General features: G+C 53.9%; 32 protein-coding genes across 32 annotated transcripts; 13 read left to right on the top strand and 19 right to left on the bottom strand.

Moving 5' to 3' along the window:
- Positions 1–862: 862 nt before the first annotated feature.
- Positions 863–3,300, top strand: mokI (Efflux pump mokI; the record flags this gene model as incomplete). Its single annotated transcript, XM_066152428.1, has 9 exons — positions 863–1,105; positions 1,194–1,266; positions 1,327–1,393; positions 1,491–1,717; positions 1,786–1,809; positions 1,862–1,933; positions 2,000–2,506; positions 2,592–2,749; positions 2,848–3,300. 9 exons carry the CDS (start codon positions 863–865, stop codon positions 3,298–3,300), a joined length of 1,824 nt encoding a protein of 607 aa, XP_066008136.1.
- A 12,666-nt stretch (positions 3,301–15,966) lies between these two features.
- Positions 15,967–17,635, top strand: CGGC5_v010870 (uncharacterized protein; the record flags this gene model as incomplete). Its single annotated transcript, XM_032020571.1, has 5 exons — positions 15,967–16,048; positions 16,127–16,180; positions 16,301–16,471; positions 16,535–16,768; positions 17,001–17,635. The coding sequence occupies 5 exons, from the start codon at positions 15,967–15,969 to the stop codon at positions 17,633–17,635; spliced, it is 1,176 nt and encodes a 391-aa protein (XP_031892654.1).
- Positions 17,636–20,639: 3,004 nt separating this feature from the next.
- Positions 20,640–21,735, bottom strand: CGGC5_v010869 (uncharacterized protein; the record flags this gene model as incomplete). Its single annotated transcript, XM_032020582.1, has 2 exons — positions 20,640–21,208; positions 21,387–21,735. The coding sequence occupies 2 exons, from the start codon at positions 21,733–21,735 to the stop codon at positions 20,640–20,642; spliced, it is 918 nt and encodes a 305-aa protein (XP_031892653.1).
- Positions 21,736–31,292: 9,557 nt separating this feature from the next.
- Positions 31,293–34,863, top strand: cid13 (Poly(A) RNA polymerase cid13; the record flags this gene model as incomplete). Its single annotated transcript, XM_032020593.1, has 5 exons — positions 31,293–31,845; positions 31,910–31,981; positions 32,032–32,250; positions 32,300–33,066; positions 33,121–34,863. 5 exons carry the CDS (start codon positions 31,293–31,295, stop codon positions 34,861–34,863), a joined length of 3,354 nt encoding a protein of 1,117 aa, XP_031892607.1.
- A 1,857-nt stretch (positions 34,864–36,720) lies between these two features.
- Positions 36,721–39,572, top strand: CGGC5_v010867 (uncharacterized protein; the record flags this gene model as incomplete). The annotated part of the gene is made up of 4 exons (XM_066152427.1): positions 36,721–38,491; positions 38,572–38,591; positions 38,641–39,446; positions 39,503–39,572. 4 exons carry the CDS (start codon positions 36,721–36,723, stop codon positions 39,570–39,572), a joined length of 2,667 nt encoding a protein of 888 aa, XP_066008273.1.
- A 1,053-nt stretch (positions 39,573–40,625) lies between these two features.
- On the bottom strand, positions 40,626–41,432 carry CGGC5_v010866 (3-beta-hydroxycholanate 3-dehydrogenase (NAD(+)) 2; the record flags this gene model as incomplete). The annotated part of the gene is made up of 1 exon (XM_032020616.1): positions 40,626–41,432. The coding sequence occupies one exon, from the start codon at positions 41,430–41,432 to the stop codon at positions 40,626–40,628; it is 807 nt and encodes a 268-aa protein (XP_031892652.1).
- Positions 41,433–44,300: 2,868 nt separating this feature from the next.
- Positions 44,301–45,155, bottom strand: CGGC5_v010865 (uncharacterized protein; the record flags this gene model as incomplete). The annotated part of the gene is made up of 2 exons (XM_032020628.1): positions 44,301–45,028; positions 45,095–45,155. 2 exons carry the CDS (start codon positions 45,153–45,155, stop codon positions 44,301–44,303), a joined length of 789 nt encoding a protein of 262 aa, XP_031892605.1.
- Positions 45,156–48,298: 3,143 nt separating this feature from the next.
- CGGC5_v010864 (uncharacterized protein) lies at positions 48,299–50,436 on the bottom strand (the record flags this gene model as incomplete). Its single annotated transcript, XM_032020639.2, has 5 exons — positions 48,299–48,397; positions 48,478–49,525; positions 49,575–49,643; positions 49,695–49,723; positions 50,434–50,436. The coding sequence occupies 5 exons, from the start codon at positions 50,434–50,436 to the stop codon at positions 48,299–48,301; spliced, it is 1,248 nt and encodes a 415-aa protein (XP_031892604.2).
- Positions 50,437–53,035: 2,599 nt separating this feature from the next.
- Positions 53,036–54,892, bottom strand: CGGC5_v010863 (Secreted protein; the record flags this gene model as incomplete). The annotated part of the gene is made up of 1 exon (XM_032020650.1): positions 53,036–54,892. The coding sequence occupies one exon, from the start codon at positions 54,890–54,892 to the stop codon at positions 53,036–53,038; it is 1,857 nt and encodes a 618-aa protein (XP_031892651.1).
- A 1,053-nt stretch (positions 54,893–55,945) lies between these two features.
- nek8 (Serine/threonine-protein kinase Nek8) lies at positions 55,946–59,084 on the bottom strand (the record flags this gene model as incomplete). Its single annotated transcript, XM_032020662.2, has 7 exons — positions 55,946–56,048; positions 56,099–56,601; positions 56,661–56,785; positions 57,572–57,856; positions 57,915–58,084; positions 58,137–58,468; positions 58,518–59,084. The coding sequence occupies 7 exons, from the start codon at positions 59,082–59,084 to the stop codon at positions 55,946–55,948; spliced, it is 2,085 nt and encodes a 694-aa protein (XP_031892656.2).
- A 3,676-nt stretch (positions 59,085–62,760) lies between these two features.
- CGGC5_v010861 (Kelch repeat-containing protein) lies at positions 62,761–64,670 on the bottom strand (the record flags this gene model as incomplete). The annotated part of the gene is made up of 3 exons (XM_032020685.1): positions 62,761–63,661; positions 63,716–64,403; positions 64,466–64,670. The coding sequence occupies 3 exons, from the start codon at positions 64,668–64,670 to the stop codon at positions 62,761–62,763; spliced, it is 1,794 nt and encodes a 597-aa protein (XP_031892334.1).
- Positions 64,671–66,112: 1,442 nt separating this feature from the next.
- Positions 66,113–67,903, bottom strand: tap-0 (Tripeptidyl aminopeptidase; the record flags this gene model as incomplete). The annotated part of the gene is made up of 2 exons (XM_032020696.1): positions 66,113–67,015; positions 67,082–67,903. The coding sequence occupies 2 exons, from the start codon at positions 67,901–67,903 to the stop codon at positions 66,113–66,115; spliced, it is 1,725 nt and encodes a 574-aa protein (XP_031892335.1).
- A 1,107-nt stretch (positions 67,904–69,010) lies between these two features.
- On the bottom strand, positions 69,011–69,824 carry rgxB-0 (Alpha-L-rhamnosidase rgxB; the record flags this gene model as incomplete). The annotated part of the gene is made up of 3 exons (XM_032020707.1): positions 69,011–69,318; positions 69,373–69,387; positions 69,443–69,824. The coding sequence occupies 3 exons, from the start codon at positions 69,822–69,824 to the stop codon at positions 69,011–69,013; spliced, it is 705 nt and encodes a 234-aa protein (XP_031892332.1).
- Positions 69,825–71,503: 1,679 nt separating this feature from the next.
- CGGC5_v010858 (Chitin deacetylase) lies at positions 71,504–73,438 on the bottom strand (the record flags this gene model as incomplete). Its single annotated transcript, XM_032020729.1, has 2 exons — positions 71,504–72,061; positions 72,113–73,438. 2 exons carry the CDS (start codon positions 73,436–73,438, stop codon positions 71,504–71,506), a joined length of 1,884 nt encoding a protein of 627 aa, XP_031892338.1.
- A 3,056-nt stretch (positions 73,439–76,494) lies between these two features.
- On the top strand, positions 76,495–78,120 carry CGGC5_v010857 (uncharacterized protein; the record flags this gene model as incomplete). The annotated part of the gene is made up of 4 exons (XM_032020740.1): positions 76,495–76,566; positions 76,627–77,064; positions 77,117–77,436; positions 77,487–78,120. The coding sequence occupies 4 exons, from the start codon at positions 76,495–76,497 to the stop codon at positions 78,118–78,120; spliced, it is 1,464 nt and encodes a 487-aa protein (XP_031892339.1).
- A 1,957-nt stretch (positions 78,121–80,077) lies between these two features.
- On the top strand, positions 80,078–81,205 carry RSB1-1 (Sphingoid long-chain base transporter RSB1; the record flags this gene model as incomplete). The annotated part of the gene is made up of 4 exons (XM_032020751.1): positions 80,078–80,375; positions 80,436–80,496; positions 80,559–80,972; positions 81,022–81,205. The coding sequence occupies 4 exons, from the start codon at positions 80,078–80,080 to the stop codon at positions 81,203–81,205; spliced, it is 957 nt and encodes a 318-aa protein (XP_031892336.1).
- Positions 81,206–83,628: 2,423 nt separating this feature from the next.
- CGGC5_v010855 (Glutamyl-tRNA(Gln) amidotransferase subunit A) lies at positions 83,629–85,194 on the top strand (the record flags this gene model as incomplete). Its single annotated transcript, XM_032020762.1, has 3 exons — positions 83,629–83,645; positions 83,702–83,739; positions 83,792–85,194. 3 exons carry the CDS (start codon positions 83,629–83,631, stop codon positions 85,192–85,194), a joined length of 1,458 nt encoding a protein of 485 aa, XP_031892337.1.
- A 176-nt stretch (positions 85,195–85,370) lies between these two features.
- Positions 85,371–86,156, bottom strand: Prp38 (Pre-mRNA-splicing factor 38; the record flags this gene model as incomplete). Its single annotated transcript, XM_032020773.1, has 1 exon — positions 85,371–86,156. One exon carries the CDS (start codon positions 86,154–86,156, stop codon positions 85,371–85,373), a length of 786 nt encoding a protein of 261 aa, XP_031892330.1.
- Positions 86,157–86,694: 538 nt separating this feature from the next.
- Positions 86,695–87,398, top strand: CGGC5_v010853 (uncharacterized protein; the record flags this gene model as incomplete). The annotated part of the gene is made up of 2 exons (XM_032020785.1): positions 86,695–86,746; positions 86,866–87,398. 2 exons carry the CDS (start codon positions 86,695–86,697, stop codon positions 87,396–87,398), a joined length of 585 nt encoding a protein of 194 aa, XP_031892331.1.
- Positions 87,399–87,879: 481 nt separating this feature from the next.
- Positions 87,880–88,767, bottom strand: ncb2 (Negative cofactor 2 complex subunit beta; the record flags this gene model as incomplete). Its single annotated transcript, XM_032020797.1, has 4 exons — positions 87,880–87,987; positions 88,062–88,321; positions 88,372–88,398; positions 88,746–88,767. 4 exons carry the CDS (start codon positions 88,765–88,767, stop codon positions 87,880–87,882), a joined length of 417 nt encoding a protein of 138 aa, XP_031892424.1.
- A 387-nt stretch (positions 88,768–89,154) lies between these two features.
- On the top strand, positions 89,155–90,134 carry CGGC5_v010851 (uncharacterized protein; the record flags this gene model as incomplete). Its single annotated transcript, XM_066152426.1, has 5 exons — positions 89,155–89,227; positions 89,322–89,447; positions 89,655–89,663; positions 89,860–89,927; positions 90,132–90,134. 5 exons carry the CDS (start codon positions 89,155–89,157, stop codon positions 90,132–90,134), a joined length of 279 nt encoding a protein of 92 aa, XP_066008140.1.
- A 10-nt stretch (positions 90,135–90,144) lies between these two features.
- On the bottom strand, positions 90,145–91,058 carry CGGC5_v010850 (putative oxidoreductase; the record flags this gene model as incomplete). Its single annotated transcript, XM_032020820.1, has 4 exons — positions 90,145–90,181; positions 90,232–90,602; positions 90,655–90,816; positions 90,873–91,058. The coding sequence occupies 4 exons, from the start codon at positions 91,056–91,058 to the stop codon at positions 90,145–90,147; spliced, it is 756 nt and encodes a 251-aa protein (XP_031892426.1).
- A 290-nt stretch (positions 91,059–91,348) lies between these two features.
- Positions 91,349–93,226, top strand: CGGC5_v010849 (putative oxidoreductase; the record flags this gene model as incomplete). The annotated part of the gene is made up of 4 exons (XM_032020831.2): positions 91,349–91,800; positions 91,853–92,552; positions 92,905–93,136; positions 93,201–93,226. 4 exons carry the CDS (start codon positions 91,349–91,351, stop codon positions 93,224–93,226), a joined length of 1,410 nt encoding a protein of 469 aa, XP_031892425.2.
- Positions 93,227–97,723: 4,497 nt separating this feature from the next.
- On the bottom strand, positions 97,724–98,503 carry CGGC5_v010848 (uncharacterized protein; the record flags this gene model as incomplete). Its single annotated transcript, XM_032020842.1, has 1 exon — positions 97,724–98,503. One exon carries the CDS (start codon positions 98,501–98,503, stop codon positions 97,724–97,726), a length of 780 nt encoding a protein of 259 aa, XP_031892428.1.
- A 2,315-nt stretch (positions 98,504–100,818) lies between these two features.
- Positions 100,819–101,231, bottom strand: CGGC5_v010847 (uncharacterized protein; the record flags this gene model as incomplete). Its single annotated transcript, XM_066152425.1, has 2 exons — positions 100,819–101,032; positions 101,164–101,231. The coding sequence occupies 2 exons, from the start codon at positions 101,229–101,231 to the stop codon at positions 100,819–100,821; spliced, it is 282 nt and encodes a 93-aa protein (XP_066008283.1).
- Positions 101,232–106,343: 5,112 nt separating this feature from the next.
- CGGC5_v010846 (Cytochrome c oxidase assembly protein COX16) lies at positions 106,344–106,800 on the bottom strand (the record flags this gene model as incomplete). The annotated part of the gene is made up of 2 exons (XM_032020864.1): positions 106,344–106,427; positions 106,534–106,800. 2 exons carry the CDS (start codon positions 106,798–106,800, stop codon positions 106,344–106,346), a joined length of 351 nt encoding a protein of 116 aa, XP_031892430.1.
- A 2,468-nt stretch (positions 106,801–109,268) lies between these two features.
- On the top strand, positions 109,269–109,616 carry CGGC5_v010845 (uncharacterized protein; the record flags this gene model as incomplete). The annotated part of the gene is made up of 3 exons (XM_032020875.1): positions 109,269–109,295; positions 109,356–109,415; positions 109,473–109,616. The coding sequence occupies 3 exons, from the start codon at positions 109,269–109,271 to the stop codon at positions 109,614–109,616; spliced, it is 231 nt and encodes a 76-aa protein (XP_031892429.1).
- A 2,352-nt stretch (positions 109,617–111,968) lies between these two features.
- Positions 111,969–113,366, bottom strand: CGGC5_v010844 (uncharacterized protein; the record flags this gene model as incomplete). The annotated part of the gene is made up of 2 exons (XM_032020886.2): positions 111,969–112,935; positions 112,990–113,366. The coding sequence occupies 2 exons, from the start codon at positions 113,364–113,366 to the stop codon at positions 111,969–111,971; spliced, it is 1,344 nt and encodes a 447-aa protein (XP_031892629.2).
- A 216-nt stretch (positions 113,367–113,582) lies between these two features.
- On the bottom strand, positions 113,583–114,842 carry CGGC5_v010843 (uncharacterized protein; the record flags this gene model as incomplete). Its single annotated transcript, XM_066152424.1, has 3 exons — positions 113,583–113,588; positions 113,647–114,359; positions 114,575–114,842. 3 exons carry the CDS (start codon positions 114,840–114,842, stop codon positions 113,583–113,585), a joined length of 987 nt encoding a protein of 328 aa, XP_066008281.1.
- Positions 114,843–115,266: 424 nt separating this feature from the next.
- CGGC5_v010842 (uncharacterized protein) lies at positions 115,267–116,013 on the bottom strand (the record flags this gene model as incomplete). The annotated part of the gene is made up of 2 exons (XM_032020909.1): positions 115,267–115,897; positions 115,955–116,013. 2 exons carry the CDS (start codon positions 116,011–116,013, stop codon positions 115,267–115,269), a joined length of 690 nt encoding a protein of 229 aa, XP_031892309.1.
- Positions 116,014–117,827: 1,814 nt separating this feature from the next.
- Positions 117,828–118,151, top strand: CGGC5_v010841 (uncharacterized protein; the record flags this gene model as incomplete). Its single annotated transcript, XM_032020920.1, has 3 exons — positions 117,828–117,923; positions 117,984–118,031; positions 118,092–118,151. 3 exons carry the CDS (start codon positions 117,828–117,830, stop codon positions 118,149–118,151), a joined length of 204 nt encoding a protein of 67 aa, XP_031892310.1.
- A 392-nt stretch (positions 118,152–118,543) lies between these two features.
- CGGC5_v010840 (uncharacterized protein) lies at positions 118,544–120,383 on the top strand (the record flags this gene model as incomplete). The annotated part of the gene is made up of 4 exons (XM_066152423.1): positions 118,544–118,760; positions 118,808–118,898; positions 118,955–120,119; positions 120,171–120,383. The coding sequence occupies 4 exons, from the start codon at positions 118,544–118,546 to the stop codon at positions 120,381–120,383; spliced, it is 1,686 nt and encodes a 561-aa protein (XP_066008282.1).
- Positions 120,384–120,889: the final 506 nt, after the last annotated feature.

Here is a 120,889-nt window from a genome sequence, read left to right as displayed (position 1 = left end):
CCTCATCTCCGACGTAGTATGTCTGGTCTCAAGCCCATCTCACGTACTCACATGAACCAGAGGAATTTCCTACCTCCCTTTTCGTTTAGGTATTCTCTATGTATCAATATGGCTGGCCTTGACTGTGCTCTTTATTTTCACTGCAAGACGAATGGAGACATAGCCACGGTATGGTAACCCATTTGATGTATTAATCTCAAATACCCTGAGTTCAAGCAAGGCTGGTTGTGGTCCAGAAGGAGAGCCCTCGAAGATCCATCACAGATCAGCTTAAATACGCGATGCTCAGCTCCAGACCATGTGGATGAATTTAAGAAGTACCTATCGTGAATATTGACTTACCATCTATCCCCAGTCAGCGTCAGTTGAGTGCTTGTTTGGGAGCATCCAATCAGGACTTCGCCAAGGAATTTTGGCTCAATCAGCAAGTCTCATCTGCTTCATCTACATGGCACTCTAAAAGGTCCATGTAACCAAGGTTTTTTTTTTCACAGAAACTATCAAACCAGTGCACTGGCAGTACGAGCTCCGAAATTGGAAGCGGGGTGTCGGGACATGCATTACTTGTTCCACACCTCTTATACGTAATGGCTACAGTCTCATCACACCCAACTGGACATGACCTGTGCCCATTCTGCTTACTTACCTCGACAGGTTCGATTTCATTTGCGTCGCACGCGCTCCTTCAATACTCGTAGATTGAGAACGGCGATTCTTGCACCGGACGACTATGACGGGAGAAAAGAAAATACGCCCAGAATCGGACAAGGAACCACGTTCACCACCGCAAGCTTCAATTCTTGAGAAGCCACAGCAGAGTCAAGCAGAAATGGCGGCAGATATAGCCATGAACGCAAAAAACATGGGCATCTCAAATTCCAAGAAAGCTGAGAATGCACATGGCGACGCCCAAGGGGACATCCAGTGGACAGCCGCAACCAGCACCGACCCAGAGTTACCAGAAATCGCTACCAATCCTGTCGTCAATGGCGACTTCGGCAAGGAAGATCATGAGTACATCAGCGGATACAGGCTGTACGCTGCCCTCTTCGGCATTATGTCTGTCTTCTTCCTCGTCCTATTGGATTTCAGCATCACTGCGACGGTGAGTACGGGTAGACTACAGAGTCATGCTACAACCGGTTTTGATAATGATTTCCTGATAATGGGCATCACTGAGCGATACTGGTCAGACAGCTAACTATGATGCCTCCCCCGAACCCAGGCTATTCCGTACATCACAAGTGATTTTCACCGGTTGCAGGAGTACGTTTACCCCTTACCAACAGCTTCTTTCCATTCTCTTTTGAATTCGTACTTTCACAGCGATGCACATGCTGCCTCTAAGACTCAACAGTATCGGATGGTACGGAAGTGCCTATGTGCTTTCGAGGTAACTACACTTCCCTCAGTCCAAACATTCACTCAAGACAACAATACGGAAGAGAAATCACCTGAAATGAATGTGTTCTAACCAATCCGGCCACCAGCGCGGCTTTGCAACCCTTTACCGGAAAACTCTACACCTACCTGAACGTGAAGTACACATTTCTGTTCTTTGTCTTCATTTTTGAGATCGGCTCTTTGCTTTGCGCAGTCTCGACATCGTCCACGTTCTTCATCCTCGGCCGTACCATCGCCGGGCTGGGAAGCTCTGCGTTGGAAAACGGTGCCCTGAACCTCGTCGCCGGAGCAGTGCCTCTGCACAAGCGTCCTTGTAAGTTGCCGACGGTATAGCTAAGTGCCTAAAGCATCGGAATTAACACCTCCACTTCCTACTTGTAGTTTACAACGGCATAGTCTTTTCAGGTCAGTAGGGACGACTGAATGCAACGGAGGGCCAGCTGACAACAGACTCAAGTCTGTCAGACAGGCATAGTCCTCGGGCCTCTCATCGGTGGCGCCTTGACACAATACGCGAGCTGGCGATGGTGTAAGCAGTTGCAATCACCCCGGTGATTTTTGCGCAACTATCAACTTGTCAACTGACACACTGTAGGCTTCTACATCAACCTTCCCATCGGCGTGGTCTCGAGCCTCTTCCTCTTCTTCACCCACGTCCCGGAAGAGACGCTCAAGCCACCCTTCTCGCTTGCCCTCCTACGCCGCATCATCCCAGAACTCGACCTCACAGGGTTTGCGCTGTTTGCCCCGACAACTGTCATGTTTCTCATCGCGCTGCACTGGGGATCGACCGAACACGGGTGGAGCTCGCCCGTCGTCATCGGCTTGTTCGCAGCTTCTAGTGCTACGTTGCTCATATTCTCCATCTGGGAATGGCACGTAGGCGAGAAGTCCCTCATACCCTTTCACCTCATCAAGAGGAGACGGGTATGGGCCAGCGCGATGCAGAGCACCACCCTATTCTCCTTAAACTATGTCGGAGTCAACTACGTCCCCATCTACTTCCAGGCTGTGAAGGGTGTCGGCCCCTCGCTGAGCGGTGTCTACATGCTGCCCTCGATTCTGACGCAATTACTGTCTCTAGTTATCTCTGGTGCCCTTGGTAAGTTGAACCCGCCTGCTTCTTGAATTTTAGAATGACGAAGGACGGAAAGGGTAGACTTTTGCTGACTTTTAACCTTCATTAGTAACAAGAATTGGTTACTACCTCCCGTTCAGCGTTCTTTCAGGAGCGACGACTACAATTGCATGCGGTTTGATATCGACCTGGGATCCGAATACATTGACGGCAGCTTGGATCGGACACCAAATTCTGTTCGGCCTACGCGGCTTGGGACTACAAATGGTGCGTCTTTCCCCCTTTGATCAATTTTCCATCCCGAAGTGATACTACACCGGCTTCATCGACTTCTACTGATGGGGGAAAATCAACTTGTTGCATAGTCTGTGATCTCAGTACAAAACGCCGTCACGCCAGCCCAGAGCCCCAGCGCGATAGCCTTCTTGCTGTTCGTCGAGAATCTGGCATCGGCCATCTTCACAGTTGTGGGCAATGTAATATTTACACAGACTCTTACGCGGCAAGTCTCCATTTTGGCACCTTCAGTAAGCCCCGAGGCGGCGCTCGCGGTGGGTGGAAGCGCGGAAGCCGTGCGAGGCTTGCTACCCCCTAGTAGTCCGGAGCTCCATGGACTGCTGCTCGCGTTCTCGGACAGCATCAACGCTGTCTTCTATTTGTTGGTAGCACTTGGCGCGGTGTCGTTTGCTGCTTCTTGGGGTATGGGCTGGGTGAATGTGCGGAAGAAGGCGACGGAGCAGAACGGTACGGAAGGGGTAGTTGAGGGCGCCCGCGGTTCCGACGGCGTCGAGAGAGGGCCAGCATCGAAACGGGCTTGACCGTACCCAGTTGTAAAAGACACGATTCATGTCAACAGCGCTATACTGCTGCTGGTAAATCGTATCCCGCGTCCCCTATCACCAGTAGTATCAAGTAGGGCAAATACCAAGGAGGTTTCTCCAGATATACAAATCGCACAGAATTTGGCTTACACGTATCCAAAAAGGCTCATGTCTTGAGTCGATCTTGATGTTTGAAATGTATTTAAGCAGTAATCAAAACTGTTAGATGACGCTTAAATAGAATCTCGTGGCCGGTGAGACATGTTAATTTGGGTGACCGGAATATGAGCAGGATGCTGTCACCTTGCTCTGTGATTGGCGAAGGGTGTTTTATGCTCTTTATGGGACTGTCTGATATTCACCGGTTGCTTCGGAGACGAATATGTAAAGGACTTGGCATGTAGGTGCAGGGTAGAGGCGAAGAAGCAGCCCTCTTCATGTCTCAGGGCTTGCCTGACCTAGCCTCCTAGTAGGAGAGTATATATGAAGGTGATTACTGTAAGTAGAGACGCTATTCTAAGACTAATGATTGTCCTGAAGAGTCTTTCTCAGTTACGTTATGGTACTTTATATGGCATTCTTCTAGTTCGACGACCTTAACGCAGCAGCGTTCTTGTTGGGTCTTGTGGGTGAGCCGTCATGTATATCACGGCTGGCAATAAAATGCCCAGGCATATAAAAATCTCTACTAAGATCAAGTTTAGCACTCTTATTTGTTTGAATTGCCGTGAAACTAAGAATTCAAATAAGAACGTAGTAAGTGGCAAAATTTCTGCCGCTTATAAAAAGAGAGACCCGGATTCTACCAAGCACCTCCTGCTATTTCTCGCCGCCATCAGTCTTCACTATTCGTCGTCTATTTAAATACAAATACTTACCTACAACCGAGGAAGATTAAATCGCTCGTCGTTAATGCGTTCATAGTTAGGAGGAACTACTCCTAGAAGTAGAGAAACCCAGGACGCAACATGCAAGAACGTGACTGAATGTCATTTGGTCTTGGTTTGATAATTCGAGAGCTTGAAGAACATTATATAAGTTCTTGAAAACTGCAATGGAGATAGCGGAGGCATAAGCTGTATGTATCTCCGATCATCATCACCCCCAGACTTATGCCTCAATACTTTACCCCTCAGCATGGACTATGATGGGCCTGAGTTAGTTCTAAGTCAGCTTTTATATATCATTTGTGCAATCCCGTATTCAGGATCGTGAGGATGCATTCGTACTTCTTTCTTTATTACACTGTATATACTGAGACGGAAACTAAGGAACAGAGATCCAGATCTAAGTCTCTTCAGAACTCAAAAGGTTTCGCCAAAACCTCGCTCGTAGCGATGGATAACTGTGTCTGACGTTGTATAAAACTAGTACAGGAGCTGTAGAAGGCACCAGTGACGCTCGCCATTGGTCTGTCTGCTCCCGAATTCTCAGCGGACAGGTTCTTTACTTATAGCAGCATCCTGTACACTCGTTAGTCTGACATGCCTCGGAGCAACGCAGAGCCTAGACACCAGGCCAACACGCTTGCCATAATGATCTAGGCCTATAAATATGTCAACATCTACTCCGAAACTGAGATTCTTTTCCTTCAAGGAAGCGATGGCGACGTTCTGCTTCCACGCAATTCGCTCACCGACACATTTTCGCTCTAAGATGGAACGCTGTTGATAACTCCATCAATTGCATGTTATTCAAGAATTCAGGACATCTTTTAATGTCCTGTGTTTATCATGATTCTGTACACAGACTACGCCAAAGATAGTGGTGAAGGAGAGTGTTGAAAACGACCTCTTCATTGACTACGAAGATCTTCGTATTTGAAACCTTCATGTTGTTTTGCGAAACCAAACCAGTACGAGATGAAGTCTTCGGCCCCAGAAACGCGTCGTTATGGGAGAGTCAGCTAATTGTCTCTACAAAGCTTTGATCACGGAGAGAATCGAAGCGTATATAGACCTGAGAGTAACAAGACCTCGCCGAGAGGATGATGCCACGCCAGCTAATGCGACAGTCAATCTCCGTACGTGTGAGCCAATAGATCGGTCGTCTTGTGCCGGGGACTCAAACGTCTCAGGAGAATCATCTACATAAATACTCCAGGGTCTTTCAAATGCGCCAATATTTGGATGACTGGTTCTTACTTTACCATTAGCGACTTCACCAGTGCTCAGTGGACATGCCCCTTTTGAGACTTATCGCCGAACGACACATGAGCGCCCTCGTTTGGGACGACCAGGGCTTAATCAACACCGAATAGCCCCAGAAGAACCAAGAACAGCGACATGGGAGGATGTTGCCAGAGACCAATGCTCAACCGCTAGACAACTAATTCACCCTTACCTGATGACGAATTCGTCAAGCAATCAGGTCTGTCGTTGACTCATATTTGTGTCTGCTAAGCACGATTGAGCACTTTCACATGTTCTATATACAGGACGCCCTTTAGCCCGGCCTAGCAGCTGCCTTCCTGCCACGAAAATGGACACGATATCATTCTTCTGATGTAATTTGTGTCCATGCATGGAGCTAAGCACGCGGAAATGTACCTCACCCGACTCTGAATGAAAGATCACAATGTGCCATGAAATGGCGCACTCAACAATATACTCTGATGTCTACACGTTTAGGATGGCCGAGGCGCTTGGACAAACTGTTGAAAACCGCACGGTTTCTCCTTGCTAAGCTGTTCCCTCCGATTCATTGGCAAGAGTACTCACTCGATCCCATCATGTAAAGACTTACCACAGCAAGAGACCAAGGGTCGGGCGGGACCTCAAGCTATCTCACGCCTGGCCGCGGGAGACGCTGACCAGGAAGCGATGACCGTAGACTCAATATACAGGAAATCTAACTCTGCAAGTTTCTACGGCGTTGGGATGGATGCCTACCTTTTGATTCTGACTGTATCTTATCATGACGTTGAAGTCCGAGAGCCTTTGCGGAGTACGTCAAGCAGGTCGGCATCTTGAAAAATACCACCTCCATCTTTTGCAGCCATACGCACCATCCCCATGATTCTACGTTTTCTTACGTGAGATATGCTTTGTGGTTTCACATAGCAATATTCGCTCTGGGTAGTACGAGATTGACGTCCACCATGCCGAGCTCCTGGTCATCGCGAGCTGATGGTGCTACAAGCCCGACGCTCCTCGACCTTCCAGCTCGCATGACGGCATATACAGTGGCTAGCGAACGACCGTTTACGTGGGAAAGTTATTTGCTGCAAGGCAAAAAAAATCTAAGCATGGAGTTGCCGCGCTTGCATACGCGAGAGCTCTCACGAGGTTGCCGCGTGGGCACCGAGCAGTATTCGATTAACTAGAGGGTGGACGCCGTATGGCCAGCCCGGTCTTTCAAGCGTCGCTTACGGCTCTGTGGGTATACAAGACTACGTTGGGACTGCACAGGTCAAGCTACAATTTTAAACTTGCTGTTTGATTTCACAAAGCACCTGACTCCCAGCAAATCTAAGGACTGTCGTTGAAAGAGCCAGTCCAGATCAGGTCTCATTCGATACAGCTCGAGGCAAGCTCATCTTGCATCAAGGCACCGCAAGCCCTCGTTGTACGGCTAGTGCTCGAGGGCGGTTGATGCGGGGAAAGCGGCCCAACCAGAATGTTCTTGAACGGGAAGCATGTCATCAGCCGGGTTCATCCGAAGTTGAAGAGAAGGGTGCACATCTACCGGAAGGTGATGCGTTGGCGCACCCCACCTTTTGAGTTTCCGCAGACAGCAAGATTGGAGGCTCGTAGTTTTGTGATGGGTGCGCAATAGAGCACGTGTGCTAGACCTTCGGTGGGGGAAGCGTCCCAAGGAAGCTCAGTCTGGCCGTAATTGGCCCGCGATATAACGCAGGCGCTTCAGATGTATGTCATGAACCGCACGTCTGAGTGGCTACCCAAGTGTGACGCCTGTTGGGAGAACCTGCATATAGGCGCATGCGTAGTTTGCAACCTTGGGGGCTACTCGGTGCTTGCGGCGTCCATCACCGGCTGAGCTCAACTCTTTCTTCGGATAGTAGGAGCCGTCTGCTGGACGGCAAGATGTTTCGTTTCTAGAGTGGAAATGTCGCCGGAAAAACTGATGGGCAGCAGCAGGAGTTTTGTCAGAACGCAGGCAGGCCGGTCCTGAAGCAATCGCAAGTGACGGACGGGCAACTGGACTGAGCGACCCGTGTCGTCTGCATTGCCTGGCCACTATCCGGCCGGATCTGGGGCCCATTCGAGCCGAACCGGCGTGTAAAATCTAGCCGGGAAACTTTGATAATGGCTTCCGTGAGAAAGGCACGCCGGAGCCAACGTGACCGAAGACAGCTATATCCTGCCAAAGCAAAGTAAATCTGGCAGCGATTGTGCGCCCTCATTTCGATCAGCAAGTCGTACGAGTCGCAGTCCTACCTTGACGGACCGCAGCGGTTGCAAAAGATTAGCTCCGGTGCAATTGGTGACATGCAGCATTAGTGCTTTGTTCGAGTCGTCGTTAGGCGGCGAGCCCAAGGTGCAGCCAAGTGGGATAAGACCCATGTTCCCGCCGCCCAACACCAGGATTTCGTCAGCGACCGTGGGAAGAGATGGGCCGTTGTAGCGTTACGCCGGAAATCATCCCAGATTCGGCTTGGTGTTTGTCATTCTTTCCCTGTCTGGCCGTTATCCCTTTCTCTTTGTATTCGAGACCGGAACGCTGCCATTCGCATATTTGAGCCTTTTCGGATTTCTAGTGACCAAGCATGACCTGAAGAAGATCTCAACTGTTGTGGGTGTGCTGGTTGCTTCTGCGTTGGTTGAAGAGACCATCATCGCACACAGACGGGGCGTGACCTGCATCGACGGGTGGCCAGGTGTCAGCGGCGTGAACTCGGGGCATTCCGCCATGCTGCGGCACCCCGCATCCTGTCCAATTGGCTTGGAATTTCGTGAGATAGGGATGATGGCTCAGGTTGCCATTTGCGGAAGCTGAGAAGGCTCGAGGTGCCGGGCAAACAAGACCTCGTGTCAGAACATCGAGCGTTTCAACGATAGTCCGTCTTCTGAGTAGCACTCAACTCGTGATCTGCACGGCTGGGCAACAAGACAGGCGCAACTTCATTCGGCTTTGTCGGGATAGCATTCTGTCAGGCAGACGACAGCCATTTGGCCATTGCGACCAGCTGAGCCAGAGTTGGGCGTGGCATGCCCCAGACTGTTCGAACCTTCTTTTGCACAACACATTGCACAGGGGAAGAAAGCCGCCTCTGGCGCCGGCCGGGATCGAAGTAGGGGCCCACGTGCGAGGGGCTTCGATTGGCACGGTAGAGAAACCTGCGACCTGTTTCCTGCAGCTGGGCACATCAGCCAAGTCACCGACTGCATTGCATCGGCACGGTAGCTACCAAACTAGTAGACACCCTTCTGCCCGAGGGCGCATTCAGCCTGGCTTCTGGCATGGAAGCCTGCCATGACGTCCTCCAGAAGGAGGTATGGAAGGTTCGACGAGACGGGATGAGAGCCCAGCCAAATTGCGACAGCTTGCCATCAGGCCATCCAGATCGTCGGGTTGAAGTCGGCAGGTTGAGACAGAGACAAAACTCTGCCTCATCTTGAGTGTTGCCGTGATGGACGGTGCCATCCAATGGGCAAGATGGATCGGTCACTCGAGTGCCATCGCGCTCCTGGGTGGTTCTCAGCACCGGGGACGAGGAAATGTAGGCCCAGAAAAAATCGTACCAGACCAGCAGCCAAAGGCCCCAATCTGGCCAACAGCCAAGGCCAAAAGCTGCCGAAGGAGGACGTCCAGGGATGTTTCTTGTTCTCCACTTCCCGAGGAGACAGAGGAAGAGTTAGAAACTGTTCCATTGAAGTTTCAAGAATCAGAACGGTGCCTTTTCGCCCACCGAGGGGGCCTCCGGTAGCCGACGAGCGGCGAAATGCCATCGGCAAGCTTCAATCATTGAGTCGATTGAGTCGCATTCCATTGATGCCGAAATTCTGCCGCGCAAAGTGATCCGTCGCCCATTTTCTGAGTTTTCGGCGGCAGGGAGGAGCTGAGCAGCACCCAGCCTTGCAGGTCTGTGTATGCAACCCGATGTCGACGTGGGATGACCTGCTGCAGGCTGCACGGGGTGCAGAGATGACGGCACCACCGCAATAATTGCAGGTGCTCATGACAACGTTTGTGCTATGTCGTCTTCGCAGAGAGCAAAATTGCAAGACAACTGTCTCTGCGGTTGGGGGCAGTCTCATTCTACCCCATGAGCTTGGCCCTCGTCAACGCTCCCCAGCGCGAGCTTCCATTCGGAAACGTCCAATCCGCAGCCGGTATCCGTACCAAACATTCTGTGCGTTTTCGTTCTAGAAGTCATTTGCCGTCCCTATGCTCGGTCCGTCGAACCGAGAAGTCCAACTTGTTTCGACGTTTTGGCATCTGGCAGTCCGAGCCATTCTGTTAGTGGATGAGTGACGGACAGAGTCGGCGGATATTGCTATCTCGTGTCGACAGCGATGGTCTGATCACATCGCACGGTTTTTGGTGATTCATTGAGACTGAGAGCGCGACTTGAATCGTAAAAGCTTGAGATACCCGGGATCAGGGAAGATTGCTTTGTGGATCGTGGAAATTGGGGGACCTGGCCCTCGAGAGCTCGGGACGCTGACTGCCTGAGAAGAACGGACGAGGGCCGCAGCGCGAACCTGAAGAGGGGGGAAATCCGAACAGCGACAGACGAGGTGTGTGATATCTGCAAGTACAGACACAGGTTGTCTGTGCCGGGGGGGTGCCGGGGGTGACAATGGTCCGCACTTCTAGAACGCTCGCGATTTGCGGTGTGGAGCGGAAGGCCGGGCGGCGAAGATGAAGATCATACTGGCACCCAGCATTTGATGTTGCCTAGTGGTTGAATATTGGCCGTCTTGCCTCCGAGAAGACGGTCCTAATAAGCTCATTGCGTATGGTGTATGCTGCTCAACAGAAGGAGGATATCCGCATTCCGATGCCGACGGAATCCCGCCAACTCACTCATGCTTGTGGGGAAGGACGGGCGGGAGAGTCGGTCCAATGGAGCAGACGGGCAGTGAGTGCGCTGCCGAATGGATGGACCCCCGAAGTTAGGTATAGTGTGCGGCCTGCTACGTACAGTACTGTGCGGGGTAGTACGCGGAGGCATTCCGACTCAATCGACTCGTCCTGCGCAATCGTTCAAGCGTAGGTGACGAGAGTCAACGAGTTGAAGCTGGCCGGTGTTGTAAAACACCGCGTCGCGGCCTCCCTCTTCGCAGTCGCAGCGCAAGAAACATGGCCAAAGGGGTTGTTCCTGGGAGAGGGCATATCCCTGTAGACAAAGCCAAGCTGCTAGCAAGGTGTTGAAGGCGAGGTAACGACATTTGCTGAATAAGGAGCCGGTACCTGGTCAGCGGATAAGGCAAAGTACTTGGACCACCTAGCTCCGGTAGGTTGGCCCCCAGAGCTCCAAGCACATAGCTAGAAATGAAGAGCGGCCATCTGAGACGTTAATCGACCGAATCGCATCTTGAGGAGAGAGGGCTGGGCTTCAGCTGACGTAACTGCTGGACCCAACGCTGCCAGTAGCCGCCGGGCTAGATCCGTCCAAGAAGATGGGGGAAAGGAAGGCTAATTACCGACACGATGACAAGACGGCTGCCGGGGTGGATGGGCCGTGGTCTAAACGGCCACAGAGCGCTCTCGGCCAGTGCTGTACCATGCTGTCAGGCCTGCTACGTCGTAGGAGTCAGGACACAAAAGCCGGCTGCCAGGTGGTGCAGAGGTTGCTGTAAGGCCGTAGGGGAAAATTTGGGCGACAGCTGCAATATCAAGAAAAGGGGTCATCTGCAGGCTCGCGAAGAGGAAGATTCCTGTGTTACTCGAACGTGCAGAGGGCAGATTTGCGGCCCACCAGAGTACCGGGGTTTGAAGTGGTGATGCGAGGCTCTCGGCCGTGGCCCTGCGGTTTGCTCCGGTTGGAGATTTGTCGAGATGGAGGAAACGAACTGATGACGGGGGTTTATCCAGCCATGTAGAAGATTTGCTTAGCCCAAGACCGTCGAGTTCAAGGAAGGCGTGTGAGGTGAGCGGCGTATGTGACGAGGAAGTGGTTCGCGGCTGTTGCTTGGGACAGAGATACATTTGACATGGCGGAAATAGGCCCCCAAAGAGGATCGGATAACTGGTGCAATTGGAAAGTGCTGGAAATATTGGCTGGTGTAGAGGCAGGAGCCACAATTTGAGATGTGACGAGATGTAATCCGGGGTGAAGGAAACCGAACAGACAGCTGCCAGGCCGGAAGAAAAGATCGTGGAATCGGTGGACGTTGTCTGCGCAAGCCAGCTAGCAGCAGTGTTTCCCAGGTTGTCGAGGCATGCGTGCCTCGATTTGCGTGTGGGTGTATCTGTACGTGTGTGGTGTGCGAGTGTGCTGGCCGTTGAATGCAGAGGTGAGGTGTCCTGGCCCTGGGCCCCTTGCCCGCGCATCCGTATCCGCATCTCTGTTCTGCCGCTCTGCCTGAAAGGCAGCTAGCCCTGCGAATGATGCATTGTGGACATTTGAAAGACTCCCATTGGGTTCCCAGAGACGTATCCGGTGCATGTGCAGCTGAATATGCAGTGTGCGTGCTGCGGCAGGCGGCTGCGAGGAGCAGGAGCAACAGCAGCCCAGAGCAGAAAGAAACGAGTCCAAGGCGCTCCTTCCTGTCGTACACTGCCCAAAAAATGGCCAGGTCAAGTGAGCAGGTGTTGGTGAGGTAAGGAAGCCGCGTGTATTACTAAGTCCCGTCGAGGAGGAACTGAGGAAGCTGCGGTCTGCAACCATGGATGGGAAACTGCAACTGCAACTGCAACTGCAAGTGCGGTCTGCGGTCTGCGATACAGCCGATACTTGGTTGGGTACGTCTTCCTTCCCAGCGTCACTGACCAGCTGCTGTGGGCTGCCAGAGGTTTAAGTGGTTGACAGGGGTTCTCTGGACGCACTGGTCCACAGACGATCCAGTCATTATTTCGGGTCGTTGAGATACTGGGCTGTCCCCGAAGCCAAGTGGAGTGGGGTTACCATGGTGCACCTCTGCAGTTTGGTGTTTCCGTTTCTGCCAGCACAGGGCTTCGGCGGAGAGGCACCGGGCCAGACGATCGTAAAGAACAAGACACAAAAAGAAAAGGAGACCACTGGCAGTGTTGGAACCCAAGGGCAAGACGCACAGGGGAAGCCAAAGGAACGACGTTGGACGAGTATGGGAATGCCCGGGAAGAACAAGGACGCGGACGGGAACTCAAGACATGCAGAGGTACCGACGCAGTGAAGTCGAAACGGCGCTAAGGCAAGAACTTGAATGGAGATTTTGATGGGAACTGGGCATGTAACTGCGCTGTAGGTAAGGTAGGGTACTTGAACAATAGTACCGTACCTTACCCGCGACTTTTTGCCTATCGTCTTTTATTTTTCATTCCTCCCGTCTTTGTAGACCTGTGGGTGCTGTCTCTGCACTGCGGGACGGTTTCCCCCTTACCCCTTGGAGACGAAGCATGTTTGTCTCTGTCAACCAAAACTCCGTCATCGTTCTCGCCCAGGTCCTTCGACTCGGACTCGTGCCTGGCCGGAGACATGAATCTGAGATCGATCCAAGGGGGGCGGCGGGCGACGAGACTAACAAGACCAGGTAGGGAATTTCTCCATCTCAATCTCGCGGTGCTTCTCCAGTGGATCGCCCGTCGACATTGACTTCGCCCTGGTTCGCCCACGAACTCTGCTGATGGGTCACTGGGAGATTATGTTCAACTGATTGCGTCTTTCCCACGCGATGTCGAATCCTAATTATCCCCGACAACCGCATGCTGGCAATAGCGTCTGGCGACTGGCCACAGGCGACAACCGACGTCGAAATCTCGTTTTTTGGAGAGCGCGGACAGGGAGCCGGTCAGTAACAAAGAAGCCCTCCACAAGCTTCCTCGGCTTTTTTTCTTCTTTTTATCGTAACACGCCCCCCTCTCTCACCCCGTTGCGGGGTTCACTCCTCCTTCGGAGATACTTTGTACTTACTGTAGCGCTGGTGAAGGTCCAAGCCGTTTAACGACGAGATATCAGATGAAGGAAACGGGTTGGAAAGCGACAGTAGGAAAGGAGAGAATCGGTACTGCACAGTAGGCGGGCTTCTTCAGCTATTCAAGGGCAATCCCGAAATGCAAAATGATTAGACTGGGCAGCAGGTCGGCAGAACGCGATTCACATTCAACCGTTCCCTACCGACTGGCTGTGCTGCGGTACGTGCCTCTGAAGGAAGTGTCTTGTCTCATGTCGTCTCGACTTGCTTGTGTCCGGGACACCGTCTCCCTCGCCGTGTGTGGGATGTCGGCGAGTAATCACCAGACACTTTCAAAATTCTTGGGAGCACGGAGTCAAAAAAAAAAAGGGAGACGGAAACCCAGTATTTCGGAGAGGAATCCGGGGGCAGGCGACGGTTCTCGGCCAGTCAGTCCAGTCCTGTCCAGTCCAGTCTCCTGGGGCCTTGTCTGTCCGCCGTTGAGCCGGCCCAGGTATTTGGTTCAGAGTATGCAGGCGACAGGAGGCAGGTAGGAACCTACCTAGGTAAGCAGGCGTGCCGGAAATAGAGATGGGCTTTTGAAAATTTGATCCGAGTCATCCAGATAGGTATTGCAGACCGTGGTGAGGCAAACATCACGCACAAGGAGAAGGAGATTGAACGGCGCTCTTACACACATCTCACCACCAACACCAACACGGCTCCAATGAAGCACGAAGACCTCCCCAGCCTGATGCAGTGCTAGCAGGTCCTCCTGTTCGGCCACCCCCACCCCGTCGTCGTCTTCTTCCCCTTCTCCTCCCGTGCCAGCGCCGCCAACGCCTACTGCATGCTAAGGTACATAGCGTCCCGTTCATCGTTCCTACCCCCTCCCCTGCCCCCCAAATCCCAGTCCCAGTCCCAGTCCCAGTCCCAGAATCTACGAATACGTCCCCAGTGTAGCCGTCCTCTGTATGGTGTGTGGTGGTGTGTGTGTGTGTGTGTCCCCGTCGGTCCCAGGCCGCTCTTTCCCGCACCTGTTTCGGTGCACACCCCCTTCCCCATCCACATCCCCGTCCACATCCATACGTCCCCTTCCACCTTCGAACTTCGACTTCGACTTCCACGGAATTGACGTCTGGTGTGGGCGTTGTCCACTTTGCTGTGAGTGAGGTGGGAGGCAAGTGTCCGGCGCGCTCTGCTCTGCTCTGCAGCTGTGTGTGTGCTGTGCTTGGCCCTTGCCTGTCTGCCCCAGCGTCCTTTCCCTCGCGGTGCTAGTGCTCCTCGCCATCCCGGTTGGCACCTCACCCACCCCCCTCCCCCCCTTCCTGACCTCACCTTACCTCCTTCCTACTACTGCCTCCTGCCTGCCCCTACGAATACCTATGTACCTAGCTACGAATACCCAGCCAGGCAGTACCCTACCTACGCAGTAGGAAGGCACCTCACTCACCTCCCGTTGGTATTCTCCTCCTAGACCTCCACTCTTTCCTTGGCTGGAGTCCTGTTGCTGCCGAACTCCAATTGCAGCGCAAGCCTGCTCCGTCCACGCAGCAGCGACTGCCGTTTCTGCCTTCCGCGTTGGCTACCTGCGGTTCCTGAGGTGGGTGTCTGTCCACGACTGAGGTGTCCGGTGTGGTGTGCGTGTGTGTGGTGTGCGTGTGTGTGGTGTGCGTGTGTTGTGTGTGCCTTCCCTTGCTCTCCCACTCTTTTTTTTCTCACCTCTCGTCCTTTTTTTTCTTAATTCCTGCCACCTGGGATCGGTTGCACTAGCAAACAAGAGTCATCATCATCACTCTCTTTGTGGCTTTCTCCCTGCCCTGCCCTCCTCCTGCCTGCCTCAAGTAACTCATTCCCTCGCCACGGTCTGAAGGACAAGCAAGCATCCGTCTGAAAAAAAGGCCAACCCTCCCAAGCAAGAGAAGAAGCACCCACTGCCGCCAAAACTCCAGCCAACCTGGCCGCACCGTACCGCACCGCACCGCCCGCACCGTCTCATTAGGCATAGACCCGACTCGACCCGCCAGTTCGCCGCCGTGTAGTGTCGCTTCCCACACACTCTCTTGTCGCCCGCCCCAAAACGCACACGTCGTCGTCCTTGCCGTCGCCGCCACCTTCGTCGACAAGTTTCCGACTCCTTCTCAAACTCCGAAAACCACTCTCTCGCACGCGCGCATTTGAAGCCAACCGTCTTGTTTCCTCTGGTCCTGTTCCTGGCGTCTGCAACATCGCCGGCCGTTGACTCGACATTTCCGCGCAACGACATCTGGAAACAACCCCGTCCCTCTTTTTTCCCCTTTGGTGAGTGGTTTCCCTGTCTGTTCGTTGCGCACCCCCGGCGCAAAAAAAGCCGCGAGACATTTAAGCGCGGCGCCGCCCATACCCAGAAAATTTATTTTCCCTGTCCCTCCCCGTTGGCCTCTCCCCTGACACCACGGCGCCTTCCACCCATCCATTTGCGACACCGTTCTTCCAAGGCTTCCCATCCGCGCCTTCGGCCCCGAACGTCGCTTTGAGACTATCTCAACTAATTCGACTTCGAAGAACAAAGACATAATCGAGTCCAGCCTCCTCTTCGGTCTCCGAGCCTCAAATCCCTCAGACAGACCCGTCAGCGGCCTTCCGGTTTGACCTCCAGCGAAGCACCACCAGCACCGCCATCATGTCCTACTACGAGAACAACCCTCAATGGTCCAATCCCGGTCAGAACAACTGGGAACACCAAGCGCCTCCTGTCCGTGCTGGTGAGTCGGCCCAGTCGCAACATCGCCAAATTCAACAACAATCGGAAACCGGAATTGACTCGAGGTTCCCGTCAACAGGTGCCAGCGGCCCCACGGCTCAGGACGACTTCGCATTCTTCTACCAGTTCGAGGGTAGGTCTACTGTTCTCTCCAGCGCGTGGCCGACGGTCAGCCCGGCGCGAGTTTCTCTGCGGACTCTCGCCCGGCAGGCGTCGCGCGCAGGAAGACCCAGCTGACGAGATGATACTTTAGATGTGGTACGGACACTGACTGCTAGGCCTACAGAGGTTGATCGTGCATACGAGAATCTCGCCAAGAGCGGGAAGTCTTACGGAATGGGCGGTCGACGTGAGTACCCAACCCCTGGCGGCCCCAAGATGGGCCCTGCTGGTCCTGGTCCCGCCAGAAAGTCTCTCGACTTCAGTAAGTCTGCTCGCACTTGGCGGGCAAATCCGCGGCCTTCCCCTGCTGACGCAGACCTCGCAGCCGGACGCATGGGAGCTGGAGCTGGAGCCGGTCCGCGACCGCACTCGATGAACCAGTTCGATGATGCCCGAGGCCACCCGAACTCGAACCTCCAAAACTTTTACGCCTCTCAGCGCCACCAGTCCTCCCGAGGATCCAACGACGCGGAACAGATGATGCAGGCCAAGAGAAGGATGGCCGCTCAACGGGAGCGGGAGCTGCGCAACCTCCACACTGAGCAGCAATACCAGCGAAGTAGGCCGCCCTCTACTGTATAGCACACAAACTTCATTGTCCACAGGGGAGACAGCAAAGAAGAAGAAAAAATAGATAATTCAGGCCGAGGGGTTTCACCATCATGCAACATCCTGCTGCCCCGTCATGTTACTGTCGAGAGATGTCTCCCTGAAAGACCTTCCTGTCCCACCCCTTCACGTAAGACATGGGCAATTGAGAGGACTTTAGGCTAACCACAACGTGCGCGCAGCTGTCGTTTCTGACATCCCCTACGGCAACAAGGCCATGTCCGAGGAGGAGACTCGCGAGCTTATCGCTCGGCAGCGGAGCGCCTTGTACGGCGAGGGCCAGTTTGCCGAGAAGGGAGGCTACGTCGACGAGACTGGCGCCGTGCGTCCTGGCGTGCCTGGACACAGTGGTCCTTCCAGCCTGCGGGGCCAGTCGCCCTTGACGTACGACATCACCCGCGGTCCCCCTCCTCACGGTGATGCCAACACGCCCGTCTCTGTGACTGACGGCCCCGGTCCCATCGCTGGTCCCCCGGGCGAGCAAGGCTCTCGTGCTGGCAGCACTGCCAGCCCTCAGCCGAACGCTCCTAACAACAAGAGCGCTTTCGAGTCTGCTGTGAGCCAGGCCGCCGCCCGTACCAACAACTCTTCCCCTGGTGGCTCCCCCCCTCGCCAGGAGATGCCGGGATCCAAGCCGGCCCAGACGGTTGCTCCCATCGGTACTCGTCCCTCCGGCACCCCGACTGGTGCCTCGAACTCGTCTTCGAAGCGATCCACCACCCCCCTCGCCTCTCCCGGCGGTTGGGGCCGTGGCAATGGGGTCTGGGGCCCTCAGTCCTCCGGACTGAGCCAGCCTCCTGCTAGCGTCTGGGGTTAGGAAACCCAGACGCCCAATCCAAAGACCCCTCCGAGGAGACAGCGCCGCGGCGCATCTACAGACTGAATGAAAAAAAGGGGCTTGATGACTTAACCGTTTACGTGGGTGGTTTTTTAGTTTGTTTTCGGTCTGGATTGATTTTCTCCTCGGACACGGAAAACTTGATATATACCTCGGGCTCAACACGGTATTCGGAGTGAGGGTGTCTTTTCGGCATCTTTTGAGGAGTTTTCTTTTACACGAACCGCATTCTGCAATCACGGAGTCGAAAGTATTGCTACGGGAAAAAGAGATGCATGTCACATGGGCGTGGACAGGGGTTTTACACACGAGTTGGCTTCGGGTTTGACACAAGCTTCGGCGGGAATATCGCAGCGTCTGGGAATGTTTCGGATGATCTGGGAATTCTGGCGAAGGCGAGCACGGAGCGGGAACGACTTTTTTTTTTGGTTCTTGGGAACGTTGTCCTTCGGAGCTGGGCATGGGATGAATTCGGGTGCCAAAAAGCGACGAAGGGCAACCTTATGATTCGAAATTGCGAGCATACATCGGCGTGGGCGTGGATCTCGATACTGGTTTAACTCGAATGGGTTGGGACTGGGAAACGCACATCCGGGGAGTTGACACAGCACACAGAGACGACTCTCTCTTCACGCGGCGATAAAATCACAAAAAACAGGGGTTTGGGATACGGGGTGTTTGTGGGTTGTCATTTCTCATGGGGGGATATTTTCCTTTTCTTTACTCTTTTTTCTCCTTTTCTGCTTCTCGGGGTTTCTCACTGGAGGTCGCGTCGTGGGGAGTTTTCTGCCTTTTTTCGGCACCCGAACGGGATCCCGAACAACGGGAGACCACACCGAGTCGTAATAGGGTTCTCGCGCCTTTATTGAACTGGGAAACGAAAGGGAACTTGACTACATCAAGACGGGGTTCGGGGTGGATAGATCAACATCGGATGCGTTGGAGAGGGACGGACTCGGATGCTACTCTTTGCACGCTTTGCTCTGAGGTTGGAGCAGGCAATCTAATGAAAACAAACATGCTTTTTTTGTCCCCCCCAAATTCTGTCCCGTCCGCGTGTTCATCTTGTAAATTTGGCTCTATGGCGACATTTTCCGTCGAGTCAATGGTAATATGACATTTGAGAAATTAGCTAGTGGGTGGTGTACGCGGATCAGAGTCTGAACCCGCGCACCCCCAAGGGCCGAACCTTGAGTCTCGGGGCGGAACCTTGGACGTTGCGTTGGTACGGCGTGAGGTGTTATCGCCCCCCTCTCTCTGGGCTGGGAGAGTTTTCCCGAATGGCGAGGTAGATTTTTTTTTGCTACTGCCAACTCTCTCCGGGATGGCGGCCGGCTCGGGACTTGCCTAGCTGGTTCCGTGTCCATGGCAGATGGGAGGAGGAGGAGGGAAAGTGTAAAATGTGTTGGAACGGTTGGTTATTGGGCCGTGAGGACGCCGAAGAGGTCTGCCTGCGGCTGTTACCGCGGCCGGACCCAGGGCGGCCGGGTCGGGTTGGGGCCCGACCCGAAATGTAGTCACTGTCACGGATGGGATTCGGTGTATGCAGTTTTGGCCTCATCTTGTGTAGAAGTACCTCTATGGGCCGCAGGTTATTCGACCGTGGATTTTCGCCAACGGGCCTTGGTCCAGGTTTGGGGAAGGGCGGGAGTACGGAGTAGAGTACCTAAGGTAGGTAGGAGAACGTTGGATCGAAACACTGACCTCGCCGCGACCCGGGCGGTGGTTGCTTGTGGCTTGCGGTCCGCGCCGCGGTATGGGGAGGGGAGGGGGGAAAGGCCCGGGCGCAGGATGTGTGGCCGGGCGGACCCCCACACTTTGGTTCTTGTGCGTGTGTGTGGCTTGGAGAAATGGGTGGGGGATTAAGAGGGGGTTTGTTAAGGTAGGCATTTTAGTTTGGCCACATGGATTATGTTTATTGAGGCGTTTTTTGTTTCTATTTGTGGTGATGACGTCTTTGACAGGTTGCTTTTTTTTCGACGCAGTGAAGTCACTTCGTGCGGGTCGGAGGAGAAGAAAAGTGTTTGGGATGACGATTGAGGCGTTTTTGGCCTGCGTGCGGAAGCGAGGAGAGAAAGAGAGAACCTTGACGGGTTGGCGATGTTGTGGCCTGTCTCTCCCAGACGGAAGCAGCCCATCAGGGTTCGCGGGTTTCTTCTCTGGCTGACCCTTTAGCATGTGATGGCAATATAGACCCATGCTTTGTTGGAATACTAGGTAAGGTAGGCTGCCCTGCGAGGAGATTTTGAGTTGAGCATTGTTCTTTCGGGACGTACTCTCCAGCCATAGAGAGAGGAGGGGGCCTCAAGCTGGAGTTCCAACTGGCGTTGGTTTACATCTGGACGCCGGTACGATGTAGGATATGTCCTAGTGACTTTGACTTTGTGTCACTGTTTGGCTCCTCGTTGTTTGGGAAGCTTGGGGATACGTAACTGAGTAACAGGGAGGATGGGACCAACACGAGAAAGGCAACAAGCCAATAGCTGTTGAAGTTCAAGACGGGCTAGTCAGTCTCGGAGAATCAAGTGTACGAAGCGTATGTTGGATGGTCAATATGTTGGCTTTCGGCGTGACTCAGATGTCAAATCTGGGCAACTCCGTTGCACAAGGTGATTGGTATCGAATATCGTCCAAGGTGTCTTGTCACAGTGGACCAATATCCAACCAACGAGCTCTAATAAAGTCACTTGTCGACTTGGCGGTACGCCTCACAAAGCTCTCTTGCAGACAACCAACTCCTCCGGACCGACGCAAACCAATCAAGTCACAAGAGCATGGTCTCACTGACCAACATAACAAGACTAGTAGTTGAACTTGCACGTTCCAACCAACAGCTTAGACTTGACATCAAGTTCATTTCCAACTAGCAAGAAAACAAGACGCTATCCAACATGAATCGCCACCAACCCGTACGCCTGTACCCCCCAAACTAAGTGTATCAAACGGATCCCAACGCCGAGCCGTTCACCATCCAACAGCCTCATCACAACCCCAGCGCTGCACACCCAGCACCCAAGTCCATGGGATCGTCAGCCCTCAACGCCTTGCCGCCCCAGACCACCGTCCCCCGCCCGTCGACCGCAAACGCGCCCGCAGTCTGCCACTTGTTCCCCATAACCGTGCTGGGCCCCTCCACCTCGGCCGGCACCCCATCGGCCGCAGGATCCGCGGCCGCCGCGCCCTTGCCACTCGCAGACGTCCCCCTCCTCTGCAGCGGCGGCGCAGCAGCAGACGCCCCGCTCGCCGACGGCCCGGCCGCTCCCGTCCGCTGGATCGCGCCCGCGACCTTCTCACCGAGCCACCCCTTCTCCTTGAACCCCTGCATCTGGCTCGTGGGGTTGAAGACGTACCAGACGGACCCGAGGCCGAGGCCCCAGGCGGCGTAGATGGCGCGGTCCTCGTCGATGACGACCTGGACGTTCCAGGCGCCGCCGAGCAGGTCCACCCACTTTTGCGTAGCGGCCGCGGAGGAGTGGGAGACGGCGATACAGGTAAGGTTGTTTGCGTGCTTGTTGGCGAGTGTGCGGAGGGCCAGGAAGGTCTTTTGCGCGACTGTTGTTGGAAGAGGTTAGTTAGCATGTGATCTTTCAGAAATATGTCGAATGGGATCATCCCAACAAGAAGGGGGTGTTGGTTGGGCTGCATATGTAGGTGACGGGAGCAAGTATGCAGGTCGCGTAAGGGAAGGGAAGGGTCTGTGTAAGTGCGGTAAAAGACAGATCAGACGTACAGGCACAGCCGACACACCGCAGGAAGACGACGAGCACCGGTCTGCCGCGGCCGAACTCGAGCTTCCTGTCGCGGTCCAACGGGGCGAGATCACCGATCTTGGGCGGGTCGGCGACGGGGACCGGGGGCGGGGGCGGGGAGAACCACGGGGCGACGGTGATGGGCAGGGACTTCATCGACATCCACGCCGGCCAGCCGCCGTTTGTGTTCTCGGCCTCGACGTCATCCAGGCCCGCGTTGCTCCCGCTCTTGGACTTGGAGTCCGTGGAGCCGCCGCCGCTAAAGTCGAAGGACTTGCTGTTGAGGCCCACCTTCCTGAGGGCCATCTTGGTTGTCAAACTTGCCAGCATGATGATGATCGCGTCACAGGTGTGGACGTGGGAGGGGTACGGACGGCTATGCGTAAAGTGGTATGTTACAGAGTGGAAGAAAAGAAACGGCTCGCAGGAAGGAGGACCGGCTGCTCAAGAGTTGATGTGCAAGGATGGAGCAGGTTGAGTCGAATGCTGTTCGACAATGCAAGATGCACGATTGAGTTCGCAAGAAGGAAAATCAGAGATGCAGAGCAGTGAGAAGGAAGGAACAGAGACGGAGAAAAGAAAGGAGAAACGTGGCCGACATGCTTATGGCGGCCATCGGGGCGGGATGGGATCCAATGCTCATCCAAGGAGGGGGGAAGCTCTGGCGAGCTCCTGAAACTTTCGATACAGGGCGCGTCGCATGTTTTGTTAGCGACGCTGCGCTCTGAGCTCCTGAAAACCACGGTTTCGCGAGGCTGAAAAGAACCGGCCCAGCCATGGCGCTATCAGGCACCCTGACAACTGTGTGCCTCTGGGAAGGAGACAAAGAAAAAACCGTGAGGAGTTTTCCTTCCGATTGGTCGTCTGATCGTGCGGGGGGTTTGGAGGTTAGATTTCAGCCTCGGTGCCCGGTATGTGTGTGATGGTGTAGCAAATGTTTCCTTGGTTCCCAGGATTCTGGGATCCGCGCCCTGCGCCGCTTGCCTGCGTAATGAAGGGCGTTGACTTGGGAAAACGAAGGAGTGAGGGAAAAATAAGAAACTGTCAATTGGTTCGTTATCCTCTCAATTAAAGATGCGGGGGCATGTCTTGTCTAAGAAGCAGTTGGGATTTCTGGCAACGCCCTCTGTCATTTTTTTTGCTTTGTCGTATCTTTCAAAATGGGGCATTTTACGAGCAATGGATGCCAGTGACCAACTGCCAAAAGCAGGAATACACTCAGAGAAATGGAGGAACTGTCGAGACAATGGGCATATTGTCTGCAATGTTCATACTGTTCTGTGCCCGTCATCTGGGTTCCAGACACACTTGAGGTCGCGTTGGAACGCTTGCCCGCATTCTTCGGATGGGGAGTCCCCGCCGAAACGCCTGAATGTTTATCGAGTCAAGACTCTCTTGAACGTCTCAACACAAAAGGTCTAAACTCTAAATGTAAGCGTGTTCGCAGGTCCGCATTGCCATTTGCCATAGTTTACGACGGTAATGACTCTGCAGACGGCTGTGCGCTGCTGTTCGAGACAGAATGCGGGCAACAGCTGGTCTGGGGAAAGTCAATGGTGATCTCATCATCGACGATGTCATGGAAATCGTGTCGATGCGGCGTACGAGCGGTTTCTGCCTATCCAAGGGAGCAAGAACCGCCGGTTCGAAACATGGCATTGGGCAGCCGTAACGGTCCACTTGACACCAGGGAGGATGCATGGAGAGGCGAAGTGGTCGTCCGTCTTCACCTTCGCCTCTTCGGACCGCACTGTATTTTGGTCCGGGCCTCAAGGTCCGTCGGCCGCTTCGTTTCGAACACATTGTTCGGCGAAGGCCTGCCGGCCAGCTGAGTGCTGAGAACAATGTGCCAAGATCCGGGGACATGATTGTTTGGATGAATCGGAACATTTCGAACTGGCCTCGACTAAACGGGATGCTACGGTCTCCCCATCTCGGTCCTAGCAGCAGATTGGTGGAACTGACGTCGATTCGCACGCCCCTAGAATTAGGGAGACCGGCGGCGGGAATGTGGGGAGCGGGAAGCGTTCACGGATCGTCTTCCGCCGCGCAATTGATTGCGGATGGACGATTGGGGAGGGTGAGGTCTCAGATGAGTGAACCCCAATGACGAGAGGAGGCGGCGGCTCGGGTGGCTGATGGCTGGACTCTGCCAAAGTGCCTCTTCAGCGTTAGCCATCTCACGCCCAGTCCAGATGCAGCTGCTGTCGCGCAACAACACATGTGTGATACCTCTCGAAAAACGTGTGGCCGTTTGTCCCGTCTGACGCTTTGCCCGGGAGCTGAGTCGGCGCCACGGACCCTCAGCCTTAGCGCCGCCGGAAAAAGACCCAAGGTGGCATTGAAATCGGACTCTACACGCCGTTGCTATTCTGAGGAATGATGAGTGGAAATACGGGCCTAATCAGGTTGTGTCCACGGGTATTCTGCGCCGCGCCAGCGTGAAGGCCATGATGGATCATATCAGATCCACTTATTGGCTCGCTATCAGACATCGCGAGCCTCGCGCTCTCCGCGGTGGATGTAGTGATGGAGGGTTGCATTGCGCTCTGGGGAGAATTGCTGAGGACGGCGCCTTTGTTCATCACCTAGGCTGGCCTGGTTGGGCCCAAAGGAGATGGTCGAGTTCTCAAAAGCACAACGAGACGGCCGCGATGTGGGGGTTCACAGAGCACGAATGTCTCCCTCTCCGGTTCGCAATGGAACGCCTCCACCGTCCGATCTCTGCTCGGTTGCTCATGAACTGGGAGATCAGACCCAGGACACGCAAGAAAGACGTCCGTGATGAGGCCATGACGTCGGCAATCGCATGCCGCGAAGTAACCCTCTGAAATGAGTGACGCCAATACGTGTACGTCGGCCGCAAGGGTTCTTCAACAACCCCAGCATGGCGAAGTCAAGTTTAATCGGCTCTGTGACTTCTTGAGCCTAGTCAGAAGGTGTCAAGCCATGAAATGCCGCAAGAGTTTGGTGAATCCTCGTTGAAAACGGTAGCACGAAATTAGAGCCCCAGCCGTCAACCTCGCCGGGTGTTAGTGCGAAGTGTTACCCGCGTGGCCACTAGAATCGTGAATTATTCTTACGTCAACAAGACATTCGCTGACAAGACGTCAGAAGGAGACTGGGGAAAAAGGTACGACCACAGATCTTGTCCCATCTGGTTGCGGCTGTGGTTGCGCTAAGACAGCCCCCCTCATCTCAAGTCAGCAAAGGCGGCGGCGTACGAAGGCCGATTGTGACCGTAGTTGGCGATGCTGCGTGCTGGTTGGGCGTACCGCACCGTAAGCTTCCACAGGCTGTGCTGTCTTTTTCGTAAATTGTGATCCTTGGGGCAGAAAATCCGAAAAAAAGATCGGGCGAAAGCCTCTGTTGTGCAACGAGAAGAGGAAAAGTGTCTAGGTTCAGGTGGTAAGACCGGACGAGGCAAGCAGCAAAGCCCACCGAGCAACCAGATGTGCTTGTTCAGATTTCACCACTGCTGCTTGGCTGTTCCCAGTTGCAGCTCCGGCCCCAGACCACATGGCTGCGGTCGTATGAAGGTGGCGTGAAACGCTAAGGACCGTCCCGAGTAGATGAGGCTTTTCGGCGGTGGAGAGCGTTTCTTAGGACAAAACTAAGGTTGGTAACTTTATTATGAGTCGGGCGAATTAACCGTGATAGACTTCCGGACTTGAGCGACAGTCTTGAAGGCTGAGCGTCTTGTTGACAAGGGGTTTTGGTTGGCGGATTTTGGATGCTTGGCTAGTTGTTCTGGACGTGATCAAATGTCTCGCCTTTGGTGGACCAGCAGAGAACGTGCAGTCAAGGTAGCTGAGCGGATGTATTGGCACATGTTTGATCCGTCGATAGATTGGCAATCTATTCTGAGGGACACTCAGTCTTTGCCAAACGGAGCAATGTGACGACCCTCCCGAAGATGGCGCTTAAGCCACGGCACCATACCCCAGCAGCAGACAGGAAACGAGCGAATGGAAAGCGGCTCGGCAGCATGGGGGAAACACAACTGCAATCCGAGTCCAGGTCACTGGAGGCTGTGTGGAAGAAGCCGACAGCTCCACGGCGCAGAGGTGCTCCGGATATCTGTATCTCGGGGCTATTCGTACTGACGCCTGGGTCGCTCGCTGCACGCCTCGTCGCTATTCTCTTCAGCGGCGGCGGCGGCATGGATAGGCGGCTTCAAGGACCGACCCCACACACACGGACATGAGGGCGAGAGGCTGGAGTGAGACGTAGGCTCTCATGGCGTGGCAGTTCCGGGGGTTCGGCGTGTGACTGGATCGGTAGACGGATATCGGAAAGGGTGTAGGTGGCTCGAGCAGGTTCACCTTGGCGGTTGATGGTCATGGGCGAGACGCACGGAGAAGGGGCCGACAAGGGAACGAAAGTGAGCAAACTGCAAGGCCCAAGACGAATTGGACGACGAGAGAGCTAGGCGAGGCCGCGAGAGAGAAGGCGGTCGACCAAGACGGGGTGATTGCGGAGAGGGGATGCTGCGGCAGGCGTTTGCAGGCGGAAACACGAACCAGGTTGCGCCGAGGCGCGTAGGTGATTCTCGTCCATTGTTGGCTCGGCTTTGGGCCTTTGGAGACCATCCCATCGGGGAATCGTCGAATTGCGGTGCCGGACAGGCCCCTTGAGGTAGCGAATTGTCGTGTAAGGTATCTGTATCTGCCCTGAGCTGGGGTTGCGAACCGCAGCCATGCTCGTCCCCACCGTCTCCTGGTTTCTGGAAGGACATTCAGGTGGCCATAGTACCGGGACCCTGATAATTTTAAGGTGGTGGAAATAGATGATGCCGACAGGGGAGACGGGAGCAATGGGAAATGGAAATATGGTACGGCAGGGAGAGGAAAAAAAAAAAAAGGGTACGGGAGGTCGCGAGACAAGACGAGGCGAGACGAGACGAGACCAGACGAGAAAGGCGGTAAAGGCGCGATAGGGTGAAATAGGGTGCGAGGAAATAATAAAAATAAGATAAGTTACAAGATGAAATAATGGGCAAAAATAACGAGGCCTTGGAAACCCCCGGATGGGTAACAGATTGGCGGGAACCCGTCAGAAGGGGCAGCATGATGTCTTGCAGTGAGTGCTCTTTTCTTTTCTCTTCTCTGCTGCCGGCGTCGTCAGTCAATTGCCCATTGCCCATTCTTCATCGTGTGAATGTGGTGTCCGAGGTCGCGGTGTCGCGGTCCCGTCGCGGTACGTGCATGACATGGCGAGGCGCATAGTGGCACATGTCTGTCCCAGTTCTTCCTTCTTCCATTCTGGAGCGGGCGGAAGGCGGGGAGGCTGGGCCAAATGCCTCACTCACTGCAAGATTGGCCTGCAATGCAGCTGGAGCACTAGTCTTGTAAGCGGGCTCAGCGGGTCGTCCTGCTTACTAAGGATACATAGCCCTATCGGGGCTGTACATGAGGTGGAAGTACTGTTGAGTCTCGCGCAGTCTTCCCCCACCGCGGGATTCGCCTGCCGAGTCAGAGAAGACCCCCCGGAGATGTACTTGGCTGCTGGGTTCTCGGTGATGGTTGTGATGGCCCGTCGTTGGATCGCAGAAACGCGCGAAATGGAGCGACGCCCAGGAGGACGAGAATGCGTGAACCGGAGCCAAGGGCATTGGCGTTGGATGGCCTAGTGTTCCAATCCAACACAATTAGAAGTTTCCAACATCAAATCCAAGACAAGCCGTCCGGTTCTCCGACGTCATTTCCCAAGTGAGGAAAGGCCGTTCGGAGACAAGTGACAGTCAGTGGTCGGAGGGGCATGTGGCGCCTGTCTTCCCCCCTTAACCCCTGTAGCCCGTTTTGCGGCGTTGGCACTCTGAGGTGAGGTAGACTCTCGCCTGGGCGTGTAAGGGACGGTACTTGGCTCGAGCTAGGGCCAGCTCCCTCCCACGGGCTCGAGGCCAAGCAGCAGCAACACCAGCGGCAGTAGTCGGTCTTTCGATGCCAGACCACTGAGACGCGGCCAGCCCAGCCCAGCCGTGCCAGCAGAATGGCAGCCAAGCAGGCTCGGGCAGCGTGTGGCAATGGCAAGGCAGGTAGTGAGCGGCCAGACTCCGCGAGAACCGCGACGGGAAAGGGGACGTGGAATAAAGTCGTGGTTTTTGTGATGGTCAGAAATAACCCCTCCCCTCTCCAATTTGCGTCCAGAGCATGTTGCTTCCCCACTTTGGCGGCTGGTGGTGGTGGTGGTGGTGCTGCTGCTGCTGGTATTGCCCGCGCGCTCCGTGCATGCACTGTGGGTGGGATTTGGTATTGGCAGCAGGACGTCGTAGCTTTGCTGCGCTGCGCTGTGCCGAGAGGGATGCTAGTGTTCCTGCTTAGAGTCGGGCCAGGTGAGGTAGGTACTTGGGAGGTCGAGTACCTCCTTACCACATCATGTACCGGGAGGGTTCTGGGTAATGTAATTCCCGTCATTCCCAAGATTGCGTCCAGTATCGGCAGAGAATGGGGAGGAGAGCCATTTCGGCGCAAGCCCAAGCAGGGACACAAACATCAACTAAGGCCAAGAGGCAGGAGCCAAGCAAAGAAGAAGAAGCACCTGCCCTCATCTGCAATCTGATTCTGCAATGCCAAAGGCAAGGCAAGTACCTAGAGATAAACTACCGAGTCGGTAGGTGCGTTTGGCAGGCAAAGCTGAGGTGAGGTGAGCCCGTGACGGGAGGTGGAAGGACCGGGGCTGGATGCGACCGCGGGAGGGAAAGGGCGCAGGAACGGGAAGGAGAGGAAGGCGCAGATGGAGATTGAGGAATTGCATCTTGTTGCATCATCAGGATGACCGGCACCTTCCTGACCTCGACTACTTCGTGCTGCTGACCAGATGACTGGTTGGCTGGACCAGACCTGTCCTGCCCTGCCTGGCCTGATCTGACTTGGCCTGACGCGCGAAGTGCAACCCGACAAGCTGAGACTGAGGTTCCTTCCTTCCTTCCTTCCATATTCGAATGGAACGGGACACAAGCCCAACCCGTTGTTCATCCGCCTTTGCCTTTCTTTTCTCTGCTGCGCGGCTTTCACGGCGTTGCCCTGCCTGCTTGGGCCTCAGCCAGCTCGTTTGTTGGTCGTGACAACTGCAGGCTGACTTTGACTTTGGCAAGTCTGGCTTATTGTGTCTGAATCATCTCACGCCCCGCGCCTGTTGTAAATGCCTACCTCCATCCCGAGGTACTCGGTCCTCATCTAATATCTCAGGTCGCGGTTGGTTGGCGCTGTCTTGCGGGTGAGGTCCGGTCAGTTGGCTATTGCTGCGCTACAGTTGCCTTTGGCTGAGCCGGCCGTTGTTGCTGTTACTCCTTCTGTCGAGCTGTTGCCGCCCTGCCGCCCTGCCGTGTGTGCCCTTGCCTGTTCATTCGTACCTTGCCTTGCTTCCTCTCCTATTTCCTTCTTGGATAATCTCGACTTTCTGATTGTGCGCGCAGACGGGACATGGGCAGGTGGTGCAGTGCAGGTACCAGTCCCCCGTTGCAGGTACTTGAAAGGAGGTATCTACTTTGAGTTGCTGTACCTGCCCTACCTTATTTCCTATCCAACCACGCATCAGGGCAGAAAAGGCCCCGGACGAGGCCAGCCAAACACCTACCAACCCAACGCTTTACTTCGGATGGTCGAGCAAATGTATCCGTACGGCGAGTACGGCGTAGATGCGGCGAGCACATTGCTGCAGATGTGACTGCATCGGCGAGGTGACTGAGGGGAGTTGATGTGCGGAAAGTGCTCAAGGTACCTTAGTTGCTGCGGACCACGAACCGCCTGCTGCGCTGCATCGCGCCGTACCTTGCCTGCGTGACGACCATGTCCTGAGGGATGGGATGCGTGTGTGTGATGTCTGTCTGCTTCTTCGCTTGTTTGCTGCTCTATTGCTTGCCTGCCCTTCCTGCAGGGCCCCCGCTATCCGCTCTCGGCTTTCAAAGCCACGAGCATCACTCTTGACCTCATCGGAAGGCGCGCTCTCAGCTTCCCCACGAACGACGGGAGTCCTCGATACGACACACGGTACGACACGGTTTGACACGACAGCCAGCAGCCATCAGAGGCTAGCATCTGCCCTCCTCCCGTCTCCTTTAGCAGCCTTGCCGTGATCCAACCGGCACCCAAGGCGCCGTTGGCAGGTACCTGACCGTGCTGACCTAACCTGACTTGACCTTCCCCTACCTAAGGTACTTACCTGCCCCTACCTTACCTCACCTATCCGCACCTTCCCTAGGTACTTTACCCAATAATTACTCTTTCCTTCTCAGCCAACCAGCCAGATAGAAGTACCTCCCAGCCCTAGCTGGGCCACAAGATACATCCGTTCCCCTTCCACGCCGCCTGCCCAGTCCCGCACGCACTCTACGGCGGTACACGTCCATTTCCACCGGTCCCACGTCCTCTCCTCCTCTTCTGCCCGTTCAGAATACTGCCACCACCCTTGCCGTACCTCTCTCTGCTCTCCTCTCCCCTCCCCTCCCCTCCCCCCGGTGGCGACGAGGTGAAGGTACATCCACCACACCCCCAAAGCCCCAGCTACTTGTCCATGAGGTACATGACCTTACCAGACTGCGCAGGTACTGCGTACTAGTAGGCATTACATGCTGAGAGTGTCTCTCTGTGTCTCTCTCTATGCACCTTCCTTGCACCCCCAAACGAAACGCTCCCCTTCCACCTCTCTTCTCTCTTCCGGGAACATCATTCAGTTCTCTCACTTTTCTGAAATTCGGCCTCACTCTTGCATCCTCTTTTCCTGTTGCTACTCGTCTCCTCGACAGACCAGCAACTCCGCCTCGTATCGCCCCCTAGAACAAGAGGACGTGGGAGACTGAAGATCAGCGCGGCAGAGCGAGCAGCAACAGCAGCAGCAGCAGCAGACCGTGTCGGCTCGCGGTGCACCCCCTTTAGACCCTTTCCCCCCATCGTTATTTCGTGGTCCACCGCCCGAGGCACCCCCCGTCCAGTCCTGTCGCTTTTGGGCCAACGTCCCCGATCTAAACTCCACACCCATCCTTTCGCCTCCTTCTACCGACGACATTCTCTCTCTTCCTCTTCAGAGGACCACCCGCCGCACCGCGAAGAGTCCTTCCTCTCCAACAAAACACCACACAACTTTGTCGAGTCGAATTCACCGTCCCCCGCACATATTAATGCCTACTGTCGACTCCTTTGCACGCCGCTAGCAGCATTCTACTTGTGCCAGCCACATTTGCCCAAACCCCGAAACTCTCAACCTTCCACCCCCTCGTCTGCCACCACTGGAGCGAGATTCGACCACGCTGAGCCGTGTCTACCTCCTCGACTGTGTCTTGACCACCCGCCACCCTCGCTACTTCGCCCTGTACCTACTCTCGCCCCAATCCGCTCGCGACGACTCGGTTGACACGACGTCTTGATCGAATTTCCGACGCCCTGCTTCCGCTTCTGCCACCGCCGACTCGCCCTCGTCACGGAAGCTGAGCCAGGACTCGCTCCATGGAAAGTCGGGCGACAACCGCAGAATCGAAGCATACTTATCCGTCAAGTCCTTGGCTGCACCAGCCTGCGATATCCTCGAGTAGCGCAACGCTGAACCCTTGCCACTTCGTCGACGCCTCGTCCCGCGTCCCCGCCCAGGTCGATTTCTGGCCCCTTCTTTTCCCTCAGCAAGCATCTGTCTACCAAGCGCAGTTGCTGCACTACACCAATCTCGTCTCTCCGGGACGAGGAGGCGGCTTGCAACAACCACAACCGCTTCCTCAGGCGACAGTGGCGGCTCCTCACATTCAGGCGGCCCCCCGTTCTCGATCCTCCTCCAAGGTGTCGAACAAGGACCAACCCGCAACAAAAGGCACCCAAGGAGGCCATGGGAATAGAGTTGTGCAGAGCAAAGACAAAGGCGATCGTGCTGTCATAACAGGCAAGGACGCTCCGCCCAAGATGCAGCAGCCATCTCAGCCGGAGCTTTCGCATCCTCTGCCCGCTCGCCCTGGGGCGCGCCCTACCAATGGCCAATCCCACTCCAACTCGATGCCCTCCACGCCTCAACAACATGCTAGGAACTTCTCGTTCGAGTCGCGCGAGCCATCGCCTACCGCAACAAATAACCACTCACCCCGCTCTGCTTACTCCGAAACGAATAGCAATCTTCCCTCATTACGACCCCTCCCTCCTCGTTTGGGCGGTTGCCAATATGAGACGGCGCAGGTAAACTCGAGAAGGAGAATGCCCTATAGTTTAGGGAGCGACAAGCTCGAAAAGACGAACCTTGAGAAAATCAAGAGCAAGCTGTCGGAAGATGAAGAAAGGAAGTTGACCACAGATATGCGCGAGCTCTACGACAGGTTAATACCGACTGAGAAGGTTGAGGAGAACCGCAAAAAGCTTGTTGTCAAATTGGAGAAAATCTTCAACGAGGAGTGGCCGGGAAATGACATCCGCGTCAATCTCTTTGGTTCGTCGGGTAACCTGCTTTGCTCTGATGACTCCGATGGTTCGTATATTTCTGATTATTTCCACTCACACCCATTCAGACTTCAATACTGACCCGGATGCAGTCGACATTTGCATCACGACACCATGGAAGGAGATGGAGGGCGTTTGCATGATTGCGAACCTCCTCGCAAAGAGTAAGCTACTCCGTCCATGATTCCCCAGGCATTTCTAATCGTCTCTGCAGAGGGCATGGAGAAGGTGGTCTGTATTTCCGCCGCGAAAGTCCCGATTGTCAAAATCTGGGACCCCGAACTCGGCCTCGCATGCGACATGAACGTGAACAACACTCTGGCTTTGGAGAACACGCGAATGGTGCGCACTTATGTCGAGATCGACCCACGAGTGAGGCCACTGGCGATGATTGTCAAGTACTGGACACGGAAGAGGATCGTGAATGACGCCGGTATGACTTGTCTGCTACTGCTTCAATGCGCACCTACTGATCGAAATAGCCTTCGGCGGCACACTCAGTTCCTACACGTGGATTTGCCTGATCATCGGATTCCTGCAACTCCGCGACCCGCCAGTCCTTCCGTCACTGCACCAGCGACAACACCAAAGGCTCCCTAAGAAGGGTGGGCCGGAGAGCGCGTTTGCCGATGACCTTGACAAGCTTCGTGGGTTTGGCGACAAGAACAAATCTTCTTTGGGTGACCTTTTGTTTCAATTCTTCAGGTTTTATGCGCACGAGTTCGACTACGAGAACAATGCCATCTCGGTCCGCCTTGGTAGGAAAGTGTCGAAACAGGAGAAGGGATGGCATATTGGTCTGAACAACTTCCTGTGTGTGGAGGAACCATTCAACACCGTTCGCAACCTGGGCAACACTGCAGATGAATATTCTTTCCGCGGCCTTCATCTCGAGTTGCGACGAGCATTTGATCTGATCTCGGAAGCCAAACTGGATGAGTGTTGCGAGCAGTACATTTACCCCAAGGAGGAGCCGCCGACGTTCCAAAGGCCCGCGCAGACTTCACGTCCGGTCATGATTCGCAGTTCTTCGCAGCAGCATTCTGGCAGAGGAGGTGGCCGCGGCAACTACCGTGGCGGTCGTCATTCTAACAACTTCCACCGCAACGGAAACTCCAACCGGAGAGCGTCGTCGAGCGTTGCCTATGATACTAACACAATGTACATGCCGCAAGTAGCAGTCACACCGCAGGAGCTCGCCTGGTTCACACAACAGCCGTCAGCTCACCAGCTTCAGTACCCCGCGCTTGTGAGTGCAGCCATGGCCGCCCAATTACAGCAGGAAAATAACCTTCGCATCCAGCTCTACAGCCAGTCCCAGGTATACCAGCAAGTGCAAGCCCAGATGGCTGCTCAAATGCATGCCGCACAGAGAATGCAAAGCTCCAACGCAAACTCGCAGCAGGGCTCCCAGCGATCTAGGACCAACTCGTTCGACAACCCTCCCCTAAGTGCTCCCATCGCTGCTCCTGAATGGTACAGCATGTATGGTGGTGTTCCCTTCCCCGCTACCTACTACAACCAGTCTGGATTCACGTACCCATCCTCACCTGCAACAACCACGGCGACACCGGAGTACCGTCGAGGACTGCAAAGGTCTTCAGTGACAACGGAATCCGGCAACTCGACGTCGGGAAGCTCGCTTAGGTCTCAATCGCAGCCTGCTTCGCGGTCTGGCCCAGCAGGACAACAGGCGCAAGGCTACCCTGGCTCCAGCACGCCAACGAATGGAAGCTCGCATCCGCCCCGCCAGGTCAATGGAGTTCCGATCCCGAGCTTCATCCCTGACGACGCTGATTACGACGAGGCGCCTCAACGGCCTGCAAGCAACTCACCAAACTCCGAAGATGGAGCTGCGTACTTGGGCTACTACGTTTCAGAAGCATCCAGTCCAGCCCGCTCTCAAGGTGCTCCCAATACGCTCGCCTTGGGAGAACTTTCACAGCCAAGTCAAGGGCGCCGAAGACTTTCGACTGAAGTCCCGCAGACCATATTGGACCGCCGGATGCGAAGAACGTCACGCTCACCATCCCCTCTGGGCCATACTCGAACCTTTTCAACGAGCACGCCAGCCGCGAACGGGCAGTCATCAACTCCTCCCATCGCTAATGGACGGACAGCAGCAAGACCGTTGGTGGTCAACGGGACGGGCTCTTCTCTACGCACGAGCTCTACTCCCTTCCAGTCAGCCCCAGTACCCGATGCGACGCCGGCCGAAGACTCATCTAGATCGTCTCAGGAAACCCCACTCCAAGCTCAAGGCTTAGGAATTAGCGGTTTTACTACGGACCAGGTTGATGGTCAGTCTTCGTTTCGGTCTGAGCCTGTGAGGACACCTATTTCAGAGCGTCCCCCAGTGATTGTCAACGGCACGACCACACCCTCATCGATCAGCAACACTGCTGCCACGGCCTCGCCTGCTTCAGCGCCTCGACCTGTCGACGACCCTTCGTTTCGCGACAGAATCGCCTTGATGAATCAGTATGGGTGGTCACAGCAAGCTCAGGCGTCGCCGGAGGTTCCCGTTGGAAACCAAATTTCCCTGCAGCGAAGGGCTATGCGGCAGCAAAGTGGGGTGATAGCACCGCTCGATCTGGCGACCAGGGAGAACAGGATGAACGGCCACCAACTTAGCATTGATGCTCAACATCTCTCACCCATCAACGAGACACGTTCGCCTTCTCCGACAGTCGTGAGGAAAGGCGACTTTCAAGTGAAGAGTGATCTGCAAAGTGGCCACGCAGAGTCGACCCTGCCGGCTCACAAAGACAAGGGTCAGGTTGTGAAGGAGGCCAAGCAAAGCCAATCGACGCAATCGCCAAAGTCTCAGTCGTCAAACGCGCAGCGCCAACCGGGTCAGCCCGCAAGAACAAACGGCAACCGGGAGAACGGCCATCGTGGCGGCAAGAACGATGGCCATGGTCACGACGGAGGATGGCAAAAAGCCACCAAGGGTCGAAAAAAGGGCGATGGGAAGAACCAAGGCAACGGATTTGTCTCCAGCGAGCTGCCGCCCAAGCATGACGCAGATCGTAAGGGTGGCTAAAGAAATGGATAAGCTGGCAGCTCACGAGCAAACTTTGTCGTGGGAAGCCAATGGGTGACGAAAAAAGCAAGCATTGCTTCGTTGGATATGGTCTGAAAGTCAGGAGGAGCTCACTCGGCGACTTTGGTCATGGACGCGTTGGACACGAATGTTCTGGATTGAGGGAATGTTCCCTGGCAGAAAAGCCAGCGGAAGTGTCAACAGGCAACCGCTGCGTTGAACGAGCCGCGAGGATGGAGAGGTGCTGTAAAAAGCGCCTTCCGCAGCCTCGATCATCAGCACCGGGACAGGCCTGATGGCGACTACGATCATCGAGGACGAGCGGAACGGAACCAGCAAAAGTTACGGATATCAGCGGGCCAGTGCATCTCAAGGGATTGTGCAGTGCTTGATCGAGCGTCAAAAGTCGTATTACTATGGCTCAGTCGTCATTTTCACCGATAAAAAGGTTGCAGGGGGGTCTTTCGCGTTATACCTGGGTGGCGGGTCTGATTATTTGTCTCATTGCATCTGCGGCAACGGTCTTCGGTATGGGTTACGGTTCAGGCATGCGTCATCAAGTTTCTTTTTGTCACAGAGTCATACCATTGGGTGGAAAGGTACATGAAGAAGATGCAAGAGAAGAGGGGGGTGGACGTGGATAGTACGAATGCTGTGTGTTCCCAGACGACTGGAGACTGTCGCAAATACCCGACGGGGGAAGGCTGAGCTCATGTCTCCCAGAAAGGGGCAGAATGGAGAAAAATCCAGCATGGCCGCATTATAGGGGCGGAAAAAGATATCAACGACTAGTGTCAGTGTAAGCAGATAGACGGGAAGCGTTAAAAGACATGATTTGAAAAAGCCACGACGAGGATTTCTGTAGGACACCAGCAGGGGGCGACTCATGCGGCAGATCTTCATCAGTGCCTCGTATTCTTGACGTCGAATCAAGATTAAGGTCCCACAAAAGAAGCACACGAAGCCATCACGAGGTGGTTGGTGCCGTGTCGTTTGTACTCCCAAAGAGCTCAGGGCGCACCTGCCAGTCAGTCTCGAAATTACGTCATCCGGACGTGTTTCCCCAGGTCCCATCCTCAGCCTTACACCGGCTGGCCCTGTACAGATAGATACCTTATGTGCCGTACAGTGTGTGCTCGGTGACCGATCCCTGCTTGACACAGCCAGATCCGACGGCCCCCAAAACGTCTCGTATTTTCGGCAGCAGGTGCCTGGCGGCCCAGGAGGCGGGAGCGCGCTGTCGGCTGCAGCCCATGAAACACAATCTGATGTCCGTCTGTTTCGCTGCGACTGTCTGGTGTTGGAAGCCGGGTGGGAGCCGTTCCCTTGGGATCCAGCGGCTTTTGTGGGTGAGGATGTGTTTGTATGATGGGGACGGGATTTAGTAGGAAGGGGGGAAGGGGGGCAGTTTGCAAGTCAGCTTGAATGAATTGTTGAATTTTGATTTCTGAAATATCGAGAAATGTCAAATGGCAGGATAGCTGTTGATATAAGCCAAGTTGTCTCTTCCTAAAAGTCATTAACGTTCACTAAAATAGAAGGACTTGATTCAATGAAGAAGAAAAAAACGAAAAGTTTCTCAAAACCAAAATCAAAAATCGAGAGGTAAGAGCAGCGAGCTTGACTCCTCATTTCCACTTTTTCTCCCAGACACAGAGAGAGAAAGAGAGGGCGCGCGTATGTGATTAGACCGTGCCGGAAGGATGCGCTAGAGTCCGGTGCTTAGTCCCGGGGATGAGGGGAGCTACCAAGTAGAACGGCAGACCGCTAAAGACCAACAACCCCCACCATCGTTTTCTCGATGATTTCAACCCCCGACTGCGCAGCATTTCCTCTCATCAAGATTTCATGCCGGCGATGGCTTCTGCAGGGCACCAGCAGCACTACCGCAGCCACAGCAGTGCTTCCAGCGGGTCGTTCAATGAGGCTTCGTTCAATGGGGCGCGCTCACCACACCTCGGCAACGACGACGACGACGACCACGCTCACGCCACCTCCGACTCTGGGATTACTGTCGCCGAGTTGAAGGCCAATTGGAGACAGATCCAGGAGCTTACACGATGCGTCGGCTCGACGCTCGACGAGAGGGGGTGTGATGCTGCGTTCAGGGAGTACGCCAAGGTCAAGGAGCACGCGGAGCTCTGCCGGTCTTTGTTGAGGCGGCGGCGGCGGCGGCGGACGTCGTCCTCTGCGGACCGGGCGGTTGTCGATCCGCGGTCACCGCTCAGCAGGAGGAATCTGGCTCTGTCTTGGAACGTGGAGCCGGATGAGGGAGAGGAGCATTCGGAGGCGGCGCCAAGCCGCGAGGCGTGTTTGGCTGCGATCCGGGAGTGGAAGACGTGCATGGAGGCGGTGATGGGCGCGCTGCGGGCGTCGCTGGCGGCGACGTATCGTATTCATGAGCCCGGGGCCACGGCGGAGATGACGGAGTCGTTGTTTAGGGACGTTGACTTTCGGGCGTCTGCGATTCAGGAGATGCGGAGGGCGAGGATTGACGGCGGCGGCGGCGGCGGGGGGTTTTCGAGGGCGAAGTACGACGTGCGGTTTCGGAACCTGGACCGCATGGAGAAAGAGGCCATTGAGATTGCGAGGGTGTTGCAGAGCGAGGAGGCCGGCTGCGGGTTCGAGGACGGGAGGGCGGGAGAGGTTGAGGAGGTGGTGATCTCGGCGGCCGGGGACGCTGTGCTGGAGTTCAACAGCGGAGGGGAGGTGAGGAGGTTCCGGGTGTCGAGCGCGATGCTGGCGGAGACGTCGCCCATCTTTGAGCGGATGTTCACGGGGCGGAGGCGGTTGGAGGTCGGCCCGGGCTGGGGCAAGGACGACGCGGACCTGGAGGGGGAGCTGCCGCCGCTGCCGCCGACGGAGGGGTTCGTGTGCGGGGACGGGAGCGTGGCGCGGCTGTACCGGATGCCGCAGGCGGAGCGGGACGAGGAAGGGGCGCTGGGGATTCTGCTTGCGGCGGCGCACATGCGCAACGAGGCGGTGCCGCGGGAGGTGAGCTTCGCGCGGTTCGTGGCGGTGGCGGAGGCGTGTCTGCGGTACCGTTGTACGAGCCCGCTGGAGCTGGTGGTCGAGCACCGGTGGCTGCCGCGGTGGATCCACATGGGCAGCGAGGAGATGCCGGACGGGATGCTGATGGTCAGCTTTGTGTTTGGGTTCCGGCAGCTGTTTGCGCGGATGAGCAAGACGGCGATGCTGAATTTGAGGAGTGAGGAGGAGTTGAGGGCGAAGAGGTGGCCTGAGAGGGTGAAGGAGAGGGTTTGGGGGGTGAGGGAGGTGAAGATGGGACAGGTTGAGGGGGTTTGTAGGGAGGCTTTGAGGGAGTACTTGAGAGGTCCTGTAGGTGGTGGCGAGGAGGAGAACGGGGGTTTGAAGGGAGGTGTGGACGGTCATGGGGTGAGGGGTTCGGCGGTGGTGAAGGGGCGGACGAGGTGTCCCAGGGGCAGTCAGGCGTGTGACGCGATGAACCTTGGGTGGTTGATGCTTGTGTTTGGCGAGCTGGGGCTATTGGGGACGGTCATGAAGGAGGGTGTTCTTGGGGATGCGAAGCGGCCGGACAGAAGTCTGGCGGAGCTCGTCGAGCTATTGAGGACCGTTGAGGGCCCGCCGCAGGCTATTCATCGGGGAGGTTTGTGTGACCCGGCATCAAGGCTGAGAGCTGCTGTCAGCGATGTTTACAACAGCGTCTCTGGGCTGACATTGTTTGAGGTCAGCGGACGCGCTCATGGGTGGGGATTGAGTAGGCATCGATCCGGGGAGGTGCAGGCTGTTCTGCAGAGAGGGCTGAAGGTGGTTGGGGAGGTGAATAAGCCCGAGGAGCTGAGGCGGGTGGCAGAAGACCCGGAGGCGGAGGAGGCGAGGGCTACGTCTGGTGTCACGGATGATGTGAGGTTGAGGATCCTGAGGGGGATGGAGAGTGTGGACGACTTACATGCTGCCGCTTTGGCTGACAGGGCGTTTTATCGGGTGTTCAAGGAGAACGAAGGGTTGTTGATGAGGAGGTTCGTCAAGGCGCATCGGAGGAAGACATTGATGAAGCTGACTAGCATGGATGTCATTGGAGGCGGAGAGCAGAAGGCGATGAAGGGAGAAGGTGACCTACTGAAGATGGAACGGGAGGCTGAAGCCGAGGCAGAGGCTGCGACGGTCGTCGATGGACGCGCACGAGAACGTGATGGGGTCGATGATCTGGTGCTGGGCTTCGGAGGGCTGGACATGGAGGACGAGGTGGATGAGTTGGTCAGGGGGGTAGAGGTCCTCGGGGTCCGGGCGGACGAGATGGAGAAGGTGCGGAAGGCCGCGGCCTCGGCGCCGCCTTTCCCGAGTGCGCCGCCGCCTTTCCATCAGAGGTCCATGACCTGCGGCGACTTGACGACCGAGAGGATGAGCGACGAGGAAGTCCAGCGGATACTGTGGCCGGACGATCCTTTGCCGGTAGCCATACGGCCGTCGGTGAAGGATATGAAGGGAAAGTTCAGGAGAAGTGATCCTGCTTTTGTGGAGGAGAAGATGCTGCTGGGAGTGGAAGGGAAGCAGCTGGGCATTGATAGAGATCGGAGGGTTGGTCTCGTGCGGGATGAAAGGTAGCGTGGTTTTGGTCATGTTGGTGTGGGCCTTTCATACTAATGAGCTCACGAAGTTATGAGAGGGGCGACGGCTTGGGCACAAGTTTCACAAATTACGATCATGAGGAATCAAGAGGTTATTAGGAGACGGGCACAAGTAGGTGTGGACATTCGAACTTGCACGTAGCACCAGGGAAGGGACCGTTAGGAACTCTTTACAAGATAGCAGTTACATAATTCATACTTCCACATAAGAAACTTTCTTCCGCTCTGATTTAGATGATTCGAATAGCTCCAATGGGAGAATAGACTTCTTTCCTGGCGCGAATTCCGCACAGCTTATCAGAAATCGGCTTTTGGCCGTCACTGCTGGAGGCTTACTCAAGGTTCAGAATGACAACAAATAACGCCCTCGTACTGAATGCTGATGGAAAGAAATGAACCAGCCTTCTTCGCGAATGAACCAGCTTCACACAAGCATGGTGATGAGCCAGAGCTGGGTGGGGTGAAGTCCTGGCCCCGTTCACGCTTTTTACTGGTCAAAATTGAACCACCCTATAACGAAGATCGTGGCGGACATAGCTCAGTTGGGAGAGCGTCAGACTGAAGTTAACTTCATTCACTTAATCTGAAGGTCGTGTGTTCAATCCACACTGGCCGCATCTTCATTTTCCTTTGCCATTTTTGGCATCATCTATTCATTCAATCGATTCGTTTGCGTGGTGCGCACACCTTTTTTATGGTCTTGCTCAATTGCGCTTGTTCTAGATTGCGCTTGTTCTAGAATGAGGTGAGAGTCCTGAGTAATAAGAGTGAGTTTGAGACGGCTGTTGCACCTTGATGGCCAGGAAAAGCCCTGATGGGACGAGCCTGTCCGTCCCCCATCAACGTAGAATCTCAAATCAGTGGCAATATCATCACTTGACAGCCAATCCAAGGCTTCGTTCATCCTTGGTAATCAAAAGTGAAGCAAGCGATAGCTCGCTTGCGTGCGTTCGGATCCTCATGCCAAGACACTCGACCTGAGCTTACATTGTCAGAGCATTGTTGCGATGACTGATGACTGGTATCAAAACTCATAATATTCATAATCTTTTATTAAGTAATCGATGCGCCGATTTTTGAACTTCTCTCGACGTTGTGCCGTGTACGCCCCTTGCCCCATGCCCCGTTTCCCCCCAAAAACAACACCGTCCTTTACGCGTACGGCCAGTTCTTGTTGAACGTGATACAGCTGCCGTTGGCCGACGACGCAATATCCTTGTCAGTCAAGAAGATGCAGTACTTGGCCACAGCAGCGGGGTCCAGGCCCGTCTCGCCGCGCTTGTACTCGGGCTGCGCGGCGACCGTCTTCATCATGCCCTCCTGGTTGACGCCCGTCGCGAAGGCGTCCATGATGTTGGTGGTATCCATGCCGCCGAGCAGCAGGGCGATGGAGTAGATGCCCTTGTCGCCGTAGAAGCCGGCGGTGTTCTTTGTGACGGCGATGAGGCCGTGCTTGGAGGCGGTGTAGGCGACGCCGGAGCACAGGCCGCGGAAGCTGGCGTTGGAGCCAATGTTGATGATGAGGCCCGGGGGCCCGCCGGACGCGGAGGTGGCGCCCTGGGCGAGGAACTGGTTGACGGCGGCCTTTGTGGTGAGGAAGGGCCCGGTGAGGTTGACGGCGAGGACGGAGTCCCAGGTGTCCTTTGCGCATTCGCCGGCGGGGTCGAACTTGTCCATGACGCCGGCGTTGTTGACGAGGACGTCGAGGCGGCCGAAGCGGTCGACGGCGCCCTGGACGAGGGCGGCGACCGAGGCTTCGGAGGTGACGTCGACGGCGATGGCGTGCAGGCGGCCGGCGTAGGTGTCGCGGTACTCGGCGGCGACGGCGTCGATGCGGGCCTGGTTGATGTCGGAGATGACGACGTGGGCGCCGGCGGCGAGGTAGGCTTCGGCGATGGACTTGCCGAGGCCGCCTCCGGAGCCGGTCACGATGACGGTGGTGCCGGTGTGAGTGGGCATGGTGGATTGTGCGTGTGTATGTATGTGTATGTGTGTGTAGTTGGCTTAAGGTTGAGAGTTTCGGGCTTTGAAAGGAGAGAGCGGGAGAGACTTGGCTAGCGCGAATGAGTGAGTGAGGTTCACGGTGAGGTCATGCGAGAGGAAAGTCATGAAGGCTCTGGAATCTCTTAAGTAAGGCCGGTGGACCTGTTCGATGGCACGAGGGGCAAAGGCAGTCGAGGAGGGGCTAAAAAAGTTGCGGGGCGGCGTCGTTGCGGGGAATGATGGCACTCTCGATTGGTGGCGCTGTTGACGTGCTTCGTGGGTTTATCGTCCTGAACCTGTTTAGGTGGAATCGTATTCGGGTTTGACGATGTTTTAGGGGTGAATCTTTCTCTTTCCTTTCTTTACCTAGCACAAGCTGGGCCTCGATGCGTTTAACTCCCGATCGGCGGCCGGCAGGAGCCGTTTGTTGGATGGAGTTTGCTTGAAGCTGCGCCCTAGCATCCCGAGCGCGGCACGGGAATGGCTTGGTTTCGCTGTGGTTGGCTCGTTGGTGTTTAAGTAGACAGATTAGGTATTTTCAAGGTGCTGACTGCAGATTTTCCGTCGGGAAACCAAGTAGCATGCTGTCTACAAGACCATACTGAATGTATCTATTGCAGGATTGGTGATGAATCCCTCCATGCCGAATACGCGTGTGGGCCACGCAAGAGGTGTATTATTCCTTAATCTTCATCCCACCCGAAGCCGTCACCGCTCATATGAGCCGCCGCAGCGCACCCCCGCGCGCGCGCGATGTAGCCAAGCGCTGCATTTCCCGGGGTAAAGTTTCGGGTGATCTTCTCGATGCCCCTGGCTATCGCTGCAGTCTCCCAGTCAAGAAGACACGAATACGGCGGGGGCATCCCTGGCTGCATCGGGTTCGGTTTCGTATCTGCGGGCGGAACCTCACTCTTGTCAGGCCTTTTGACGTGTTGGCAGAGCGGCAAGCGGGATGAACGCAACCACCATCGACTCTGCACGCAATTCTGTGTTGGTGTCGACGGGTTCTGTTTCGTGGTTTCTTGGGTTGCTTGTCAGGTTGTAGGTGTGGCACATAAAGTTTGGTTGGTGATCAGACTGAATGTCTGAAGTTGGCAACTTCTCCCGATTGACTTACTGGATGTGTACTCGTTTGCGACACTTTTACTCGAAAATTTGGGATTCGGCAACTTGATAACGATGTTTTTTTTTTCCGAGGCATGATAGTGAAGTGCATGTGAATATGTCTGGATTATTGATCGCCACAAAGTTTCTCAAGGCTACGCTGTAAGAGTTTCCAACCTAGGAAAACACGTGTCTTAGGCTGGTTTTCTCCAATCATAATTTCTTCTGTTTTCCACATATGAGTTCTTCTTGTTTTAGTACTCTGGCTCACCTTTTAACATGAAAGCTTGAGAATTTTGGTTGAGAGAAGGCTCGAGACCTCAGTGAAAAGTCCCCGGCCAAGGGACATCTAAATCTTGAACATTGATTCGCAAACTTCTTTAGAAAATCTTAGGCCACAAATTATAGGAGATATATCCATTATGTTTTGATAGTAGTAGAACCTTGACGTAAATAATGCCTATGAGCGTTTGGTATTTAGCTTTATTGAAAATAACGCAAACTCAATGTCCACAGGCGGTTAATGACACAAAGTCAGAGGGGGGTATATAAAGGACAACAGGTCCTAATTATTCTTTAGATACGGGCTCAAGTTTTCGAATGACAAACTTTCTTGATCACACACAAAAAAAACACAAAGTCGTATTTACAAGCGCAAAGTCTATTCAAAGAACTCCCAACAAACGAACCAATGGCTATTGTCTCTCGAGACTCCAGACTGTCAAGGTCTATACCAGCTAGGCATGCCGAATCTAAGTCCATCGCTGAGAAATCTTTGGACATACTCGCCAACGACATGATAGAGCGGATCCTCCTCCAGGGGCGCAACGGCGGGTGTCGAGCCACTTGCACGACCTGCATGACTTGTGGGCACGGCATTCTGAAGCTCAGGGGTTAGCGGTACTTCATAAAAGGGGCCTTGTGAACGGGTGAGCGTTAGATTAGTTTGGTGGCCAGTTCGTGAGGCCTGCTGCTGCTGCTGCTGTTGCTGCCGTTGGGGCTGATGGCATGGCATGTCGAGGCCCCGTGTAATGGTCAAGGTTGCAACCCAACATTCGTGGCACTCCTGCCCAGGCGAGTATTGGAATTCGTACCGGCGGCCGGCGGGGCAATAGTCGAACAAGCGAGGGGGTACTCTGCGAAAGCTCCGGTCGAAACTTTCCTTCGCCGCACATTTGTAGGTCTCGGGAAGATGGCGCTGTCTGTCGTCAACTACGCGGCACTTTGGGCAGAAGTGCCACTGGACGAGGAGTTTACACATGGCTGTGGGTGAGTTCGATGGACTTGGTTGATGTAAGTTATGTGTATGGTGGGTGGGACAGTTGTAGAGTTCGTTGACGAAGTACGCAGCATTGCAGAACAGCGAAAATTTATATGCCGAGGGCGTGGAAACAATGAGTGTCATTGTGATCGAAACAGTGGCCTGTAGACAGCAGTTGTTCACAGTGTCCAGTCAGAACAACGAGCGCTGATTCAGTATCATCGGGAGAAACCAAGCAGCCCAGACTGGCTTCGTCACAACTTCAACTGAGTCAAAGAACGCCCTCAACGCCAAACAATCACATTGACACAAGACCTTAGTAGTCATTCATCATCAATTAGGGTTACTTATATTAGGTGGAAAACAAAACAACATGCAACACTGAGAGAATACTCTCAAAGTGGGAATTCTTTTCCTGGGGAGCCCATTTTCTTGGGATTTCAACATCCCACCTAGCGGGAAGCGACGTCGATGCTAGCTTACTGGCCACACTGCCCCTCGATGATGGCAGTGGTGCCGTTGACGGTGCATTGTCCGTCAGCTTCACAGGAACCGGCTCCAGATCCGTCGGTGCAAGCCAGGCCCTCGTTGTCGGCGGCGGCAGCGGCATCGGTGGCTTGGTCGTTACCTCCGTTGTTGTTGTTGTTGTTGTTGTTTCCGTTGTTGGCGTTGTTGTTGTTGCCGTTGTTCGCATTGTTGTTATTGTTGTTGTTGTTTCCATTGTTGGCGTTGTTGTTGTTGCCTCCGTTGGCATTAGCATTGTTGCCGTTTCCACCGTTGTTTCCTGCATTGGCGTTGTTGCCGCCATTGGCGTTGGCATTGCCTCCATTGGCGTTGGCATTGCCTCCATTGTTGCCGCCATTGGCATTGGCATTGCCTCCGTTGTTACCGCCGTTGGCATTGGCATTTCCTCCGTTGTTGCCGCCGCCGCCGGCTGCGTTGGCTCCGCCGTTGCCGCCTCGGCCTCGGCCACCACCGCCAGCACCAGCGGCTCCTGCGCCGCCAGCACCAGCGGCTCCTGCGCCGCCGGCACCGGCAGCTCCAGCACCACCAGCGCCGCCGGCACCTCCAGCTCCGGCAGCACCAGCTCCGCCGGCTCCGCCACGACCACCTCCACCACCTCCACGACCGCCAAAGCCGCCGGCACCTCCAACGGCACCACCGCCACCGCCACCACGGCCGCCGCCGCCATATTGAGGAGTAGGAGCTGTTAAACCAAAATCGTTAGTGAAAACGCCCTTCAAATCAGATCATGAGACTCTCAAAGGCTTACCCGTCAACGCATTGCCGGTGAGAAGGGCAAGAGCCAGAACAGTGAGAGTAGTGTAACGCATTTTGACTGCTGAAAACGAACTAGTGAAAGTTGCCCAGGGAAAAGATTGAAGATGAAGAGCACGAAAAAATGATCGTCAACGACCTTGTAATCTTGGAAAGGAAGAAAAGATGGGCGTGCACAGCACTGGAAAGAATGGTTAGACACACAAGGGAAGAGGAGGACTGGATGAAGCGGATGAGAAGGATGGGAGATCAATTGCCCATCTTACGGCGGATCATCTTGGGTCTTTTATGTGCTGTGTGCTCTTGGGACCACCACTTGCCGAAGACGGGGGAATAGGAGAATGAGGAGGGTCACTTCTCGCTTGACCTTGCCATCTGGATCCCACCCAAAGCCATCTCGGCCGATGTCGAACAGCAATGGTAGGGACGCCAAGATGCCAGTTCTCGGCGGACGAAAACCGGGAGAGGGACGGTCTTGGGGGCTACATCACAGCCGCCCAACTTGCAACATTGGAAGTTTAGATGGCATGTCGTCCCAAACAGAGCATTGACGTCTGACGGGATGGAGACCCAGAGCCAAGAGCCCCAGTATGGGATGACTTCCAGTCGCAGGGACGAACAATCGAATTATGTAAAAGGTAAACAAAACCTCAAGGCCGCCTGGTGTGCCTGGCTCACATGCGGCGGGCGGCTCCTGCAGACTGTAATCCGCCCACCCCCGTTCCCGGGGCCGTCACTAAGCTTCAATTCATGGCTAAATTTTTAATTGGAGCTTTCCATCTCACGCAAGCCTGGTTCCTGCAGCGATGGCTGTTTTGGATTGTTCCTTGGCTCGCGGCCCGGAGAATTTGTTCTGCGGATGACGGGGGGTGCTGAAGCACGGAAAGGGAAGGGGATGATGGGAACTGGGCGGGTGCTGTGACGGTGTCACGGTGGCCGGGGGCGGGCCCGGGGAGGTGGTTTAAGGTGATTGAGCCGGCGGCCCCCCCTTTCCCCGCAATTTCTTCTTTTATTTCTTGGGTGCTTGTTTCGACGGGTTAGAGATGTGACGGCTGAGCCTGGCGCATTGCGTGGTCGATCTACACGTAATGTGGGCTGGTGAGAGGGCACAGTGACACCGGGGGTGGGCGTCCGACTTCGGTAAATTCTTGGCTCGTGTTAGGGACTTCGGGGGGTGGTGATGTTGTTTGCTGGAGCCAAGATGGCAGTTGCTGCAGGTTGGGTCCGGGAAGGGGCAGTTCTCAAACATCTGGAACCTGTTGGCGATGGCCGTTTGGTACAATGACGGGTTGTGGGGAGAGCTTTAATCGAGAGGTCGGGCGCTTGCGCTTGCGTCTTGAGTGATGGTGTGAAGTATTTCGGCATGTCCAAAGTTGGCGTAACATACAAAAAGCAAGAGGGAGAATCGATTATGCGTCTAGGTCAATCAAAAGAGTATACTTTCATGCTCTTTTTAGGTACTTTCAGCGACAGGTTCGCAGATGCATGTCAACGTCTTGACTGCGCAAAAAAACAGTTGATTGATGTCAGCGGCAGATGCCCTTGGCAGCGCATCAACTTTTGACGATCCTCCTTGTGGAACCTATCCAACAATAGCAACAAAAACGATGGACGAGCGATCAAACTGCGAAAAATTGGGCACAATTGGCGATCTTGTATGCCGACTGTTTCTGGTTTTTCCCCGGAGGAAATCCAAGGAAGGTCGGTCGTCAGTCAGATAAAGCGACCCAAAAGGTCAGTTGCGGTCGCGGAAAAAGCAAAAGGGAAGAAGATGCGGCCAGTGTGGATTGAACACACGACCTTCAGATTAAGTGAATGAAGTTGACTTCAGTCTGACGCTCTCCCAACTGAGCTATGTCCGCCGATCTTCGGAGGACGGTGGCGAAAAGACGGCCCATATCGTGGGCCGGGTCAGGAGGGTGCGAGCCCTGGCGGTTGACTCGTGATGTGGGCCCGGGACATATCCGCCGATGCCTCACCGAGCCGGCCATGCTACTTCCAAGCTTGACCTGAGGAAGGCACAGTGACATGGCTCCTGCTTTCGAGGCCGTTTCTAACCACCCAGGGCAGGAAGGAGCGTGGTGGATGGATTGACGAATCAAAATATTGAGGAAAGTGTGACTTTGCGATCCAATATCGAAGAAAGAGCAAACGACACACCTGCCAGCGCAGGACCCGGACTGTCCAAAACCAGAATCCAATGATGATACTATTCATTCGAATAATTATGAACCATACACGAGGCAGTCGTGCTTTTCTGTTCTGTTCACCTCCTTCCAAACTCAAAGAAATCAGGTATGAATGTTTTGCGCCTTCCCAATCGCCATGTTCATGTACCTCCCAAGGTATGCCCAGTCGTCCTTGCCCAGTATGTTCATGCCGAATACCTCCCCAATCTTTTTGAATCCGGACATCTAATGTTTTTTTTTCCAGATCAAAGTCCTTCCCGACCGAACCTCCCGCCTAAATAAACCCAATTCGGAACTCGTCTGCAATTCCCGTCGGCGCCCTCAGCCCAAAGTCCGGCCTTCTGTGGTCTCCATAGTCTGGCCGTCTCTGATCGCCTATTTCAGGCCTTCTTTGATCCCATCTCGGTTCCCGGGAGGAATGACCTGCTGGAACACTTGATTCCGGGCTCATTTGTCCCTCCGACCTCTCAGTTGGCGTGTAAGGTCTCCTCCCAGAACTGGTCCCGAATGTCGGGCTTGCCAAGGGACTCGGCAGTGGCCAGTTTGCATCACCTGAAGGCTCAGCTACCAAGTTGCTCGGCGTTGTTGGTTGTTGCACTGCTTGCATTGGAGGAGAGACCATGGCGAAACTTCCATGTTGTACGTCCCGATCGCCCCATCCTGCTTGCCTGAACTGAGGGTTTGATGCCTTGCGTTCCAGTTCGACAGGAGGCGGAGGTTGTCGTCGGTTTGCTGGAGTGATGCCGTAATTGCGCTCCCCCTCCCCTGGCGCCACCCGTTTTGAAGCTGGCGGGGGCCCGATATAACCCTGCGATTGGCCGTTTCGATCGTTCTTGGTTCCAGGATTCTCTGGGCTGACCATCTCTTGAGGATCCGAATCCTGTCTCCCCCGGCGCTCCAACGTCCGTCCACGGGCATCAGAGTTTGTTCTCATCCTCGGTTCAAAGTTTGGATTCTCTCTTGCATCCGAGCCCATTCGTTCTCTGGCCTTAACCCATTCGTCGGGAGGCCTAGCCGGGCTTCTCAACGGTCCCTCGAACGGAACCTGGCGAGGTCTCGGAGGGGGGGCACCAGGGCTTGGCAAACCCGGACTTCTTGCCGCCTGAATTCTAAGCGGAAGAAGAGGCAGACTCTTCAGCTCCGGTGGTGAAGGTCGAAGCGCGCTTCTCGGCGGTGGGCCCGTCGGTACGGAGTCGTTTGGCTGCTTGGCACCAAAGTTGAGACTGGTCGGGTCTTCATCAATGTCCATCGAAAAGCTCTGCCGCCTTGGTGAGTGGTACGTCAGTGTGTCCCGTTTTGCGGCGACGTTCTGAATGATGGGCCTAGGATATCGGCGCTCCTCTTCACTAGTGCGTTCGGCCGATGCTGTTGGAGAAGGCAAAGAAGTCGGTCCAGGCCTATAAGCGTCACGGGTGGTGTTGACAGCGGCGATCTTTGGCTTGAAATCGGTCTTGATAGGGGGTAGGGACCCATTGACCGACTGCGGAGGAGATGGGTACGCTTTGGCTGGCGACAGGGGCGCTGGTGTCAGTTCATCATGCTTCGGTATGTCTCCAGGGTTCAAGTTGAACTCGAATTGGCCCAGAGGACTTCGGGGTGCATTTGAGACACTTGGCGCTGCGCTCGGCGCGAGACTCGGTGCGAGACTGGGCGCGAAACCGGGAGATCGGGGGCCACCTGCGGAGCCCGCCGGGCTGAGCGCACCGTCACGAGCATAATGTACGTCGAGAGGGTGGACCCAGCCGGCCTTGCGGCCAGGCGAGTTCGGGGTTCCTGGCTCACTGGTGATGATGGGTGGGGTTGGCATGATTTTCAGGTTCGTTACTGAACCGTTCTTCCAGCCCTTGTTCAGATTGCTCTCAGATCCCATGGGACGGACACCACCCTTGCCACCCGAGGCACTGAGATCGACCAACGAAGATGAACCTCCATTCAAGTACGGTGCATTTGGATGACGGAAATCGGCGGCGAAGTTCTTGTTCGACATGGCTGTCCCAGGACGCGAGCCATAAAGCGATGAGCCCCCGGCAGCCATTTGTGCATTGGGGGGCATGAAATTGTCTGGCATGTTGGCGAAACTTCTATTCGACATTGCTGTTCCAGGGCGGGAGCCATTGATCATAACGGGACGTTTGAGGTCGGTTCCGAAAAACTGACCCTCGCCGAGCATGTTCTGATCGATCCTCTTCCGCTGCTGCTGCTGCTGGGGCCTCGGCTCCGGAGCTTTCTCAACCTTCCTGCGAAGAATTAGTCGTCGGTACCGCGACGAGATGATTAGGAGCGCACTTTTTCTTATCCGCACCAAATTTCATCCCCAAGAACGACACCATGGTTGCGGTAATTTGTCTCGAGAACCTGCGAACGTCAGCCGAATTACTCGACAAAGAGGGGTCCAGAGGGGCATACTGCACAAAAGTGAGGGTACAAAATGAGAACTATGCACTGAATGGGTCCTGATCCCGGAATCGGACAGCCTGACCCAAGACTTTTTTTTCAAAGATAATCCAGCCAGACAAAATGGGGGGAGGATCAGTTCAAAGTCGCTCGAGGAATGAGTGGATGGAGTAGTCAATAGCTCCGATGACGAGCAGCAAGAGCGTGAAATGCGACCGAGCAAAAGAGTGTCGTGGAAAGAAAAAGAGCGGTCGTGGTTATTGCATATGGGCCATGTCGTGTCTTCCCGGGTGACAAGTCTGTTTTGCAAAGTGTGGAGGATGCGTTGGGTGATGGACAAGGGCGACGATCCTTATTCGCGACCCCAAGACAGTTGATCCGTTGCAGGTTCAGGGGGTAAAGAGTATATCTTTCCCAAAGTGGGAGCCCGGGAAAAGACGAATTGGCCGGATCAATGGACAGGGCAGAGCTCTGGTGGGGTGTTTCTGGGTCAGCCAAAGTCGAGCGAGGGCGGACGAGAGAGTTGGGCTTGTGTGAATGGAAAAGAAACGAGTGGTGAGTCCTTGCTTGCGATGTCTGTCTGGCGTAAAGAGTGGTGAGACCGAATATTGATCCCTTCAGAAACAGGTACAAAAGAGAGGACGGCAAGGAGTCGAGGACAAGAAAGACAACGGAAACATTGTCGCCAAGTCTTTTTCTGACGAGGAGGACGGGAAACAAAAGGCAATGGAAACAAGCCCGTGACGGGGACCATGATCCGGAGCAGGCCGAGCTATTGCGACGTCGTCGCGGTCGATAGAGAGGGTGGACCACGACCGTGTGCTCTGTGGAGATGACGAACAGGCCTCTTCCTAAGCACATTTTACCTCTTTGGGCTGGCGGTTTAATGAAACGGCAGCCCGGTGAGTGCGCGACAACACGACACCGTCGAAAGGTCCCTCGCCGCCCCGACTGACGGCCGTACTAGCAACTGTGCGTTGCAATTTCAACCCTTTGCCCCTTTTGACGTAGGTTCGCTTCCTTTGAACAGGGTCTCCACGCGTGCACGTCAATACACTTTGGGAGGGGGCAGGGCGGCCGGCCGAATGGGAAGAAACGAGTCCTTCAGGCACCGCTGCGCTGCACCTGCAAGGAGACTGCAGACAGGGCTCAGGCACACCTGGCACTAAGCCGGCGCGAGTTGTGACGAAGTCCGAATAGGCTGCAAAGGGAGCCAACAGGACGTCGAGAAACCAGCAAGACCCCTGGAAAACCAAGAGCTGCAAAGCGGCCAAAGCCTTACCTACAATGCGATTGACCCCGGAAGAAGGGTCGAAAACGGCCTCGTGACGACGACCGATAAAGCGACACAGCAACTGATAAGTGCATCCCCGGAAAATACCACCTGAATGGGACCCCAGGATCAAGGGTGTCTGCAACAGCACACCCGCGAACTCATCTCTTTTGAGTTTCCCGCAGTGATAGAACTCTTGTCGCTAGTCAGTCGCATCGAATGTTGACTCCATCGTGTTCGTCGTCGTGTCTGCTTGTTGCTGCGAGCTTCGGCCAACTGAAAGGTACATTACTCACCTGCCTTACGCTCCCATCCACCGCCTACACTGGGTACCAGCTAGTGCAAGCTTGGAGAACAAGCAAGGGGCATTTAGCCAGGCTTATCAAAAAAGGAAACAAGACGCCAAATGGACAACACGCGATGAACGGGGTACGTACTGCAAGCTGATTGGAAATAGGGGGTTTCCCTGGACTTGTGCCGTCTTTTTAGCCTTTGGAAGCTGAAGCTTGCTGGGCCGGGCAGTTCATCCGAGCATTGATGGGACCTTGAAACTCCTAGGTTGGACGACGGCAATGGGGTTGACGGAAACCCGAAGAACCCAACAATTCGACAATGCACCCCGATCATTCCATGTCGATACGGGAATGCCATGACCGCTGACATCAGAATACCAGGTGCAGGTGGATCAGACGACGTCAAAACGTGTCCGAACTTCGATTGAGATCTTCAGGCACAGCCAACACAGCGAAACATTGTATCCTGTTTTTTGGGTTTCCACTGCCCGACCCTCTTGTTTTCGGGAGTCGTGCAACATGTGGTCTCGCCCTAAACAAAAACCTCCGCCGGATCGTCCACTCGTTCTTCCGCGACTAGGTTCTTCCCAGGGCGAGTCTCGAGTCAGCTTGATGATGTTCAATGAGGGCGTCGTTCCCTTTCCACCCCACCACCACATAGTCGATAATCCAGCAAGGGCAAATAACCTCAAACAAACTATCTCGTCCCTATCTTCTTGAACCGAGGAGAGGGGAATGGGGGTGGGACGGCGGCCGATGCAAACACCAGAGAAATAGGAGGAGGCGCATTCTCGCCCCTTCTTTGGATCGTTGGGATGCGCTGGTTCGTGAAGAAATTCGCAGCTGGCTGCAGAGAGCCACGAGCCACGAGCTGTGCCGTGCCTGGCTAAGAGGTAACCCCTTCAGCTGACAGCTTGTCAATAGCGTCGCCGCCTCGATTCCGCGCCAAAACCGAGCCGCGCCCACGACTACTGCACCCGCTCGGGCGTTTCCATTTTAACTCGTGAAAAACGAGACTTGACTTTCATGCGAAAGATTTTCCCTCTATCCCTCCCCTTGCACACTCTCATCAACTTCTTGATCGATCATTTTACCTTATCTGCTCTCGATCTGATCTTGGCATGGCTGGGCTTGTCCTTCGGCCTCTGCCGTGCGCCACGAGGCAAATGCATGCGTGTAGCGAGTGTTAGGATGGAAGGGAAAAGGGGAGGGGGGCAAGCCACCGCAGACAACGAACACGAAGGTAATGCCAGCTCGCCTCGGCCGTTTTCTGCTTGCCAGGCACGGGCGTAGTCCGCTCACAGGAACGATACGAAGAATGGCCTCCTTCAGGTGAGCGAGTGACACTGACAGGCACAGGTAAGAGGGCAAAGGGACGGATGGGCACATTTGCCGACCAAGCGGGAAGGGCACTGCGATCGTCGGCTTGGCACAGCTAGAAGTCGCGATGTGAAGATGGATGGTGTTATGTCATTTGCAGTCTACTGCGTTCTCGTGCATCTTATGTCACCAGACGAAAAGTTTCCCTAACCGTCCCAATTTCCCGTCCCATTCGTGTCCGATATTCCCTTAAGCCAATGTCTGTCTGATCTAGATGAAAAGTGTCATGCGTGTAATATCGCCCGATTTAAAAAAGAAGAAACAACGGGCCCCAGACTAATCCATGAACTCCTCCCACGATTCATATACCCGAGGCTAAATAATCAATCTAATAAGATGGCGATCTGAGCCGGCATCTAGAGAAGTCTTGCTCTACTGCTCAATCTCGCTGTTACGCTCTCTCTATTTCAGCAGTCGCCCTTCCAATTCTCCTTGATCCACTCGCCCATCTTGTAGGTGAGCGTCTCGTCGGAGTACGTCAGCACGTCCTTGTCGCTATAGTCGCCCCCGCTGAACTTGAGGGCGACGATGACCCACTGCAGGATGAAGTCGATGAAGACGAGATCGACCTTCTCCGGCTCGCCCTCCTTGGGGAAGTCGATGGCGGTCTGGATGCAGTTGGGGACGGGGAAGGACGGGATCGGGGTGTGCTCCGTGTCGTCGCCGTCGGTGCCGAGGTCGTCCTTGGTGGTGTACCCGCTGACGAGGTCCGGCTTGGACTTCTCGTCGTCAGCGAGGGGGTGCTGCTCGGAACGCAGCTCGAGGCGGCGGGGCTCCTGGTCAGCCTCCGCCGTCTTCATGGCGTTGAGGATGTCGCCTGTGGGGTACATCATCTCGGGGATGTTCATGAAGCGCGCGTCCTGCGTGTCGGCCTCGAAGATCTTGCCGGCCTGGTTGAGCAGGTCAAGCACACGCTTGGCGACGCCGTAGGGGACGTCGGGGATGTACTTGAAGCCGCTGGTGAAGGGGGACACGATGAAGGTGCTGTCCTTGGTGAAGGCGCCCTTGAAGATGTCGAAGCGGATGCCGCCTGTGTTGACGATGGCGAGGCGGGGCACGTCCTTGCGCTCCTTGTTGTGGATGACGGCGGGCAGGACCTCCTTCTCGAGCCAGGTGTAGATGCTGTCGTCGCTCGGGTACTCGACGCGGTTCATCCACAGGTCCTTGGGCGCGCAGCCGTACTTGTAGTCGAGGTCGAGGGCCTTGCGGGCCTTTGTGATCATGGCGCTGACGTTGCGGCCGTGGTCGGTGGGGAAGGTCGTCTCGTTGAGGCCGGTGTGGTGGTGTAGCCCGTACAGGTTGTTGTCGATGTACTTTCGCGTGAAGGAGACGGCCTCGGCGGAGACCTCGTCGGACTTCTTGGACCTCTTCTTGATGTTGTCGACGGACATCCAGCCGATGGTCTCAAAGTAGCGGCCGCTCGCCATGGCGAAGGCGTCCTTGTCGAAGCTCAGGGCGTCGCGGACGTGGGCGTGGCCGCCGAAGATGGCAATCGGCACGCTCCAGTTCTCCTTGCGCAGGGCGGTGTAGATCTTCTTGAGCTCGGGCATGCGCAGGCCGACGTGGCCGATGACGACGAAGAGGTCGGGCTTCTCCTCGCCGATGAGCTTCGTGAACCACTCCTCCTTGAGGGTGTCCTCGACGGGCTGGACGACGGTGTTGTTCGCGTTGCCGGTGAAGTCGAAGAGGAAGCCGAGGGCGATGACGTCGAGCCCCTGGTTCTTGGTCTTGAAGCGGCGGAAGCGCTGGGCCTGGGGCACGCGCTCGCCGGTCTTGGGGTCGATGTAGTCGAGGTTTGAGGCGATGTAGTTTTCCTTGTAGTTGGGGACGGTGATGTCGTGCTCGCGCTGGGCGGCGTCGGCCATGTAGAGCTCGTGGTTGCCGGTGCAGATGAGGTCGACGGTCTGCTCGCGGAAGACGTCGTAGGTGAAGAGGCCCTTGGGGGCGGAGGCGTCGTAGAGGCCGTTGCCCTCGACGCGGTCGCCGGTGTCGACGACGAGGAGGTCGGCGCCGCGCTCGTCGGCCTTGCGGCGCATGTGGGCGGCGAAGGAGACGTAGTCGCCCCAGTCGGCGGAGTATTGGGGCTCGAGGAGGTGGCCGCCGTGCCAGCCGTGGGTGTCGGTCGTGTGGAGGAAGTTGAGCTGGCCCCAGGTCAGGTCGCGCATCGGGGCGGCGACGGCGGGGGCGGCGCCGGGTTGGGCGGCCGATGCGAGGGCCGCGGAGAGGAGGAGGGAGAGCATCGTCGGTGGTTGATTTCGAGCCATGATGGGTGGTTTGCGTTTGTTGATGGAGAATGGGGAGAGGGCAGGGGGATTGGGAGGAAGAGGGAGAAGCTAAGGTAGCTGTCGAACAGCTGGCTGATAGTCGCCGGTCTCGCTGGGAATGCTACCGTTTGGGGACGAGTCACGGTCACGGGTGCCTGAGATAGCAACGGGCGGGAGCTGCTGTGAGCTGCCCCGGAAACCCGCTACGTCAGCGATGATCCCTCAAGGTTGCTGTTAAGGAAGTACCTTGTCGATATGAGCGAGTTTGAGAGAAGGTTGGGTTTCGGCTAACAGAAACAAAGTGAAACTGAGATGGCGCAGAGGTGTTGTGGGCCACGTTAGGCGGAACGATCCCCGGACCTGCATGAGCTTGGGCCAGCTGGCAGCAGGGACCTGTCGCCGTGTGGGGATTGGTGTCATCGTGGCCATTCACGCCGGTGCAGTTGCTCAGCTTCTTATCGGGCCATGATTCTGAAATCATAAATTCAAAGGCTTTGACAAGACAGAGGTGATGTCAGGGGTGACGACCGACGAAAACGAAGGTAGAAGCAAAGATAAGTATATCCGTAGCGACATTAACCTTATTGGGCAAAACTGGGTGATCAAACATATGGGCTCTTTGAGACCTTTTCGTACTACTCGGGCAATCCTGCCGTAACTCATGACTTTAAAAGTGCAATTTCGCCAAATTGTCTTATTCTCACACATTCATCTCGTTCGGTTCCGCATCAGAATGTGACTTGATCACGTAGAGACTGACTGGTGTCCTTTCCTCTATGACACTGCTAGTCAACAACCACTTGATGGTGGATAGAGTATATCTCGCAAAGAGGATTGTTTAGTTGGGAGGACGGCAATCAATTCCGCCACTCGCTTTCTCACTTTAGTTTTTGTCGTGGTTTTACATCAATGCGTGATTGATGTGAACAGCAATTCATTTGTTCAGGCTCTAGCTGGTGTCCATGTCGTCTCAATCATCCAACCTCAAGTACATGTTCATCAAGTGTCCTCTCTGAATGGCCGTGCTGTTCTCTGATTTGAAGAATTCTAGTCTCAATCTTCAGAACTTGACTCTGATTCATCTGCCTCGGCCGAGAATGAACCGAGTAAGATCTTCCTGACATTCCCCCTAGCGTCTCGATTGTCAACTATGTCTCTGACTTGAAGTGAGCTCGGATACTTTCTTCGTTGATAAGGAATACTCACCTCTCGAGATTTAGATCATTGTCCAGATAGCGCATGCGGGCTTTCCCGCACTGGTCGGCATCATTATGCGAGCTACTGTGGAAGCCGATAAATTGGACAATAGCCCAATTATCCTGCTTGTTTCCGTTCACGATATGTCTGACTAGCCTCTCAATTGGCTTGTCAACGCCACAAAGGCTTTTGTAGTCTTGGGGGTTCCAGTGCCCATTGGTAAGAACGTATATACTGACCATCTGGTCCTCTTTGATAACCTTGGTGGCTACCTGATCAAGAATCGCATGCATCTCGCAACGAGGGTTTGAGAAAGAGTGTGTAGATATGAAAGACTGAAGATCAGTACTGTGTCTGGCCTTCTTGCACTCTCCTGTGGAGGCGAAGTAGAGCTCGAACTCCTTGTCGGGGTCAACTTGGCCTTTTTTGAGCAATTTGCTCAGAACTCGTAATGTGCGGCCTAGCTGTTCTCGGGAGGATTCCATGGAATTTGAATCATCAAGAACGAAGATCTGCAATAACACGCTGTTAGTGATCAGCCAGCTTGAGGCGTGCTTTGCCGGCTACGTACCTGATTTCGACCACCCTCTCCTCTGAGTCTTGTCAGGGGAATCTTCAGCTCAGGAAACACCTTCAGGGGATCCTCATCACTCGAATTGAGTCCAAGCGTGCGGCCGATGGCCTGTCTGACGCTCCCTGTATGACTGAAACATCTGGACCATATCGAATCAATCGTAGTAGCAGGGCCCGTAGGTATTTTCCTCCTTCCTGAACGGCGGTTTGGCCGCCCGTTGGGTCTGCCTCTGAGGTATGACGAAGGAATTTTGCGAATAGCAGATTGCGTTGAGCCAAGTCCTTCTCTTTGCAATGTAGGTCGATAGGATGTGGAGGTTCTACCAGTATTTGGGGATGGCCCGCGTGTGTTCATCTCTTCTTCTGGCTCTTGGGGCGTAGCGGTTCCATTTGCACGTGATGGCACTGAGGATGTGTTGTCATTGCTTCGCTCAACAGGGGTTTGTCTGGTAGGGAGCTCGTTTCCTTGGATGGTCTCGGACTCGCCATTGACGGATGATCGGCTACATGGTAAATGTTCGGGACGCTGTTCGCTATTAACGTTGAGTGCATTGATGGCCGGTTCATCGTTCGTCCGGGGAGAAGTGATGTTGGCCCCCGGGTTCATCGGAGCTGGGGAGGCTGTGAAAGGCGAGGACGTGATCGTCTCTGTCTGCATTGACGATATACGTGTGGCTGTTGGTGGCGGGGCTCTTTCTGAATTCCTTACTTCTGTTGGCTTTCTTCGCGACGGACTTGCGAATGAAAGCGGGGGCGTTGGCCAACCTGTTTGGTGCGGTGGCATGGACTTCCGAGGGCGCGATCCTGTTTCCAAGGTGGGAATCGTTGTGATCCACCCCTCGAAGACGTCTGCAGCTGTTTTCCTTCTATTTGTATCAGCAGCCAGCATTGACTCAGTTATGAGCTTACTCAATGCTTCTGCGCTCCCACCTGTCACTGAGATGACTCGTTCATGCCAGTTCTCGACAACGTCCAAGAGCCTATCACCATCGTGAAACGCTCCTTCGTGATGGCCGCCTTTGAGTTTTGTCTGCCGGGTTCTCTGGATACGCTCATCTTGATAGATCTCTCGACCACGCTCTCCCCAGATGGACCATATCAGTGCCTCACTCAGTATTGCACCCAATGACCAAACGTCGCTCTTGTGGTCGATGTTGATGGGGTCCCCATTATCCCGAAAGGCTTCCGGAGCACCTATATCATATTAGTGAGTAAGATCAAGCGTCGAAAGATATTCCCAAGACAAACGCACTGTACATCCCGTTGCCATACTGATCGACCGCGCGCCGATCGATACCTTCGTTTTTGGTCTTTCGTATATGCGCGTTTCCCATATCTGCAAACTTGAATGGGACACTATAATCATCGTCGGATGAAGTGCCACAGACTAGAATGTTCTGTAGACGTATGTCTTGATGTGTCCTGATTTTGCAGTCAGACAATGCATCAATTGATACTGGGGTGATGTACTGACCCCCTCAGCCGCCAAGTATCCTTCGAATGATTATGGTCCCAGGTAAAATCATCTATGGCCTCTAGACCTCCAAGGAGCCCGAAAAGATTCTGCCAGAATTGCACACGATGGCAGTCTGTTTTCGGGGGCTGCCGCTCCTTGAAGAATTGAAGCAACGTGCCCCCAGGAGCGTACTCAAGGACTATTGTTCGCCGCCCCATACACCCGAATGATCCGTAGTATGTCACTATGTGACGAAAGCTGCCATCCCTCAAGTTCGAATACATGGCCCATTCATTGTCATGTAGCCTTTGGGATTCAGAATCGGCTTGGCGATATTCTTTGAAAACAACCTTTGCGTAACCGGTCAGCGTTGTCAGTTTGTGGAGAATATACTCTTACAGGTACTGTCAGCTGAGTGCAGTTCCTGTGTAGATCTACTTTATATAGAACTGCTATGTCCTTGCCCTCGTCGGCTTGAGGGTTGATCTTAATTTTGTTCGAAATAGGCAAGATGATCTCAGGCGACATGTTCTTTCTGCTTGGCTTAGGTCTCGAAGAAACGTCCAGAGACATAGGGCAGAACTTCCACTGAAGCTTCATGAAGTCTTCAAATACTCCGTGATGGACCAATGATTCGCGGTAGGCTTCTGGTACTGATCCCAACGGGAGGCTCGAATCCGATAGATCCTCCTGCATGAAGAGATCAATATTTGCTGGCTCCGAGGTCAACACGACAATCGTGAATATTGCGATGTAGTAATCCAAGATAATATCTGGGTTGCGTGGTATCAAACCATCGTGGCATAGAACACCGATGATCTTCTCCCGAGTCCAGAACGCCGTGAGAGCAGCCTGTGGGACGAATGGGCGTCGTTGATCATGGCCGTTTGTGCCGTAGCATTCGTGACCTTCAACATAGTCATGTATATGACGTCGCAATTGTTCGATTATCGGGCTTTCGGCCATTTTCTTTGACTTTTAGTGCAACAGGTGTTGACGAGCCGCCGGGCTTGTCGGAAGGGGAGACGAGATTAGGTAGGCTGCAGTTAGAGAAAAGGATTTACAGAGTTGCGTTCTAAGAAACGAACTAGTAGCGAATGGGTTTCTTCGTAAGTCTGTGCAATGTGGTCGCATCCAGGGGTGGGTAGCAACGGTTATTAACTGCGCCTAACTCGTGAAGTGCAGCTGGACTAATGCCATCGGTGTGGGCGGGAAGAGGGTCAGGCGAACCCGAGGAGCTAGGCAGCACATTTGGAAAATCAATGGAAAATTCATCATATTTGCGACCCGTACGGCTGGCGTTGCCTTGCGGTCATTGAGCCTGTGAATCTGCAGCGTCCGGGGCTGACATCAGGGGGTCACACCATTCTATTCACCTGTGTCTCTACATCTCTCATGGCGGCTAGCGTGGACTAGACATGGGTCTTTTCGAAAGGGTGGTGTGTATGGAAGCGCCACAATGTGACTTGGATGGGTGTTGGGCGTACTACTCCACTCAGACTGGCCATGCGGCGCAGCTTCGGTGTACACCAAGATTCAACCCATTGGTGAGCAAGACGAACCCTCTCCCGTGAGCTAAAATAGCCGTATCTTGGTATGAGTGACGCACTGGTACCGCGCAAGGCATACACGTGGGCTGTCCAAAAGTAGGCTGCAAGGTCCATCCTGAGTGAAATTGTAAATATGCAAACCCAACGAAACGGAAAATTCCTCTGACGCCTCCCCCAAAAGATGTATCCATCTTGGCAGAAGAGGTTTCTCATGTGACTGCCTCGCTAGCTATTCCCAAAATCCCCAGCCGTTGTTTTCTGCCAGCCTCGGCTTCTCTTCGAGCCTTCCATTTCAACCTTACAAATACAATGAACCACACTCCCATTGTAACTGTAGTAAGCGGTCCGCAAACTGCACTGAACAATCGGAAGCTCTTTCCTCGAAAGCTGAAATCACCTGTCTGGTCGTCTCGGAGTAGAACACCGCTTTGGAAAAAGGTCTGGCCATGTCAGAGGTTCATATTAGGCTGCAAATATGAGGGCAAGCCTCTCTTACTGCAACAAACGTGGCTGGTAGAAAGATGAGGGTCACGACGGTGATGACATGCATAGAAGCTGTCTGTCGGGATGTCTTGTCTGCGACCATGTTCATCTGCTTGGTCGATTCGTGGGCAACGTCCGCAAAGTCCATTCCAATCTGATTCGAACGCTGCTGCAAAACCAGTTCGTACTTGTTTCGTTAGTAACAGCCTTGGTCGCTACACTTAGATGCGTACTTACTAATTGAATACACTGGCTAAGAGTTTTGGACAGGGAATTCAGCTGAGCTTGTCGCGTTTCAAGCCTTCTGGTTATAGAGACAACTTGGGCCAGAAAATTGTCGAAGAGTCCGTCGTACTTCTGTTGACTGAATTCGACCGACTTCAAGCGGCTGTAATAAGCATGAATATCATGCAATACCCCAATGTTAAGTTCCAGCACCAACAGCGCTCTCTGCATCAGCTCTGATCAACTGTAAAGAGTTTGGATATCTTTGACGCGTAATTTGTCCAAAGATCCTGATGGATCGAGTCCTGAAGAATGGTTATACTGGACGGCTGGGGATGAGACTCCCTGTTCTTCATCTGGTTTAGTCTCCTTCAATCTTCCAAAAAGGTCGCGGCCAAAGGAAACCATCCGATCTTTGACAGAAGTTGGAGCTACCTTGTTACTATGATTGCTGGTTATTCCGGTGTTGCCTCTGGATAGACGGTATGACATAGTCCGCTGTCGCCGCTTGCCTTGCAATGCTCCAGGCCAGACCTCGAACTGGGAAGAGTTCGGATCGATATGATCGTCAACCAGGGCAGTCTTCGCAGGACCAACGATAGTTCGTATCGACGTTTCAAAGTCATTAATGAAGTCCCGCCAACCTTCATCAGACCAAGCAAGATACAGTAGGTGGGTGGCAAGGGCCGCCTTAAGGTAAGAGGATGACCGCATGTCTCAGTTTCGACGGAATATCTTTGCCTACTAGAGATTGCATTGATGCAGCCCTGATGACATGCAGCTCAGCCTGCTGCAGCTGAGGTCACCGGGCTCGGGTGCCTTGTTGCCTTGTGTCCTGCCTGATTACTCTATACTTTAGCCTTGATACGCTGTGAACGCCGGCAGCCCACGACTGGTTAGGGAAAGATAACCACCATGTACAACGTTCCCGACACCTGTCTTACCTTCGCAGGTTTTGCCTGGGACGCCTTATTTGTGATCTTTCCCAGCACTGTACCCCGAGGCCGCAACTCGGCTAGTCTGGAGAAAACCGTCGCATGTGCAACATTCGCGAAGTCAGGGTCTGGTGGGTGGGTTCAAGCCAGACCAGCAACTTTCAGACCAGCGTCGCAAAAGCGCCGTTACAATCACAGGCCAGCATACCTAATACAACTGAGATGGATGAGCGACCATAACTGATTCGTCCTTGAGAGTCTACTCCATATAACAATCAATATTGCATAGTATCTAGGTGTCTGAGATATTTGACGTCAAAGCAAAAATTCGTTCTGACCTGGTAACATGAATTTTATTGCGGCCATTGGAAGCTTACATCACCTTGCCGACCAAGCTGGAAGGTAGAATGGCTTCTAAAAAATGTCAACACAAAGTCAACTTTACGTAAAAGATTGGTAGAAGAGCCTGAGCCGACGATACGTGGTTCCGTTTGGCCCCCTGAACATACTTGTCTCACCATGGTACAGTCCTGGGAGATCACAAGAGGCTGCAATGCCTGTGTGTGGAGGAGAAATTGTAGTTATTCACGCACTGATCCTAGGGATGTCACTCTCTTCTAAAAGATGTGAAGCCTGATGACCGCTACAGCTGAAGACAACACGAGTTGTATATTCCGGTTGAGCATACGGACGATACGACAAGCTCCCCTCGTTTCCACCGCGTGTAACACCTCTAAAGCCTCGACTTTGTCTACCGAAACTCGAGTTCCAAAACATGTCAATCTCATACATCCCGATCAACTATTAAAATGGGCAGTGTTCTGCATGCGATGCTCCGCGGCGTCTCTAGCCCAGCTCTGCACCGGCTCTGTGCAATCTCTTCGATAACCCGCCAGCCCTTCGGTTCCCTATACAATCAACCCATAGACAAACGTATTTTATCCATGGGGAAATTAGGAAAGTGAGCTATGTAGGCAGAAGGTGGAGCTCAATGAGCAAAGGTCCATCGATATCGTTGTGATCGTTACCAAATTCTGTAGGCTATGCGGATGCGTCTTGAATCAGAAGGTGAGAGAATCAAGCTCTTTCATTTTGCTTGAATCTATACCAAATATACCTGTGACTTCGATGATACAGGGGTTTTAATAACGCCAAATGGTTCCATCCTTGTCTTGCGCGACGAGTCCACTAGCAGTCGAGGTATTCCTACACAAAAAGCTCACGAAAACAGGTCAACCTTGGCGACTTCTATTATCGACGTCTTTCGTTTTCTCCAATCAAAGAGTATTGAAGACGGCCAGCTCCTACCCATACGTGCTGAGGCTACATTGAAAGGGCTGTACTCGGAGCACTTGCTCCTGCATGACTAAGATAAAGGAATTAATACTCAAGTCTGGGAGACGAGCCCATCTCATCAGAAATTCATCCTACGGACTTCAGCTCGAAGACCTACGTTGCTCTTTCATTAGGCATAACGGGCGATGGCCCTCCATAGGCAATGTCGTGTTTGCCGCTCGTAGGACTAATGCTGTGGTTGGGGTACTGCAGCTCAGCTCCATTCCCAAGCTCAGCAGGGGGTATTGCAGGCGAGGTGGCTGTGATTGTTGGCGAGGACACCTGCGTATTGCCCCAGCCGCCGTACATCGGCCCCTGATGGGCTTGACCATGGTGATATGCCATTGACATCCCTACTCCTGGAGCCAGTGCGGAGGCGTGTCTTTCCCTGGAATACGTCCGCCGGCGACGGATGAAGCAAAAACAACCAGCCAACACTAGTAGGAGAGCCACGCCACAACCAACCGCAATGCCTGCTATGGCCCCCTTGCTCAGACCAGAGGTTGGAGTACTAGAGTTTGACGAAGATGAGGTAGCGAGGCTGACGGGGCGCGTTGGAGTTCTAGTTGCCGGCGTCGCCTTGCGTGTCATGAGGACGGAGAGGTCTGGGGCGTCAAAGCCGCTAGTCGGCGCCGTTCGGGTCGCGCCGCCGCCGTCACGGCCACCTACGGCTGTCACAATGTCGGTGGGTACGGCGTAGGTGGTCAGACGAGGCAGGTAACGCAACCAGATGGCGTTCTCATCGTTATCTTGACCTAGGTTCATGTTGTGTGTGCCCCAGACATTGTCAGCATCGCATTTATCCGTCGTGTCGTTGGAATAGGAACCGCCAATGACAATCATCTGCGAGTTGTCGACCACGTTACAGCTCATCATGCTTTTTGGGGATTCCCCTGTGACGTTGCTGTTGGCCGGGTACGGACCTCGGATCCATTGAAAACTGGGGATGGTGAGGATGTAGATATCGTCATATCCTGTAGTGTCTGGAGGGAAACCTGCGCCGCCGAAAATGTAACTGGAATGGGGTCAACTTTGGGTTCCAATAACCTTCCTGAAAGTATGGACTTACATGTTGTAGCTGGACTGGTCTTGAGCCCAGGTCGCACCGCCACAGAAACGCCTCCGTATTTCAGGAGTACGACCGGAAGTTTTCTGCGTATACCACTTCGTATTCGCGACATCGTACAGAAAGATCTCATCCATGGGTTGTGGTGTCAGGGTCCCATTGCCGTCCAGGTCTTGACTGCCACCGAAGTAGACCAGCATTCCAGCATCTCCAATTGGAATGAATACCATCACGCCTTCGGCCCTGCCGACGTTGTCGGGGCCCGCGATGCTATTCCAGGAGTTCGTGTCCATGTCGTACTTGATAAGTCTGCTCAGGGCCTTCGGCGGACCTGTCCATCCGGGCACAGATGCATTGCTCTGCCATCCGCCGTAAGAATATGCCTCTCCCCTTGATGAGATAGAAACTCCGGCACCATAACTACCTGCATTGGCGTTTCCAGCGCCAGTGGGAGACCCAAGTGACGCCCAATTGTTATAGAGGATATCGTAGCTGTAGAGAACGAAGGCGGCTGGTGGATCCTCGAAGTATTCACCCCCGTAAAGGAACAGTCTCTTGTTCACCGAGTCCTCCCACAGTATGCCGCCGCTTACGCTCGGTATCGTCGTGTTCTTGGAAAGGCCGTCGTGGAACTGAGGCATTCCGAGCTCTGAAGGCACGTCATCGAGGTCATTGTATGCGAGGACCGTATCTGATTTCTTGTTACAACCTGTTCAATCAACTCTGAAGCGGGGTGAAAGCGCAGAAACCTACTGCTGAAATTTCGAGATGATGACGAGAAGGGTTTGTAGTTGATCAGGCCCCCGTCAATGTATAACTTACGGTCCACGACCGCCGACTGGTGCCCCCATCTCCGACAGAAGTCCCGGACAGGGTCATTTTGCGCAACTGAAGTCCCAATAATGCACCATGCGAGTAACAGCAAAATCTCTCGTGATGGTGACGATAGGAGGTTCATGGTGTCGCATTCAAAAGTCAACAACAGGTCTCATTCGGAAATCGTTCCGTTACTAATGTCTCAGTTGATGAGTGGATAGCCAGACCTTAAATAAGTGCAAACTCTGCACAAGGCAGCCTGAACTGCAGGTGAGCATCCCCTCTGATTCTTGATAATGAGGACTCGCCGCAGGTAATCTTAATAAGTGACATGGCTTGCATAACCCCTCAGGCGGCCTGAAGTGAGCGACCCGAATGGTCCAACTTGCCCAATTACAGGACTCCACCCAGCAGCGTTCTCTGTTGGCATGGTAGAAACTCTCTCAGCTGGCGAATCCCGTTGCGGACGCTGTCAGCCGCAGTCCTAGCAGATGGTTACGCTTACTGCGCCAGACCGGGATGTATCCAGGCTGGTGTAACTTGAAACGATATGTGGTATAAATACAAAGCGGAGGCCGTGGAGCCATTCTCTGTTTTGACACATTGAACAGCCTACCCGCCCTGTTCGAAGCAGACTACGTAACACACAGCTGATGGGGAATTGATCGTGATCGTGGTCGTACCAGACAATCCGTAGGTGAATGTCTTAGCAATTATATCTCATTGCTTAGATGTGTATCAATCTCGTGCACTTGTCTACGTTCCTCCTTCTCCTCACTCTCTTAGCACAATCTTGCGAGTCCAGGTACAGCGACAACTCTACACGTCACACCTAGCTGTGCGAAGGCGGGGGCTGAGATCTGCATCCTCCGGTATACGGGGCTCCCTAGGCTAGCATTCTTCCCTTTACGCCCGAGCCATGCATGAGATTCCGAATGCCCAACAAAACCTGTGAGGTAAGACGGCAGAAGTCCGTCTGACAGGCTTGAATCCTACAGGATGCCACGGCGCTAGTCACCAACATTCGGTAGCCACTGGAAAACATTCAAAGTGACCAGGCTTTGGCTACGCAGTGGCAATTGGCCTGAAGTCAATAGGGGGGCCATCACCGTAACCTCCGATTTCTTATCCAGCGATCATCACGACAATCAATGGCCCGCCCCATTATTGACCTGATTGGATGCACGGCATCAACAAGTGGTCTGGGGGAATGGGGGAGAGCAAACAGCTTCTACTCAAAATATGCCTTATGCCACCAGTGAAGCATAATATGGCGGCATTATCTGAACTATCATGAATACACAGTGACCATATGAGGCCTTAGCCTCGTCGGCCATTCCGCTCAGTCGCGAAACGAGAGGATCATTCTTTTGGATGTAGAGGCTGGCCCTGGCTTAGTTCTCGCTGGCACATTGCACAAATGATCGCACTAGCCTCGTGGGCGGAACTCGAGCAATCGTGTTGGTTCTAGTAAGGCCTACATAATACATTTGACATGGAGCCATTGGACCCCCCATGGTATCGTGACTTCCCCATGGTATCGTGACTTCAGGAAGTTCAGATCAGCTGTCCTTTCCTGGGTACTTACCACAAAGGGGCGGAGCAACTGCTTCTCTCCGCGGGAATGGTCGGGGTGCATTCTGCTTGACATATTGTCAAATTCAGGGGCACTTTTCCGCTCAAGAAAAATTCCCGGATAATATTCGCCGTGCATGAGTTTATTCCCGCCCCAGTTACACCGTGGCCCGTCGATTCCTGAATTACAACACCCGAGCCCACATGTTGTTTCTGCAAGGTGAATGCATTGGCCACAGGCGTGGCGGGATCGAAACGCGAAGAAATAATGAGTAAAGGGGCTTCAGGGGTGTTCGGGCCGCTGACATTGACCGCCGGACTACCAAAGGGTCCAGTGAAGGCATATGGCGGCCGAATCTTGCGGCCGGCGCAGGCTATGACACGACCACCCCATACAACGCCGGTTGTTGGGGCTTGTCTATCGATTATATGCACCAGTTCATCGGAAACGGAGAGGTTGCGATAAGCCACGCCGTCAACTGCGTCGCTGCAAACGACACCGTATGCTACGTCTTCGTACCAGGTATAGGGAGGGGCCTCGTTGTGGGACGCGGAACCGCCGCAAGTGGTATCAGGGGCGTCCGCCGATAGCATCTCAAGAAACGAAATGTATTCGCCGGTGATAAGGGCTCCGAGACCAAGGGCAAGTAACTCAAATTTGACAGGTTGGTATATCAGAGTTAAGATTAGAAGTCGAACAGTAGGCGATGTAATCAAATCAACTTTGCCGCCGTGTGCCACTGGAATTGGACGGAGGTCTAGAGTGTTAAGAAAAGCCTCAATGCGGATCTTGATATCGGCAGCTTCCTTGTCTGATGATAGTCGGATTGGACAGCCCTCTCCAGAGTCAAAGCAGACTTGGTAAAAGTAATCGAGAACGGCTTCCGCATCATTCAGATTCTTCTGCCAAGTCTTCAGAAAAAGGGTTAGTTCATATATTACATAGCCTTAGACGCCTGTGGGGAGTGAGTAACTCACAACGTTCGTGTAGTCCTCGGCATTCACGATTCCGTCAACCATAATTCTTCCCACTCGCTCGGGAAACATAGAAGCCAATGTGTTTCCCAGAAAGAATCCGTATGATATGCCGATGTACTGTAGTCTAGGCTTTGGAGCATTCGCCGGTTTTGTTGAGTTGCGATTCTGCCAGCGAAGATCATCGATTCGGTCAATAATCTCAATCACATCTCTGGCAACCGAGGCGGTATTGAGGTAACCCCAGATACTACCGACACCATCAACCTCACAAAATTCACTTTTCCCCAAAGCTGATGCATAGTGATAATTGAGGGCATTGAAATCCTCCGTGATAGGGCTGAGACCTGTGTTGCGCTCTTGGTCCAGCTTCCGAGAGATTTCGTCGCCTTTGTAGCAATCGCCATGAGGTATGCTCAGATTGACACCCCGGGGGTCGAAGCCAATAATTTCGTAGTTGCGTTCGCCAGCCAGAAGGCTCTGGAAACGGCTTCCCGAACGAAGAAGCAAGTCTGTACCAGAGTCTCCGGGGCCTCCGGGACTGATCAAGACACTACCACCGAACGTTGCGTCGTCCTCTGAAACCGTGGCCGGGAGTTTTATTATGGCGACAGCAACAGTCGTGTTTGTCTTCAGATTCGGATTGGACCAGTCAAGCGGGACTTGCAATCGAGCGCATTGGAAGCCTCCGTAACAGTCGTAATAATTCAGAGTTCTCAAAGGTGGGGTTAAAACCCAGCTGAACTGCGTAGAATTTGAACTGGCATCAAAGGCAGTCTGGTCGAGGGCCACGAATGCTCCAACAAGAGGGATGTGAAATTTCATCTCAATATATTCTTCGTCGTATAATTTGAATTCGATTATCGAATAAAATGAAATTGGTTTGTCATGCGAAGGCCTTGTTGGTCCTGCGAGGTTTTATTTCAAGCATTAATTTCATATTTATATGTGCGGTCTGGCGGAAAAGATTCATGTCTTGCGTGCAGCAAGCCACCGCTTAACACCTGATGAGTGTCGTTGATGTGGTAACGATGAAAAGAAGCTTGAATACCAGTTTCCATTACAGCATCACGAACATCTGTGCCGCATGACAACTTCGCAATATCCCACTGTGCAGTAATTTGACGGGCCAATCGCAACTGGTTTGGATTTAAGGGTAAACTTCACTGGCCGATTGTCGCGCCATCACCATGTGTGGCTGCTGACTGCGAGCTGAGCCGCAGCAACCCGTAGATGCTGCTGCGTCTCCGGATCCTACGGCAAAGGTACCCTTGAGGACCAATAGGCTATTACGCAGTTGGCGCGATGAATTATTGGTTCATGCTGGTTTATGGTAGCATTTGGAGGGACTTGCAAGTCTGCCCAGGCTCAGGGGTCTGGATGACAGAATGGCGCCATACCAAGGCTCTGTCGGATGAAGACTACATCTATTATGCCTCACCTAGCCAATGTTGTGAAACCTCGTATCAAGTTTCTCGACTTTGCGTCATGTGTTAGTGTGGCTTCGCTTTTCGCGTCTTGTCACGAGGGCGATGAAAACGCGAGGGTGTTCTATGGCATATATGAACAAATGTAAAAATTGACTAAGAGAGTCACAGATCTAGATTGAACCCCTTTCACCGTATACATGTCATGCGGTTGACCGATTTTGAGCAAACATTGCTATGGTGCAGGGCTTGAAGTTCGGAGTGAAACGTATTTGATAGTCAGGCATTGCACAATCCGCACCTGGCTCTTTATTCCCTTCATCCTTACTATCTGTTGAAATTGATTTAATTGAAACTCTTTTCTCCTTTATTATGACTATGATAATCAAGAGCAAGGGACATGATAGGTATTGAATCAAGGCCGGCTAGCAGGAATGGGCAGAAAAGTTCTCAAAGAGAAGTTGTTGGTGGGGATGACTAATATGTACGTATTATTGTTGCGAGCTCAGGTGCAAGTGAAACCTTGTACAGAGGTGACGTCTCTACATCGATATTTCGCAACGGCATCGCCCGTGGTGGTGTTGGTCAAGCCGATATTTTCGATGATGATATTGTCACAGCCCCCAGCCGCTTTGCTGCAATCCATATCTGCGACGTAACTTGATGCTCCATCTCCGACCCATCCGCGAATCGTCATGTTGGATATCTTGAACGTGCTGCTCTCACAGTCTCCTTTTTCACCGCTGTAACTTGTGCATTGGCCGATGACAAATGGCACTTGTTGTATCTGAGTCAAGTTGAAGTCACTTAATGCTATAGAGATGTCAGCATCTCAAGCTTAAATCGTACGGAAGTTTGAACACTCACTTGCATTTCGAAGGTCTGTTGAAGATTGATGTCAGCCTCCGACCTACTTTAAGGAGGTGAAAAGACTTACACCCGATACCTCCGCCGCCGCCGTTAGGTGGGTACGACACTTGATCTCCGGTCCAAGTCTTGACGTAGGCACCATATCGAGTTTTTAGCCCTTTGATACGACGGACGGTGACATTCTCAACTCTTTCGAATACACCCTTGTACTGTCCAAGACTTCCAAATGCGATTCCAAGGGAGCGGTCAAGGGTCGAATCCTCGATCAAGATGTTAGTGGAGTTACCCTTCAGAGCAATAGCATCGTCACCATTGCGAATGTACATGTTGCGAAATGTGATGTGATCCGAGTTGATGGTGTCTGCGCCGTCAGTGTTCCTGGCAGGGTTCCCATTGCTCGAGGTACTGTTGATGTAGATACCATCAAAGAGGACGTTCTTTGACCACATGATTGTCATAGTCCACATTTGACTCTGAACCATTCGGAGGTTGCGAACCGTCATGTCTGTGGCTTTCCAAATGGCCAAAGCGTGAGGACGATCTGGGTAGTTCGACTGGCCTTTGACTAAGTTGTACCTACATGTAGAACGCTCATTAGTCTGATTGCATATTATTGAGCTGCGGGTAAACCACTTGCCAGACTTGGCCATTGCCATCCAAAGTTCCATAGCCGAAACCATGTACGGTGACATTTTTGCCGCCTAGGAACCAAGCTGCAGAACCATTCTGGAAACCAGTCGGTTGAGGGTGGCTCAGCCAGTAGTCGGTGTCGTTACTCCACTTTCGACCACTTATTAGCCATATCAAGACTATTCGAAATGACGCTGTGAAGAACTCTACCAGCAAAGTGCCATGGATCTCAATTTGTGTATCTTCCAAGTCCGTGGTTGTCATCATTTGATTGACGTGATATGTCGTATTCGAGAACACGATGCGACGGCCCTTGCGGCATTCCTTGAATGCAGCTAAGATGGCTGGCGAATCGTCGGTACCATTGTTGTTTGCAGGAACAGTGCAAGTGTAGACAGCTCGAGGGGCGACGCCATGCGTGGTCAGGTCTGCTACAGCCAGTAAGCCCCACAGGAGACATATAAGGAAAGGAAGTTTGAGAAGCTGAGACATTTCTGAAGATATCAAGATAATGGCATGTACTGTGAAATTCAATTCTTGGCCAGCGAGAACTCATATTTATCTAGTTGTTCTCGGTGATCGTCAATTCAACATCGCGCCGTCCAATCACTTCGGGAGATCTCCATACGAGAGGAACGAAGTCTCGTCGTTGTTTTTCGCGAAGGGTTGTAGTGATGTCTTGGACTATGGGATAACATGGGCATACGATTTTGCATGCCAATTGACGCACGCGATGAATCATGATTGCTGAGTGGTGGAATTCAGGAGGTTCGGTATATATCAAGCGCAGAAGCCAGCCCGATGTCCGTTGACAAATCCGGATTAGGATTGAGGAGATGTCCGTCCCATTTGCCCGGTCTTTTCCCGTACGACCCTGATAATGATGATCCCACCGGCATTCCTCTTTTCTCCGTCTTCTACGGATAGCGGCACCCAGACCATTTGGAGTAGTGCGGTAATCGGATGGTCCCGATCGGTGGCCAAGGCAACTTTCGCCTAAATGCGGGGTTCAACGAAGCTGCCCGACATCCACGGCCGTGGCTTGGGGAACTTGGCATGGCTGGACAGCATGGACAATGAACGTCCACGACCAGGTCCACGAACGAACAATCTGTCGGCGTCTTGAGCCTGGCCCTTTCGCCCATGAGAGCGAACTCCAGCACAAGCTCATGAGTACTTTTGTCGCAGCACCTGGATCCTATTCACAGTTGAACAGCCCACACCTTCTTTAATAATTCCATCATACGTTATACAGGCTTCTTCGCAAGCATGTTGCTCGGCTGTTTCAGGTCACATTTCACAGTAGCATTCACTACCACTCAACAGGTCGTTTGAGGTATAGACTTGGATTGGCTGAGAGGCTATGTCACTGGTGAAGTAAGTACACTCTATTAACTCTATACACACTCTACAGGATATATATAGGAAATTTTAAGCCCAAGCCATATCACCCTGGCTTCATGAACGGTACACCCGCAAACTCTCCAGTCTCAGCCACTTAAGAGCAAGTGCCGAAAAGGGGCTGGCAGCCAGTACCGCAGTGAGCAGTAGTGGTGCCGCAGAAGCCGTACTCAGAGCAGCAAGTGCTCTCGGGGCAAGTGTAGGCGTTGGCACCACCGCAGGAGCTGTCAGGGCTGACGCCACCAGTTCCGGTCTGGGTGGCAGCGGGAGCGCTGGCAGTGGTGGTGACGGAGCCGGAGGGAGCAGGGGCAGCGGCGCCGCAGACACCGAAGAGGGGCTGGCAGCCGGTTCCGCAGTAGGCCTGGGAAGAACCGCAGAAGCCGTACTCGGAGCAGCAGGCACCAGCCTCGCAGACGTAGCCCTCAGTGCCACCGCAAGCGCCATCGGGGCCGATGACACCGGTGGGGGTAGCAGTGCTGGTGATGGAGACAACGATCTTGGAGGCGGTGGCGGTAGGGGTGGAGGTGCGCTTGGTCTTGTACCAGTTGGCCTCGGGGTCACCAAGGCACTCACCAACGGTGACGGCGTTCAAGTTGTTCTCCTTGATGATGCGGAGGAACTCGGGGACGAGGTACTCAGCGGTGTTCTGGTGAACCTATTCGGATGTTAGTGATGAAAGTTGGTGATGTTGTGTGAGTATGCTTACCTCGTGGGCCAGGGCAATAGAGCCACCCTTCTTGAGGCCCTCCTCAAAGATGCCAACACTGGTGAGGTTGCCGAGAGGGGCGTTGTTGGCGTAGTCGAGGGAGTCGACATCGGCGTGGATGACGTGGTACTCAAGAGCCTTGAGGATAGACAGGGTGTTGTCATTCCAGCTGAAGTAAGGAGGGCGCATGTACGTGGGGTACTTTCCGATGATGTTGATCAGAGCGTCCTCAAGGGTGGTCATCTCAGGGATGATGTCGGCATCGCCAAGGGTGGCGAGGTCAGGGTGGCTGTAGGTGTGAGAGCCAATCTGGTGGCCGTCGGCGATCATACGCTTGACAACATCCTGCTCCTCGTTGATGTTGCCGAAGTTCTCGCCGTTGACGAAGAAGGTGGCCTTGGCACCAGCCTCAGCGAGGAGGTCGAGGACGTGGTTGGTGTAAGTGAACGGGCCATCGTCGAAGGTGAGAGCGAAGTCACCAGGAACGGTGCACTTGGTGATGGCAACACCGTAGGGGATGGTGGTAGCGGGAGCAGTAGAGCTGGGAATAGGGGCGGAAGCGTTGTTGCTCGCAACGGGGAGGGTGGCGCTGGCAATGGGCTCGGTGGGAAGAGCAACACCAGGAACGGTGGTGAAAGACGGGGCAACAGAGGGGGTGGAAGTGTTCATGGGGAAGGGGATGTACGGAGCAGAAGAAGCCGCCTCAGCAGCCTTGCTCGGGTACGAAGGGACGCTGCCGCCGTTGCCACCGGGGTTGGAAGGCTTGCCGGGGTAAGAGGGGTAGGAAGGGTAAGAGGGAGTGTTGCCGGTGCCGCCGGGGGTGGAGGGAGTAGAAACACCGGGAGCGGAGGGCTGCTCGGGGTAAGAGGGAGAAGCGTTTCCACCCTTGCTGGGAGTGTCGTTGCCCTTGACGGGGTAGTCACCGCCCTTGGAGGGAGTGCCGTTGTTTCCAGAGTTGCCAGAGCCGGAGCCAGAGCCAGAGCCGGAGCCGGTGTTGGAAGACTCACCGCCGGTAGAGGCCTTGCTGGGAGAAGAGGGCGTCTCGCCGGCGTTGGTAGGCACAACCGGGTAGGAAGGAGTCTCGTTGCCCGGGTTGACGGGCTTTCCGGGGTAAGATCCAGGGTTGCCGCCAGTGCCAGGGCGAGAAGGGACACCAGGAACGGTGGTGTTCACGGGGAAAGGAGCACTGGGGAAGTGAACAGAGGTGGTAGGCTGCGTCTCGGGGGCGTCCTCCTCGCAGAAGGTCTCGTTCGAAGTCTGACGGCGGAAGGGGGAGGCAGTAGCTCCGGCCACGAGGAGCGTGGCAGCAACAGTCTTGTAATGCATGGTTGGTAAAAAAGAATGACTATTTAGATATTATAAAGAATGACTTGGTTGAGATAACGAATGACTCTGCCAAACAACACAGCGACTGACAGTTGACTAGTAAAGAACAAGAGGAAATCCCAAACTGGACGCCGCGGCATGCGTGCTCCCATATATCCCATCGACTTTGCCAAGTCTGCATGGCCCCCTGATGCGTGAAAGTGAAGGTTAGCGCCTCCATCACGTTCATCCCGTTTTAATTGCCAAGATTCACAGCCAAGGATTGGAGTCCCAAGTGACAAAACAAGGCCGAGTCATGCCCAGGAACCCTCGCGAGGCGTATCCAGCCTGCTGTGCCTGGCGGCGGAAAAGCAAAGAAACCTGGCTAGCTCAGCTTGGCATCTGCAGAGTTGCCCAGCTGGCTGGGAAATGGAAAGGTCAAAACCTCCATGTCACACTGTCTCGCTGCATGTGCAGGAGATAAGATGCAAGCGCCGAGAATAGCTGGCCCATGCACCTTGGGGGAGACTGAGAGGGGACGGAGAGCAGAAATTGTCCCTGCTGTTGGTGACGATGTCGACCTTGGCAGCTCGTGGTGCGTCGACGGGCGCAGAACAGACGGACTATTCCTCCGCACGAAGTTGCCAAGACCCTCAATGCCAGATCAAGGCGGGTCTCTTCTTTAAAAGAAACCCAGGTGATGGCATGTCGTTGTGCGACGTTTTTCTGGTCTCCGCCGGTTAGACTTTTCAAGTTGTTCTTGGTCAATTTGGTGAGCCTCAATCCAGCCAATCGAGTTGAGCATGACTCGGAAAACGCCCACTTCTAGGTCCTTATTAACTAGCTTAATCCTACGCTTGCAGCGCCCGAGCCGTCCGGCACTTCGCCGCCTCTTCCCACCAAGATGCGCCTACCGCAACACCAACGGGCAAGTCAAACAGCCCGATGCTCAAGCGAGACGGACTGGCTGCCCCCTGTGACACCGCGCGCGGAGTCCTCCACGCGCCATCTACGAGAGATGAAAGCCATGGCCTCGTTCGTGGTCCAGAGGTTAAAACAACGGGGCTGATGGCGACGCCCCTTTGGGGCTGGAGATTCATCCAATATTTCACAATATCGGCGACGGCGATCCTCACCGTGAAGGTTTTTGATTGCGTTTGTTCCTGATCATGTCATGTTGGAACACAGTTCCAACGTAGGCGACATTGCAGAGTACAATGTACAGGATTCGGTTACGGGGGTTCTATCAGAAAATCCTACATACTGCGGTAAACCAAAGCACGAAAATCATTTCGCGGGGGCCAACTCCGGGCGCACGCCAAAGGCACAGCTGAAGCGGTCATCAGGGGCTGCAAGACATGACCAACAAATCGCCGATGGTTCACCTGCAGGGATTGCTGGGCTGGCCGAAAACGAGGCCTTCGGGGTTCGACAGGGGTTGGCTGCTTGTTTGTTGGAGCAAACAAGTCGATTCGCAGGGCCTCCAGGCGTTCGTCTCCGCCAGCACAGGCGGCCGATCGTGAAGTCCAGAATCCCAAAGACATGGAGTCCTTGTTTATGTCAGCGGGCTGCCTTTTTAAGAGTGGTCATTGCTGCTGCGCAATGCGCTGTCCCGCATGCAAAGCTCTAGCGAGACGTTGTATTGGGACTTTGGTATTGAAACTCTGGAAGGAGTTGGTTTCGCTCTTCCGAGAGTCTCGGGATCGTCTTGAAGAGGCGGTGACACAGCTGAGATATCTTCGCTTTTTCATTTCAGCCTTAGAAGCCTCTGGAGAAGAAATATTCACCCAACCGTTGGTAGATTCGTTGCCCCTTTATGTCATTTCTCTCTCCTGGCTAGCGTCGTCCTGCATCTGTCTCGCCTTCTTGGCGCATAGGGTCTCACACCACAGTCAAGTGGGGCCGGGCTGCGCAAACTGAACTGCTCAATGCACCAACTGGCTTGGCAGATGAGTCCGTCCAGACGGGCGGAATCCTTCAGTGAAGCCAACATAAGAACCATGCGAATTCTGCGCCATAGCTAAGGAGCCAAACGACATTCAAGACTGTGCGACTTACTTCTGGATTCGGCCCCAGATCGTCCCTTGAAGTACTGCGATGCAGATCACTTTACTATGAGCGATTTCAAGACCACGGGGGCCAGGCTTCTGGCCGCCAAAGGCTGGCCCTCTGAATCCTGGCGGTATCGACGAATTGATTGACGAAAGAGGCTGAACTTCCAATCTTACCCGCATGAGGCACAGCACAACTAGAGCAACAATGGCGTTGAACAGCATTCGTTCCTGCACAGTACTTCCGCCCGAGATGCGCTTGTAGGGGGTTTCGCGCCTAGAACATTTTCTAGGCCGCACGGCACGGTGGTCCGGTTGGATTGAACGCTGCCCAAGAGCCTTGAATGCTGAGTGCAAATGTGTATATATGTTCATTAGTAGGGCATTATTCGAAGAGATTTAGTAAGACACGTTGCTGCTTCGCAAAAGCTTATCTTCGGTGGCCATTGGAGTAGGCAGGTGTAAGGCTTTCTTCCAATATCATTCTCTGCACACTTCACGGAGCGAGAATTGCGATGCTTTGTGCCATGCAGCTGGCGCCAGCTGCAATCAGCATTAGATGACAATCTCCCAGCGCCCAACTTGACTGCAAAAGTAAAAACGTAATAAACTGTCCGGACTCCTAATAACTCTATTCTTTTTATAGAGGCCCGAATTGATAGTAACAACTTACAGACAACTTGAAATAGAATTTATGATAAATCCTTGGAATAAATTGTGGAAGCAATTGATCGGACTGAATTACTCATCCTGATCCAGCGAAGAAGAAGCGCTACCGAGCCTCTTTAACGCCCACTAAAAGGTCTCAGGTAATCATGCCTGCGCCACACAGCGGACCTTATGTCCTCCGGTATCCGCGGATAGCCCAGCAGTGATTACGTTTCTCGTTCAAACCACTGCCTGCAGCCTGTCGCTATCGAAAACTCTCAGACAATCGCATCTCCGGAGACCGGACTCCGTGTCCGGTGGTCATGCCATATTCCGATCTTGCCGAGTCCCGGTTTCTGACCCCACTAGACCGATCCGATGCCATGCGGGCAGCTTGACCGGCGACGCGTCGGGCACCGTTACGCCCCTTGCAAGAAGTCGCATATCAAGGTAAGCTGCCGATCGAGTATTTTGTTTGATCGGAAGTCGAGAGGATGCTAACACTCCCAGTGCAATGGAGCACATCCGTGTTCAAGTTGCGTCACACGAGGCATCGAGTGCGCGGCCTCGACAGCGTCGTCAAGCTTCCATTTCGTGAACCAGCGTGAACTCTCACGGGTCCCAAGAGTATTGGTACAGGACTCATGGCGCTACATAAGCACCTACTTTCAGGCCATGGGCTCTCTCACTCAAGCATCTGTGCTGAGGAGTGCTGCCGTGACGGCCATGTCTCATGAAGATGAGAACGTCAGCCGCACCTTGTCCATCGTCGGAGCGTTGTATGCCTGTCGAAACCCTCAAATACTGCGCATCAACGCCAAAGAGAGACGAAACGTCATGGAGACATGGGTGCGACAAAAGTCTATCATTGATGCGGAGCTGAAGAAACCTGAAATTACAAAGTTCACTGCGATCTTGATGAGTGCTCTCCTGCTTGCAGCTGTTGAGGTAAGTTCATTAGTGACAGATTTACATCCTTCGGAAAGCTAACTCGCCAAAGCTCATGATATGCGAGGCACCTGGCACATTTGAGATGTGGCTCAGAAGGATCTCCAAATTCCTCGATACGTACAGTAAACGGCGAGCAGTCTCAACATGGACACCGTTTGAAAAGGATCTTGTCCGACTTTTCAAGTTTCTCGACATCCTCTCGAGCATCGCGAAGAATGATCGGCCAGTTGAGACACAGGTTGCCCCCGAACCATGGCCTGCACTACCCCTTACTATCGAAGTTGCAGGAGGCTCGATACCATCACCGGACTCCAGAAAGGTAGATGCTATGCTTTCTGCCATGTGGCAGTGGGCAGATCTACAGCCAAGGTTGGTTAACACTCCCGTCGTTACTTTAAGCATCTTGCTCATGTGAATAGGGCCCTTGCCTGGGTATCCAAAACCGAGGAGCAGCGTCTTTCTTTCAAGGAGGGGGACGAGGTATCGAGGCAGTCTGTCGACTTGAAAGTGCAAGGTCTGAACATTGTGTGCGAAGTGTCGGCCCTACAGTCCCGCATGATTGGAAACCTCATGCAACTGTCTTCGAACCCACATGATCAGGCGTCTGCTAGTATCAGCCCATACTACCACTGGGCTCTCACTGGGCTATCTCATATGTTCCAACAGAATGCGTGGAAGTCATTAATGTGCGACCTGCCTGTCATGCCCGCCGAAGCGCTTCATCAACAGGCCTTGGCAGCTCTCGGGCACGTAGAGATGCTGATCAGCCAACTGGGTCTTGATCTTGCCCTTTACCTACCTTTCGCCGACTTTGTTGGGCGGGAAATGGAGACAGAGATGGAGAGGCAAAGGGTGCTCAAGTTTCTTGATCTCGTTAAGAGTAGAGGTTTTGACGCGGCGGATGAGTATAAGCAACATCTCCTTGTCCGATGGGACCCAAAAGAATCAGGATCTACGCTTGGCAATGCAGCGGAGTTATCAGATAATTGGAGCGAGCAGTCGGTAGACGGGCTGTCGGACGGGCTGTCGGACGGGCTGTCCACCCTGAGTTGAATACTAAACGGATTACATATTCTCCATTTGATAAAGAGCAACTCACTGAAAGCAAGCCTCCCCTTCCAATACACAAGATGCGTTTATCTGTTTCCGCTAGACTGCGACATCATGAGTGAATATCACTTTTGTGAAAGGGCGCTCATGAGCGTTATATGTACTGCTGAGTAGTAAGCCAGTTCAGGACGTGATGCTCACGGATAAGATTAATCAACAAGTTGAATAAACTCTGTACAAGTCTCAATGAGACGTATAGATCGGTCTGCCGATTTCCTCCTCTTTGAAAGTGGCAAGAGCCGATGGTTACGGCCGAAGAAGATTCAAGCTTGTATCAGTCGAGGGCTGTATAAGCCTATAGTATCGATGTTAGAGGCAATTGTTTTCTTCCGCGTGACTTAGTCGATACTGGGACCGATCCCGCAATACCGCGCCAGCTTGATCTGGAAAAGAGCAACTGAGCTATTCCAACTTCGATGCCCTTTCGGACTGAATGCCATACGCCAATCGACTCAACTCCGGCAACATCAGATGATATCCAGCGTCGTGAATCTCAACGCGGCCCCTTCTAGTATTATTTTAATCGACCCTTACATTGTAATAACAGAATGCCAGTCCGATTAGGGAGTAAAGAAAAGAAGGCTTTGACTCCCAATAGCAAGACAAATGATGCATTTCGAAATTCGAAAACGGTATCTTCATTTCCGGACCAAGCATCAACTATCATATTTACCAAGCTTCATTGAGATCCAAAAGTTCAGCATTCTTCTGCATCCTTCATGAGACAAACGAAGCGAAGCTTTGGGGCTTCGCCGTGTCACGAACGCCAAGTCTCCAGTTGGAATTCCTTTGCAACATTCCTGGAGTCCTAGAGCCTTACAGGCTGCCTTGTCCGCACTTGCTGCGCCCCAAACTCCATGATTTGCGAGCATAGTTCCCCTCAATTCGATTTTTTCTTGCTTCGCAGTCATTGGCTTTTTTGACACTTCCGTTGGACCTTGCCTTCAGCCACGGAAGAGGGAGCAAGCCAGGCCCAGTCCATCGCGACATTTTAGCCGCTTATAGCATACTTCTGGCGCAAATTCAAGTCTACGCCTCTTCTTTCTGACTTGAATTTCTAAGTATACATCGCACTCGGCTGGAAGAATTCCTTGCACGGGCCGTTGAATACGCCTACCTAGCGAGCCAAAGCCCCTCCGCTGGGAAACGGGATTCGGGAGCTCCACCCGGCGGAAGACCCACACGGCGCTAGCGTCGCGACAATATTTCCATTTCGGGAATGATCATCCAAGACCTTAAACGTCAGCTTTGTGCTACCCCCGGTCGCTAAAGCCAGGGCAGCCACGAGGTCGCGTCAACCGTCATTGGCATTCGTTGTCGTGGAAAGTTGTTCCGCTTATCCTGCAAACAGGACCAATGATCAAGTTCATGAGCAAATTTTCAGGGCGGGCGTGGGGGGAAACCGACTTGCGCGTCGGGAGGCCCGTCCGTACGTCAACCGGGCGGTGCGAATATTGTACACTTTTGAAAGGCGTGGCAGCGGTTCTTTTGTGATCTTATCTAAACGTCATTTATGCACCGAGCCTTCCGTATGGCGGCCCCAGGGTTAGGAAACATGCCACGCTTAGCACCCTGTGAACTCCGTCTGACCCAATGAAGGGAGCGTATTATTCGGCTAGATTAGATCTCTCGTGCGTCTGGTGGGAAGCGGCTAGATAGTGGGCCACGTCGGAGGATGTCTAAGCCACTTTTTGCTAATACGTGCAGACGTCGGAACCCCATTCTGGCCGATTCCTGCGGACGACCGGGCACTCGACTCCTGTGGTCTACTTTTTCCGCACAGAATATCCCTTGACTAGCCTGATATGTTATAAGAAGACTTCCCAGCCCTGGCCCGTAGCTTTATGATGATGCCGTCACTACACGTTCAGACATTGCGAGAGGACCTGACCGTACGAAAATGTCGAGATTACCTGACGGCTTGATCGCCTTTGGGCCGAATGCCAACTGCACACTCGAGCTCTGCCCAATCGAATGGAGCATCCTGCAATATCGACCCTCAGTACCCGCCAGCGCCATTTTCATCTCGCTGTTTGCTATTGCCTTGGTAGGCCACGCCATCCAGGGAATTAGGTCGAGAACATGGGGCTTCATGGGCAGCATGATAAGTGGCTGCATTTTGGAAATAGTCGGCTACATCGGACGTCTTCTGATCTACGACAATCCATTCAACTTTGAAGGATTTCTCATGCAAATCGGTCAGTCTTCACGCGCATCTGTCTCATACAGGATTACATGCTGACGCCACGTCACTACAGTCTGCATCACGGTCGCGCCCGTCTTCTTCTCCGCCGCGATTTATGTTCTGCTCTCACAAACGTAAATGTTCCTGAGCCGCATGAGTGAGGCAGGCCCCTCGGCTAACCAATTGCATGAAATAGCATCAACCACCTCGATCCCTCACTATCCCGGGTGAAGCCGAAGCTTTTCTACTGGATCTTCATCCCCGCCGATGTTGTCTCCCTGATCCTTCAAGCTGTTGGCGGCGGGTCATCCTCCGTCAGCACCACCAAGGAAGCTGTCGACCGAGGTGTGAACATCTCGTTGGCCGGCCTGGTCTTCCAGGTCTTCTCGCTTGTGGTCTTTGCCATCCTCTTCATGGATTACATGGTCAGATACAACCGCTCGATCGGCCGGTCCAAGATGAACGGAAAGCTCAAGTTCTTCCTGCTTTTCTTGGGTCTCAGCACATTCTTCATTTTGCTTCGATGCGTCTACCGTATTGTTGAGCTGCATGAGGGTTACTTCAGTCACTGGTTCCGGGATGAAGCCCTGTTCATAGCTTTGGAGTCAGCGTAAGCATATTCCCTTCCCCGTGACTGCTAGACCGCTAACATTATTCAGGGTCATGGTTATTGCCGTATTCTGCTTGAACATTGGACATCCCGGCCTGGTGTTCGGCAAAGGAAAGTCAGCTGCAAATGTTTCTCGCTATGAAGGCGTTGCCATGGAAGAAGCTCGTAAAGGGGAGACTGACAGGAGTCAAAACCCATCATTCAGTCAACCTTCAGAGCCACCTCACCATTAGCATGGGTTGTTTAACCAGTGACGTAGAAATGACGCGTGTGCAAACCATCTCGTATACCAAGTTTCCTTCGAGATATTGAATAGAAGGATTGATATCAAGATGATTTCTCACATATAAACTCATCATCGAAAAAGGTTTTTTCAAATTTCGCAAACAAATTTGGGGGTTGAGACATACCAATACACTTTGACGAGAATTCACTTTTGAAGGATCTCAGCCTACCTTTGACGAGATAAAACATATGCTGACGATGAGTTGCGGAGAGAACAGAAGATAGTGTTGAGGTTAAGTCCATCAAGGTATATTTACCATTGAAAATTTAAGCATCTAACCGTGGCATATGGTAAGGCATAAGGTTTCAGAGTTTTAGACTCTCTTCTTCTTCTTTCCTTTTCTGTTTTCTCACACTTATCTCATTCTTGTTTCCTTGCCCCCTCCCTCTTCCATCGGAAGTATCGCCCACCATCCGCGTTTACCACGACTGGTCAGCCATAGACAACCTAAACCTGCTTCCCCACCCCATATTGCATTTCAAATATTTCAGCAGAATGCAGGAAGTATCACGATTCTGTATGAGTTCTTATTGGGATCTTATTACCGGGCCAAGCGTGGCTTGGGTAGGCAAAAGAGAGCAAAATGCCCTTCGAAGTCCCATCTATCGTAATCCCAGGGAGCTGTTGTTAGACATCATGGATTGGCTAGATCCTGAAGACGCTTTTATCTTTCGACAAGTTTGCGTTCTGTTTCATGGGGCTTTTTCTCACGGTAGCTTCTCTAACCTCTACGACTCGGAACCAGCACAACAGCTCCGATCGATCTCACGACTACGACGATGGGTATCGATCATATCAAGACGATCACCCATATCCATGCTTACGTCCTGCAATCCCTTGTTGGCGTTTAGGCGTGAAAGTATCGGAAACGCCGGACAGTTGCAAGTCAGGAGGCTTCTCAAGAAAGACCTGCTTTGTAGTGGATGCCGTTCAAACTGGCCAGCAAATTGCGAATTCATGGAGCTTAAAGAGAGGTATCACGACCAGCCAACGATCTACTGTAGCGCTTGCAGCTACAAGCATGCCGCTTACTCATTTCCAACGGGACAAGATCCTGAAAGCCCACGTCGGTGTATCGCTTGGGAAGGCAGAGTGAAGATATGCCCTCACCAAAGTCTGGCGTGGTCTACTCTTATCTACTTGTTTAACTCGCCAAGAAGACGGGGCAGAGAAACCGTCGTCCTAGACTGCACTAGCTGCATGGCGGCCTTTAGGGGAGTAGGGGAATCTCCAGTTATACGGCATACGTCGAATTCCGAGGATAATTTCTTAATCTTGACATGGAAGGTTCAAGTTTATGTCGTCGAAAGAGGACGATTCGTAACCAAAGATGCATTGCGACAGGCTCTGCGACAACTGGACCAAGCACATCCGGATCTGACGTGTGGACACATGTCTTTCGAGGACATGATGGAAGCCGTCAGTGCTGACCATTGTGTCTGTTTTCGAGAGGCCAACAGTGAAAGCCGGTGCTATAGACACCATATCAACGACGCCTCGTTTGAATGTTGCGCGTGCTCCATGAAGCCTACCTCGCGTAAAATGGGAAGATTTTTGGGAGGAATCAGGAATAGAAACGCCCCTGGACTTCACGGAATCAGATGCCGAGAGTGTTTGGTAGAGTATGAGTGGACGACTGAAGGTCGCAGGATCTTCATTCGAGCAAAAAGCTTTCTTGCCGAGGACTTGGAGCGGAATTATGGCGCGGAAGCATCCTATCCACGTCTACCTTCTGACGCTTGGTGGTGGGCGAAACGTTTGGACCAGACTTCGTGGCAGAGAGACGAGAGCCAGAGGCATTTAATGTGGTGTGCAGAAAAGAAGTGCCCCGTCAACAAAAGCTATTTATGGCTATGAAAGCAAATCCTCATGGAACTATGGGACACTAGCAATGACAAATTGGTTCCGTGGAGGCATGATTTTCGTACAACTTCACATATAGTATTCTGTTTGAATCTTGGATGTCGACACAATGGAATATCTCATAGATGCCAATGCTTTCCTAGATGATCGTAGTGAATAAGTAATGATTCTAAAGACGTTGTGACGATTGCTAGCTGACGCGTTGCTTGTATGAAAAGCATCATCTCCGTATCATACGATTACTGTACTTGGACTAAGGGTATGATAAAGGCAGGTGGCTCGTACTCCAGGTGATTCCGGTAACGAGATAGTCGTGCTCAGGACTGAAAACAGTACCCCACCGGGGCTACAGTCGCGGACGGTGCATCGGGGTTCTGATGTGGGGCCGAAACATAGGCTTAGTCATCCACCGAAATCACCGGCCATCAGCAGTGGAAGCTCGTCACCCAAACCCGAAGCCGCAAGTACCACCTCCACAGGCTGGCATTCGCGGCCCCATGTCCTCTCATGTCAAACTCTCACGCGTACGCCCACGGGCGCTGCACTCGACAGGCATTGGGCAGATAACCTTTCTCCAAAGGCGACTGCACCATGATTTCAACCACTTCGTGCGGACGGGTACGGGAGACTGATCACCCTACTTGCGCGGGGCACGGCTAACTGATCGCAGAGTCCGTAGAGGCGGCATCAATTGCCCCTCCAACAGCCGGCTCGACGAAGAGCTTCAAGCTGGCTGTGAAGGACAACATCGCTACGCAGGACCTGCCGACGACATGCTCCTCCGCCATCCTCTCCTCCCACAAGAGTCCTTACGAGGCCACCATCGTGCGCCAGCTCCGCGAACGAGGCGCACGTGTAGTTGGAAAGACGAACATGGATGAGTTCGGAATGGGATCGCACTCTCTGAACTCAATACATGGGCCGGTGCTCAACCCGCTGTCTTCGACGCCCACATCAGCTGGCGGAAGCTCTGGAGGAAGTGCGGTCGCGGTTCAGACTGGCGATGCGGACGTGGCTTTGGGTACGGATACAGGTGGCTCGATTCGTCTCCCAGCGGCGTACTGTGGAGTTGTGGGATACAAGCCATCGTATGGCATACTTTCTCGATGGGGCGTGGTGCCATACGCGAACTCTCTGGATACCGTCGGGCTGCTTGCGCGGGAAGTGGGCATCATTGAGGATATCATGTTCAGCACTGGCCTAGATGTCGAGCACGATGCCCAAGATCCCACGTCTATATCTAAGAGCTTCCGAAAGCGCCAACAAGAACAGGAGGCGGACCGCCGCTCGCGACTGAGAGTCGGCATTCCTCTCGAGTACAACATCGAAGAACTCGACCCCAAAATTCGAGCAGCGTGGACAAATGCAGCAACCCTCCTTCAAAAGTCTGGCGTTGACATCGTTCCTGTATCCTTGCCGTCGACCAAGCACGCCCTTTCAGCGTACTACGTCATCGCTCCCGCAGAAGCGTCGTCCAACCTCGCCAAGTACGACGGCGTCCGCTACGGAACTCGCGGTGACGAGAGTGACGGCGCTGGCGAGGTCCTCTACTCCAAGACCCGCGGCCTCGGCTTTGGTGACGAGGTTAAGCGGCGCATCCTCCTGGGTGCCTACAGCTTGAGCTCCGAGGCCATGGACAATTACTTCATCCAGGCACAGCGCGTGAGGAAGCTTGTCCAGAGGGACTTTGACCGTGTATTCCGGCTAGAGAACCCCCTCTACGACCCGCAACAGTTTGATCTGAGCGATATGAAGGACGAAGTTGAACTGCAGGACAAGCTTGGTCCGTCGCAGGTGGACTTCTTGCTGTGTCCCACGGCACCAACGTTTGCGCCCAGGATCGAGGATATTAAGCAGCAGACGCCGGTGCAGGTCTACATGAACGATGTCTTCACGGTGCCTGCAAGCTTGGCTGGCTTGCCGGCTATCAGCATCCCGACCAAGGTCGAATCGCCAGATGCGAATGCAGACGATAGCCGCAAGGTGGCCGGTCTGCAACTGATAGGCCAATACTGGGACGACAGACGTCTTCTTGGCGTGGCCAAGAACCTTCTACGTCAGCTTTCTGCTTGAGAACCGACTTTGAATAACTGCAGCATTTATGCTGTGGAAGAGGCTTGTTATGCTTGTACAATAGAAAAAAATATACCCACGACATCACGATTGTAATGTTCCAGCATTCTTGTGTTGAAGCATTTGGTGACTCCATTCGCTGGAGACATTGGGTATCATTGTGTAACTTTTTCCACCTAAGGAGACCGATCTCTGCTTCTTGACCGTGATCTCCTTTCCACGTCCATCGGTTCACCGCTGCCTCTCCTATCTTCAACCACCTCTCCCTCAGAGTCATCAGCACCGTTCTCCCTTGGACTGCCTTCGCTTGCCTCCCTTCTCTCCTCTTCTTCTGCCTCCTCCAACAGCTCATCAATATCACCAAGCGGACTGATCCTCTCCTCCAGCTCTCCCAAGTCCACCAGATCAACCCTTTTCGGCAGTTCTCTGAAACTCGTCGCGCAAACTCTCGACTTTGTCAACAAATCGTCCACGAACTCGTCCATATACGTCAGACTCGTCCCAGCGCGTCCCTTTCTTCTTAACTTCCTCCGATCTTCCAAAAACGGCTCCAGCAGCAGATACACGTCCTTCGCCTTCCTCGTCATCCGGATGTAGAACACGGCCAGCGCGCGCAGGTACTTGAACTTCTCGCCGCCGAAGCCCAGGTACGTCTCGAGGATCTCGTCCGACGGCGCGAGCTGCAAGAGCTTGAACGCCAGACACAGGAACGGCGTCGGCTTCTGGGTCACGCCGTAGGTGCCGCCGATGAAGGTGACGTGCTCGACGACGCGGTCGACGATGTCGGCCTCGTTGACGGCGAAGCACTGCTCTTTGTAGAAGTAGGCGTCGATGATGCGCTCGCGGACGGCCTTCTCCATGATCGTCGCCGGGTTCTCGCCATTGGGGGCCAGGGAGGCGGAGGAGCCGCGCTCGTCGAGAAAGCGCCGCTCGTCGGCGTAGATCGTGTCGGGTTTGCTCATCGTCGCGGCGATCGAGAGGGTGGAAGGACAGGTCGATACAGCAGAGGAGTTTGTTGCGAAGGTCCAATGGTCGACCCGATTGGAAGGCGCGTCGTTCGGTGGGCGATAGCTACTGTGCTCGAGATATCGTCAAGCCAAGCTTTCTAGAGTCTTTGCGCGTCTCTGGTCTCGTGAAGTAGATCACGCTCGGTCGATACGGGTGGGGTGGATTCGATGCGACGCAGAAGCTAGCTCGCTGGGCGTGACATCCGCCGTGAGAAAAAAAGTTGACACTGACGTTGGCGGCCAATGACACCCATTGACAGCTGGCCTATCGATAGTTGCCCCGCGAACCAAGTAAACAGCCCACTTCCAAGTTCACACTCCTCCGCCACGTCACATCTGGCGGCGACTGCAGCCAAAGGATCAGGGGGATGCAAATGGCGTCTCTATCTGCCGTTTGAAACGCATGCAGAACATCTTCACATACTACATCTATCTATACAATTTTATCGAATTTATTGTCACCGAAAAGAAAGATCGAGAAAGCACAGCAATCATGGTGCTCCTCTCTTCGTCACAAGTCTCCGTCCTCCTCTCCACCGCCATCGGTAACACCCGCCCCGTTCCCGCACTCCAGTCCCGTCCACGAGTGAGCAAACGGCTAACCTCTCAACGCGTCACGCGTATGCGCCCTGCCGCATATGCAAACGCATTCTCTTCCCAACAGTCCTCTCTTGTGGTGCAGCTCTATTCCTCAGCGGCTACGTGATCCAGCAACGCACGCTTAACCAGCTGCGGGAAGCCATCAAGCCGGACTATGACCCGCGACCGTCACCCAAGACCTCGTACACCGTGCCCGAGCACCTCAAACATACACCCGGCAACGCCCTGTACGAAGGCGGAAAGCAGGACCAGATCATCATCGAGGTGAACCCCTCGGTGCCCGAGCAGCAGCAGCAGCAACGCCCGAAAAAGCTCGCCGGACAGAACCAGCAGGGCTGGACGTCGGACCTATGGAAGAAGATGGTCTCTTCGTCTGAGAAGGACGAGCCCGGCGTGAGCAAGGAAGACCTGGAGAAGATGGACGAGCGGGAGAGGAACATCAAGGGGTGGAAGGTCAAGGACCAGAAGCACCCCGACCCCGACGCCGCCACCGAGAAGCCCATCAGCCGAGCAGAGAGGAGGAGGCTGATCAAGGAGGAGATCAAGCGCTTGTCGCAGGGCGAGGAGCCGGTCTACTACCAGCGACGACTGTGGTGAACTTTCTTTCGCGATGGATCAAGGTTTCCTCAGTATATACGGGACTTACGGCGTTATCTGATTTCTGGGATGCAGTTAATGAAGGGATGTTTACGATATCATTAGGATCTACATCATGTACACACAATGTAGATAGGACGGGACGGCCTCGGGCCGACGCAAACGAGAAAAGCGCTGTTTGTTGTGTATAACGCGGACTGGAAATATCATTCCACAGCTTTGTATTCATGCGTATGACCCGAGTGAGGGTAAACGATGCTCTCGTCGATAATAAAGGCCATGCTATCGATGATGTGTGCTGCCCTTTCCCCACGACAGCAAAAGTAAAGCCGGAATCATGCATTTCGTCAGCGCGGTGAATTCGTCATGATTCGTCTCCTCCATGATAAGCCCTCAAACGCCGTGTCCATGCCCCAGGAAAACAACAAGATGAAACTAAAAATAAAGCCACTGTTCACAAACGCCATGCTCATCGTGCCGTCTAAGCATGCCTAGTGGCGGCATCCTGGAAAGCTTCCCGCTGCATCCTCTCGAGCTCCTCGAGGGAAAGCTGGCTGTTGGCGAACTTGTTTGCCTTCTTCTCGCGACCCTGCAGAAGATGTGTCAGCCCCAACTGGTGCCACGGGTCGGAGGTGGAGGGGCTGGCTAAGATTGGGAACGTACCTTCTGGACTTCTTTGTGCTCCGCCGCCGCCTCGAGTACGGCGGGAACGTAGTCTGAGAAGCCCAGCTGCTCGAGGGCCTTGGTGATGTGGTCGCAGGCGATGGTCTTCTTGGCTTCCTTTTCGGAGATTTCGTTGGCCTCGGAGGAGATGAGGGTGATGAACTCGACGCAGCACTCGATGAGCAGGTCGCGCGCTTCCTTTGAGAAGGCGATGCCTACGGAGGGCGGGAGGATCTCTGTTACGATCTTTTGGACGGTTGCTGCGGGTCGTTAGTGTTGGCCAGGGCGGGAGACGGGATGAGAGGCTTACCCTTTGGCAGAGACAAGTCATCGTTGCCTGTGGTGCTATGTCAGCATTATGTCTTTCGGAGATCAGGCTGTGTGGAAGCAAGGCATAGAAACGGCACCCATAAGGCCATCCTGGTCTTTCCAGAAAATGTCCTAGTGCATTTGAATAGTATGAAGAGAGCATTACTGCCGCTCGCAGGCAGCATGGTGCATATGCATGATGAGCGTCTTATACGAGAGCTGTGATGAGGGCAGACAGAATGGAAGCCTGATTGCGATGATGCAGTCGAGGAAGGGAGGAGCGGCAGCAACGAATGACCGATAAGGACATTCGTAGGGGGTGAAGAGCAAGCGAATGAAAGATGTAATATCTGGACAAATCTGAGAGCAACTTACCGGCGATATCGTGGTCGGACATGGCGCAGGATGAACAGAGAAGAATGCGATATGGGTTGAGATGTTGCGGTCACGTATTCGAAAGAGAGCGTGAGGAACCGACTAGATCCCAGCAGGATGGTGTCAATGTAGGTCGCCTTGAAGGACTTAGCTATGCAGTTCGTGCCAGTGAGCTGAGACCGGTCTATAGACTTATATCGGAGATGGTTGGCGGTGAAAAACACGGGAGCGGAGCGGACATGTGAAGCAGACGCGGGACAGTGTGGCTCGCTTTTCGGGCGGCTGCTAGTGGTGGGGTCTTTTATGCTATTTGGATGCGGGACACCAACTGCATTTGAACCCTCCCCGCGCCCAGGCCTCAGCTGTTGCCTCTTTTTTTGGGCTGTCCACTCAATGCGCGCGAGCCACAATGAGTGTGGTGCACGACTTCTTTCTGTGCCCATCCATGGATCCACCCGGACCTGCCCACCTGGGCTCAGCCAGTCAGGCGCGGCGCTCGGTGAAAGGAGCTTCCGACGTACCGCCATGCACGGGCCACCTTCTCCAATCACTCCAAATTTTTTCTTCCCTTAAAAGTCAGATTTTTGACGGCAGCTTCAGCTTTCCTTCCTCTTGCATCACTAAACAGCAGAGACAACAAATCACCATGCGCTCAATTGCTCGAGCTGCTGGCGTCTCTGCGCCTCGTCCGGACTGACTCTGGTAGGTTTACCTTTTCCTCCTTCCCGCTTTCCCCCATCGACCTGATGAGCTTTGTTGTCGCCCCAAACTTACGAGGAATAACTCCCCTCACACAGTGGTGAATGACCGTCCTGCCAAACGGACTTCTCTGACTTGTCACCTTGAGCTTTCTTGCTGCTTGTTGCCCACCTTTTTGGCGCGACCCAAAGCTAACGGAAATCTCTTCAGACAGAAAATGTAAGCTGGCCCGCCTACGTTCTTGCCGCAACGTCGTGTTTTGCGCCGCTTCGCGCCTGCGATGATGTCCAAAGTACTATCAAATACCGACCTTCCAAGACGGAGAACCGATAACCCCTGAGCACCTGCTTTATGACGCACTCTTGTTCGACAGCCAGCATGCGTGGACTCGATGCTGACGTGGATGTGGTTGCAGGGTGCGCAGGCAGTGATGTGCGAACGTGGTCTTGCTCACGATCCTTGCCCACAGCTCTTTCGTTCAAGGTAGGCGCAAACTTTTTTTCTTTCTACTTCCGCTTCGCGCGGAGCGAACTTGCCGATGATGATGAAACATATTCCATGCTAATCCTGAATAAACAATGTGGAATCAAATATGAGCTTTTCATCTTTCGACTGAGGCATCATCTATTCAATGTTTTCTATTCTGCTCTCACTAGCTCAAGCAGCTGGCTAACATTGTATTTTTAGTGAACACTTCTATCTACTCTTGGTACGCCGAAAGCTCTGCAGCTTGCCACCTGTCACGGGGTTAGCTTCTGTCAAATGTTGACGGAATGGCGCGACCTACTTGAAGTACTTGCCCGACAGGGCGTGCTCCGGCTTGACGACAAACCGCGCCATCACGCTGCCGGGTTGCTCGGGCTTGAGGAGACCTCCCTTGTCAAAGTCGGAGACGAAGGACGAGTGGTCCTTCTCGGCCATGTGGTCCTTGCCGGTGTCGCGAATGACCTTCTGCATGGCGGTATCGACGCGACCGGGGCTCATGGCGATGCTCGTGATGTCGGGCTCCTCAACGGCCAAGTGGGCGGAGAGGTGGTTCATGGCAGCCTTGGAGGTGCCGTAGGCGCCCCAGGCAGTGTACGCGCCGGTTGCTGCTCCGGAGGAAACCCAAAGGACGCAACCCTTCGACTTGCGCAGCTCAGGCAGAGCGGCTTGTACCTTGTCGAGTAGTTAGATAGTAATCAAGTTGTGAACAAAACGTTTTCCTCACCAATGCCAGGCCACTGAAGACGTTGATGTCGTATGCGCGCTTCCACTCCTCGACGTTGAAGTTTTCCAGACGTGAGACGGGCTCCAACACGCCGTGGTTGATCACAATGCCATCGATCTTACCGAAGGCCTTCACGGCCACCTCGGCGATCTTGGGGATGTTCTGCAGGTGTCAGCCCTCGCTGCCAACGTCACGCAGCCGCGAAATGACGCCCTCACCTTGAGATCACCCAAGTCTCCCGCAACATACTCGACCTGTCCAGGATGCGCGGACTTGAGAGCCTCCAGCTGGTCCTTGGACCTCGCTGCCAACACGACCTTGTGCGAGTCCTTCAACAAATACTGGGCGATAGCCAGGCCGATGCCGCGGCTGGCGCCGGTGACGATGATCACTTTGGAAGCCATTGTAACGCGTGAGTGGTAGACAGGTTTCTTTCTCAAACACCAAAAAAGCAGCGCAACCGCGGGAAAAAGAGTCTGCACCTCTAGATGGAGCTGCAGGCTTGCGCCATCCGAAGTCAATGGGTCCGGCCTGCCTCTGTGTGTGTGGTGGAGCGGGGGCCAGCTGCCGCAGAAGTCCTTATCTTATCAAGATGGCGGGGTCCCAGCTCGGTGCTGTCTGGGAAGCTCCCTGAGCTGTTGGAGCATAACGTCATTGTTCACGATATTACTCCTCAAAGTGACATGTTCTCACAATGAGTTCAACAGTTATTCTGGGGTCGGGCATCATCGGCCTTTCGATAGCCCATTACCTTGCTGACCACCAGCCTGGATCGACTATCCATTTCGTTGAGCCATCACCGGAGCTGTTTGCGTCTGCATCTGGGTATGCCGGGGGCTTCCTTGCGCGCGACTGGTTTTCTGCCAAGTCTGCATCCCTCGGAGCTCTGAGTTTTGATGAACACAAAAGACTCGCGGAGGAGAACCATGGCAAAGAGAAATGGGGTTGGTCGACGAGTACGACATACAGCCACGCAGCTGCGCCCATCAAGAAGAGCAGGAATGGCGAGAGATGGCTAAGTGAAGGGGGCAGCCGAGCCGACGTCGTTGAAGCTGTTGAGACACACGGCGACGGCCCTTCGTGGCTACGCCGTGCCGCCGGCGACGATGTCCAAGTTATTGGAGACTCAGAAGCGACCGGCCAAGTGTGAGTATCCATCCACTGCATTACTCGCATATGAAATCTCACACGATAGCAGGGAACCCCTCCGCCTTTGCAACTTCCTGCTTGAAACATGCAAGTCGGAGGGCGTCCACCTCCACCACCCAGCCACAGCTCTCTCCATCAACACCGACCTCCGCGGCGAGCTCTCGACAGTTTGCATTGGTGACACGAGTTCTTCCACAGAGACCGACGTTCCCTGCACACGCCTCGTGATCGCTGCAGGCGCCTGGTCCCCGCGCGTCTTTACGCAGCTCTTCCCCGGCGCGTCCATCGAGCTGCCCATCTCCAGCCTGGCAGGCCACTCCCTCGTGATTAAACCTTCCGGCGACGACACAACGCAAGCAGGCTGCCATGCCATCTTTAGCACTGACGGAGCCGGGTTCTCGCCAGAGCTCTTTTCTCGCGTCGGTGGACATATCTACATCGCCGGCGTCAACGCTCCAGAGCTGCCCCTTCCAGATTTACCGGGCCAAACACCAATCTCGCCAGCCGCGATAGATCAGCTTCAACAAACGGCAGGACGCATCATCCACGTACCAGAGGGTGATCTCGAAGTCGTCAGGAAAGGCCTCTGCTTCCGCCCCGTGACGGCCTCTGGAGAACCCATCCTGGCCCGCATCCCGGACTCCCGTCTCGGAGACGGTATATCAACCCGCCCCGGCGCCGAGGGCGGCGTCTTCCTCGCGGCCGGTCACGGGCCCTGGGGCATCAGCCTCAGCCTCGGGACAGGGAAGGTGATGGCGGAGATGATGCAAGGACGGAAGCTGAGCGCCGATATCTCGCGGCTGGGACTAACATGAACCCCGCGCGCAATGTACATTCACCCCGTCCCGATCAACCTGTATCATCCACAACTCTTTTCCGAAAGTCGTGCCATGATCGTGATGATGTTGTCAAAGCAAACAATAGCGCCTGCCCCCCTCTCCTTGATTCGCCTCCATGACTTCAACCGTCCCAAGCCAATGGGCATGCCGACATCACGATCAGCATCCCACCCCCACAACACTTCTCGCCGCCACACCGCACGAACCAGCTGGTGATGGGTTCATGCGCGTGGCGCAACTTGGCAGGTCGCGCTTGCCGTAGTGCACTAGTGCCATCGTCGGAAGGGATGGTGTGCAGCAATCGCAGCTGAGCGAACCACTCCCCGCCCCGAACGACCTCCGCGTCTCCAACGTCCGAAACGCCTGGCGCGGCTGCGACGGCCTCTGGGCAGCTCCATCACGATCCATCGAGTTCGTCTTGTGTCGAGACGGCTTCCCTGCCAATGTGCCAGAGTCTTCCACAACCGGCTGTGCCCAGGACCCGCCCGCTTCTCGTAAGAATCTTTTCCGTCAACTTTACCCAGAAATAGCCGTCCGTGCTAAGAAGCGACGGAGCAGTTTGCCCTGTTGTCCACTTGGACTAGACCAGGGGGTGGGGATCATGGGATACGAATGCAGACGTAAAAAGAGAACAACTTGAACCGAAAGAAAAAGAGGGAACCCGAGAAAAGCTCTGTCCCTTTCGGTACCTTTTCGCGGCATTGTACGGATTGGGAATCTGCGTAAAGATAGCGCGAGCGGTGCATGTAGCTTAATTACTGGGGATGTGCAGGGAACATTCGGACATTGCGCGCTGGGCGGACGTGCCGCATCCCGATCACAACTCCGTGTAGCCGGGAAAGGTCTTTGCACATTTCCACGGAGCATCGTTACCAAAGACGGCCGTCGGGCGAATTGTTTCTTCTTCCTGTTCCTGTCCGTGTTCTCTATTTCCGTATCTCCGTTTTTACCTCGTTGTGGCTACGTCTGTCTTCCGTCCCCTTGCCTGTCTTCAACCACAAGTCTCCATCCCGGTCAGCTATCGTCAGGGATTTTAATAGCTAAGGATTTAAGAAAGAAAGGAAAAAAAGAAGAACAGGCAGAGCTGAAGGACGGGAAGATGCCTGGCGAGTGAAACCGATAGTCTGGCTCAGATAATGATGTCCCCAATTCGGGTCCCCTGTCTTTCTCGTCCAGGGCAACGCAGCCTCATCCTTCGGTCGGCAGGGCGAAGAGAGCTCTGTCTAAACCCCTGGACGCAAGCTGGAGAAGAGGTTTTGCTTCTTTCTGCATCGCAACGACGACATCTCAATTTGCCACACGTCAAGCAGCCCGGACGAGGCTACAGATACGCTTCGCCGCATTGCCTGACAACAACTCAGCCTCACCCGAACTGTCTCATCCCCCCATTTGGTGTTTCTCCTTTCTCCCGCATAATTCAACAAGTTTATACTTAGATGCATTGAGGCTCTCATCGCCCATGACGATGCACACTCCATGCCTGTAAAAACCCGGCAAATGTCTGCCGCGAACCTCAACCTCCCTCCCCATCGATGACGATGCACAGACCCGTTCGTGAAGCTGTCACGACTCATGACACCGTCTTTTTGATAGCTGCCGTCGTCCCGTCTTTCATCGTGGACCGTGGTTTGATGGGGCGGGGGCTCCATGTTTCTCTAACAAGCTCGAACGAGATGAAGTCATCTTGATCAAAAGTTTTAGGAGGGAACAAAAAAAGAGGCCCAGCCTGAGAAAAATCTCAAACCAACGATTCCAAGGCCTTGGAACTGTCGATCAACCGCCTTGACACCCACCGGAACCACCCACCGTCATCACCGCCAATTAACGAAACCCCATTGCCGTTGACTCAGGCACCCGGCCAATCTGTTCCCACGCTCTCCACGGGAAGCGTAGATCGCGCTTGTGTGTGTGTGAATTGATGTGCCTGGCGGAGAGAGGCCGGCCTCTTCGTACAGAGAAAAAAGACATCTGCAGATCCAAGGAACGCCTCAAACGACCGTGCCCCGTCGATGGTCGGCGTCCTTCACGATCTCGATATGCCATCTTCCCCTCCCCTCCCCTCCCTCCAAGGCCGCCGCCGTAAGCGCAAACGGTCGCCGGTCCCAGTCAGCGGTGATCTATCCGGACCCGATCCGATGAATGGACGGATGGGCAGGCGCCAGGCTTGTGGCTTTCCTTCGGCGCTGCCTGTCAAAGGTGCAGGCTGCAGGAACCGCAAGCCTCCTCTCCCACCCTCCGAACACCGAACCCACCCATCTCCCGAAGAGAGTGCAACTATTGAGCGCAAGTGCCATGTCTCAAGTGATGAGCATCAGCAACACCCATGTTTTGACAGCTTTGACAATTCCCATATGTTCGGGAAAGAAAGGCCCATCACCAGGGTCGGCCGTCTCGTAAGCTAGCTAATCACCGCACCCGTAGGGCTCTGGCTAAGCCCATCGTGATGAGCAATCACATTCGTTCCCGTGATCAGTAGGCAAACGGTAGCCCTGGAGGGAGCTTTGACCTTGCTCAATCTCTACGTCTGCCCGGAGCCCTTGTCCCGCTGAACTCTGTTCACGAGCTCTACTAATCGAGTGCCGGCGGGACGTAAATCCCCTAGCTGAGGTCCGTAAGGTACGGCCTTACGAAGCATTCGCACACCAAGCAAACTATGAACGACTCCGCCACACGACGACGACGAGTACGCGGACGCGGACAATAGGGAAACAATTTGATTTCCTCCCAGCGGCTGGGGCCAAGAACTTACAATGTCGCTCCGAAAGCTGAGACGTTTCCGAGGACATCCGCAGCGTCGTATCCGCAACATGCCATGTGCCCTTTTCCACAAAGTGACAATTCAACACATCCACGTGGGAGCAAACTTACACGGGTACACACAGCTGTGGCGGCGCAAAACCTTAGCGACGACGGTACCTGAGAGGGGGAATCCCGCAGTAGGTAGCTTCGGTCTCCGCCTCCGAACCAGCCCACCAACATTGGACGAACAAAACTGCGAAGCTATGCTAAGGTACCCGTCCACGGCCGACGCGGACGCGAACAGCTGAAAAAAAAAAAAAATTCGTAATCCGCAGGCCCGGTAGCGTTCAGAGATGAGACCACCCTCTTCCCAACGAACCCTCTTGGTAGTCCAATGGGAAGGCGTAGTTGCTTCGCGGCCTCAAATCCGAGAGGGCTTGGCGGGCAGCACTTCTTTCCTCTCTCTCTTCCCTTTGTCTGTAAGCAGTAAAGCTGCTGACCGACCCGCATCCCGAAATTTCTGCGCCGATGGAAGTTTTTCCTGTCGACTCGCCCGTCGGGCTATTTCCGTTGCGAATGGACTCCGGTGCGGATGCGGGGAGCGGAACCTGCGATCGACCAACCAACCAACTGCATGCAGGCAGACCACACCGAACCAGCAGGATCAGAGAGGGACTTCATCACCACCACCACCACCAAGACTCGGTCCTTCTTGGCGGGTTGCCGGCGTCCGCTGGGCGGTGGGTAGGCCACCCTGAAGGCGAAAGAAAAAAAGATGTTCTTCGTGCTTTGAGCGTATTCAGTGGGGTCCTGTCCTCGCTCTCGCCGTCGGTGAGAGTTTAAGCCGCAATGTTTGGGATGTCGCCGGAGATTGTGATTGTTCATCCCCTCCGCTTGGTATTGTGTCCTTTGCTGCTGAGAGCACCTTTGGATCCGGGCTTTTGGACATGGGATGGGAGGGTTTTCAGCTGGCTTGCCTGTCTACCTATTCCCAGCAGACGGGTCACGCGCGCTAGAGAGTTGCAGTCTGCGGTGCCTTGGGCTAAGCTGCAAGCGGTCAGCACCCTCTTCAGGCCCCCCTGGCGAAATTGAAAAAGAAGCTGCTGCAGCTTTTGGGGCGCGCGAAGTTGAGTTAGGTACCTTGCATGCGGCTAACGACAGCGGAGCGGGGGAGAAGCGACTAGCAATGGCAGCCGCGAAGCTCATGGTCATGGGACCGATTCCATGATTGATTTGATGGATTTCCCGCTGCGGTTGTCGCGACTGATGGGATGAATTAGAGATGCCCGACGGGACAGGGGGGCCAGCGTTGGCCATGTTTCCTGTTCCTGGTTCCTGACTAAAGTTTTTTTTCTGGCAGCGCGTGCTTCTCCGCCGAAAAGCCCACCCACTCGTCTTCGGTGGGCACAGGTTCGTCGTTCTTCGACGGTCATTAGCATCCTTGTCTCGCTGTGCATGTGCTTGGCGGAGAGCTCGGGATGAGACGAGAGACGAGAGATCGTCACGTTGCAATGTGACATGAGATGTGAAGTCAGACGAATCCATTTTTTTCTTGTTGGAGGAGCAGCACATGCACACACACACACACACACACATACACCGGTTTCCATGACATGACCTACCTGCATACGAGTGCTGATATCATTCATACGCATTTCACATAGGCTGACGACACGACACTAAAAACGACGTAAGAATTGGTTGGGGAAATGGTTTTTTTTGCAGCATAAAAAAATCCTGCCAGGTTTTGAATAAAATTACAATATGAAGATGATGCTATATGATATGCTTTCTTCGGTAACGCGGTCGCGCGTGGCGTAGCGCATCTCCTTGCTCGTGTTCACAAATCTCCCGGTCCCCTGGTTGACAGCTGCCCGTGCACAGCAACGGACGCAATCCCCTTTTTTGTGTATGCCCAAAAATGACGTAACGACCAGACTTTGGACCCCCAGACCGTCCGTTTTTGGTCCCTTTGGGCTCTCAGACCCCCCGGTAAAGAGAAAAAAAAAAAAAAGTCTTGAAGCAGTAGTAGTCTTACAGCAGTGAAGAACCCAAAATCTGAGTGGATGAATCTGGTAATCCAGAAGGGGGAATAAGAAGAAGAACCAATACAGAGAGGAAGGCTTGCTGAACAAAGAGAAGAAAAAAAGATCAAAGTCAACGCCCGCTAGTGTTGTATCGTAAAGGCGTTATAAAAAAAAGACAGCCGAATGAAGCAATCGCCGTTTTTTTCCCTTCCCGCTTCCGAAGTACCGAGCAGACAAATCAAAAGAACAACAAATAAAAGTGAGTGGTGGTAGTGTTGAGTGAGTGATGGGTTGAGTAAGGTAAAGATGAAAGCTTTAGAACAAGCTGGGGTCGGAATGCCGGGTGCTTTCGCCGTCGAAGACGATGCCCCTCCTCTTCCACCCGCCGCGCTTGAGGAAGTCCTCCACGCTGTCGAGGGACTTCATCTGCGGGCGCTTGGGCGGCGAGTTCCTCTTGTGGGAAAAGTTCTGCCACCGGGACTCCCGCACGGGGCGCTCCTCGTCGACGATGCTGCCGTCCCCGTCGGCGTCGACGTCGTCGTCCTCCTCGTCGGGCGAGGACATGTCGAGCGTCTGGACGGTGGACTCGGACCAGTGCGAGCGCGGCAGCTGCGGGCGCGTGGCGGCGATGTGCTGCTGCACCTTGAAGAGGAAGTAGTCGTCGCCCTCGGCGGCGTGCTCGCGGGAGCGCTGCTGGTCGATCGGGGTGCGCGGGGAGTCGACGGGCGGCTGGGGCATGCTGGGCACGGCGGCGGCGAAGGCGGCCCTTGTCTTTTGCTGGTGCTCCGCGAGGGCGGCCTCCTGGGAGGAGAAGTAAGAGTCGAGGACGGCGTCTTCGATGGCCTGGGAGTTGTGGATGAGGGGGCGCTCGAAGAGGCGGCCTGGTGGTGGTTGGAAGGTCGGGTGCAGCGAGAGGGGGTCGAAGTCGAGCCTGCGGGTGTGGCGGATTGTGCTGCCCGAGGAGCGGGTTGATTGTGTCGAGGAGGAGTCGTTGCTGGAGATGGAGTTGGAGAGGGAGGGCTTGCGGGTGTGCATTGCCTCGCGGGGGCATTTGCCCTTTTTTGAGGACGATGGTGATGGTGTTGAGCCGAACATTGTGTGGGTTGTGTATGTGTGTAAGTGGTGATACCCGTAGAGGATGGTGAGCCAAGTGTCGTTGGCAGTCGTGCGTGGGCGGGTGTTGTTATATATAGATGCGAGATGTAGTCGCCCTTGCTTCCCTTCCCGCTGTTCCTGATCCGGACTGTCGGGATGTGATATATATCGTGAGGTGAGAGAAGGAAACACCCGGTGATGGGAAGAAGAAAGGTTGAGAGTGAGGCTTATGAGTGCTGCTGCAAAGCCGTGGACGGGTGGGTGGATATGATATGTTACCACAGAGTTATACCACACAGGGCATGTAATAAGTTTAAAAGTTGTTCAAGGAGTGTGGTTTGTGTGAGTGTGTGACAAGGGTCGGGAGTTGGTTGAGGATGATCAGAGGGGGGGCAGACCGGGACAGGGCATGAGGTTGAGGAAACGAAAGCGGGCATCGGGTCTTATTATAAAACTCGATGATGGACGAAAGCAGGCATTCTGGGGCGGCCAAAAGCCACAACGCATCTGCCTGCCAAGCGTGGGGATGGGATGAGCAAACCGGCAGCGGAGCATCGAGCAGGAAACAGCAATGGAGAGACATGGGCAGCTTAGCTAGCACTGCACACACTGCACACGCTCACACGCACACCGCAGGACCGCCAAAGTGGACTGGCAGCGCACGCGGGCCAAGGTCCCTGACGATCTGGGCTGAAAGAAGGATAGACGAGAACAGGCAGGGAAGCTAGTGAAGGTTGTGGTGTGCGTGTGTGTGAGCCACACTACAACGAGCGGTACGTATGGGAACCGGCGGTGGTACCTAAGGTACGCAGCAGTAGCTTTTTTTTCTTGCTCTCTTCGTCTTCGCTCTCGCCGCGTTCACGGGACGGGGTGCAGCTGAGCAAGGGTGTGGGGGGTTCACGCTGCCCAGAATGGAGCTAAGGCGAAGCATGAGGAATGAGAACGGTGCCTTGCAGCAGCGTCGTGCGTGTCGCGACAGAAGGTTGAGGAATTCTTAGGGACCTGACGGGTGACTAGGCTTGACTTGATGGAGAGGGAGAGAAGCGGAGGGGCGGAATGACCAGCGAAAGGATCAGGCGCATGCCGATGGGACGAGGATGAGATGAGGCCAGGCAAACTCCCCAATCGGTGATCATGGAGGAGGAGGAGGAGGGTGGCATGCCTATCCGCAGCAAGATGATGAGTCTATGCTGATGCTGTGCCCACCGGGGCGGGACACGATGATGGTATCCGTATCCGTAGAACGAGAGAGAGAGATTCGATGTCGATGCGATGCAAGATCGAGAACGGACCCGTGAATGCCGCGCCTTGGGGCCCGGCCGGCGTGGGTGTCTATTGCTCACCACCGCGGCGCGGCTTGAAATGCAAACCCCACGGCGCTGGGCAGACAGCAGAATACTTTGTTTGATTGCTCAATTGATTACTCACACGATCAATCAATCACCCGTGGAAGCCCGACGAGCCCAAGAAACCAACCCAACTACCTCGCTCGGAGAACTGTGAGGCCGAAGAAGAAAAGGTTCGTCATTCCAATTCCACCTGGAAACTGCGGATGCGCCTGTCCAGGTCCCCCGGACAGCTTTTGGGCAAAGATGGAAGCATGTCAAATTTGCATCTTCCTCTTCGGGTGAGGCGGCACTAGTCTAGGTAGCTTCGTGTTGTTTGTGTCTGTTGGTCTCTCTCTCCGTACCCGTCTGCCAGTCAGTGATCCGTTCCTCCTCTCCCTTGAGCCTCGTATGAAGAGAAAGAATGGGGGAATAAGAAACGAGAGCCCGGCCAAACATGAAAATAGAAAGTGCACAGCAAAACGGAGTCACGAGAAACAAAAAACTTCTGGGAAGCAGCAAAAGGATTGGCGGTTGGCTTGACCAGGCTGACGACCTATCGAAAGGCAGGGACAGGGGGCCAGCAAGGCAGTGTAGGGACAGGGCTCCCAGGCTTCGGGCAGCTCTCTTCCCGGTTCGCTTCCAGGGTGTGGCTGTCTTTTGCATGTTGCTGGCCTTGCATCTTCCATCATCCATCATCAATCATCATCATCATCATCCAAACCCGAGCAAGCAGCCCCTCTCCATCCCGGGCGGACACCACCACACCCTGGAACCTACCCTGAAGTTCGGCAGCGACCTCCAGCAGCTCATTTTCCCGATTCTGCACATTCTTCCTCCTCGCCTTCCATCCTCATCCACGCATCCATCCCTCTCGCTGTTTCCCCCTCAGTCTGGAAGGGACGCCGCGCCCGCTATCACTACGTACCCGGGCATGTACACACATCGGCATCACACGTACCCATGTGGGTATCTATCTCAATGCGCAAATCAAGGGTTCTGCTGCCGATGATGATCTGACGGCGAGAAGAACATTGCTGGAAGAAGCCCATCATCACTCAGCATGGAAACTGAAAAGCCACTGACAGAAGATCCGCCCTGGCCGGTGCACTGGCGGAGAGCGGCCCAAACGACGACCGCCCCGGGACGGACGGGCGCAACGTTGGGTCCTCCCCCCTCGGGATACGTCATCCGGTCAATTCGTCTGAACAAGCATCATCAACAGACCGTCTGATGTTTCTTCCTCGCTTTGATAATAACCTTGAACCTTCTCTCGCCGCGCATAATGGGTGAAAACCTGCAAAACAAAGTGCAACGAATCCCAGCAGTACGTACAATACAACAACACCGCGGCACGCTACGGCTTCAGATACGTTCCACAGGCGCGAGGCCGTGTGTTTCATCTTGTCGCTCTCTTCGTCCTTCTTTCTTCGCCATCTGCATCTCATCTTGCAGATCGCGATTAAAAAAAAAATGTGTGTCTGATGTTCGTCTTTGCTGTCGTCGTCGCAGATACAGTCAGACAACCACACTCACTTTAGTGAGACTTGGGTACCTCACTTTGGGAGCGCTACTTGGGGTTACGTACTCTCATTGCACGGCGAGAGGATGGCTGCGTCGTCTTGTCATCACGGTTGCGTGTCTCTGCTTTCCCAGCTATTACCGGTGTCTTCCTGTTCCTGTCTTACACGCGTAGTCCCTTCCGGCGGCCAAATTGATCACCTAACCACACCCTCGAGAGAACCAAACAGGAGGGGTGTGGCGTGCCTCTCAGTATCTCATCCACTCACTCACTCACCTCGTGTTACTCGCAGAGGAGCCGCCATGCTGCCACGCTGCCACGCTGCCACAAGAGGGGATATTTCGACAACGATTGACGCTTTGGTTGGCTGTCATCGATCTGCCCCCCTCAAACCCCTCCCTTGGTCGGGTTATCTGTTTCGCTTGGGAGCAGGTGGATGGTGTGTGTGTGGCTGATCAGCGCTCCTGCTGATCATCTTCGCGGCGGTTCCCTGATGTCTTGTCCCCCAGCTTTGCCTCCTTCGCTTGTCAATCAGTGAACCCTTTTTTACCCCCTCCGCAATTCCCTCATCTCATGCACTCTCCCATCGAAGATCTTTGTTAACCGAATGCTTGCCTCTTGGAACCCCTTCAATAACAAATCTGGAAGATCAGACGAGAGAGCCAAGATCTGCCCTTGCCCCCATTTCCTCTTCCATCTCTCGAAACGCTCCCTTCAAAAAAGGGCAATGTCTCTGCTTCAAGTCTCCTGATACGGGATACTCCCGCGCCCTTGAAGGATGCCACCCTGAGCCCTGTAAGAGAAATACAACGGCTCTCTAGCGGGAGGGGGAAAAGAGCACCACCACCAAGCCACTGCCGCAGCTGGCTGATGCTGAGTGGCTGAACGCCTCACGCTCAAGATCGCCTCAACGGAAAACCATCACCATCCTTCAGCCTCCATTGGGATTGGCGGATGCTGAGAGGATCCCCTCCTCCTCCTCCCCTAAGCCAAAACGAACACAAAAGCCGCCACCGGTCTAAGCCAGAGAAGGGCAAACCCACGCTGTCCTCATCAGCCGTTTACGTCCACAGGCACACGGGCGAGTTGTATCCAATTGATCATGCTACATGCGCTGCGGAGTCCTTGGCTGCCGCACAAATGGCATTATTTCTCTGGCAGGAAGAGAGAGGCCACACACATACGCATGCGCGAAAATGGTTCCTGAAGATGGAGCGGCGCCACGCAGCGCCATGGCACGATGAGAGTTCGTCTCGCCTCGGGCTAAGCTGCTAACGGCAGGAGGGCAAAAACCGTCCACGCAGGCGGCGAAACGGGGGTTCAGTCAGACCGAATTTTACGCCTTATCGCCATTCGCAAGCGGACTCGTGGGTGGTCCGTTCCTGTTCCTGTGCCTGTGCCTGTTCCTGGCCTGAGAACGAGAGAGTTTGTTAGTTTCTCGTACCTGGCCTGGGGTCGTTTGAAACGAACGTGGCCGTCGATGAATCACCCAATCCATCCCGACGGGACCGGAGCTGTCGTTCGCGGACAGCGACGAATGGGAGGCATGGGAGAGATGCTGCGGTTCCTGAGAACTGACAGGCCACCACCAGACGGCGGGCGGGCGGCTGAGCAAGCAAGCAAGCAAGCAGACACGCAAGTGCGTCCGCCGTGCCGCAGCTGCCATCGCATCTTCTGCATGCACTCTAACGCAAAAGACTGTGCCGCCGTTCTGTTCCCCCTTCTCACCACCACCCTTCCCGTATGCAGACCGCGGGTATGTCCTCCGCAATTCATTCGCTGGCGCCCATCTGTGTATCTCACATCTCATCCCTGGGTGTTGCCATGTTTCTCTAGGGTTATTCTTGAGAGGGCTTCTCTCCTCCATGTTCTCAGTCAGCGAGCATCGAACCGTCTATTGGAAAAGCCCCTCCCCCGGTCCGAGGTCTCTCTCTGGGGACCTACAAACGCCGTTCAGGCTTCGATTCGATCTGACTCCACCCCCATATTCCCGCGCATCCGGACCAGCTTCTCCTCCCCCGGACACTTTTTTTTCAGCTGCGCCGTGCATTCACCACCCCCGGCATCCCTGGCAAACAAACACTCATCAAATTGTCAGTCAAGCATTCCGATTGGCTCACCACGCATCACCTCCCAATCACCAAGCCACCAGATACTATACAAAGAAAGAAAACCGGCAGGAGAGAGTGTATTGTGTGCTCAGCTGATCATGATCCCCTCCCCTCGTAGTTTTCAATAGGTCCAATAGTGATCAACTCTGGGGAAGAGGTCCCAGCACATATGCATCTCGATCTCACGAAGAACCTCCCACCGGCAGTCGATGCTGTAGAAGACTTTTCTCGTGAGGAATCCAGGGGCATGTCACGCTTGTCATGCAACCACCTCGTGCTTGAAGGGGCTAACATGACTGACACTTGGTTCAAGAGAGACCGTTGATGAAAAAGAAAAAATGTCAAATGTTGGTTCTGCTCGGGCTCATTGGATCGGTGATGCCGCCCACGCAGCATCCCGCCTGCCATCCCGTCTGCATCGTTCACACCCTCTTTTCTGTAGTTTGAACAACCTCCACCCCTTGAACGTACGATACCACCACTCCCTTTCACATTTGCAATCCCGAACCGATTCCTAAGCCTCCGAGAGTTCTCGGAAGCTTACAGAGTGTAGACGTCGTCGACCAACGTCGCGGCCCCCACTTGGTTTGATGCTCGTGCAGACTTACAGAATTTACCGATCAATCGGAGACGTTGGAAGGGAGGGCGAGACGATGCGGTTGCAGAGTAGTAGCTCCGCCCTTGGACCAGAAACGCGCACGCCCAGCACGACGGCCCAAAAAAAAAGTTTTCTTGTGTATCACCCGGCTCCGTGGTGACTCAACACCGGCGACCCGGCGAAAGGGAGAAGAAGCGAGTCAAAGACGAGACAGAAACTTCTCCAGCGGATCCCCCAGTCTGTCTGCCTACTGCCTCGCCGTATCCCAAGAATAGCGACGCCGATGGTTTGTTTTCGAGGCTTCTAAGCGGACTGGTGTAAGTGCCTAGCGCAGCAAACACCGAAGTACAGCCTCGCCATGCTCACGCCGGCGATATTCATACGACGAATAGTCATCGAGGACTCGTAGTGTTTGTCATCGGGGTGCGCCCCGTTGGCCAACAGGATTCCGCGTCAACAGTTCCCACCCCCGGATACCGAGAGGATTTCCCAGCTCCTACGAACCGGAACACGTATCCCAGAGATCCCACTCTGACTCCTCCCAGGAGGACCGCTGCCGTCCAATCCTGCCGAAGGGGTTCGAAGCTGTCAGACGGTTTTAACGCCAGCCACAGAAGAAAAGCCCCATCCGCATCAGTCAGCAAGTGCCGCCAAAGAGCCGTTTCCCCATCAGAGCCGGACTGCTGGGCTCAAACTCGCTGCGGGTACGGGTGACGGCATCCCGACGATCCCGATCGACAGAGAAATCCTGGTCCGCCCGCGGCTGCACCCCCATCAGTTTCTGAGACCGCCCTTTTTACCGCACTCACGTTCAGGGCGGCCTTCTTTTGCGGTCAACGTCAGATCATCGACATGTTCCTAGGCAAAACCTGCCGTGTAATTTGCCACTTGGCCGAGCCGAAAAGCTGAATGGCCCGCCGGGAGATTTTTGCTCTGCTGGTGTCGTCTGCTGTAACATGATCGACCGATGCAGTACGACGGAGAGCAAGTTTGAAACAAAACGGCCGCTCGAACGATGGGCTTGACAGGTCCAGCTGGGCTAATACCTTCCGATGAGAGACCGTTGACTTCGCGCCCTACGAGTCCACGATAATCTCAGCTCGATCGCGATGCAGTCTGCTCCACAACAACTCTCGTCCTGTCAGATCGAGGCCGCAACTCCCGATTGCAAGAATAGAACAGGCACACACATAAAAAGGCCAGGACGATGATGCCCTGCATGTAAGCGCCTGGTACGCGCGAGAGGTTCACTTGGATATATGCCGAAGAACGCTTGATGATTCAAAATTTCGAGACTGAGACCCGTCTCGTCGGCCGTCGACTACGCCGGCCGGGCAATTTGCTATGCTGAATGATGTTGATATTGGCAGCCGCCCCGTCAGCCCCCGTGAGGAATTTCTGCCCGCGTGGCAACGTGTCGCGCATCGTCAGGCGGGCGTCCCAAGGGAGTCGACATCAGTCTGTCCCGAGGGGGTTTTGGACCCCGTGTCGACCTCCCGACCCGACGGCGTGCTTCTCCCCATTCCAGAAATCTCCCAACTTCGCTAGAAAGGGCGTCCTGATAGACTGCCCCATCAAGACATCGTGTTTCGACCCCCTTTGGTGGGGGGTGAGGTGGTCGCCAAGGCACAACCTGGTCAACCCCAGATCGACCGCAAGGTGCGTCATCCCGCGTTGCAAGCGCCCAGGAAAACCCGCCCTTCCGTCGTGCATTTTCCACAACAACGGCCGCCTGCCAGACCCTTAAAGAGCCGGGCATGACCCGACATCATGCGTGCATGCCTCCCGTCAACGGCAGCCAACTGTGGCCGCACCGTACCGCACCGCACCGCAAGACCCGTCATATAACGATGGGCATAGGGCTTGATATAGTGACGTCAAATGCGCTATGCGGCTGTGTTGAACCCTGAGTGGTGGCTTGATGTTTATTGTTGCGCATTGATGCAAGGTCGGTAGCACCCGAGATTAGGATATGCAATTTCCTTGCGTCAACATGAAAAATCCTGGCAGCCAACAAGCGCGCCTTGCCGCCTGCCTCGCGTTCGGGTTCGTGTGAGGCTAGAATGGGATTAAAGTAGGATGACGGCCATGCTGGAAGAAGACGCGGACCGCGAAGCTGAAGAAAACAACACTGGAATCTCGTCCCCGCGCGTTCTTGTAATCTCGTCATCTGCCTCATCTCGATCTGTCCAGGGCATGGGCTTGAGGAATCGAAACCTGTTGTATGCGTTGCGGTTCAACGGCCAGTAGATCGAGATGCGAGACGCAATCGCCGTGGAGGAGTCTACTCGATGATGCCGTCGTGCTCGCCCTTGAAACGCTTCACACGCTTTTGCTCCCAGTTGTCGATGTCCTTGGCCGCAAGACGCTGTTTTCCCAACAATGTCAGTCCTTCATTTCTTTTCCCTCTGCGTCATTTCCATGGCTCGCGCAGCTCCCTCAAGAGGCTGTGAGCTTGGCAGAGATTGACTCACGTAGTACTCCTCCTTCATGTCGACCTTGCGCGCCGACCGACGCATGCTCAGCTCCTCGTCCCTCGTCATCTGGCGCACCCTTCTGTCGTGCTTCTCGTATCGGATGGCCGTCGCGGGGGTCAGAACGAAGGAGCCGGCGACCATGACGGCGACGAAGGGCAGGCCGAAGAGCAGGAAGGGGCGCTTCGCCATCATGGCTCGGTACCTCGCGGCGAAGTTGTTCGTGTCGACGGACGACTTGAACTTTTTGTTGTCGAACACGGCCATGGTGGCGGCGATATTCCTTTCGGTATTCAATTGACGGCTGATGGTGCAATAATTGTCGGTCAAACCAGTCGCTGCAGAAACAACAACGTCAATGTCTTCGAATACTATCGTGGGTATCCGCAATGGCTTCACTCGGAGCAGTGCCTGGTGGTCTGCACGGAGGTGGTCTGATCTGAGGATGATGCGGAAAGCAACAAAAGAGAATAATCGAACCAAAAGCTGACAGGTGCAGTTTCCTCCCGGAGCTCCCAGAAAGTTTGAGCTTTGGTGCCAGGGTGCCCCACCAGGCCACCACTAGCTTCCGCGCACGTGCCGCACAGTGTCGAGTCTACGGCGCCGTACAGCGGTTCTGCTGCTGAAGGCGTCCAGGGCGTCGTTATCTAATCGCAGCCACTGCAGCGCCCATTCTCAATATTCAGCTCTTTTCCAGCATGAATGAGTTTACCCTCACCTGAATCTACAACCGCAATAAGCCGCCCCGATGCGCCGTGGCGGCCCGTCTTTTAAGTATATCGATTCGGTTAGTCAAAGTTAGCATGTACTCATCATATCTCTGCCAGCAAAACTACCTTACTACCTACTGCATAGTAGTTTGCAGAGGAATGCTTGGTCCCCCAAGCCCCAGAGTAAATGAAGAATGACGGAGCTTAACATGCCAACACCAACATCAAGACCCAAAGCCACGGCGCGTTGCGGCTTAGAGCCATCTTGAGTCAATGAATCTAGCCATATCAGTGCCCACCGCATAGAAGATGTGTCTAGATGGCTGACGTGGACCCTCCAAACGGTCTCGACCGACTCCATCCGCATAATCCGTCACCGGGCAGAAGGTCCCCGATCTCCACCAGCCTACCAAGCCGGTCCCTCCCCCGAACTTGATATCAAGGCATTTGACAAACACCACAAATAGCAGCAACCGTCTCTACCACTCTCTCACTCCTCGTCTTACGTTGCTGTTTCTGGGACCAGCCGGGTACAGAGTACGGGATGCCTCCACGAAGCTCCGTGTACACGTAGACACATCAGCCACTCCGTCCGTACTTTTGAGTTGCCGTACTCAGTACTCGAGTTAACTCAAGTCACCTCGTCCCTCATCTGAAACCCGGCACGAGCCCAGGAACGCCCTTCGTCCACAGTGTTTGCCCTCTCCCACCGTCCTACCCGTCGTGTTACCCAGCGATGTTCCCCGCAAACCCGCCCCAGCCCTGGCACGTCTTGTGTCTTGGTCAACCCGTCCCGTCCGTTCTCTTGCCGTTGTTTTCCCTGCTTGCCGGCCCTTCCCAAGGTACTTGGAGGAAGAGAAGAGGAGCAAACAGTGTCCAAAACGTCGCGAGTCGCTCGCGCCCGACGACGACGGGGAACAGGGGGCCAGAAAAAGGTTCTCACGGACTGCCACAAACTACAAGCAGCCATCCCGCTCAGACGAAGAGCGCCCAGCTAAGCACCACCACCACCACCACCACCACCACCCAGGCCCGGCCCAGCCCAGGGCAAGCAACAAAGAGGGCCCCCAAGTCAGGAAGGGGAAGGGGGGGGGGAAGAGCCGGCCCAGGGGTACCGCTGAGTCCCCGGCAAGCTGGAAACCGTGCCGGACAAGCACTGACCACGGAAACTTTGGCCCCCATTGCCCACTGCGCTGCACTGGACCACTGGACTGCAACCACCGCAGCAGCTTCGTCGCAGCTTATGGTGGTACTGGGGGCCCGCAACAGCTGCACCGAGACCTCAACATCGTCCCCCTCAATCTTCTGCCCGTCTGCCATCTTCTTCACACATGTCTTGCTTCCCTTCCCTTCCCCTCCCCCCTGGACCACACAGTATCAATGGCTTCTGCCTTAACCCTTCGTCGGATGATTTTTAGGCTTAGTCGTTGCTCGTCGGGCCACAAGCCGACTGGAAGGCCCTGTGAAAGGGGTAGCCCTGGACAGGTGTCACGGTCTCCGAGGCTTGTTTCGTTTCGTTGAGGCGGACGACGCAAAGCGGGACCAAGTGGCAGTAGCCTGCTACTCTGCTGCCGCAAGGAAGCTTGCCGGACTATCCAAGAGTGAGTGAGCGTGTTTATTAATGGATTTTTTTTTTTGCCTTGGTCTACCCAAATTCTCCAGTGCCGCCGCGTCTGGGCGCTCGTGGCGTTGGGGTGTCCCAAGGTGTGCCGTGTCATGGTATAAGTGTCTCTCTAGTCCTGTCCGTCCCTCTTCTGCGCTCGCAAAGGTAACTTGGCACTTCTTTTCTTTGACCTATATCCGCGAACATCGAAAAATCGAAAAGAAAAAAAGTTGAAGATCGGCGAGCTGTCACCTCCTGTCAACCTCTCCTCTCTCTCCTTTTCCCGGCTGGTCCATCCCTCCCCTCCCTCGAGTTTCAAGAATAAGTTCGCTTTTTCAACGCACTCGCCCATCTCGACGGCCACCTGACCAGCTTTTTCATCTGATTACTTCCCCGGCCAAAAAAAAACACACACATTCAAGATGGGTTACTACTGCTCCAACTACTACGTGAGCCTCCCCATGGCGGTTCTTTGTCTTAAGGTCTTAGTCTCACGTGATACCATACAGGGCTCTATCCACTGCCACAACACCGTCTCCCGCTTCGGCGATAGGTGTCATCTCTGCGCAGTATGTTCTCTCACTCACTACTCACCCACAGCTCAAAAAATACTCATTAATCATCAGGCATCAAAACGCGGCGCCGCCATCAAGGAAGGACTCCTCTCTGAAGCTGAGCGCTGGGGATCGGCCACCCCCCGGTCGACCCATGGCGATCGACGGGTCGAGCGGGCCAGTCGTCCGGCCCGGGACTCGCGGGTGAAGAACTGAAGCCGCCAATCACCGATCACCAACCACCCATCACTCATCTTACGCAACCAACATTTTCTGCAATTTTTAACGACGACACACGCAAAGACAGGGGAAACGAAATGAACTAGAAAGCGAAGCGGGACAGCGAGCAATCGGCGCGGAATGGGATCCCACCGGAGCAATGGCCGCAAAGACAAAAAACGGTTGGGGGCGGGATCTGGCCATCATGCAATACAGCAAAGGCGTTCAAAAAAACCAAACACTAAAAACTCACCGGACCCCGCGATGGCGACGATGGTCCATGCATTTTTGCTCTTTCACTCGGGAGAGGTTCCGTCCCTCCCACAAGAGATACACAACACAGGCTCAGTCATTTTACATGCGCCTATCATGAGAAAAACAAAATCTAGATGACAAACTTGCCAATCAAGTAATACTTCCCAAATGACCAGACTGTGCTGAGACCCGGGGTGACGGGAGGGTGATGATGCGATGATGTCTTTCATCCGTGAGACCCGGGAAGGGGCCTCGAGGCGGTGCAACGCCCGAGCCTGAGCTCTGCAGCAGCTCAGCTCTGAAATCGCCGAATACATGCATGTAAGCTGCAGCCTGTACTCCTGACGTTTGGGGATTTGCTCAAAGCACTTTACCTTGCAGTAATCGCGGAGCGCAGCATCAGCAACATGAATGAGTCGGACATGGTCCCCGGGAGGTGGGTGCAAGCTTGACAGCTCGCAACGGATAGCTATCAATCTACGAGAGGCAAAACCCTATCAACCGCGTATCGTATTCCGTGTACCCGATTCGCATGACTTGGGCAACAAATTCCCTCTTCCCAAATCAAGATAACGCGGAAAGATGACAAGGGGTGCACCACGTCCCGAAACGACGACAACATCAAACATTCAACGTATTCCAACTTCCGGCTTTCTGTGAGGGGAAGAGGAAGAAGCAGACACCGCCTCGATTACTTCAGCTCATAGCACTCGCATATGCCCGCTGTCCGAATTAAATGCCTCTTCAGTACCAGAAGTCAAGCTGCAGCAAAAAGCATGCGCTTCGAATGCGAGCACAGTGGGAACCTTGTGCGACGGGAAACTTGGTTAGCTTGGTTTGGCTCCTGTCTGATCATGGATCGCGGCAAGTTCAAACGATGACAGATTAGCTTACCTGAGTGAGGGTTTGTTTCAGAACCTGCGGCAGATCCACGAACGCAACACATACACGCACCACCCACGCCGCTCACTCAAACCATCGTTCACAACACCACTTACCTTACTTCACACCCATACGCTCTCTGTCTTTCACAATCTTGCCTCTATCTCTGCCCCGCTTCCCTGCAGGAAGGCAACTTCACGTGATTATCGTAACCTCGAGCTGTCAGAAACTATTCAGAGCTCGTGTCGACGACAGCGGCCCGTCCTGCCCTTCCCTTAATTCTGCCGAGGTATTTGAACACGACTGGAAAGAGACTTCCCTTCGCTTATGGAGTTGAGACGATCACGCCATGACCAAGCCTCTTCCCGGGCCAACCTGGGAGCCCGCGCACCACCCACTGCTCCCTCGCGGGACTTGAGATGGTTGATCTAGCCCTGCTGATTTTGATAAATCTCTATCAGAAGGAGGATGAAGCTTTGGTGGAACTTGGGGTGAAAAGGAGGCACCGACGTCTAAGCTTCGAGATTCTGCGAGACTGTGGGAGTTGGTGATACGCTGGAACCGGCATGCTGGGCCATCAGTTCACGCTAGACAAGGGCCACCGAGCCTTCCCGCACAAGTCGTCGACTCAGCTGCCAAGGCAGGAAGACATGACAGAGTTCATGAGGTCAGATAAGCGACTCAGAAATCCCTCTTATCACCGTATGCCTCAACAGCATTGCGTGATGCTCTGTATCATGAATGAGTCGACAAACCATGCTACCTCACACGTCGATATCACTGCTAATGATGTAGACGACTTGAGTCGGGTATCCAAGCTCGTTCGAATTTACCAGATATGTAACTCTGCTGAGTCGATTTCTTGCATGAGCGGCACCAGCATGTGAAAAAGAGCCTCGCGCTGGGTCGGTCCATCATCTCATGTCTTCCCCCGTTGCAGATATTGGGTCCCGCTAGCACCCACGTGGCAAGGTAGACTCTACGACACATGGCGTTTTCGCCCAGCCGGCGGGCTATCTGTCATGTTGGCCGCAGCTTGCTTGACGTTGGGCGTCGCAGGGGTCTCCACTGTGTTTCGTTCCGTTGTGATCTAAGAATACCACCATATGATACACTACTTGAATGGAAGAATAGGGCCGAGATACCATCGTCAACGGCATGCCATTGAAAATGCTTCATTATGTTTAATCTTGTTCTTATCTTCCAAATAGCTCACGTCCGCAGGCGTGAACTCTTAGGTTGACCGTCCGAAGCTCCATCCGCAGCACGTTTCGTTCCAGCAACACTAGTTCCAACCTCCCCGTCGCGCAATTTCTCGAGCAGGATCAGCTCCCTGTATGCTTCATCGCCCAGGATATCAGCCACCATGTCACCCACCAGGGGTTTGACTTGATCTTGCAGGGTCACCAAGCTTTCCTTCCAGCAGTCCAGCTCGTCTGCGTACTCCTTGCCCGTCTTTTCGACAACCAGCGTATATGGTAACCCAACACGTTCGGTGGTTAGCTTGAATTGTCCCATAATGATGGAGGTCCTGAGCACAGCCTCGACGTGATTGCGGAGGGATTCGCCACTCTTATACCTCCAGACCTGGTCTTTCTTGTTGGCCAAGAAGACATGCAGCTCATCACAAGCGCGGCAAAAGGCACCGGTGAATCGGTTGCACTTGTTGATCGGTTTGTGCTTCCAACCCAATGGCTTTGGCGGGCGGGCTGGGATTTGTCTGTGTAGACCTTCACCCAGAATAAGTTGCAACAGGTCTTTCATCGCGGAAGGGGGAGCGATGCTGTGCTTTTCCAAGGCTGTCATCAGGGGTCCGATGAGCTTAACCACCACGTCTCCGCCGATATTCTTTGGCTTGCACTCCGCCTTGATTCGAACCAGGTTGTTGCAGAGTGCATCCAGGAGCTTAATTCCATGGGCTTTGAGGCCAAGGTCAAGGATATTATTAAATATGGCTGCAAAATCCCTGAGAGGGCCAGAGCACGCGCCGCCGGCCCGGATAGGCCTGGGGATGAGGTCGGGGCCTTGGAGAAGTAGTAGACCGGGACCTTGGTCAAGGACATATTCATACACCTCCATTGCGTCCAAGTACTCAGGCTTCTCTCTGTTTTCGAAGACAAATGAGAGAACCTGATAGAGAAGGTCACGTGTACCCCGAACGATGAGAGTCTGAAGCAGTCTGAGCAGCACGTATTAGCGATCCGTTCTGAACAAGAGGAAGCGGGGTTCGTACGTAGACTTGATCCAATCCTGATTATCGTTATACACCTTTAGGCCATGCGTGAAGAATACGTGCTCCTCGGTAGTCATCACCTCCTGAGACTCAAGCTTCTCATTCAACCTCTCTAGTCCCCACTGAGCGTAGGATTTTCGCAATGCCTCCGACTTGAATCGAGAACACAACTTCGAGACAGTAGCCTGCAGGGCTCCAAGACTGTTCTGGGCAGACGTGCCGATCCATTTGTCCCACTCCACTGCGTCGGGGTTACTGGCGAACTTCTCCTCCAGATAATCGCGGGTCATGTCGAGAGCTTTGGAATGAGTCTTTTCGCTCTGCTTGGCGGCAGACGACATGACCCGGCGGAAGAGCTCGCTATCATCGAGTTGCATAGCGCAACGAATTATCATGTAGACTCCGTTCTTTGAAATGCCACGCCTTCCAATGCAATCACGTAAGAAGGCTTGAGCCACAGTTCTTGTATCCTTGTCGTCAATATGCTTCTCCATGTCGCTTGCCACCATGGATATGGAGTTCTCGAATTGGAGCAAGCTTGCAGAACCATAGTGGTGGTGCCTGAGACTCCTCTTCTTCAGAAGAACCACGACCTACGACTTCGCATGTGTCATTACGGAAATGCCTAGAAGAGTTGAGAGGTTGTCTGGGACTTACATAGTTGTGATACCGCAGAGTGTTTTCAGCGGCCTCGTTTCCAGTGAATTCTCCCTCGTCCTCGCTATCAGCGTTCCCGGAAGTGAACTTATCCATGTCCAGAATCTGTTCCTTCTCTGGATTAATCCTGGCATCGATTTCATCGCCTTCCGCAGAGTATATCTTGTTCATGGTCGTGTAGGTGTCTTCCCCGTCATCATCGTCTTCCTCAGCGCCATAGCCGTACCAGTGAGGCATCGCTCCTTGCTCGCTGCGCGTCATGTGTCCGAACAGGAGGTAAACGCCGCTCTCGGAGCCGACGTTCTGCAGGACCTTACAAACGGCCTTGTCGCGGCCCTTCATGTTCTGCACCGAGACCGTGGACTCTGAGTACTTGTGGTCCAACGGATAGACGAGAAAGTCCTCTTCGGGGAAGTTGTTCACCCATTGACGCAACATCTTCTTCACTTCCTGCGCCTGTTGGCCCAAAAATGCGGCAGACTGCGGCTCTTCTGTTTTTTGAACGATGTTGTACGTCAAAGCCAGACGGTATCCGGAGACCAGCTCCTTGACCTCGTGCGAGACGTCGGAGAACCAAGCGAGTGCGGTAATGTCGAACGTCGAGAACGGCGCCGTTGAGAAACTCCGCACATCCGATCCGAATGAGACGTGAACGTCGCCGCCTTGGTGTTCCGAGGGCAGAACGACGACCAGTGTGCCAATCATGCCCGTTCCTTTTCAGAATCCTTGTGCTTCTTGAAGAAAGACCCCGTCTCGTAGAGGAGGAGCTTGTGTGGGTTGAGCTTGATGTTCGACAACCCAAGCCCCTTTGCTGCTCCCAAGGCGACAGTCGTCAGAAAACCGCGCCATTCGGGATTGGCCAGCTTGAACCGGGTGTGGTCCAATTCCCAAGTTTTTCGAACCGCCGTGTCGACGACAGTCTCATCACCCCTGCCGAACGGAGCCTGCCTGCAGGCTGCCTTGATGACTTCGGCATCGCGGGGTGCTAGCGGAAGCGGGATGGGCGGATTGTCTCCGATCTTGAGGCCCGGGTTGGCGAAGGTGGGGTATCTTGAGAAGCTGGCAATGTCGCCGACGGCTTTGATGCCTTCCAGACACGCCAACAGGTCCTCCTTCCACTCCCCGTAAACGGACTCGCCTGCACTGACGCTATCCGAGTCATCAGACCCTACCGACACAGGCGCAGAGTAGCTCATTGTGGCGGACGAGAAACAGTATTGTCAACCATTCGGCCACTCTCAAAGGGCAGGATTACCATCGGGTTGTTGCGAGAGTCGATTGACAAGGACGTCATATGGTGGCTTGAACCTTGTAAGACGCGTCGCGACAGAGCGCGTCTGCTGTGTTTCTGATCTCCACTGCAGATCGCGGGGCACGCAACCCCTCCCTTACCTTTATCACCAGGGTCTGCTGTTAGATCGCCAAAATTCTGGGGAATCTCGGGCAGAGAATGCATCACTCAATGGGCATTAGAACTTGATTATAATTGGCATAGTTCATGATACGTGATTATGGCCTGGCGACCAAGACCGGCCGTAGCGATTTAAGAGGGCATCCCTCATCGAGTCATCGTTATGGTTATCAAAGCGTCGCTCCGTCATTCACCGTGCCGATGCTACGTCAATACCATTGCTTCTTCCACTGCCATGTTACAGGCGCATTTGGCCAAGCCAAAACACTGTTCGTGTAAGTCCGGTTGCGGCCCAGAAGCAGCCATGCGTCGTCGGGTGAGCCAAGTTCCTCATCAATCTGTAGTACATCCGAATTCGCCAGTGCGGTGTCCTGATAGATGATTGCAGAGTCATACTTCCCATCCAGAAGGTCCTGCGCAATTTGAACCAGTCCACCGGAAGTGATCTGGACAACGTCTGACCACTTGCTGGTGTCGGTGTAGTTGGCGACAGACGGGTACAAGATGCCGATTGATTGTGGGTCCGTAACATCCTTTCTGGTAGCCACCACAAGCGGCTTGCTTGGCGAGATGAATGTGTCGATGATAAAGACGTTACGGAAGTCGCTGCCCACGATTGATGAAGCTTGAGGATGCACGGCATTCATCATGACATAGTCGAGGGTGTCGTTCTTCAGTGCGGCGACGGCGTCATAGAAAGAGTCGTAGTACGAGATGTTCGATGTCTCTGAGATCCCGTGGAAGTCAAGGTAGCGTCTCATGACGAGGTCATGATTGGTTCCCTTGGTTAAGGTACCGAAAGCCAGGTTCTTGAAGCTAGATGCTGAAAAACTTGCAGCACTAGTCATCATGAAATGTCAGAAAATAAATTCGTAAGGCTATTCAGCGGTCACTTACGTTGAACCGACAAGCAAGAGGCTGGTAAGCATAGGGATTACTCCGATATCCAGCAACATTTTGGTAGTACGAGGTCAAATTAATATGTGATTGAAATCGTGTGAATATCTGCGTTCATCTCAAATTCAAAAAATGGCTCGGGATCGACGCTGGCGCTGCCTTTTGACTATTGATCAAGGTTGAATACGATTGATGCAATGGGATTTTGTGGGTAGTCGTCGGTAGGAAAGATAAGCAATCTGTGGGGAAGAGTTCGCGATCCCGTTCCGCTGCGCTGGTTTGCGTTTTCATTGCAAGGAGTCCCTGCCTATGAATCATTTTCAACTCTTCTACCCTGTCGATGGAGCCCGAACATCGCTTTGTTGTGTTAGTTCAACGGTGCGGTGAGAGCGAATGCGAGACCGCTGCGATTATCATTGCAGAGATAACAGAACGCGATAAAATACTGCATCCTACTACGGGATTGTGGGGGCAACCCGAGATTCACGGCTATCTGGACGATGCTATGACTTGTTACAGTTTATAAACCTCTTATCCATACGTCAGTTACGCGGGAGAAAAAGAGGCGTACCGCAGAAACCAACACACGGAGAAACGAATGACAGCCGATATTCCGCGGTTACCTGCTGGCCAGCAGCCAAGTGCTGTTAGTGGAAGAATTTGGGAAGTGGAGTGAAGCAGTTGAAGCGGGGTCGGTTCTTACTTTGCACCGAATGGATGGAGATCCGGAAAAGCGGTACATAACAGTGTTATTCGATGGTGGTCTCCATCTGCGTTGAGAAAGGCAGCAAAGGAAGTCCCTTGGGAACTACCATGTGAACTACCTAAGCATGACAACTTTGCACTCTTTCTAAAAGTGCAAGGACATGAAGGCTCTTGGCCGAGATTTGGAATAATCGGAGCAAAATACGATGAGTCCGGTCATTTATTACCGACGATCGGCTTGGACTTGGGAAGAGCCGACCGGACTTCTACAACCCCGAACTCAAGGTTCGGCCCGGCATACAAGCTACATTTGCCGAAAGCTCCCGAATTAATGCGGGCCCCGCAACGATGTGCCTCCGGACGGAACTGTGTTAAGGGCAGATCGACGCAACACCGAGGCTTTGCGACTGCCCGCCTAATTTTGAGACATTATGTCTGTACCTCAAGAATTATGTGGGCAGCTACCACTGGATACTGCTAGGCATTGCCGTCATGGCATGGTCCGTTTATGGGCATCACACCTAGACGATATCACCCGCGCAAACGGCACAGAATGCCTAGCTTCACCGACTGTATTTGATTGAGAAAGAAAGAAATGCAAGTGAGAAGGCCTGTGGTGAACAGACCACTGAGACATCTTTCCAAACCACCGCCCCCAAGCAAGCAGTTGGGCAGGCTGCCAGGCTGCCGTAAGGCGTCCCAGACTAGGTATGCCAGGCAGGATTTCAGCGGACCAGATAAAGCCTCTGGAGCCTCAACCAATGGCTCATTCTGTTTGCGCGGGGTCGCATATCACGTATCCAGCTTGTGCCACCACTGGGTACTTATCCCGTGTCTTGGCCTTCTATAAGCCTATCGCTTGGATGCTGCATGGTCTGACATGCATCGTGCAGCGTCAATGTGCCCCTACAAAGCCGGTGTGAGATCAGGCAACCAATGAGTATGTTGGTTTTGCTCGCGAGGTCGGGCTAGATGCTTCTCGGCGTACTTTGAGGGGTCTGCGCCAAGCGGCCCTCTGGAGCTGAACCAGAACGCCGTGCCTTTTTTACATTTTGGTTTATCGCGGCATACCTGTGAGCCTAAACATCGAAACTTCGCATCTCGTATACCCTTTTCTATCCGACCACTCAATCCCAACATTGCCATTCTGCAACTGTCATTTGATACGATGGAAGTCTCGGACATCAAATCATACCACATAAGACGGGAAGTGCTGGAGGCTTGGCTTAGGGCTACATTCCCCGGGGCAGCAGTCGAAGTAGTCGTAGGGCGATCCTTTCATCCATTTCTCATCACGGTCAAGACTAACATCGTGCTTCCTTAGCCAAGGGATGGGGAGTATTCCATCCTTGCGCCCAGGGTGGTGACCCAGGTATCTATTTTCCTATATTACTCCCCGTGATACTTGCTCATGCTAATTGCATCATTGTAGAAAGAGGTCAAGCCATTAAAGAACCTCAAAACCTGGCCGCCACCTGTCAAGAAAAAGTAGAGAGAAGGGAAGAGATAACCTCACCCTGTATTAGTGGGGTTGGACACAGAGCAGACAGCTCAGGCTGCGGACTAGGGCTATGTACCTTGTGATAGGGGTGAAATTACAGAGCAGTTGCTTAGATCCGTAGGCTAACAAGTAATGGGTTTTAATGTGGGCGTACATCTAAGCGACCAACAAACCCCTGTCCAGGGCGCGCTGGCAGGCGCACTCGTCCAGGAATCTGCCGTGCCTCTACAGGGAGGTTTCCCCAAGAAGTACCAGTAAGCTGATTTAATGCCCGAATCTTTGTCCACATTATCGACCTTATGGCATACCCGATTCCTTCACTCAACATTCAATGCGATCACTAAGTATCTGATGATCGTTTCTATCGCGTCAACAATCTCAACATGTCTTCTGAACCCACGCAACAACACGATGCCTACGATAGGTTCGCCGAAATATGTCACGAATTTCGCGAATATCCAAAATTACAGCTTCAGTCCCAGAAGCCTCAGGACGCCTTCTACGCAGAACAGCAGTGGAAAAAGCTTCACGAGAGGCAAGAGGATCTCTTCGATGATGACGAAGCTGAGCTCTCATTCTGGGAAACCGGGAGATCAAACAGTAAGCAACCGTTTAATATTTTGTATTCTATTGCTAAACTTTAGTAGAGTTCCCACGTCAAGCTGTATCAATATCGGATCTGGACACTCTACGTGAGCATCTGATTCGTAAAGAAACAGATCCTCATGTCCGCCACCTGTGAGTGAACGTCATTCCCTGTGCTGTTTCAGCACAAGTTAATCGAAAAATTGCAGCTTCATCGCGTCTGAGGACTCTAGATCTCCACTGAACTGCTCGATGGATATGCTCAAACTTGTTGGGTCTTACCATCAAATTGACCCCTCTTTTCTCGAATCAGTGCACACATTTGGAGCACAGGATGATCCAATTGACTGTGGTCTGGCTCACTTCAGAGCCAGCGACAGTCTCCAATGCTCAAAGCGAGATCAGATAGAGTTGAAAAGGCTTGGTCGATCCGGCCGAAACTTGCAACTCTCCTACTTACTCCGATCTGTTGAATATTCCGACAGTGGCAGCACGGGAGTCTGGGGATGGCAGATCAGGCAAGCCGCGAATTACCATTCATTCGACGTAAATACAGGAAGGTCATTTTGGCTTACGATCAAAGGCAACGATCTTTTCGAGAAGCGCATCAAGGATACTTGCCATCTTCTGGACATCCCATCAGAGACAGCCCAATTAGACAAGGTTGATGTGTCCCCTTATCTGAAGGCGTCTCTTGACACCCACGTTGTTTACCTGTCATGGTGCGACGAGAACTGGCGGAGCTTCATCAACGACGTCGAAGCGGCCGTGCGAAAGATCGTGGATCCGGTGAACGGAGCACTGGTCGATGACCATATTGACCGCAGTAACGGCAGAGCAAACTCATGGCCTAGGTCTTTGCAAGGTCATCGACAGCTAACACTGCTTTCAAAAAGCCAAACGTGGTCAAATGCATCAGGCAGCCCTGGGGAAGCGCCTCCCATGCTTTCTCGAATGCTGAATTCTACAAGCTCGACTCTGGGTTCCTGGCTTAAGAGAGAGAAGAACCCCGTTTCTGATCCAGAGAAAGGCAATCCAGCCCCAGAGCAGTCACAAAACCTCAGTTTTATATCATCGACCCTCGATCCCCATGGCACTTTGGACAGGTTCAGATTCAGAGACTTGCAGTCTCTTCACAAGCATGCCGATGTCGTTCAAAAGACAAGCCTCGTACTGGAACTCAACATCGGCGTTTTACGCGACATCGACGACTACTACAAATATTTGGCAGCTACCGAGTTCCAAGACACGCCACAGGCCAAAGCGATTATTGAGGAGTTTTTGAGAGAGGTTTCGGCCATCTCTAGAAGGCTCGAGACACGCATGAAACAACTGAGAAGCTTGAATGCTTACTTGGACCAAGGCATGGCTCTGGTAAGCAAGCGAAGAACCCTCTATAGACATAACGATCCTAACACATAATAGTATGAGAAGGTCTTGCAACAACGATCGAATCAAATCAGCACTATGTTTGCTGAAATTGCGATGGCCAACAACCAGCAAATGCAACAGATATCGGACAAGACGGCCAAGCAAACAACCTCGATGCATGTCATCACAGTCGCAACACTTTTCTTCCTTCCAGCTACCTTCGTTGCAGTAAGAGCGACTTGTCCAAGCATCGGCAATCTAATCTGAACCTCTGACGCAATTTCAGACATTCTTCCAGAGTGGTATTATTGCTTGGAATGAAGAATCACCAGAGGATATGAAGGATCCATTTATGTTGCAAGCGGCCAGTTTTCGGCTTTTTGTTGAAATTTGTATACCCTTGACTGTGGTCACAGTCGGTACATGGCTTTTCTTATGTATTAGAAGTAGAAAAAGGACCACCGGTGGTCTGCAGTCATCTCTGTCTTGTGTAATCTAAGCCTACGATTGTCATTGCCTAATATAGCGCAGACCAGAAGGCCAGTTCCCTTTTTGCTCGTCTTTTTAGTGTTAAAATCTTTGATCTGGTAGTAGTTGGTTTATATCTCATGGCGCCTCCATGTCTTTACGTTGATCGGGACGCTCAGCCAAATGTCAAGTTTCCAAAAAGAGAACGAGCGAAAACGTCACAACCTGAACCAAGGACAGTACATAACCTTTTACACTATTGGAAAGGGAATCATCTGAGATAACCTTGAGTTTCCGGAAACATG

This window comes from Colletotrichum fructicola (assembly GCF_000319635.2).
Source record: "Colletotrichum fructicola Nara gc5 chromosome Unknown KSG_Nara_v1_contig06, whole genome shotgun sequence".
Taxonomy (NCBI): Eukaryota; Fungi; Ascomycota; class Sordariomycetes; order Glomerellales; family Glomerellaceae; genus Colletotrichum; species Colletotrichum fructicola.
Note: the sequence above shows the minus strand (reverse complement) of the source record. Positions and strands in the feature narration are given on the sequence as shown.